This window comes from Paroedura picta, chromosome 11, assembly GCF_049243985.1.
Source record: "Paroedura picta isolate Pp20150507F chromosome 11, Ppicta_v3.0, whole genome shotgun sequence".
Taxonomy (NCBI): domain Eukaryota; kingdom Metazoa; phylum Chordata; class Lepidosauria; order Squamata; family Gekkonidae; genus Paroedura; species Paroedura picta.
The window spans coordinates 2,167,624-2,309,451 of NC_135379.1; the positions used below are offsets into that span (position 1 = coordinate 2,167,624).

The 141,828-nt window shown below is 51.8% G+C and overlaps 4 long non-coding RNA genes across 6 annotated transcripts; 3 read left to right on the forward strand and 1 right to left on the reverse strand.

Moving 5' to 3' along the window:
- Positions 1–10,722: 10,722 nt before the first annotated feature.
- Positions 10,723–80,472, forward strand: LOC143820808 (uncharacterized). Of its 2 annotated transcripts, XR_013225528.1 has the most exons (7): positions 10,723–13,364; positions 31,540–31,643; positions 31,774–31,967; positions 47,335–47,490; positions 68,654–68,785; positions 75,033–75,208; positions 79,897–80,472. It is a non-coding gene; the product is annotated as an uncharacterized LOC143820808 (long non-coding RNA). The 2 variants fall into 2 exon arrangements; XR_013225527.1 differs by lacking the exon at positions 10,723–13,364 and having other exon boundaries at positions 26,852–31,643.
- On the forward strand, positions 18,390–23,083 carry LOC143820809 (uncharacterized). Its single transcript, XR_013225529.1, has 3 exons — positions 18,390–18,430; positions 21,189–21,387; positions 22,606–23,083. It is a non-coding gene; the product is annotated as an uncharacterized LOC143820809 (long non-coding RNA).
- Positions 26,620–56,357, reverse strand: LOC143820807 (uncharacterized). The gene is made up of 3 exons (XR_013225526.1): positions 56,217–56,357; positions 32,578–32,968; positions 26,620–26,869 (listed from the first exon to the last, which is right to left on the reverse strand). It is a non-coding gene; the product is annotated as an uncharacterized LOC143820807 (long non-coding RNA).
- Positions 80,473–92,231: 11,759 nt separating the features above from the next.
- On the forward strand, positions 92,232–117,284 carry LOC143820701 (uncharacterized). 2 transcript variants are annotated; one of them, XR_013225468.1, is made up of 3 exons: positions 92,232–93,793; positions 111,182–111,510; positions 113,714–117,284. It is a non-coding gene; the product is annotated as an uncharacterized LOC143820701 (long non-coding RNA). The 2 variants fall into 2 exon arrangements; XR_013225469.1 differs by lacking the exon at positions 92,232–93,793 and adding an exon at positions 106,316–106,667.
- The last annotated feature ends 24,544 nt before the right edge of the window (positions 117,285–141,828 follow it).

Here is a 141,828-nt window from a genome sequence, read left to right on the forward strand (position 1 = left end):
ATGTATTCAAGTGAAACTATCTTAGACTGAATCCAGGGTCTCAGGCAGAGGTCTTTCCCATCCCCTCCTGCCTGGTGCTTTCAACTGGAGCTGCTGGTGATTGAACCTGGGACCTTCTGCAGGCCAAGCAGAGGCTCTGCCCCTGAGCCACGGCCCCTCCAAAGCATCATCGGACCTGAACACGTGAGGCTGCCTCCTACTGAATCAGTCCCTCAAGTTCAGTATCAGCGACTCAGCCTGGCAGCTGCTCTCCGGGGTCTCAGACAGAGGCCTTTCCCATCACCTCGTGCCTGGGCCTTTCAGTTGGAGAGGCAGCCAGGAATTGAGCCTGGGACCTTCTTATTTATTCATTATGTTTTTCGACTGCTGCTCTCGGTCCAGCTGGCTCACTGCGGTTTACAACAATAAATTTATTTATTTATTGGATTTATAACCTGCTGGTCTCAAAGCCGGTTCACAGAGGGTAACAACAACAACTCGACAATAAAACCACAATTGACAATATTGCAACCCCAAACAGATGGCAGAACTTCATATGGGGAAAGGCCTTATGAGGATGGCATAGGGAGAGACCAACCTGCATCAAGATGTCTGACGTCAATGCCAAGGGGGACCCATTCTACCTCCTCCAACACTGGCCCTGACCATAGACCTGGCAGAAGAGCTCCATTTTGCAGGCCCTGTGGAAAGCAGAAAGCTCTCCGAGAGCCCGCAGCTCCTCCGGGAGCTCATTCCACCTGGTAGGAGCCAGGCATACCTCCTGTGGGCCAGGGATCGCCAACCTACTGGGGGGGGGGGCAATGGGAGATAGACAGTCCCTTCCCACCCCCCTTTTTGTTTTCTTGATTCCTCCCCTCCAGTGAATGATGCCATTTACGTCCTCCCCTTATTAGACCCAATTTTGGAGCCCCTTCAGCGCCACAATGCTATTTTGCTTAACTCACTTCCCATTTCTGCCGCTGGCCTTGGGCAGCTGGGCAGCGGCAAGCAAGCCAAGTGACTGTGCCGTAATGGAAGGGGAAGTCTTGGCAGGCCCGGGAACGCTGTGCCCGCAATTACCTTCTCTGTCTCTATCTCTGACTTCATGGCAGTAAACAAGGCTCACCACCAAATAAACGGCTAAATTAAAAACACACCCGGGACGTGGAACAAAACGCGGCATTATCAGCTGGCCCTTAGCGCCCCTGCCCTCCCCAAATCACAAGCAGCCGTCCATAAATACCCCTGCGTTCCCGCAAAGCTGCACTGGAATCGAAGCAAGTTGACCTTGTGGTTAAGCGTCTGCTAGTTAGTCTCAGGAACGGAGGAAGAAGCGCACGTCCAAAGGAGAGATTCCTCATTCCGCCCTAACTACTTTGAACCCGACATATTTTAGGGAGTGAATCTTCCGGAGTTGCCCAAATGTCTGACAACTGGGGGGATGCGGGTTTTTAGGAACGCATCTGGGAGGAAAATTTTCATACTCAAAGTTTTTTTTTGAAAAGCAAAAATCTGCACGTTCAGTGGAAATGGGCAGAACAGAAAGACTGAGACCGCTATATTTAAAAATAAAAATGAGATTTGCGCACCCATTGAAATGCTGATTGCTACTTTTGGATGAGGAGACGAATTTCCTCCAGGCCAGCCTGGCCACGGATTCTGGTTTTCTTGGTGGGGGGCAGGCATCATCTGGACATGGAATTGGGGTCGCTGTGCATGGGCGGGTAGTTGTGAATTTCCTTTCATTCTATAGGGGTTTGGACTAGATGACCCTGGAGGTCCCTCCCAACTCTATGATTCTAAGATGCAGAATTCCCAGTGTGTTGACTCCATTTCAGAAACTGCATCTGTAGCGTCAAACTAGTATCTGGAAGACCCAGGTTCAAATCACTGCTTGTCCAAGGTCTTCCTGCATGCTTCCGTGCCACACGCCCCACATTCTTAGCCTAACCAACCTTCCAGGGTTGTTGTGAAGTTAAAATAGGGGAAAGGAGGTGAATGTGAGCCACTTTGGGTCCCTGTTGGGAGGGCAGAAAGGAAGGGTATAAATAGAGATCATGCAATTCAGACCTCCAAACTCCAGGTAGAACATGACTGAAGAGAGTTTCCAGTGACATTTCCTTCCTTCCATCCTCCTTTCTTTGTGGCATAGTATTAACACAACAGGGAAGGGTTCTCGCGCACTGAACATACCTGCCCACACATTCATCCTTTGTCTTGGAAATTCTGTGATCTGTGCGGGTGGTGCATTTTTGTTCTCTTTACAGAGGAGAAAGAATGATATTAAAAATGATCGTTGTTCAGAAATAAGATGATGCCGGTATTTACCAATGAATGGTCCCCTAGACCACCCATCGGGCTTTCTTTTCCCAAACTTTGCTCTGAGTTCTTTATAGTGCAATTGTGGGGGAGAAACCGATGGAATTCCATGGCATGGATGCAAATCTGGTTCGTACACTGTCTGGATTAGATCCAGTCCGTTACCTTGACTGTTTATGGGCACATTGTTCAGCTAGATTTGATTTGTCAGCTTTGCCAAGTCCCTTGTGAACTCAGCCGAGACCCTCCCCCCAATCAAATCAAGCCCTGCCGGGGTGAATGACCAGATCGGACGACCCATCTCAAAGGCTTCTGGAGTCATAAGCAAGGGCAGCCTGTCGGTCCATTTTCTATCTCAGGTCCTCAACAGGCTGCTGCCCAAGAAGGACCAAGCACGGCACACAAGAAAAAAAGGATATTTTGACATCACCACATAATTTTGGGTTTTTCCCATGGGTACGCAAAATATATGGTCTGCAATTCCTAAGAGAAAAATGTGAGAGGGGAAAGGCACAGAGTGCAGGCAAAGCATTCCAAGTAAAGCCCTTCTGGCTTGACCAGTGAAAATCAAAAGTACGCTGTGCATGCAGAAAAGGCCAGAATCCATGCTCTAAAGCAGCCATTCCCTCCAAGGGAACTGATCCAGGAGGCCTCACTTCAAGAGGGAGGTGGGCAAAATGGAGAGGGGGCAGAGGAGAGCGACGAGGATGATCCGGTGGTCTGGGGACCGAGCCCTAGGAGGGAAGGCAGAATGTTCAGCTGGAGAAGAGGGGGCAGGATGGCTCTCCTGAAGTATCTGAAAGACTGTCACTTGGAGGAGAGCAGGGAGAGGCTCCTGTTGACAGCAGAGGAGAGGACCCCAGTCACGGCTTCAAACCAGGTACAGAACGGTACCGGTGAAGTATCAGTAAACAATTTTTACAGCCCGGGTAGCTCAGCAATGGAATCGGCTGCCTAAGGAAGTGGTGAGCTCTAACTCTGTAGTCTGGATATCAGTTCTAATTCCATGAGGTCTCCAGGCCCCACATGGAGGTTGGCACCCCTCTCTTTAGGGAATAACTAAGCTCTCCTCACTTTGAAAGCGCCACTTGATTTGGGTCCTGTGGGCAGATGGTCTTCACTCTGTTTGGTCAAGCGGGTGGCAAATTTCTCCTTATCTCTGACTCCTGTTTGTTCTTTCCTGGGTACAGTGAGAGAGCTGGCTGTTTGCGTTGGCTCCCACTCGATGCACAAGGCACGGATAAATAATTGCCAGCACTCCGCCGAAAAGAGGAAGCGAAAAGGAAGTGGCCAAGGCTTATCTGAAAGTGCTCCATCCCCAGCATCTCCTGTTCAAAACAGAGGTCCATCTCGTCCAGTGTCCTGACTCACAGAGTGGCCAACTAGTTCCTCTGAAGGCCCACCGAAAGGGCAGAGAGGCCGAGGCCTTCCCTGGAGAAGACGAAGCATCTTCCGGTCGGGAACGGGGCATTCCAGGTGGCGAGGGACGCTACTTCCGATCCTGCTGCCAAATGCCACCAGGTGCCTCCTCTGCCGCGTGACATCTTCCCATATCGCGAAAGTCAACAGTTGCGCTCCGGTGGACTTCCTTTCGCGCACGGATGCGCCAGGTCTAAGTACCTGCTGACCTGGAGAGGGGCCGGTGTTTGTTTAGCTCCAACCGATGCAGCTCAGCAGACCAGCGGGGATTGGAAAACGGCTTGGCTTTTCCAAATTCTGGAAATTTGCTTTATTCACCTGTGTTGCGGGTTAAGGACACAAAAGAGAACACTGAAAAGAGATGTAGAGACCCATCCCCTTGTCTCCCCACAAGGAAGAAGCACAGCTGAAATGGGTATTTTTTTCAGGCCAAATGAGAAGGGATGTGAAATCCACTGTTGGTGGTACACTGCCTGTGAACATGGAGGTTCCGTAGAACTTGGGGGGCTCAAGTGAGCATGACATTTGAGGTCCATTAACTTGCTATAACAATGGAGGCCTGCAGAAGGCAGGGAAGAAAGCCAGCTGAGGCTGAACGGAGCCAAGCGTGGTTGGCACAGCCCGGCAGTGTTTTCACTTCTTTCTCAGCAAAATGCAGTTAATAAAAGATTATGAGAGTCTTACGTAAAAGAAAGGCCTTCATCGTTGGCTCATTACAGTGTTCGGGATATTAGTGAGCGTAAAAAGGGGTTCTATTATCTGCAGCGTTCTCAAGCGTGCAGCTTTGAACGGCACAAATGAACCTGTCAAGTTCCAGAAAAAAAAACAACCTTACGCAAAAATAAATGCTTATAAATGCAAATATACATAAAAGTTGGTTTCGTTTTCTAATTTATGGCACAATCCCCCCCTTAAGCCCTTTCTCCACTTTTGTCTAATGATCCCCTGATCTTTTGCCATCCCGTTAAAACCTTATCCCTCCGAGAAATAATAAATTTCCAAATATTCCCTCCACCCCCAAAGGGATTTGCTATATTTACCTTTTTTAATAGCAGAGCCCGTTCGTTAAAAGCCCCTTTGCTAAAGTGAAGGCATTTGGAAGCGAAAATAAAAAATAGAAATGGGGGAAGAAATGGGTCGCCACCGGCCATGACGGTTTCCCAATGAAAGCGCTCTGTGGGGTGGGGAAATGAGTCCATGGAACTGTGGGCAGCTGGCCTGCAAGGAACCTGATCGTAGAATCTAGGGCTGCCAGCAGAAGTCTCTTGGCGGTAGCCATCTTGAAGGGCAGCGTTCGTAACCCGGCCAACACCAGGGCATCAGTCCGAGGAACGCTCTGTGGTTGTGTTTGGGTGAAGTGCCGTCAGGCGGCTTGTGACTTAGGCCGACCCTCGGAATGAAGGGTCCTCTCCTTAACAGCCTTGCTCAGGTCTTGCAAACGGTGGGCCCTCGCGGCTTCCTCGATGGAGGCCGAATCATGCCGGACCTTCCTCTTTCCCTCTTGCCTTCCGCTTTCCCGAACATTTTTGTCTTTTCCAGTCTCTTCCTCTGGCCGGCTCAGTGCAAATCCCACGATGCATTGCTGGCAGCAGCAGACCTCGCGTGGCTCTTGGGCTGTGCCAACGCAGGCAGGACGAGCGGAACTCCTAGACCGTCCCACTCCTAGACTGTCTCCTGAGCTGAGTGGACATGCCCGGTGCCCCTCCCAGGCTGTGCGGTCACTTCCACTGGACGCACCATCCAGCTCCTGGGCTCGGACAGCAGCCGTTGGAGGTAGGTGCTACCTCGGTATTTGTGCAGAGAATACGGTTTGCTTGGGGGGAGGGGGGAGCCCCTCTGTGTTGTTGTTGTTGTTGTTGTTGTTAAGATTTCACCCAAGAATTCATCCAGGTTTGCTAAACAATCTGTGCAAATGTGGCCCCCGTCTGTAGGTTTAGGTATCCACAGATGGTAGCTGCTCTCAGGAAATATGGTATAGATGAATTAAATATCCACCATCTTGTCATAAATGAAATTTCTGAACAAGCTGGATTCCTATGGCAATCCCAAATAAGCTTCTCCTCCCCCCCCCCCTCTCCCCCATATATGTGTACTAGAAGTCAAGCCCTGTTCCACCTTTGCTGTCCAAGTTTGTGACGGATGACAAGTTAGCACAATAACTCCAGGGGCTAAGAGGGGAAATTGAGAAGTGGCATGAGGGACCCCTTTGGATTAGGAGGCCAGGCTTGCTCTGAATGTAATTCTAGCTTTGACAGACATCAGCTATGTTGGAATTGGGAGCAAAATTTAGAGTAGAGATTAACTGGAGTGTCACACAGAAGGGGCATCGGCAAACACCTGTCAGGGGAGGGCTGCCAGATGAATCTGGGGGATAGAAAGAGCAAACAAGAGCTCGACATATCTGCAAGGGATGAAGGGTCACGGTTTGTTCAGCGAGAGAAAAACTGCGTCTTTACAGATTTGTCTCGGCTTCTGGAGAACATGCAATAGTCAGTTTTGCAATATTATGGGCCGCCCAGTAGAGAACACTGTGGCACAAGTTTTGACCTGCCAAAATTGTTTGCGTTTGTGTGTGTGTGGGGGGGGGAGCGTGATCGTTGACGATTGGAACTGATGTTTCGTGGTTGTCGCAGGAGTCTGGATGCCGGCCTGACATTGGCTGGGAGGCTGCAGTTTGATAGAATATTCATAAACATTCTAACTTAGGGGTAGTCAAACTGCGGCCCTCCAGATGTCCATGGATGCTGGCAGGGGCTTGTGGGAATTGTAGTCCATGGCCATCTGGAGGGCCGCAGTTTGACTACCCCTGCTCTAGGGGAACGGATAGCTGTTGTCTGGGGGCCAGTTGTAATTCCAGGAGATCTTCAGGGCTCCCCCAAAGGCTTGCAGCCCTAAGTCCATGCTGGCATTAAGGAGGGAAGTGGATCCCAGCGGTTGTCTCTGCTAAGCAGTCAGGGCCCTTATCTGTTGAACCTTACCCTGCTTCGCAAGTGGAAAATGAAGGACAGTTGTGGCCTTTTCATTTCCCCATCCGGTCTTGAAAGGTGACTCAGCCATCAGGCCCCTCGGTGACCCCAAAGAAGCCCCTCTGTGACCGCCTGGGGTTCAGTTCTTGGAAGCGCTTTCAAAGATGTGAGTTCATCTCCAAACGAAAATATTGCCACCTCCTTCTTGACTTCACTCTCCTCCACCAGCCGGGATCACGGAGGCTAAATCATCCCCCACAGCAGGATGTGAAGCTGGAAGACCTAACAAAACACATCTCCTGTCACCCGTGTGTCATGCCCGGGATTTATGATGCTGGCCACAAGCAGGGCTTGCTCCTTTGCCAGGGGCTGCGTTCATTCCCTTAGGAACTCCCTCCAGCCACCGGGGGCGGGGATATCAGTGGCTTTGTGGGCCACGAGGGCTTCAGAAGGGTAAGGATGACATTCCCCCCAAGGCAAAAGAGGCTTTTAGCCAGGGGTAGTCAAACTGCGGCCCTCCAGATGTCCATGGACTACAATTCCCAGAAGCCCCTGCCAGCAAATGCTGGCAGGGGCTTCTGGGAATTGTAGTCCATGGACATCTGGAGGGCCGCAGTTTGACTACCCCTGCTTTTAGCGATCGTTCTGAGCAGCCAGCAAGCAAATGTGGGAGCTCGGTGGCTTATTGAAAGGTCCCCAGCGTGTTGCTTGGGCCGTGGCAGCCATTTTGTGGCTGGCTCCACCTCCTGCAGCCATTTTGTCGTGTGTCAGAATTCTAAAGATTCTTGTGGACTCCAAAACGATTGGGACCCTGAACTTGCTCTCTCCAGCATTAAAAAAACAACAAAAACACTTAGCTATGCACGGCTCAGTTGTTGGTGAAGGGAGACAGAGAGCTAATCCTTCCAAGTAGGGATGCCAACTCCAGGTTGGGAAATTTCAGGAAGTAAAGAGGTGGAGCTTGGGAAGAGGAGGGGTTGGGTCCCTCTGGTGGTCCAGGGCAGATGGCCTTCTGCGTTTCACACCTTCCGGCCTGGCTGGGAGACCTTCTCAGTGAAGAGGCTCTGTTCGCTTCCTCTCCACGACAGCTTGGTATCGCCAAAGAGATTGCAAAACTCCTTACAAACGTCTGCGGGAAGGTGGCCTGCTGGGAAGCACTTGGAGGGTGGGCCGTTGTCTCACCTCAACCCCGGTGGGGCGGCGGCATCCCAAGACCCCCCTCTTGACCCAATCTGTCTACCTGCCGGTGATGAAGGGCAAAGGGGGAGAGACAACACGACTGACTGTTTCCTGAGTCAGCTGGGACAGGTCCCAGGGTAGCGGGGGGGGGGAGGGTTTTGCATCTGCGTATGAATTTGATATTTATGTGTGCTGGAAACTGTAAAAAGGAGGCGAGAGATGATTTAAGAAGCAGATCGGCCACCCATGAGAACCCCAGCGGCTTGCAAGCTGGCCCGGCCAGGATCTTCTTCCAGAATCTGAAGATGATCCGATTTGTTTTGAATGAGGTTAAGCACTTGGGTTAAGGGTCGGTCGGGGCCCCGGCCATGAACACTAAACCATGGGGTACATCAATGGGTCTCCCCCTTACCCCAGAACATACCAGAATAATTAGCCAGTGATATAGGTTGGGGAAAAGGGAGAATAACGTAGCACTCAAAATCTGCGATTTTATTGAATCTGTTTTATGTCAATTTTTAACATAACGTGCATCACCCCAAGCCTTGCAGAGCAGTTTATAGAAGAAGAAGAGGAGTTGGTTTTTATACCCAGCTTTCCTCTGCCAGAAGAAGTCTCCAAGTGGCTTCCAATCGCCCTCCCTTTCCTCTCCCCACAACAGGCACCCTGTGAGGTGGGTGAGGCGGAGAGAGCCCTGAGTTTCCTGCTCGGTCAGAACATCTATCAGGACTGAGACAAGCCCAAGGTCACCCAGCAGGCTGCATGTGGGGGAGCAGGGAATCAAACCCAGCTCTCCAGATTAGAAGCTGCTGCTCTTAAGCATGACACCACTAATAGTAATGATGATCATTCAAAAAGAACTTACTGAGACTGAGAGGGGAAAAGATCTTGGGGTCGTAGTGGATAATTTGGTGAAAAAGGCAGACTCAGGGCTGGGGATTATTAGGAAAGCGATTGAGAGGAAAACGCTCGATATTGTAATTATATTAGTTCAGCAGTGGAATAGGCTGCCTAAGGAGGTGGTGAGCTCCCCCTCACTGGCAGTCTTCAAGCAAAAGTTGGATACACACTTTTCTTGGATGCTTTAGGATGCTTAGGGCTAATCCTGTGTTGAGCAGGGGGTTGGACTAGATGGCCTGTATGGCCCCTTCCAACTCTATGATTCTGTGATTCTGTAATGTCCTGCTATCCATCCCTTGGGATACAGTGTAGAGTTCTGGTCCCCTTCTCTCCAAAAGGACACAGCAGAGCTGGGAAAAATACCAAGGAGGGTGATCAAGATGATGAGTGGGTTGGAGCTCCTCCCTAGGAGGAAAGGCTGAAGGGTCCGAAGACTAAGGGGGAGAACATGATAGAACGATACCTGGGGCAGAGGGACTTGACCGAGACCTTTCCTCCCCCTCCCAGAATACTAGAGCTTGAGAGCATCCAGGGAAGCTGAGGGGGAGCAGGTTCAGGATGGACAAAGCAAAATACTTGACACAGTGAGTGATTCCAAGGCGGAATTCACAGCCGGTGGGTGTTGTGAGGGCCCCGGGCATAGGTGGCTTGAAGAGTGGAAGAAGAGTCAAGTATAAGTGAGGGGGATCTCCCCGTTCAAGGCCCCAATCCTCTGGATCCCGGGGCCAGAAAGCAGCATCAAGGGAAGGGCTCCTCCAAGACTTGCATCGATTCTTCTTGGTGGGGAGGGCTGCCTCCCCCCACTCCCGGGAGGGGTGTGCTCGGAGCAAGTCCCACCTCGCCCATCGGAGGCCGCCTTGCCACGGGAGAGATTAGCCACTGGTGCGTCCAGAGGAATGCGCTTCCCCATCTGCCGAGCAGACGCAGGCTGAATCACGCCGAGAGGGAGAGAAAAGGAATTTGCGAAATGAAATGCCAGCTCATGATTTTGACACATCGGCCGATCCCCCTCCTATAATTCTCCCCTCCCCCCCCCGCCCCAATCCTTCTGAAAAGTCCCCCGCTGCTGAATGCCTTTTGGCACGACGCCAGCGGTAAGATCGCATATCCCTCCCGCCAGCCGTTCTCTCCTGCGTGGGTATCGGGATTTTTATTCACCATGCTTTAGAAACCCAGTTGGGGGCCGCCCTCTGTGATATGAAGAATATGTGGGTTACGGAGACTGTTGTGGACTCAAAGACCTGTCAGCTGGGCCTGAAGGAATGTTCTGGTTGTCTGACCCCAAAGCACAGGGGCTCATGGGATTTGTAGTCCATGGACACCTGGAGAGCCATAGTTTGGCCACCCCTGCTCTGCGTCCTTATGCTGTGCCATCCCCACGCTCCACCCCACTTACGCCCTCCTCAGGCTCCACAATCTGCAGGTATTTTCCTACTCAGACGGCTACCCTTCCTGATTGTAAAGTTTCTTCCAGCTGAGGTCAGGCAGGTCGTAATGAGGATCAGGGCCTTCTCTGTAGCAGCCCCCAGCTTGCAAAAGTCTTCCCCAGTGAACCAACTTCTTGGCTGGTCTGCAGGGGCCAGCTAAAACCTCATTGTTCAGGCAGGGCTTGCTTGCATCCCATGACATTATGTCTACGGCACCATAGACTGCTTACTGCATTTACAGGTGTGCCTGTTTTAATAATTCAAAACTAGGGTTGCCAACTCAGGTTTGGGGCGGAGACTCACCAAGATGGTATTTGGGGGAAAGAGGAAGCTTAGCTGGGCTGTAGTGTCACTCTAGGACTTCAGTTTCTCCTAGGTTCTATGGTATACCATAGAGCCTGCCCTCCGAAACTGACATTTCCTCCATGGGAGCTGATCTCCGGAACTAAGGTATAATTCTAGGAGACCTCCTGGTTCCACCTGAAGGTTGGCAAGCTGCTTAAAACAGATTTGACTGTGCTTTGTAATCTTTAGGAGAGCTACCTCAAGAGCCCACGTTCGGACTCTGAGGCTGGAAACCAGCAGAAGATCTGTCAACCAGCACGAAGATGAATGCCCTTGGCTGTGATCCAGCTGGAGGTTGTCATTGTGATAAACGTCTGACTTGGCTTCCAGGGGGACGTGAGCCACAACCCCCCGTTACTCCTCAGTCAGTCAGTCTGACACATTCAACAGATGAGGCATTTGGGATTGCAGCCCTCCTCACAGCTAGGTTTATCTGGATCGGGGCCTCCAGCAAGCCTCTGCCCCCCATTGTTCAGAGAGAATGTTTGTGCTGGGGAAGAGGGATGCGTGCACAAGAGGGTGTGTGTGTGTGCATGTCTCTGTGTGTGCGCGGGGAATTAACGCACAGAGCACTGGCAAGACGCCAAAGAATGTCAGGGAGGTTTGAGCTGTGGGGCGGGAGGAATGCGCACCCATCTTCTCCCAAACATTCACTTTTCGAGGCAGACTAAATATTTTCACTTTGCTGCTGAAACCCAAGTTTAGGGTCACGTCACATCGATCCTGTCGACACTCTCTCTCTCCCCCCTCCCCCTCCCCCCATCAATTATTTCCTGTATATACTGCAAATATTTTGCAAGGTTGTAGAACTGCCATTTGATTAGAAGGTTATCGGTTTCACAGTCCGCAGATGCGACGGAGCCGAAATTGGCCGTGGAGTCACAACCAAAGCGAGGCTTTGGATCTGGTCTGAAAAGCAGCCCCAAACAGCTGTCCTGTTTGCCAGATGTGCTTGGGCTGGTTTCTTGACCTTTCTGACCTCTGGTTTGGCTAGGAAAGGGCCCAGTTTAGAAATACGTGGAGATTTTATTAGGTTAGAAATCATTTGTCCTAGAAGCACCGTAGGTTTTCACATCCCCAATCCTCCGTGTTTCCCGATTAACGCTGTTCAAATGACAAAGGTGGCCTGATTGCAACGAGAGAAAGAAATTTTACTTGCAAAAATAGAAGCACATCATACATGGCATACATGTGGGTACATTTATTGTGAACAGTATAACTTGCAAAGCGGTTAACTTGCTAGAGCTCCAAACCCAGGTAAGAAAGAAGAAGAGAGGTCCAAAATAAGATGAATCTGTATGGAAGCCAAGGTCAAAGGGGCTCAGCATCTAGCAGGCGAGACTCCCTGCCCTATGAACCCCAGAGAAAGAGCCCCCATAGCCCCTTTTCTCCCAGAGCCTCCTGCATGCTATCCGACAGACGGAGGGGCTGGGATCTGAGGCAGGCGGGCTTTGAGGAAGGGAGGAACTTTTCTCCCACTACAGACAGACTACCCTGGCCACCCATCTTAATCTATCTGGAGAAGTGAGCGGGGACTCCCGAAAGCCCCTCCCCTGCCTCCAATTTTGTTAGCCTTTAAGGTGCTCCCGGAATCTTGCTCTTGTCTGCTGCTGGGGACAGAGGGGGCAGGTAGCATCCTGTACGTTCATTCTGCAAGCCCTCCTGTTGGGGAAGCGGGTGGGCCGGGGACTTCCCGATACATATGGAAAAGCCGTCAGCTCCCGCCGGCCTCCCTAGCCTCAGCGACTGCACGCAAACAAATGCATATTTCATTTCCACGGATTTCGGCAGTCAGCGTTGGCTCATTTTGTAACAGCTGGATGTTCCCGAGGAGTCTCTGGACCACGAGCGAGTGTTGGCAAGGGAGCGTTCTTGGGGGGCCCTCCTTGCAGCTGCGCAGTCTATAAATAAGCGCGTGCCTCCAAGCCTCTCACCCCTGGGGATACCTGCAGAAAAGAAGGTCAGGCGGACGTCATTCCAGGCGACGCCCCACATGGTTGCGAAGAGATAAGCAGGCGTGACCAGAGCTCTGCCTTTGCTCTGCTTCCCAGTTGCCTCCTGAAACTCAGACAGGTTTGGGACCATCCAAGGAGCCTGTTGATCTCGGCTCGTAATCCATCCGGGACACCCCCACCCTCCAAAGCACCCCCACGTCCTCCAGGGGAGGTGATCTTGGGTGTTTTAGAGATCAGTTGTAATAGTGGGAGATAGACAGGTGGCATCTGGAAGTTGGCAACTCTTTGTCTTTAACCCAGTTTGCTGCCGGACAATGTCTTTCTCCGGGACCGAAGACGTGTAGAGGAACATGCAGAACCCAACTCTGCCAGCTTGATCCCAGGAAATACATTCACCAAATCCCATCCCGTGGGCTAGGCACGGGCGCCTCGGCGATCGCCAAACCCTGAGGCTGCTGAGCCGAGGTGCACATCCCTACCATGGGCTCCTCTCAGCAGGAACTGCTGGGGCTGATCCAGAGCCATTGTGCCTTCTCTGGTGCGGCCCTCCTGAAGAAGTCCCCTGGAGGCCCTTTATCCTCCTGTGCCCGCCACCACTTTTAATCTGGGCCCCCCAGAGCGTCCAGCAGGAGATGCGAGAGCCTCAGTCAAATGACAGTCATCCAAGGGGGGGGACCTCCAGGCCTCCAAAGAGGAGCAGGCATCTCTTCTATCCTTTCATGGCGCCTCATAAGCTTGCTTCTCATTCCAACAGGTTCAGGGATCTTGCGTGCAAGAAGCTGCGAAACGGCGGCTCTGGGTGGCTGCTCCAGCTGTCCATCAAACGAGGCTTGTTCTCCATCCTCGGGCGTGCCCCGGCGGACCAAAATAGCTCCGTAAGTCTATCGTCTTGTTCGCAGCTTGTTAGCATCTCCCTGCAGGGAGAAAAGGCCGTCGGAGAGGCAGGGCCTCATCGTAAGACCCCCATCTTCTGTGTTTTTCTTGGCCAAGGGGGTCGCAGGGCTTGTGGGAATTCATTTCGGAGCAGATGCTGGAGAGGGCAGGAGGTCTGCTTCATAACCTCTTTTCATTTCTGGGCATGGGCTAGGGGGAGGGCCCTTCATCTCTCGCGGGCGCATGCCCTCGGATTTCCCAGCAGCCCTCTCCGGGCTAATGGGCGGGCACACCGGGTTCGTGCGTAGAGAGTGTGTTAAGCTCCGTGAATGGGTACCCTGTAGAACAGGAGTAGGCAAACGGTGGCCCTCCAGATGCCCATGGACTACAATTCCCATGAGCCCCTGCCAGCTGGCAGGGGCTCATGGGGATTGTAGTCCATGGGCATCTGGAGGGCCACCGTTTGCCTACCCCTGCTGTAGAATTTTCAGAGCAAGAGACATTCAGAGGCTGTTGGCCATTGCCTTGTCTCTGCAGCACAGCCCCAGCCTTCCACGGGGACCTTCCGTTCAAGGACCAACTGGGACTGACCCTGCTTAGGTGCTGAGATCTCACGAGACGGGGCCAGCCAGCATCTGACTCTGCAAGGGGGGTCTTCCTCGGTGGTCTCCCACCCGAGCTGAGGCTGACCCTGTTCAGCTTCCAAGGTCCAAACACGATGGTTGGCCCATTGCCGGCCTCTGCATAGTGACCCCTGCACTGCCCTGGTGGTCTCACATTAGGAGAAGAAGAGCTGGTTTTTATAGAATCATAGAATCATAGAGTTGGAAGGGGCCATACAGGCCATCTAGTCCAACCCCCTGCTCAACGCAGGATCAGCCCTAAGCATCCTAAAGCAATATACCCAACTTTGTTCTTCAAGACAATCGTCTTCCTTTCCTCTCCCTATATCAGGCATCCTGTGAGGTAGGTGGGGCTGAGAGAACTCTGGCAGGGAGAACAGCACTATCAGGGCTGGGACTAGCCCAAGGTCACCCCAGCGGGCCGCATGTGGAGGAGAGGGGAACCAAACCCGGATCGTCAGATTAGAAGACTCCGATCTTAACCACTACACTGAGCTGGTGTTGCCGGCTGTGGGTCGGAAATACCTAGAGACTTTGGGAGTGGGGGGGATTTGGGGCGGGTGGGACCTCACGGGAGTATTATGGTATGGCGTCTACCCTCCGAAGCAGCCAATTTTTCCAGGGGGTCTGATTTCTGCTGCCTGGAGATGAGCTGTCAAAATAGGGGATTCCCAGGCCCCACCTAGAGGCTGGCACCCCTTTCTCGCCCCCCCCTCCAAGGCTGACCCTGCTTCACCCCCAAGATGAGATGGGGCTTGCCTGGGCCATCCATTAAAGGGCAAAGTGTAAAGGGGAAGCAAACCCGCTGGGGAATTGTAAGATTCTGGTGTTCCTCTGGGGAACAGTTCAGGCCTCCCCCCCCCCCCTTGCACGGCCTTTTTGTCCAGCGGCCTTTGGCAGCTGCCAGCCTCCCCCTGCTGAGAATTCTCTCTCGGGGATTCCGGACGTTTCTCCCCATCTTCCTTTGAGAGCAGGCAGACTGAACCAGGGGGGACTTTGCCCGCTCACTCCTCCACTCCATTTCGCCGTGAACTGCTCTTTTGCGCTGAGATTCCCCAAATGCCATTAATCACCGCAGCCCCCTGCATCTACCAAGCCGTACCTGTCTCGGCTCCAGGAATGGGTGATTAATCCAAACCAGAAACATCGAAAACAATTTTTTAACACAGGACTCTCCGTAGGGCTCCGTTTCTGAGAAGGCCTTCAAAGGTGCCTGAAAGGGTGTTGCCATTGCTAGAAGAGCCGTGTTGGATCAGATCAGTGATCCATCTAATTCAGCCTCCCGTCTCACACAGCGGGCAGCCAGCCACAGGGCAGAGAGGCTGAGGCCTTCCCCTGAGAAGACCCTCAGAAGAGCCCTGCTGGGTCAGGCCAGGGAGGGTCCCTCCAGTCCAGCCTCCCGTCTCCCCCAGGGGCCAGCCAGTTCCTCTGCAGGGCCAGCCACAGGGCAGAGAGGCCGAGGCCTTCCCCTGAGAAGACCCTCAGAAGAGCCCTGCTGGGTCAGGCCAGGGAGGGTCCCTCCAGTCCAGCCCCCCGTCTCACCCAGGGGCCAGCCAGTTCCTCTGCAGGGCCAGCCACAGGGCAGGGAGGCCGAGGCCTTCCCCTGAGAAGACCCTCAGAAGAGCCCTGCTGGGTCAGGCCAGGGAGGGTCCCTCCAGTCCAGCCTCCCGTCTCACCCAGGGGCCAGCCAGTTCCTCTGCAGGGCCAGCCACAGGGCAGGGAGGCCGAGGCCTTCCCCTGAGAAGACCCTCAGAAGAGCCCTGCTGGGTCAGGCCAGGGAGGGTCCCTCCAGTCCAGCCTCCCGTCTCACCCAGGGGCCAGCCAGTTCCTCTGCAGGGCCAGCCACAGGGCAGGGAGGCCGAGGCCTTCCCCTGAGAAGACCCTCAGAAGAGCCCTGCTGGGTCAGGCCAGGGAGGGTCCCTCCAGTCCAGCCTCCCGTCTCACCCAGGGGCCAGCCAGTTCCTCTGCAGGGCCAGCCACAGGGCAGGGAGGCCGAGGCCTTCCCCTGAGAAGACCCTCAGAAGAGCCCTGCTGGGTCAGGCCAGGGAGGGTCCCTCCAGTCCAGCCTCCCGTCTCACCCAGGGGCCAGCCAGTTCCTCTGCAGGGCCAGCCACAGGGCAGGGAGGCCGAGGCCTTCCCCTGAGAAGACCCTCAGAAGAGCCCTGCTGGGTCAGGCCAGGGAGGGTCCCTCCAGTCCAGCCTCCCGTCTCACCCAGGGGCCAGCCAGTTCCTCTGCAGGGCCAGCCACAGGGCAGAGAGGCCGGGGCCTTCCCCTGAGAAGACCCTCAGAAGAGCCCTGCTGGGTCAGGCCAGGGAGGGTACCTCCAGTCCAGCCTCCAGTCTCACCCAGGGGCCAGCCAGTTCCTCTGCAGGGCCAGCCACAGGGCAGAGAGGCCGAGGCCTTCCCCTGAGAAGACCCTCAGAAGAGCCCTGCTGGGTCAGAACAGAGGTCCATCTAATCCAGCATCCCACCTCACACATTAGCCAACCCCTCTAGAGCTCCACCTTTGTTCCCTCTGCTAATAAATCCTTCCCAGCCCTTCTTCCTGCTGCCATCTATTTGGCCCCATGCGTCTGCCATGGGGCCGTCAAGTTCTGCATTTATCTCACCTCCCCTTTCACCTGTGAGCCCCTCAGAGGCCCCCCCCCCGCATTTAAAACATCTCCCGCAGAAGGGGAGGCCCAAAGGAACTTATACATTTTCATGTTATCAAAAAGTATTCAGAGCGGGGAGGGCGGTTCTTACACACCTGCTGCCGAAGGAGAGGGTCACAACATGCAAGGAGCCCGCTGGCCTGGCACTAGTTCCGCTCCCAACCCCTTGGTGTTTGCGTCCTTACAATCCACTGCCATAGAAACACAGCTACACCGCATGGGGTTCGAGGAAAACACCTCCCCAGCAGGACAAGAGCCGAGGGCCATGGCATGCCACGGCCTGATTCAGTGCAGGGCGTTTCACAGCGGCAACAGATCCTGACGTGCTGGGTTGGTTGCTCTTTAAAAAAAAAAAAACAAAAACCCTGCAGAGGCAATCGAAATGCTGCTCCTCAAAAATCGGCCTCCTGTGTAAATCTGCCTTTACATCACTCCATTTTAATTGGCCTAATTTATTCCACTCAGCACTAAGAACTTATGCTGAGCTTGTCCGTCTTGGGCGGCTAAGGATCCAAGGAATCTAAGCCTGTCACCGACAACTGTAAGAATAATATTTCCTGTCCCTTTAAGGAAGGCTTAATGGGATCTTGATGAGTGTCCCCTCAAGATCCAACCACCTGTTTCTGTGTAGTCAGCCTCTTAAAGGAACAGGACTTCTCTCCCTTTTCCCTGCTGCTGCTTGGGTTGTTGTAGACAGCTGCTTTATACGGAGTCTGGCCTTGGGAAGAGAGGGAGAGGGCAAAGGGAGAGAAAGAGGAGATGTTAGAGAACAGCTCTCTGGTAAAGGTAGAAAGGAACATTGAAGGAGCTGTTTCTCAGTGGAATGGGCTTCCTCGGGAGGTGGTGGGTTTTCCATCTTTGGAGGTTTTTAAACAAGCTGGATAGCCATCTGACAGAGAGGCTGATTCTGTGAAGGCTTAAGGGGGTGGCAGGTGACAGGGGATGAGCAATAGGGTTATAATTATGGAATCCTAGTTGGAAGGGACCTCCTGTGTCACCTCCCTGCACTATGCAGGACACTCACAGCCCAATAGGGTTATGAGTGTCCTGCACAGTGCAGGGGGTTGGACTAGATGACCCAGGAGGTCCCTTCCAACTCTAGGATTCTATGATTCTAAGGAAATAACACCTGTACACCCTTAAAGTGATGACACCGCCCCATGTCCAGGCGTGCTGAGTCACTCACTCCAACAACTGTGTGTATATCAAGTGCCATCAAGCCACAGCGTATGGTGGTCCTGGAGGGCTTTCATGACAGCAGGTGTTCAGAGGTGGCTTGGTATTGCTTGGCATTGCCTAGTTCTGCGTCGCAACCCTCCAGGGTCGGTTCTCCTGGGGGAAAGGGCTGCTTTGGAGGATAATCCCTGTGACATTTTACCCCTCTCCTCCCCAACCCGCACCTTTCTCAGAGGCCAACCCCAACCCTTCAGGCATTGCCCAGCACTGAGTTGGCAAGCTCTAGCCGCCCAATTTTGGGATTTCTTTTCCTGCCTGCTCCATCGAGCGACCCAATTGAATTATCCCCGGCCCGGTTAGCAGGCAGGCGGCTGAGTGCAGAAGAGCCTGCATTAGCTTCCATTTCTGCCGTTGCCCGGCTAACCGGATTAGCATTCTTCTTCCTAAACCTGCGGCGCAAATTAAATGTTTATTCTTTCATGTAGGGAAAATGTCAGCTGGCCTGGATGCCCAGGAAGGATCACAGATGACTGGGTGGAAAGGAGAGGTGAGGCTAAAATGAAGCGCCCTTCCTAGGGAAAAGCCATTAGCCGAAGACCTTTGGAGAACAGAAGGTTAACCTCATTAAGGAGGAAGGAGTTGGTCTTGACACCTGAAGCAGCTTACCATTGCCTTCCCTTCCTCTCCCCACAATGGGAGGCAGGTGGGGCTGAGAGACCTCTGAGAAAACTATGCCTGGCCCAGGTCACCCAGCAGGCTGCAGGGAGAGGAGTGGGGAATCAAACCCAGTTCTCCGCCAGAGGCGGAAGGCATCCTGGGTGTTATCCACCCCTGGCTGCAGGGAGAGGAGTGGGGAATCAAACCCAGTTCTCCCCCAGAGGCAGAAGGCATCCTGGGTGTTATCCACCCCTGGCTGCAGGGAGAGGAGTGGGGAATCAAACCCAGTTCTCCCCCAGAGGCGGAAGGCATCCTGGGTGTTATCCACCCCTGGCTTCAGGGAGGCAGAAAACACTCTTTTCCCCTCCCTGCTATCCGTAGTGTGGGTGTGTCTTCCTACCAGTTCTCTTCTGCATGGCACAGGGAGAACAGCCTCTTTTCTGAGTGCAAACAGGCATTTGGGAAGTTCTTTACTTCTTACCTTTTTTCTTCTTTATTCTGTTCCATCTCTTTTCCCTCTTTCCTTAACTCTAAGGGAGCATGAATCTTTTTCCTCTTTGCGAAAAGAGATACCATATTCACTATTTCTTGGACACGTACACACACCCCGTGAGCACATGCACAATGGTATGGAGGCTAATATTCTGTCAGAGGATGATGCCTCGAATACCGTGGTGGAAGGAAACGTCAGACTCCCTAAGCCGGCAGACACGCCAGCCACGGCTGTCCCACGTCTTTGGTTGGAGCCAGCCGTGAGGAAAAATGCGTGCAGTCAATGGCTGCGGCCACCATGAGACGCCATCTTGAGTCTGAAGCAAATGCCTCAGGTGGCCATTTTAAGTCTGGCGCAAGGGACGAACGGCCTGGAAGACCCCACTACCGATCCCAGGCTCAGGGGCACGGAACAACAACAGCACAATGAGACAGTAAGGCCTGGAGGGCAAGCATCTATTTCCGTTGGTTTAATCTCTGCTATTAATACCTCAATTGAGAAACAGCTGCAACCTATTTGGCAAGCTTTGGGGCGCAGACGTAAGAGTCGGGGAAGGTCAGATTCTTCTCCATCCCCTCCCCTCCTCTAGATTGTACGACTCTGACAATACTCAGCCCAGGAGATCCTGGCTTACCAAAGCAGCTAGAAAGAGAAGATATAGCCCTGTTGGGGGGAGATAGAGAGTGATTCTCATTCAAAAGCTGATACTGTATTTTTAACTGATGAAGAGCTAGAGGTTGGCATGGAATTACCTGAGCCATCCAAAAGGTTTCTTAAAATTCTAGGGCTCTCATCACTGCATACCCCTTTTAAGGCAGTAGGCTGCTTGGATATGCCTTATTTATTTTATTTATTTATATTTGGACTTGCATACCACCGCTCCCAGCAAGTTGGCCTGCGGCGGTCCATATAAATAGAATAAACCAGTATACAACAAGTCACATCAACATTAATAATCCTACAAACAATCCCCAATCCTAAAAACAATCCATAATATCCACAACATCATACAAAATGACGGTATACACAATTAACATTAAAACCTTCTTCTCACGCATTCAAATCACTGGGACTGGTACAAGACAAGGTCCCTGCTGACTCAAAAGAAAAGAAAGGAAACATGCCAAAGTTCATCAGGAAGAATGACGAGGATCTGTATTCTAATTACTCCTTTTGTGCCTCCAACTAATTCAACCGGAACCGTGAGGAAAGACGTTCTTTATGGGCACAGAACAAGCCCTTTCAGAAGAGGTGGTTTCTCCTCCAGATTCAACAAGTATCCCAGGTGTGACAAATCAGAGCAGGGTAACAAGCAGTCAAAAGACTGACTATGAATGTCTGCCAGTGGAGGGCAGGCTAAGTCATTTCCAACATGCATGGTTTCAAGAAGTAGCAGATCGATGGGCGTTGGAAGTTGTCACTCAAGGCTACTCCATAGAGCTCAGTCACCCTCCACTGGAAAGGTTCATACGCTCCCTGCTAAGCAAAAAAGAAAGAAAAAAGACAAAGGACTCTCCAGGCTGTTTTCCACTGGTTACAGATATCAGCAATAGAAAAGGTTCCTCCAGAGGAAGTCAGAAGAGGCCGATATTCAATATTCTTTTCTGTTCCAAAAAGCAACAGTGACTGGTTTGTAACATTGGACCTCAAAGACCTCAATCAATGCACCGAGCCCAAGAAGTTCCAGATGGAATCACTTCAGTCAATTGTGAAGGCCTTCCAACCCAGGAAGTTCCTCTTATCACTGGACCTTCAAGAAGCATGCCTGCATATACCAATCAGGCTAAGTCACAGACGGTTTCTGCGGTCCTGTATCAAACGAGACCAATTCCAATTTCAAGCCCTGCCTTTCGGGCTCAGATTAGCCCCAAGAGTCTTTTCCAACATACTGATCAATCTGGTGGTCATATTGCGCAGTCACCATATTGGTGTCATGGTTAGGAGTGCGGACTTCTAATCTGGCATGCCGGGTTTGATTCTGCGCTCCCACACATGCAGCCAGCTGGGTGACCTTGGGCTTGCCATTGGCACTCATAAAACTGTTCTGACCAAGCAGTGATAATCAGGGCTCTCTCAACCTCACCCACCTCCCAGGGTGTCTGTGGTGGGGAGAGGAATGGGAAGGCGACTGTAACCCGCTTTGAGCCTCCTTCGGGTAGAGAAAAGCCACATTTAAGAACCAACTCTTCTTCTTCTCCTTCTACATGTCCATCTGTTTTTAGACCCATCTGCACATATGAGTGGAATGGCAAAAGCGCTCAATACGAGCCGAGCACATTCGGGGCATTCTCAACTGCCAAGCAGACAGGCTCAGCAGGAAGAAGTTATCAAAAAGAGGAAAATATTTCAGAGCATGATGAGAAGTTTCAGCTCTTCAATTGTGGATCTATTTGCCTCCAGAACTCCCCGGTTCTTTTCCAGGTTTGTGCAACAGGGGTTGGAGGTGATGGATGCCCTGACCTCTCCTTGGCCAGTGGGTCTACTATATGCCTTTCCTCCCACTCAGGTACTATCAAAGGGCCTCTACCAAATCAGGCTTCTCAGGGTGGAGGTCATTCTGGTAGCCCCATATTGGCCAAGGAGGCCAAGATTTCCATCAGTCCTTCAGATGGCAATAGAAGGTCCTCTGAGAACAGACAGTGGCAGGGCCTCCATTTGGCAGGCAGCGGTTCCCGGGCTCAATCCCCAGCATCTCCAGATAGATTGATTAGATGTAGCCAGTGACATTTCAAAGTCGTGGGCAGAAAAGATCTTCCTCAGCACATGATACCCAGATGGGCTCAACTTGCAGCAGAGGAGGAAGGAAGCTGTTTTGCAAAAACAGCTGTTGGGGAGGGAGTTATTCTGCTGATTTTGGAGCGATAACTCCAAAGAACTTGATTTATTTCAAGGCGGTCGTGATCTATTTGGGTTCCAAGTTTCCTTGCTGGACCTGGCCCAATGCATGGTGAACGCCCAGTTTGCCGGAAGGCTCACATCTTCTTAGAGGGTTAGGGTTAGTATCAGCATGGGTCCGAATGACTCCAGCTGATTAACGGGGCAGCACTAAACAGGGATGCTGTCATGGCACCGTTGACTTCAGTTAACGAAGGAGGGTGTAACTATGCCTGGAGCTGGGAAGTGCCGTCAAGCTGCGGCCCATTCGTGGGGCAATCTTGGCAAGAGACAAGCAAGAAGAAGAAGAGCTGTTTTTATTCACTACCCAAAGGAGTCCCCAAATGGCTTACAAACACCTTTCCCTTCTTCTCCCTTTGAGGCAGCTGAGGCAGCTCAGAGCTCTGAGAGAACTGCTCTGCAAGAACTGCTCCAAGAGAACTGGGGATGGCCTAGGGTCACCCAGTTGGATGCATATTGGAGGGGTGGGGAATCAAACCCTGCTCTCCAGATTAGAAACCGCCACTCTTCACCCATCCCCAGAGGTGGTCAGGGGGCAGTGGTTTGCCATGGCTGGCCCCTGCATAGCAACCCTGGACATTCTTAGTGGCCTCCCCTCCATGAACTTGTTGGCAGAGTTTAGATATGCCTGAATGTGGAGCACCAGGCTGCTTAAAATAATAACATAGTTATATTTAGAAGAGAAGAGAGAGACGAGATTCCTATCTGTCTAACTGTTACGTTGTCTTCATTTCTTCTGTTCAGGAGGCAAGCAGGGAGGAAGTCTGGTCAACGGAGCAGGAAGTCTCCAAAGAGCCAATCAGCTCAGTGGAGGAGATAATTTGGAAAATGTCAATAAGGTCTAGTTATGCTAATTATGCCAGCGTGGTGTCGTGGTTAAGAGCGGCGGCCTCTGATTTGGAGATCCAGGTTTGATTCCCCACTCCTCCTCCCCTCCTGCAAGCAGCTGGGTGACCTTGGGCCAGTCTCAGTTCTCCAAGAGCTCTCTCATCCCCACTTACCTCACAGGGTGTCTGTTGTGGGGAGAGGAAGGAAGAGGTGTTTGTAAGTTGCTTTGAGATGCCCTTATGTAGTGAAAAATGAGGTATAAATACTAAATACTAAAAGCAGGGTATAAATACTAAATGCAACCGGCGGGGAACTGTACTAAATACACCTCCCTTCCGATGCCACCTGCAGGACATTCTTCATATGTTTCTGAATCATGCATGCTGTAGACCAGGGATAGTCAACCTGTGGTCCTGCAGATGTTCATGGACTACAATTCCCATGAGCCCCTGCCAGCAAACGCTGGCAGGGGCTCATGGGAATTGTAGTCCATGAACATCTGCAGGACCACAGGTTGACTACCCCTGCTGTACACCAGTGTAACAACGGAACTGACTGGACTTCCTTGATAGTCTCCCATCCTGGTCCTGACCAGGGCTAGCCCCACTTAGACCTCTGAGATGTGATCCAGGTCACGGCGTAGCCCTACTTTGATAATCGCAAATGCCAAAGGGCACCTGGGCCTGCTTCTACAATCACAGCTGGGCTCTTTAATCTGCACTGATTTCATTTATGGGTATTCGGATCCATGTGACTTGAGTACCAGTCAGAACTGAAAACCGTAGCCCAAAAGGGGCAGGCACCAGCCCTGAAATGTTCACAGCCTTCCCAAACAAAAAAAGATCAAGGCAATTCCTGGAGGGGAGCCCACCCATGCCTGCTTGGCCCCTTTCTCTGCATGTGTGGCCCTTCCCGGTGAAGAAATGGACAGCCGTTTTCCAGTTTCCTTTCCGATGCATGCCAAGTGGCTCTCGTGCCCAGGCGTCCCTCTTTGGTCCCTCCACAGGTGCAGCAGAGGAACAGGCCGCAGCCTTTCTGGTGGTGATTTCACCAGCCCCTTGCTCCGGGCGGTGGGCCGTCCACTTTCTCTCCCACCTCGCTCTGGGCATTGCTAGGGGGAGGGGGGACAGCCGTAAATCCCGGCGACGTCATCACGGCCACGCCAGGCCGAAGGCGATATCCCCTCAGAGCAATTTCATTAATAGGAAATCCATGCCTTAAACACCTTGCGGGCTGCGTTTCTGACAAGTCATCACATTTTTGCATGCCCTGTTTTGTTTTAAAACCCCTCTAGCGGTGACATTAGGGGAGAGGGGGAGGGGAGGAAAGGCAGACCTCCGTGATGGGTGTGGGGTGTGTGTGTGTGTGTGTGTGTGTGTGTCTTTTGCAACTGGCTATGCACATGACAATGACATTGGACAATGAATGAAGCTAACGGGTCAGAAGGCGATTCCTTTGAAAAGGGGAGAGGTTGACGGACCCCGCGGACCACCAAAAACCCAAATCTGTAACTTCTAGATCAAATCAAGCCTGAACTCTCCCTAGAAGCTAAAAGGACTTCAATGAGGCTATTATACTTTATTTATTTACTAGATTTAAAGCCCATTGCATATGTAAATGCAACAGGTGCCAGAATCCCGTTCCTCCCCCCCCCCCCCCACCGGGCAGCCGTCCCGCCAGCACCCCCCCCCCTTCCTGACAAACAGGCTCTGGGCCGTTCACAAAAACCATCAAATTAGAACATTCACAGTGAGAACATCCCTGGCCGGTCCCATAGAAGGGCTGATTTCTCACTACCCAAAGGACTCCCACAGCAGCTTCCGAACAGCTCTCCCTTCCTCTCCCAACAACAGACACCCTGTAAGGGAGGTGGAGCTGACATGACACTTCCCCAGCCATTGGCTCAACTTCCGATGGTTATGGAACGCTTACGAACATTCCAGCTCCTCGGAAGATTTGTGTCTGTGTGTTTTGAAGTCCGGGCACAAGGCTAAGGGAACCACGGAGCTGCTGATAAGGCCAGCAGCCGAAAAGGGAGCATTGTTACCATGATGGGCTGAATGGTTAACACGTTAAAGCCAGTTTGGTGTAGTGGGTAGGAGTGCGGACTTCTAATCTGGCTTCCCGGGTTCGATTCTGCGCTCCCCCACATGCAGCCAGCTGGGTGACCTTGGGCTAGTCACAGCACAGATAAAGCTGTTCTGACCGAGCAGTTCTTTCAGAGCTCTCTCAGCCTCACCCACCCCACAGGGTGTCTGTTGTGGGGACAGGAATGGGAAGGCGATTGGAAGCCGCTTTGAGCCTCCTTCGGGTAGGGAAAAGCGGCATATAAGAACCAACTCTTCTTCTTCTTCTTCTAACAGGAGAAAACAGTGTGAACCTGTCTTCTCCTGAGTCACGCTTTTGGACCAGCCAGCTCAGTCCTGTTTCGGATCTTGCACTCGCGGCTCCTGGACCCAGGAAACCTCTGCGAGGTCACCCTGTCCTGAGTCAAACCACCACTAGTCCATCTCGTTAAAATCGTTTATTCCAACTCGGCCCGAAAATATCAGGAATGGGAAGTCCTTTCCCACCACCAGTGACGGACGGAACCTGGGACTGTCTCCCTCTGCTCCTGGAGAAAAGCCCCTTCTAGTTGGCAAGCACTTATGGGGGAATGAGTGGGGAATGGAGAGGAGCATTGAGCTGGAAGCGTCCCCAGGGGTCATCTAGTCCAGCCCCCTACCCAACGAAGAAAATTCACAGCCTGTGGCGGTTGGCATTACCCCCAGGCATGTGAGAAAGGGCCAGGAGAGCTGAATACTGGCTCGTCCCTTTCTGCCCTCCCTCTCACCACCCACCTAAATTCAGAGCGGAGAGGCCAGGCAAACAAAATACCACATCAGAGAGTTCACAGATGCCTTGGTTCAGAGTTTGCAAAGGCCTCAGTTAATGGTCCTCCTTCCAGCGCGTTTTGGTCAAGATTCTCACACTCTGGAAGTGAGATTCGTGGGGGCAAGCACCCGCTTCCTTTGAGACCTTTCCCTTTCATCTCTGGTCACTCTTCTTTGGCTCGAGACCAGCCTCGGTCGATTAGCTGTGGCCATGACAAACAGGAGCGCCATCGCTGACCTCGTCTCACGAGTCCCCCACTAATGCCGAAGCTCATTAAGGCTGTTCTGGGAACTCTTTCGCGTGGTGGTCTCCAGTGGCTTTTCCCGTCCAGTTAGCTTTACCGGCTCCTTTGATCTTATTAATTGGCTTCTCAATAAACGAGCTGGTGGACTTCGGTTTAATGAGCTGACGCTGGCCACCTCGCCCCCACTGGGATGTCCCAGCGAGCTTCTTTGGCCAGCCTCACGGGGCAGTCTGCAGAAGGAAACGAATCGTAGCCATCGGCAGAGCGAGTGCAATTAACTTGGTCATCGGCATGCCCCTCAGCCGCCGGATCAAAAGATACATTTCCAGGGTCGGAGCGGATCTGAGCTTCCTGCGGCCCACGCTGGTGCTGTGAGTTGGCCTTGGACTTTGTAATGACTTGAGAAGAGCGAAGTCAACACCTTTCCCGGCCCCCTCGCGCCCCGGCACTGATGTTCTTCCGAATGGGAGAGAAGCGATTGCACTGCTTGCCACCATCCTAGACACAGATGGCTCCATGGGGGACCCTTCTGGGCTGTGCAAGAACTGAAGTGAGCAGGACTGGGCAGAGTATGGGGAATGTCCTGCAGGGGGCATCGGGGGAGAGGCGTACTTAGCATCGTTGGATCAGGAACTTTGGGGTATTTTTCAGATTATCTCCTGCTTGAGATTATCTCCTGCTGCATCCTGACTAGCTCAGCTGGAGCCTTCCTGCTCCTTTGTGTCCACTTCCTCCCTGCTGGCCTCCCGGACAGACAGAAAGGACAGAAAGAAGAACCATCGGACAGGAGAAAGGTTGAGTCCAGCAGCACCTTTCAGAGCAAGGAAGTTTTATTCAAGGCGTGAGCTCCCCTCATGGGAGGGAGGAATTGATAGAGGCTCTGAACGGAGGGGGGGGGGGGAGGAAAGAGAGAGAGAGAGAAAATGTTTCTTATATCAGCAACTGGCAAGTTCTAGAAGACATCGTAGTGGAATTGTTTTGGTTTTGAAGAGTGTCTTCTGGCACGAAGGACTCTGCTTGCTCCCGAAGCCCCGTTTCCAGGAAGATGGAGAGATGGGTTTTCTAGGTAAAACGGGAGGGGTGAAATGTCACCTGCTGCACCTGTCGAGGGGCTTGAGGGAGAAGTGACGGGCTCTCCGCCGAGATCGGCATGACATGTCCACGACGGCCGACAGGCCTCCCAGGCATCCGCGCGGTCACCGGCTGACCATGCCGTTGTTTGTGCTGGCAACCGGGCCGGCAACCCGAGACGCAGAGGCCTGGCGTTCCAGACGGAAGCCTCCTCATGTTCCTCGGCCCCCAAGTGGTGCGTGTTTTCGGAGCGTGGCTCCCTCCCCTCCAGGTGACACTTTCCCTTTGCAAGAAAAAAACAGCCACCAGGAAATGAATGCGTGCACACAATGGCCCACTTTGCAAACCTCAAGGAGACATAGAATCCTAGAGTTGGAAGGGACCTCCTGGGTCATCTAGTCCAACCCCCTGCACTCTGCAGGACACTCACAACCTTATTGTTCCTCCACTGTCACCTGCCACCCCTTTGAACATTCATAGAATCAAACTCTCCGTCAGATGGCTCTCCAGCCTCTGTTTAAAAATCTCCAAAGATGGAGAACCCACCACCTCCCGAGTGGGCAGGTAGATGTGAGTGGGCAGGTTGGTGGGCAGGTAGATGTGAGTTCCTGCATTGTGCAGGGGGTTGGACTAGGTGACCCTGGAGGTCCCTTCCAACTCTAGGATTCTATTTCTGAACAAAAATTCAGAAGTGACAACCTCCCTGTGACTCTCTAGGATCTCCAGGGATCTCTATGGTTTATATCATAAAGTTGGGTGGAATTTCTAAACTGTTGCTGTTAAGGCTGCTGTCCTGCCAGAGCGGGAAGCCGGCAGCCCTAAAAATAAAGCCACTGTTCCTGGATTCCTTTGACAAACTGCGAACACACCGGTCTCTTCCAGGTCCTGAGGTCCAGTTTCAATCTCCAGTCCTCCCTCACCTCAGGGAGTCCCCGTCCTGCCCACTCCCCCTCCTCCACCACGTGGTCTGCCAGGGGAGCTTGTCAAAGCCCGTATCCATTTGTCAAGGAGGTGGCATATTGCAGGCAGCAGTCCAGGCCTCCTGTCCACCCCGGCTTGGCAAAGAGTCCTTTTTATAAAAATGACCTTGCAAATGGCTCTGCGGGATTAGGAGTCCATTTGAGAAAGGAAAACAGCAGGCCTTGATTTATGAGATGCTTCCCCACCCACCCCGCACCTCGGGGCACTGTCCCGCCCTCCCCTCGGCCTGATACGGCTTAATTCTTTGGCATTTCTGGGCTGCGGGGAGCACATTCGGAAGAGATCACTCCGTCATCCCCTTCCTCGCAGGATGCCTCGGCCTGTGTATCAATAACCCCTCGGTGTTGACAGTTCGCCTGTTCACGACCTCTGGCCAAAAACCAGTCGAGTGACGCCTGTGGGTGGGGGGTGGGGGGAGGCTGTAGAAATTAGAATCTGGAAAGTCCCTCTTCCACCATCTGCCATAGACTTCAGCTGTGAGCCGTGCAGGACGGAGCAATACCCAGGAGGCCTTGAGCTGGGGATGTCATCACATCCAGGACGTGGGGAGCAACGTATTTAGGTGGAAACTCTATGGTAAATTTGGCTTCTACCATAGAGTTTTTGCCCAACTACCAGAGCATGGCCCCAACATTCCGCATGCGATGACATTAGTTCTGGCTCACACGGGCATGCACCAATGGATAATGTTGGCCGATCTCCCTCGTTTGGGGGGTACGGTTCCCCTCCCCGCTGGCCAGCTGATTGGCAAGTGGGGAGGTGGGGCTGGCAAAGGGGGACCCCCACCTCCACCAGGGCAGCCCTAACTGTACAGCGTGGTGCCCCATTGAGATTCCTCCTCCATGAATTTCCCAACTTGGAGTAGGAGGCAGCTCCACCTTGATGCAAATTCCTCCACGACAAAGGAAAGGCCTATTGGAGCTGCCTTGAACCAGTCAAGAGACAGCCTTGCCTAGCTTATTGCTGTCTATTAACACCGGCTGAAGAAAGATCTTTCCCAAAATATCCTCTCACGTATTCATGACCCTTTGGTTTCGGACTGTGCAAGATTTGTAATGTGCATGAAGATTATCCTACACGGGTTATGGGAGGAGATGAGTCTTTAGCAAAATCAGATCAGGCACTTCCTGATGTTTTTGAATAGTCTCCTTCCATGCCCTGATCACCTCATTTGGAGACTTTCTGCCCCCTTGAGCACCCTTCCTCCCTGCTTGCCTCCAGAACAGACAAAAATGAATGAAGAACAGTTAGACAGTTAGGACTCTCCCTCTCTCTCTCTGACTCACAAAGTTTATCTTCTTTTAAGCAGCTTTCCTCTCTTGCAGATTTAAATTCTGCCAGCTTTTAGGCGAAGGAGGACTTCCTTTGATCTGTCCTAATCCTGCTGCTCCTTAATTTCATGCCCACAAGTTCAGAGGCTACGAGAAACTGACTTCTTTCTCGACCTTCTCGATCCCACGCAAAATTTCGCATCGTTGTCACCCCTCAATAGTTGTTTCTCCAAGTTCAAGAGCCCGGCTAGGGCCTGTTCACACTTTTGTGCACTGATGTTTTGATTTGGGGCTGAGGAGACCTATAAATCCCGCCTTTATTGGGCTCCTTCAGGCTCACGTTTATGGAGTGGAGGCTGGCGTTAAAGGCGCCCTGGGGCCTCCTGCCCTTCGAACCCCCAGAATAAACACAGCCCCAGGAAAAAGCATACCTGAGCCATGAGGTCTCCTTGGCTGAGAGGGTTCCACCCTCTTCCTAGGAACAAGGGGGACTCCGGCGCTGCTGTACTCAGGACAGAATGCATGGAGCACCTGGCGTGATGGTGTGGTGGTTAGGGAGGCCAGATCCCACGGGGGACCTGAGGTTTGCTGGCAGGGGCTCATGGGAATTGTAGTCCGTGGACATCTGGAGGACCACAGGTTGACTACCCCTGCTCTACAGCATTGGACCCAACTGAAGTCCCTCCCCTCCTCAAATCACCTCATCTCCAGGCTTCTCCCCCCCCTCCCCAATTTTATTTTTCTTCTGGAGCTCCCCAACCCAACAAGAAGCTCAGGGGTAGAGCCATCATTTCTCTTGAGGGATGCCAGCCTCCAGGTGGGACCCGGGGATCCCCCAGGAACACAGCTCACCCCCAGGCTGCAGAGATCAGTCCCCCTGGAGAAGAGGGCTGCTTGGGAGGGGGGGGTCTTGCCATTCTACCCTACCGAGGTCCCTCCCTAGGCTCCACCTCCAAATATCCAGGAGTTTGCCACCTGGATCTGGGAACCCTACCCCACCCCCCACCCCCTGCCAGGGGGACCTGGTGACCCTATTATCCCCCCAGCCTCTTCTAACGGTTGTGCATCGCAGATTCTCCGACCCTTTTGTCAGGCTGCACTGGCAGGAGATCTCACCCGCCAAGTTTGCTCCGAGAGACCACTTCCTTGCTGGACATCCCCCGTGGCATCTCTTATCACCCAAGTCCGCATCTGCTTCCAGATCTGACAGCCAGCCCAGGTGGTGGGGACCCTCCCCTTGGTGAGGAAATGAAAAGATGCCGCTGAGGGGTGTCCTTTCGGGGGCTCCTTCCCAGCCGTCTGCAGGAGGGCCTCCCTCTCCATGCGGGATGCTGACTCAGGGCTTCCCTGCTTCTCATGTCTCTCCGGGGGGGGGGGGGTCTTTTCCATTTATCGGCTCTCGCTGGACTTTCCCACTTTTTCTTCCAGGTTCGCCTCCCCAGGCCTCCTTGACGCCCCAGTCAGGTCCTTAAATTAGCAGCTAAGCTTTTGAAGCAGCTGCTGGCAAACAGTGAAGCAACGTCCGAAGAATGCCCAATTAAATTTGGAACGGCCAGATGTGACTTACGCGCAGACAGGGCAGCGGTTTGGGGGAGGCAAGATGATGATAAGGTCTACTCAGAGCCCAGCCTGCCAACAGAGCGAGGGATGTGACCGAAGGAATTTTGCACAAGTTCTGCTTTAGTTCAACAATCCCAATCTCTGATCTGGGTTCTCCTTGCTGGGGATGGAACAGTGCGTGTCTTTTCCTTTGTGGCCCTCCTCGGATTGAACTGATCTTGTGTACATTTTTTTTAAAGGAGGAGATGATGGAGGTTGGTGAAATTATGCCTGGGGTGGAGAGAACTTCTTCTCCCTCCCCCAAAAGGCTGGAATTCAAGGGCATCCGATGAAGCCCGTGGACAGGAGGTTCAGGGCAGACGGAAAGAAATTCCACTTTACACAAAGGGCAGTACAAAGGTCGGCTCAACGCGGGAGGGTGTTGGGACGGCCACCTGAGGGAGATCCAGTCCACATTATGGCCTCATGGGGCAATGTCAGGGTTAAAGACCAGCGGGCTTTCATCTGGTTGGCTTCCCCACTCCTCCTCCACACGCAGCCTGCTGGGAGACCTTGGGCCCGTCCCAGTTCTCTCAAAGCTCTTCTCACAGAGCAGTTCACTTAGGACTCTCTCCACCCCATCTACCTCGCAGGGTGCCTGTTGTGGGGAGAGGAAGGGAAAGGGGCTTGTAATCCTACACCGCTCTGGGGACTCCTTCAGGTAGTGAAGGGCGGGGTATTAAAAAAAGACTCTTATTCTTATCCTTCTCCCCCCACTTCCCCTATTTCGTGGGGAGGGCTGCTGTGGGCTGCACCATCCCCTGGCGATCCGCGGAAGTCAAACGAGAGCATCCCCTTATTGTTTTTAAGAATGAGTGGCGGCCCGTGATGGAAACGGCTGAGGTGGCTCTTCCCGGTTTCCCGGCACCATCTGGCCTCTGACTGGGTCTCCTTCCAGCCTGTTTATATTCAGGGTGAGAACATTTTTTCCAGCCCTGTCAACAATTATTGTAACGCGAAGGGAGTGAGGGGGGTGGGGGGCGGTTGGGGGGGGTCAACGGTCATGCCTGAGCGTTTCTTTTTCGCTTTCAACGTTTTCCGCAGCTGTCTTTCCGGTCCCAGCCCTGCCCGAGGGCCGAGGAGCCCAACGGGGGCACCCCTGGAAGGACGGTGGAGTTAAAAAAGAACCGAGGTGGCTTCCTCAGGTGCAGTGGAGTGAAGACCCTGGCTTAGGGATGCCGGCCTCCAGGTAGAACCGGGGACCCCCCGGGATTACAGCTCCTCTCCAGGCTGCAGAGGTCAGTTCCCCTGGAGGGAACGGGTCTTTTGGAGGGTGGGCTCTGGGGCATTGTGCCCCACTGAGGCCCCCGTCCTCCTCTCAACCTCCAGGAGGTTCTCAACTTGGATCTGGCCACCCTCCCCTCCCCTCCCTCCATTCCCCCACAGTGGCCAGAAGGGACCCAAACCAGGCCCAGTTCAAGAGAGCTCTTCTCAGTGGTTCTCTGGTTTGATTGGTGGAGCATAAGCCATGATGTGGATACACACTTTTCTTGGGTGCTTTAGGATGCTCTGGGCTGATCCTGCGTTGAGCAGGGGGTTGGACTAGATGGCCTGTATGGCCCCTTCTAACTCTATGATTCTATCTCTTCCTCTCTGTATATTGCTGGCCTTATCAGTTTCTTGTTTAATGCTGATCTGCCCTGGAAGCTGGGGTAGCCAGTCTCCAGGTGGGGCATGGAGACCTCCCAGAAATACAACTGATCTTTAGAAATCTTTTCCCCTGGAGGAAATGGCTGCTTTAGAGGGTGGATTTTTATGGGGGACTCCTAACTGTTGCCAAACCCTGTCCACCCCAGGCTTCACCCCCAAATCTGTAGGACTTTCCCCACCTGGAGCTGAGAACCCTACCTGATCATCCTCCCCCACGGGGGGCTTGGTGGCACTTCCATGCCAGGAACTGAGCACAGGTGTGTTCTCCATCTGAGAGGACCTGCTTCTCATTGGCTGGTTGCTTGACTGAGAGGCCGTCCTTGCAGATCGCTGCCTTCATTGCCAACAGAACCCGCTGGGTGTAGTGGTCAGGTGGTCAAATTAGGCCCAGGAGTGTTTGAGAGGCGGCTGCCGGATTGAACCAGGGGTCCATCTAGTCTTGGGGTCCAACAAAGTTGCTCCGGAGGGCCAACAGGCAGAACCCAGAAGCTTGATCATTAGGGGAGGTTGTTGCTTGCGGGCTTTGCTTGTGAGATTCAGGGACTGGCTCTTGTACCCAACTGAACCAGCATCGGCTTTTGGATCACACCTAGTAAAAGAAGAAGAGTTGCTTTTTATAACCCACTTTTCACTACCCAAAGGAATCTCAAAGCGGCGTATAATTGCCTTCCCTTCCTCACCCCACAACAGACACCCTTGTGTGGGAGTTGAGGCCGAGAGAGCTCTGACAGAACTGCTGTGTGAGAACAGCTCTAACAGGACCGTGTCTAGCCCAAGGTCACCCAGCTGGCTGTGTGTGGAGGAGGAGTGGGGAACCCAACCGCTCAAAATCGGATGCTGAGCTGCTGTTCGTTTTTGAAGTAAGGCTTGAGGCTGCATTAGAAATCCCGGATCTTTGCGGGGTTCTGTGTTCACCTTTCAGCAAAATGTACATGAGCATTTCCATCACTCTTGAGTGAAGCGAGTTTCCCTTTCAGAACTGGGAATTCCCCCCCCCCCTCCTTAGAGGTGTGACATTGACCAGAGGAGTCTGCAGGACCATCTCCTTCTTGCGTAAACAGGACAGACGAACCGCACGCAAGGGAGGATAAGCAGGGGAACAGCCCCAGGTCCGCTGACTTCTGTGAGGACATGACACAGGAAAACCAGGGCCTGGTTCTTGAGATTAGAGAGTTTATTGCCCCAGCAGACTCTTGTGTATTTCCTTCTCCATCTCCTCCCTCTCGGGATCTGAACTATCCAGGAAAGATTCTCTCGGTTTCTTGGAATAAGAAGGGTTGCCACTCTGTAAAATAGGGAACCGTGATTTTTTTTCCGGGAGGGAGGGCGGGTCAGAAGCGAACAGATGTTGCAGGGAACCCCCATTTAAAAAAATTATTTATTATTTCATCTGTACCCCACTTTCTCCCCGGAGCAGTTCACATTGCTCTCCATTTTATCCTCCCAAAAACTCTGAGAGATCAAACTCTGAGCCTCCGGGGAGGGCGGTATATAAATATAATAAATAAATAAACTTTGAGTCCAGTGGCAATGAAATATAATTCTGGGCATGAGTGTTTGCATGCATGCATGCTTCTTCAGACGCATTGATTCAGACGAGGAGTCGTGTTGATCTGAAGCAACAGACCAAATTTGAGTCCAAAGTGGCACCTTTACAAGCAACAAAGCTGGTATCATTCTGGGTGTAAGCTTTCGTGTGTGTGTGTGTGTGCACACTTCTTGGGATACTCGGTGAGGTAGCTTAAGCTGGATGGGTACAACTGGCCCTTGGTCACCCAGCAAGCACAAGTTGGGATTCAAACCCAGGACTCCCAGAGAGCATGAAAAATGCCACTTGGTGAGAAAGAGATGTCATTCTGTGTCTAATCTGGAGAGCCAGATTTGATGCCCTTCTCCTCCTCCACATGCAGCCAGTTAGGTGACCAAGGGCCAGTCCCAGTTCTCTCAGAGCCCTCTGAGCCCCACCTATCTCAAAAAGTGCCTGCTGTGGGGAGAGGAAGGGAAGGCGATTGTAAGCCACTTTGAGATTCCTTCGGGTAAAGCAGCATACTAAAACCCAGCTTTTCTTCTTTTTCTTCTTCTCCTCCCCTTCCTCCTCCTCCTCCTCCTCCTCAGTTTTTGTGGATTGTATGCTGTTTCCCAACACCATGTTGGAAAGTTTCTAGAGATGTTGTGATGGAATTTGAGAAGGGTGGGGTTTGGGGTGGGAAGGGGCTTCAGTGGGATATAATATAATGCTATCCACGCTACAAAGTGGTCCTTTTCTCCCAGGGAACTGATCTCTGGAGATCAGTTGTCATTCTGGGAGATCTCCAGGCCCCAGCTGGAGACTGGCAACCGTATCTTCCCATCCAGGTAACGGGAATAGCAGTCCCCCAACTTCCCTCTTGGATATGCCTCCAAAGCCATGAAGGCCCTCAGCCTCTCCAGCCCTTTCCTCCGCGCACCTGGCCCTGCCAGGTGGAAAGTAATTTATCTTTTGGGATCGGTCTGCCTTTGCCACTTGTCACCCGGAGCCTGATTCCCCATCAATCACCGAGATTTTGGCACCCGCTGCAGATCCCCATTGCCAGGCAGTTTACATGCCCTCCGCGTGGTCTGATAAACCCTGGCTTTTTGGACCAAAAGAACGGGATCTGGTTTCTCACGGGGACAAGCACCGCCGACCCCAGGCCATTGCTCCTTCTGTCTGGAAAGTCTGCAGGGCGGCCGAGGGGCCTGACGCGCTTTTTCCAGCTGCTCCCCTGCCAGGGGAGGCTGTTGGAACATTCTCTTGTTGTAATTCAATTTTTTGTTGGGGGGGGGAGGGGGGAGTAATACTGAGCAGACAGCCGGCATAATCCTAACAGCTTGTTATCGGCTTCCCTTCTGATTGGCTCTCTTCCTTCCCCAGGAGTTGCAGACTCTGCAGGAAGGATCCACGAGAATGATCGGGCTTGGGTGGCTGTAGCATTCTCGCATGTGTTGCGTTCTCGCATGTGTTGCGACTGTTGGAGTGAGCGACTCAGCATGCCTGTGCATGGGGCTGGGGGGTGCACTACATCCCTCTCAGGGCGTACGGGCGTTATCTCCCTGAATGGGCTGCCTCTCTTTGTCGTCCCCTGGGAGCTGCCCTTTGACCTCTCCTCTCCCTCGCTTTCCATGGCCTTCCATGGAAATATGCGTCCCTGCAGGTCTCACCTGTCGGGACAATGCCCTCCCACTCACGGGATGGCCATTTGGGACGGGGAAAGTCCTCTTTAGATTAGGCTTCACTCTGCCCCGTTGTCCTCCCACAACCTTCACGTGGCCTTCCAGGTACTCTTTCTATTAGGCGCTCCTCTCTGTCCTTTCGACTGCAACCAGACTGTGAGCTGAAGAAAATGCAAATGGACCTTTTTTGCAATGTATTTCTCTGGAGATTTATTTCCTGCCCTCAGGATCAGCCTCCTAGGAATGAGCAAACATCCCAGGAGACAGAAATGCTGGAGGGGCGTGGCGTCCGTGTGGCTTAGAAGCTGCCACTGGTGACCACAAGCCCAGTGAACCTTTGCGCAGGAAATGTTTCCAAGACACAGTCTTTTCCGTGCAAACGGCATGGCTGATTGCCGCTAGAGACGTCAACTGTGGCTTGGGAAATTTCTGCAGATTTTGGTAGGGACCGCAGCGGAGAATTGTCGTCACTGTAGGCCACGGGAGCCCGAACTGTGGCTCTTTAGGTCTCCGTGGTCTACAGTTCCCATGAGCCCCTGCCAGCACATCGTATAGTGCTGCTAAATTCCACGTGGGGCCTGGAGAGCTCCCAGAATTACAGCTGATCTCCAGGCAATGGAGACAAGTTCTTCTGGGGGGAAAATTGACAGTATGACCTCCTGGGCTCCCTCACCAGGAGTTGGCAACCTAGTCGGGTAGGTAGAGCTATTCATTCCTACTTGTATCTGACGAAGGGAGCGTTGACTCTTGACAGCTTATAACCCTCCAGTTGGTCTCTAAGCTGCTACTGGACACAAATCTAGCTAGCCAGGTATACTACCCCTGAACATGGAGGTTCAGTGGATCCTTCATAGCCACTGACTGCGCCATCTTCCACGTGAAGTTTGGAGCCTAAACACTAAAGCTGTTTGTTATTTGCTTTTGCGGCTTTCCCCGCCAAATTCAATTTGGCGTCTTTCAGCAGTGAGGCCGGGAAGCCCCACGGAGAGCATCTTTCCAACCTCTCTCCCCTGCCCCCCCCAGCCCCCCTTCCCAAAAGTTCACTATTGCAAGGTGAGCTGGCCTTTCTTTCTGAAGCTATCTTTCCCCCCGTCCCCTGCGATGTCCCAGTTATTTATGTACTGCATGAGCTCCAGTGTGGAAAAAGAGAGAGCGAGAGAGAGCGCTGATTTTTATAGTACTGTTCTGTTGCCTTATAAAATGAAATAAGAACGTTATAGAATTTCATGCATCTGGAATGCCTGCATTCTGCCTGCCATCTGTTGCTAAGACTCCAGAGATTGTTTCTGGAGGCCTGGCTGGTTGGAATGGGGCAAAGCCGTGGGGCTGCAAATGTAGTTGTTTTAAGAAGTTCTTTAAAAAAAAAAAACCACACACACACACACACACACGCAGGGCCACGTATTTTCTCCTCTTTGTGCCCTCTCTGGGAAGATGGGGCCGAAGCAGCAAGACTTCCTTTCCTGGGGGGCTTGTTTTATGGGAACGCTAGGGAGGGCAGCCTCCCGGTGGGGCCTGGGGACCCCCTGGAATGACAGCTCCTGGCAGACTTCAGAGATCTGTTTCCCCTGCGGAACGGGGCTGCTTTCGAGGGTGGCCTCTGTGGCTTTGTCAGAACAACAACGACAAGAAGGACTTTGTTTTTATAGCCCGCCCTTCCTGGCTGGCTCAGGTTGGGTAAGAACAGGAATTCATGGCATTAACATCACATTGATTAAGGACTGACAGTACCCTTGAGTTTCCCAGCCTGGATCTAGCCCTCCTGCCCTCCCACCCTCCGCGGGGACTTCTGGTTGGGATCTGCACAATCTGTAGCATGTGCCTGATTCAAGAGAATCAAAAGGATTTCCTGTAGGGGGCAGCAGAGGGGATGTGCATTTAGCATACATGCACCAAATTTATTTATTTGGGCCAAAGGGAGCCGTGGCCACCCTCTCATGCCCTCCTGCCTGCCACCCCTTTCAAAGCCCATTTTTAAAATGGCCTTTGATACTAGTCTTCTGTTAATAATAATTCTGTTTTATGCCTCCCTTCCCTGAAAGCTCAGGGCAGCTTGCAGAGTTAGAACCACATAAAATACAACATGACGAGCGAACCGTTAAAAGCACCCAGAACAAACTACACAAAAGCTCTACAGAACTGCCTATTTCAACTCTGTTTCTGGCCTAAAGGAGGAGACACAGACCAGTTCTGTGGGGTTCTAATCAAAGTGCTCTTCTGCCCCGTTCTATTGGGCCTTTTTGCCTTTCTGTTTCTCCTGAGCGACTCCGACTGTATCCTTCCCCACCTTCTCAGGCCTGCTGTTCCATACGGTGAGGGCCACACGGGCCAGTGCACCTGGGCAGGCAGGTGTCGATCTCGGCAATTTGCAGGATCGCACCTGCAGAGGGCCCTGCTGAAATGGCACAGCTGTCATGTTGGCGCACACCGTAAGGAACTAAAAAGGGAAACATAAACCCAACCTAACAAGTTAGGAATTTAAAGGTTAAGCGGCAAAAATAAAAGTTTAAAATTTTGATACATATTACGGGCTGGCAGGGGCTCATAGGTATTGTAGTCCATGGATTTCTGAGGGGCATAGTTTGGGCGCCCCAGGTCTAGGCAGTATCTCCTTTGTCATTATGAGGGCGGTCAGTTGTGTAGGTGAGACCCGAATGTTTCTCAGCATTAGAACCCCTCCAGATTACAGGGATCCCTTCCCCTGGAGAAAATCTAGATTCGGGGAAGGGACACACACACACACACACACACACACACACTTTGGAGACAGATCTCTGTCAAAGGGAGCTTTGATTCCTGAAAATCTCGTTCTCTCTCTGAACCTCTGACCTGACCTTGATGGCCCAGCCTAGCTCGATCTCCTCAGATTTCAGAAGCTGAGCAGAGTTGGGCCTAATCAGTATGTGGATGGGAGACCGCCAAGAAATCCAGAGTCGCTACGCAGAAGCAGGGAAAGGGCCAAAGCCCTCTGAACATCCCTTGCCGTAACCTGGATGGCCCCGGCTAGCCCCGTCTGCAACTGGATGGCCCTTTCCACCGCTGAATCAGTAAATTGCCCTGACCAGGTTGGCCCAGCCTAGCCCGTCTCGCTAGACCAGGGGTAGTCAAACTGCGGCCCTCCAGATGTCCATGGACTACAATTCCCAAGAGCCCCCTGCCAGCGAATGCTGGCAGGGGGCTCTTGGGAATTGTAGTCCATGGACATCTGGAGGGCCGCAGTTTGACTACCCCTGCGCTAGACCTCGGAAGCTAAGATGGTTGGCCTTGCTTAGTACGTGACTGGGAAAACCACCAAGGCTGGCCAGGGTTGCGACGCAGAGGCAGTCAACGACAAACCACCCCTGAACCTCTCTTGCCTTGGAAACCCTCAACGTCCCCTTCACCTGGATGGAACTTTCCTTCGCCATTAACGCCGGAGCTTCTAAAATGGCAGGTGCGCAAATAAGGATTATTCGCCGATACCAGGAACCTCTTAGGGCGGAAAGCTCTACCGTTTATCATCACCATTTGCGGGTACGGAGAGAACTTCATGACTGACGAGCCAGAGCAGGAATCAGGAGGACGAAAGCGAATCAGAAGAACACCCATGAACCACGGCAGAAATTTGCAGGCCGTCCTCCCTCCCGTCCCGGTTCTCCGTCAGCCACTAGATGGAAGCAAACCGTAATCTCTGATGCTGCGGCTCAGCCCTGAACGATCCCCAGAACATCGGCCAGCCTCTGTGTGTGGTCCCCGGGTCTCATCTTACCTTCTCAGGAACGTTTAACGGAGGAAATGCAGAACTTAAAGCAAATCAATCCTTGGACATCATAAAACACGCAGACTTGGCGGTTGCCCAGGCGTTTGGCGGGAGCTGGCAGGATTGTGGGAATGGCTGGCTGGCACAATCGCCTCTCCTGAGCCCAGGCTCCTTTAGGGAAACCTCCCCCCTCCAATCCATCCCCTCCCAATAACTTAGCACTTGAAATGTCCGTATGCTAAATACCCAAACAGGCATCTTTTTGAATTCTCATCTCTGATGTTTTAACCTGGAAATCCATGATTTGATTCCAGTTGTCTCTTGTGCAAGTGGAATCTACGATTCTTTACTTCCGTGCCGTTCTCAGTTTCCTTGCCATGAAACAGATGTACTTATCACTACTTGTGCATTAATGAATTGGCAATATTCATTGTAGGGAGATTCTAGGGCTGGCTTTCTCAGCCAGGGCTTTGTGAAACCCTGAGGTTTCTTGATGGCCCTGGAAGGGTTTCCTGAATGGGTGGGAGTGAAATTTTTGTTTCAATTTGTTAAACATTTCTCAGGTGACAGAGACCAAATACATACAGCCACGTTGACCCACCCAAAATGGCCACTGATGGGCCTGGAGGGGGTGGGGAGGGGAGGGGCCCCAGGAAAACGTGCACACAGCTTTGCTTCCCAACCATATTCCACATGATTGCACAACGTCTGGGGTTTCTCAAAGTTGGGGTGTCCTTCAGAATGGAAGAGTATAAATGCAGTGAAAAAAATGACAATAAAAAAAACCAGACTATTTACCCAATTTAGGTAATATTTCCGCCCTCCTAAAAGCTTGCTTTAGACACGTAAATCACACCATTTAATGCAAAAATGATCTTATTTAGTTGAATATGATGCATTGTATGTGATTCTTATACAACCTGCTGTTCCAGTAGGGAAACTCAACAGTTTAGGGGCAAATGAGTGATGTGCAATGGACTCAGTTTTGTTTCTTATTCCTTGGCCGTATCTTACGCAACACACCCCCAAATTGCCTTCTGGCCCAAACCTGTAGCGGCAGGGGTCCAACATGCAGCAAAATTCACAGGGATACAACACCCTGTTTCTGCAGCTCTAAGACTACAACACCCAGGGTGCAGTGCCATTGGAGGGAGCTATGTGGGCGGGGGAGTAAGGATGCCGTTCCGCCCATGCTTTCTTGAGGGCGAGTCCCATGAAACGGGTTGGAACAGGCTTTAAAGGTTGGTGCCAGCTTGGGAAAAGCCAACACGCCATGCCTCCAAAACTATTTCACGTGAAAATGAGTAGGATTTGGAATTTCCTTTGGGTTCTGCTCTTTGTTAACGCACAACGGAACAGCAGCAGTGACTGCTCTGTGATGCTTGTAATTTGCCCTGTAGGGAACGGTGCGTTCCTCCTGCTATATGTGATCTCAAGCCAAAATCTGCTGCAACCCACGACTGGCAGAAGATAACAGAGACCAGTAAGGGGACGGAGCAGGACTTTTCTTGCTCTCCTCTAACATCTGGCAGAAACTTAACTGGATGACTGCCGTAAAGATGCCAGCCTCCAGGTCATTTTAATAGCTCGCTTCCCTCTACTCTAAGGAATCTCAGAGCAACTTCCAATCGCCTTCCCTTCCCTCTTCCCACGACACACCCTGCGAGATTGGTGGGCCTGAGAGAGCTCTGAGAGAACTGGGACTGGCCCAAGGTCAACCTCTGGGGGAGGAGTGGGGAATCAAGCCAGGCTTTGCAGATTAGAGTCTGCCTTTCTTGAACATGACACCACGCTGGCTCTCTTGAGAACTTCCAGAGGTCAGGGGTAGTCAAACTGTGGCCCTGCTGGCAGGGGCTCATGGGAATTGTAGTCCATGGACATCTGGAGGGCTGCAGTTTGACTACCCCTGTGGCCCATTATTGCATAGGCTGGCCTTCACAACAAGTGCAGGGAGCGTTACGCTTGTAACATGGGGCAGTTTCACCCCTGCTGCATAATGCCATTTTGATCCACTTAGCAACCAGTTGGACAAGTTGGAGCTTTTGGCCAGTTTGCACAGGAAAATCCAAAGTGGATCGAAGCCTCATGATGTGTGTGAAAGAACCCACGTAGTCTCATTTCTGGCTGGTCTCCCTCTATGATCGTTATCTTGGCTGGCCGAGCGAGCCGCTGCTTCGGCCTCCGGCCACGAGTGACCTTGTCATGGGCGTTGACAGAGGCCAGAACAACACCAGTGGCCTCCTGCTCTCCGGAGGCTGGCGGGAGTTTCTGGGATGTTCCTCTAATCACCCTTCGAGATAGCGGGAGCGCATTTCCTGTCGCAGTTCACGGTGGGGCGGAGGAGGAAAGCCTGGCGGAGCTCTGCGGCCTGCAGGAAGTCTTGTCCGCCCGACCCCACCTCAGACCCCGTCCTTGTGATCCCCACCTCCTCTTGAGAAGGCAGGAGAACAGGGCCAGGCAGGCTGGTGGTTGCCTTCCGGGATGGCTGCGTCTGGCCTAGCAGGGGGGCCTCCAGTACTGGGGGGGCCATTGCCCCAGTGCCTTAGCGTTTCCAGTTGTTATTTAAGTGCCGGGGCTGGCCCCCATCTTGGCTGGCTGAGTCCTGGATTCCACCCGCCTGCATCCTCTGATACGATTCATGTTGGTGGGTTGCATTTTGGTCTTCTCAGCCTTCCAGGCGTGGCTTCAGAGGCTGTTCAGCAGATCTCCATCGGAGCTTCCCTCCTTCCCCTGTACATCCAGCACCTGATGGAAGGGAGCGGCTGCAGGGACAGGCTGGGTAAACAGCGCCCTCGCCAAGGTCTGTTGAATTACACAGCCGCAATATTGAACCAAGTTATTAATATACAGGCAAAATGGCCCCCTATGTCAACAGTCGAGCCTCAGCCTATGCGGTTGACACAACACCAGGTGTTCACGGTACGGAGGCCGGATCAGTCCCTGCAGGGAAGAAAAGGCATTCCTCTTTCAGTGAGCCAAGGTCAGACTTGCTAGGGGGAGACTGGAACATTCCTCTTTCCTTTAATTTTGGCACAAGCTGACTTAGGGTTGCCCCGTTTGGTTTCCGAGAGATGTTCAGAGGTGGTTTGTCATCGCTTGCCTCTGTGTCGAGACTCTGGACTTCCTCGGGGTCTCCCCTTGAAATTGCACCCAGGGTTGATCATGCTGACCGTCAGCGGTGGTCTCCCATTGCCTGACTCTGCTTAGCAAACCTTGACTGCCTGGCTGGTCTCCCATCCAAGCATGAACCAGGGCCGACCCTGCCTAGCTTCTGAGATCGGAGGAGAGCAGGCTAGCCTGGGCCATCCAGGTCAAGGCAAGAGATGTTCAGAGCTGTCATAATTCCACTGTCTCCTGCATTGATCAGAGTGCATCTGGAGTCCTGTGTGCAGTTCTGGAGGCCTCGCTTCCAAAAGGAGGTGGGCAAAATGGAGAGGGGGCAGAGGAGAGCGACGAGGATGACCCAGGGCCTGGGGACCGATGCGTATTTAGCATAGGTGGCTTAGGAACTTCCTGATATTTTCCCAATAGTGTCCTCATTGGCTCTTGGGAGACTCCTTTGCTATTGCTGGTCGTCTCCTTGCGCACTTAAGCTCTGCCAGCGCCTGGGGGTTCCATTTGCTGCATCAGCTAGGAACGGCTGGACGGCTTTGGACGTGTCCCAGAAGCAGCGAGTGAGCAAGCGTGAATGACTCAGTATCTCTCAAAGTCTCCATCCCGCACTGCCCACTGATTCAGACCAGCTCCCGTTGGAACCTCAGGGACGGCCTGGGTGGTCTCAGCCCAACTCTCAAGAAGTCATCTTTGGAGAAAACAGGACTGGAGTAAACACAAAGGTTGTCGGCGTGAGAGCCTGGGATTCCCAAATCTGGGTCCACAAACTGCCCAGGCCTAAGGCTGAAGAATGACCTCTGAGAGGGCGACGCCTTCACCGTGGACCATTTTCCGAGGTTCCCTCGACCTCTATTAACTCACGTCGGTTTTGGCCGCTAGTTCTTCGATCGGCTGCCGAAACTCTCCATGCCACCTATATTGCTGGGCTTCATTTTTGCCGAGCCCCAGGGTAATGGTTTGTGAGGCCGCGGCTTTTGCAAACGCACCGCCCTTCTGGGACATTCCGCATGCCGCTCACCTCTTCCTCCCCGCCCCTCGTGCTGACCTCTTTGGGGGTTGGCCGAAGCTGCAGTTGCCACGTTAACCAAACAGAGAGGTCCGTGATAGGCCTTTCAGCCGCGGTGATTTCGAGCGGAGTTCAAGCACCGCTTAACGGCCAAGTTCCCACTCTGGTTGCCAGCAACGGCATGTCAATCATACGGGAGCAAAGGAATTTTCGGCAGGAACAGGCCCCGCACGGGCTCAGGGGCTAATCTCTCTCCGTTTCATCTGGTTCAATGATTTACATTTTTGGGTTTGTTTTTGAACGTTTCTTTTGAAAGGACGGAATGATGGTGGGTTCCTCTGGGCCCGAGAGTCACGTCACAATGAGACTCCGGGGAGCTTTTTGCACCGTGAAAGAAAAGCAAAACTTTATTTATTTCTCACGTGCCTCAGACATTGGCAGCGGCCACGGAGACAGAATTTAGGTATAACATTGCAACGCTAAGGAGCCCGGGGCCCTGACGTCACCAAGGATCCCATGTAACAAAAGGGTCAAGGGAAGGAAGGGGAAAATCAGCATGAAGCATGGCCAGCACTGATGCACTCTTTCATTTATATATATTTATGTTTATGTTTATATTGTCTTTGCTAAAACAAAAGGCTTTACCAAAAGTTGCAAAGGGCAAAGAGGCGAAAGAACGTAACCCAAGCCCCCAGGAATAAGGAACCAAAAAGGTCAAAAGAATACGAACATCCAGCCTACACAAAATTACAAAAAATTAGAAATATTCTCATGAAAATTATTAAGCCTGTGGGCTCAGCAGACACGGAGACAGCTCTTCGAAAACAATCCTTTCTTTCTTAACTCCAATTCCAACCAGAAACCCCAAACGGGGAACCGAGGAATGTCACAAACTTATCTACAGTTTTGGGAGCCCATCAAAGAACCTGATTGGTCCTTATCCAAGGCCACCCATTGGCCCCTGAGGCCTCAGAACAAGAGTCAGGAGTTGATTCAGTTTGGATCCTTCCTTTGCATAGTGCTCAAGGCTAGCGCTATTGAGTCCTTGTACATAGCTAAAATACATGTGTTTATTTAGGAAGGAGGTCAAAACCGATAAAAAGCCTCCTGTGTAAAATCAATTCAAGAGCAAACCTGGGAACTGAAGGCCTCAACCAGAGATCATAGAATCACAGAATCATAGAATCCTAGAGTTGGAAGGGTCCATAGAGGCCATCTAGTCCAACCCCCTGCTCAACGCAGGATCAGCCCAGAGCATCCTAAAGCATACAAGAAAAGTGTGTATCCAACCTTTGCTTGAAGACTGCCAGGGAGGGGGAGCTCCCCACCTCCCTAGTCAGCCTATTCGGTTGTCAGGCAAATATATATAAAATGTGAAGCCGCAGCTTTAAACATTTGGCCCCAGACACATAAAACGATGAAAACAACACACAATAATTTATAGTCATATACACCATGACCCAGGGCTGGGTAGGAATTGTAGAGGCCTCTGTGTTTTATTTATTTAATTTCTATGCCACCCTTCACACAAGGGCGCAGGGGTTTACCATATGAACAAATGCAGTGAACAAAACCATCAACTAGATGTCTATGATAGTTTCTCTCTCAGTATAGTTCATCGTAAGAGAAGCCGTGCTGGGTGGTCCAGTGGTCCGTCTGGGCCAGTGTTCTGCAGGATGTCAGCCCAGATGGACCACTGGCCCACCCAACATGGCTTCTCTTATGCATCTGCAGTTCTACTCAGATTACCAATGGCTCTGCAGGGAGTCAGGCTGAGGTCTTTCGCCTCTGGCCCCCCCATGCCAGTGGGCTGAGGCCAGAATGGGTACGCTAAAGAAAGGACGTACGGTTGTCTGCGTGCCACGCCCAATTCCCTCTTCCCTGTTCTTCCCTCGTCCTCTAATGGGAACAACTCTGCATTCCCTTTTCTCACTTGATCTGATCTCTCTTTCGACCTCTTTCTGTGGCCTTTCAGAGAAGTCACCGTCACGGTCAAACGGGAGTCAAAGCCTTGGGCTGTTTTCCGTGGTCTGCGTGGCCCGGCCGAACGGAAGCCAAAGCATGCGGGCGACAGGCCTTGAGAACCCGTTGGCTGGGCAGGGTGAGGGAAAGGTTCGTGCCAAACACACAGGATGACGCAGAGGGCTGGGAGCTCCACCTCGGATCGCATCTGAAGCTGGATCCGCAGCCGGTGTCTTGCGAGGTCAAGCCGAAACACGCCGTGTGCTTCAAAGTGGGTCTCGGGGGAGAACCAAGGAGTTCCGTTGCACGCCAGCGGAAATATCCAGCAGGGAAAGCATCCACGCTTCAGAGAGGGCCAAGTTGTGTTTGGATTCCTTTGGCTTGCCTTTCCGCTTTTCCTGCTTCTGGTTTTCTCCTCCCAGCTTTTTTCTGGAAGAGGTTTGGATCAGTCTGAAGTTGGAAGGTTTCACAGCCCGTTGCAATTCTCTGTCCAAGCTCCGGCCTTGACGTTTTCAAGGCAGGCAAAGATAGGAGGCATCAGCAGAAAGAACTGAAAGAAGGAGGGAGTCGCTCTTCTCCTCTCCACTCCTGGGGCCAGGGGGACATTCGGGGACACAGGAAGCTGCATCATGCCGAGTCTATCAGTGTCTGTATTGCACACTCTGACCGGCAGCAGCTCTCTCTCTCTCTCTCATCTTAGGTGGGGGGTCCTTGACAACACGTGGTCCCTGATGCTGTTCCCTTAGCGGCCGCTGATCCACAGCCCCTTCCCATGCAAGGAAGAAGAATTCTGGGCTTCCCTCTCAGGGGGAATACTGCCAGAGGGACCGTGAGGCTGGACTGAATGGCATCATCTCCGTCCGAGATCCCTTCACAATCCTCCCTACCATCATGCCATGACTTTCCCGTACCTGGAGTGGCACAGGGTGCCGTGGCCAAGAGCAGTGGCCTCTCAGGTGCAGAACCAGGTTTGATCCCCCACTCCTCCCCCTGAGGCCTGCGGGGGGACCACGATGCTTGGGCCCCCTTTCCAAATTGCTCGGTGTCTTCAATTGCCCCCCCCATCAGTGCTTGACAAGTGAAAGCCCCCCTCCCCCCCCCCGCATCTATTTGGAGAAGGCTTTTTTTCCATTAAAAAAAATGATTTTCCTATTTAGCCTGACCAACTCCACTATAAAACTCTGCTGAGGCCCGAAAACCCCAGACGGAGAGCAAATGACGGCTGATCCGCTTCTTTTCCTGTTTTCTTCTTCTCTGGAGCTGGAGATGGCCGGGATGGTTTTGGCTCGCCCGTCTGTCCGTCAGCGAAGGCCTCTGTCCTTCCATCCGTCGCCAGAACTTGCCGGCAATTTCCTCTTGGACTTTCCAGTTGCCCACGAAAAACAGCTCTGGTTATTATAACCGGCCAAACCAAATGTTTGGGGGGGGGAGGGGCTATTTCGGCTAACCACGGTCGTTTGAGGAGGGGGGGGGGGCGCACTCCTCTGTCGAAGCAGAAGGAAAACAGCGATCCCGGTTGACAGTTGATTTGCTCTGTGTCACTCCGCACATTTCTCCTGGCTGGGGCATCCTTAGCAGCTAGTCTTTTATGTCCTCCTTGCAAAATGGGCTTGGTGGAGTGGACAGGAGTTTATTTAGGCTTTCGGGCGTCTGTGACGTGCTTTCTGTCAAGGACTGAGGGACTGTGGGTCACAATTACGTACCCTTTCTCTCCCCAAAGCAGAGACCCTGTGAGGTAGGTGGGGCCGAGAGAGCTCTGGAAGAACTGTGACAGGCCCAAGGTGGCCCAGTTGGTTGCATGTGGAGAAGTGGAGGATCAGAGACCGTTCTCCAGACCAGAATCCGCACGCTGCCCAGCCCCTGCTTGAAGGCATCTCCAGAGGAGGAAGAGGATGCACCCAGGTAACAGTCCCGCTTCAAAACTCTTCTCTTTCCTCCGAAGGTTCTTCTAGTGCATCGTATCAGCATGCGACTCACTTGCCCTGCCCTGAACTCCTGGATGGCTTCAGCCAGCCTGATCTCATCCCATCTTGGAACTGAAGCTGGGCTAGCCCTCGGAGGCGAGACCCCCAAGGAAGTCCAGGGGGGCTACACAGAGGTAAGACACAGCAGCCCCCCCCCCCAAACATCTCTTGTCCTGACCTAGATGGCCCAGGCTAGTCCAATCCCATCAGCCTCTGGAAGTCTCTATGCAGAAGCCAGGCAAACCACCGCTGTGAGCCTCTTGCCTTGAACACCAAACGAGCAACCATCCGTTGGCTGCAGCTTGATGCCTCTCCCCATCAACAATATGAATGCAGATCCCCTCCCCTCCCTCCCTCCCTCCATCTCTTTCTTCCTTCCTTCCTTCCCTCCATCTCTTCCTTCCTTCCTTCCTTCCTTCCTTCCCTCCATCTCTTCCTTCCTTCCTTCCTTCCCCTCCCTCCTGGACTTCCTTCCTTCCTTCCTTCCCCTCCCTCCTGGACTTCCTTCCTTCCTTCCTTCCTTCCTTCCTTCCTTCCTTCCTTCCTTCCTTCCTTCCTTCCTTCCTTCCTTCCTTCCTTCCTTCCTTCCTTCCTTCCCCTCTCAAAGATGATCCCCCCCCCCTTGAGATCTGTGCCAACTTCCTGTCAGCACTGGGGAAATGTTCTTTTCAGGAGACACATCTGTGTGGCTTCGTGACTCTTTCTGAGCTGAGCCATTGAGTCGGGTCTCAGATAGCAGCCCAAGATGGGTCACCACACCCCACAGAGAAGAAGGAGGGAAACAGCAATTATGACACGATTTTTTGGGGAATGCTTTCAATGCTGTCGAAAAGGGCCTGCCTTCCCTCCCCCCCGTAATTTTTCAACACTCCTTGCAAAAGTCTCCTCAAGGGTTGCATGAGAAACAAGAGCTCTTTTCTCCACCACTGACTTCTCCCTGCTAGCAAATCCATCCATAAAAATGGCCCTCATGCCTTGGTTGGCAGCCTTATTCTTCACAGGAAGTCATCTCTGTAGAAGAAGAACTGGGGTGTGCCTTGCTTTTCACTACCTTTCCTTTCCTTTCTCCACAACTGACACCCTAGGATGTAGGTGGGGCTGAGAGAGCTCTGAGAGAACTGTGAGTGGCCCAAGGTCACCCAGCAAGGCTGCATGTGGAGGAGGTGTGGGGAATGAAACCTGGTTCTCCAGATTAGAGGCCACTGCCCTGAGACACTGTATCAAGCTGCAGTGGAGATGAGCTGTAATTCCGGAGGTTTCCCAGGTCCCGCTTGGAGGCTGGCACCCTTAGCTTCTGGGCACCCTGGAGGGTCTCCAAGACAAGAGAGGAACAGGAGGTGGTCTGCCATTGCCTGCCTCTGAGGGGCAACCATGGATTCTCTTGGTGGGCTCCCATCCATGCAAAAACCAGGGCTGACTGGGCTTGCATCTTTGCAGACCCCGCAGAGGTGAATCACCACGGCCTACCTCCACGGAGCCCCCCTGGACTTCCTTCCAAGGACTAACCAGAGATGGCCCTTCCTAACTTCTGGACGTGACAAGGTGGGGGCTCACCTGGGCCGTTCATGTCAGGGCCGTTGCTAGGTAGGGAGCAACAAATACGCCCTCCCTTGTTTCCTTCCCATATGTTGTCATCGTGGACGGCGTCAGCCTGTGAATGTTCAGTGTCAGAGGCGATTACTTACTTGGCTTTTTATTATGGCCTTATGCAATTTATATGGCGTTTCTAGGGACAGTGCATAGCATTTATACGTGCCCCACAGCTGATTTTTGTATATTTCAACATGTCAGTTTTAGAGAGGGGGGAAAATCAGCTTGAGGAAAAAGGAAGCGGAAGGAAAAGAAACCAGTTCAAGGTCCGATTTGCACAAAGGAGCAGGCAAGCTCATGCAGTTCGAGGGGGGGCCATGGCTTCTTTGTTGGTCTCCGGTACCACTAGCGTTGAGGACTCCTGGCTGGGAAATCCCTGACGGTCTGAAGGTGGAACCTGGGGCAGGCAAGTTTGGGGGAAGGAAGGGATCTCGTGGGGTGGGGGACAACGGCATCGAGTCCACTGTCCGAAGCAGCCATTTCATCCAGGGGATCTGGCTCCATAATCTGGAGATAAGTGGTAATCCTGGGAGATGTCCCTTGCGTAGATGTAAACAAAGAAACTGAGCTAGCCCAAACTCTTCCAAACTCGGACGTTCAAGAGGTTTGGCCTTGGTTAGTACGTCGGTGGGAGACCTCCAAAGGAGACCACAGTTGCTACAGAGGCAGGGGATGGGTACTCCTTTAAAGACCCTACTTTCTGTTCCTGGCAAAAGCTGCAAAACCAGCGGGGGGGGGGGGGGGGCTTTCTGGTCCAGCCCCACCACTTAGCTGGTTTGAGGTGCTTTCTGCAAACCTGGTTAAAAGTGATTGTCGTTCCTTTCAGTGGGGTTTGTGGTGCCAAGAACCGGTTTCATTTGTGAATAAATATCCTGGTTCGGTTCATGGTTGGGCCACGAACCGGCCCAAACGGCATCTTTTGTGTTCACGGCCATCGCCAAGCGTAACGCTGCTTAGGATTGCATTATGAGCCGCCTGACCAGCTTCCTGACCTCAAGGTCATCGAGCTATTTGGCAGCTCCCCCTGGACTAGCAGCCTGGCTGTCCTAATAAGAAAGGCATCCTGCTTTCTAATCCCTTTTATTGGCACTCGCATTCCCGAAGGACTAGCAACACAATAAAAATAAAATAAGTTCTGCTTTGACACGAGAACGAGGTTTTCTGCTTTCCATAATTTATTGATTTTTTTAAAAAGGTCTCTGACTTCATTGGTGGGTTTTAAAGGTCTAATAAAGTAATCTGTTTTATGTTGGCATCCCAGGGACTCCCCATGCCTGTTTTATGCTCTCGGAATACGTATAGATGAGCTGTTAGTCTTCCTAAAGTGTCTACTGGCAAAAGTCCCGAGGAAAGGGAAGAAACATGCAATCGAAGTGAAACCTCCAGCGTGAGCTCCCTCAGGCCAACTGGACTCTGTCCTTCCAGTCCGTTGAGGCTCTCGAGATTCTTGACCCTTGGGAGGGCCAGGGATGAACTCCAAGTCCTGGGTTCAAATCATGCCTCAGCTAAGGACTCCTCATGTGACCTTAGGCCAGGTGCCATTGACTCTGATCTACTCCAAGGACAGCAGGTGCAAATGAGATCTTGGGGTTCTTTTGGGATGTAAGCGAAATTGGAGCAGACGGTGCAATGCAGTGGTAAAAAAAAAAAGCCATATGCAATCTTGGACTGTATCTAAAGAGGGCATTATATCAAAATTGCAATATATCACAGTCCTACCATATGCCAGACCCCGTCTGCAGTCTTGTGTGCAGTTCTGGAGGCCTCGCTTCCAAAAGGACGTGGACAAAATGGAGAGGGGGCAGAGGAGAGTGACGAGGATGATCCAGGCCTTGGGGACCGAGCCCCAGGAGGGAAGGCGGAGGGACTGGCGAATGTTCAGCCTGCAGAAGAGGAGGTGTCCCCTACAGGGTGGCTCTCATGACGTATCTGAAAGGTTGCCCCTTCAAGCTTGGCCCTGCAGTGCCTGGGGAGGGGGAGGGGTCTCGATGGAGTACAACGCCATAGGGTCCACCTTCCCAAAGTGGCCATTTTTCCCAGGCGAAACTATTTCTGTTGCCTGGAGATCAGCTGTATTCCCAGGAGAGCACCAGCCACCACCTGGAGGTTGGCAAGCCGACATGAAAGCAAATTTCTTCACGTCCTAAGAACACTTCAGGCCTAGGATTCCCATCCTGAGCAGGCAGGTAGCTGAAGGCAGTGCCCGGCAGAGCGGCCTCTGTGGCTCGGTGGTGCATGCAGCCCCCCCGCGCCATGGAACCCCCCCTGCGGATCTTCCTGCCAAGTTTACTCAGCATGCTGGGAGGCAGGACGCTCGCCCAGGGGGAGAGGCTGCTTGGCGCAGACCGGATTCCCCAGCCGTAGGGGCAAAGCAGAGTCCCCGTTCCACCCCCTTGCCTGGACCGAAATAGCTCTCCTCTCCCCCGGAGATCCTGAGCTGGCCTCCTGAGGAACCCATGGGCGACCTCCATCCATGCCCGGGGGCAGACGGTAGGAAGACCACCAGGCCACCGGGGAGCTCGAGGAGTGAGCCAGCCCGAGGAAACGGTCTGCAAACGGCTTATAAATATTAGCCTTGGACGCTGAGCTTGGGTTGCACTCTGGCTCAGCAGATGTCAAAAGTCTGAGTTGGGTTTGCCAGCCCTGTTCTCTCTGCGTGCGTTTGCAGCCATGCCCAGAGCTTCCCAGGGCTGCCTGGACGGGGTGCGGAGGAGGCCGTAACCTAGGGGTGGACTTATCAATGGGGCCATTGTACTGGACGAGCCGAGGGCTTTTGGATCCCGTAGCCAGCCAGCTGGTGACTGGGAAGGGGGACTGGGCCAGGGAGCTCCGTAGCACGGGAGCTGACTCATAGAGCAGGGATTGCCCAGTCGCAGAACCAGGATGCTGAGTTCAGTAAATAAATATGGTGCTCATTAAAAAAAAGAAAAGCCACCCTTATATGAAACAGACCTCCTATCTCGAATGCTATTAATCAATTAATTGCATTTCTAGACTGCTCTCCCAAAGGGTGAGCCAGGGCGGTGAACAGCAGGAGGCCAGGGCTGCCACAGTGACATTGGCTGCCAGTTGAGTACCGGGTTCAGTTCAAGGTTTTAGTCCTCACTTTTAAAGCCATACGCAGTCTGGAATCTGCCTAGCCGAGTACTTCCCCCGGAGAACGTTCCGGTTGGCCTCGGCTGACTGATTAGTAGGCCCCTGCCCCCCAAAAGTGCGACTGGCCTCAACCAGGGTCGGGGCCTTTTGGGGCCTGGACCTCACTTGGTGGAATAAGCTCCTGGAAAAGATCAGGGCCCTGGCGGAACTAGAAGAGTTCTGCAGGACCTGCAAGACGGAGCTCTTCCGCCAGGCACATGGCTGTGGCCAGTATGCCCGGAAGAACCAAACCAACCTATGGGCCGCCCCTACCAGGACTGGGTACTCCTACCCTCCATTGATAGTCATTAACTCTGCAGCGCAGTGTTCCTACCAGTTTAAAAACGTATTTTAATGTATTTAATGCTTTTACTCTGGTGGAGCAGGCTTCCTTGGGAGGTGGTGGGGTGTCCTTCTTTGGAGGTTTTGAAAGGGGAGGCTGGAGGGCCACCGGGCAACCAGGCTGGTTCTGTGAACTTAGGCAGTTCTTCAGAGGCAGGGTGGGAATTGATGAGCCAGAGTTCGGCTTTTCACCCCTTACATGCCGACCCCCACTTAGGGGTCAGGAAGGAACTTTTCTTCAGTCCAGGTTGGCCCAGGGATCCTGAAGGTTTCTGCTTTCCTTTTGGCATACAGCACTTGTGAATCTCCAGCATTGTGCAGGGTTGGACTAGATGCCCTTTCGGGTGCCTTCCAGCGCTATGTTTCGATGTTTCTATTTCAGCTTCAGGCTGATGCCGGCACTCGGTGAAAGCTCTGCCCTGCCAGACTCAAGGGCCTGTTGCTCTGACCGCCTTGTGAACTCCCCGCTTCCATCCAAGAACATGTCCTCTCCGCCACCTTGGCCTCTGGACGGAGGGCCGGTTTCCACCACGGAGCCGGTCCCTGGTGTTGCGCGGGAGCCAATAAACAGCACGAATCCCTAACCACGAGCCACTGTCGCCACCCCCTCCTGACCTCTGGGAGCCCTCCTTCACAACATTTGCGAAGCAGAATTCACAGCCGTTGAGTCACGGCAGTGAGCTCATCCTCCACACGGACTTGCCACGACATCACCACCGTGGAATTCATGTGCCGTCCGTGGGGGGAATGCCAGCGGGGCCAGGGGCTCAGCCGTCAAAGGGCAGCCACCATGCTCCCTGGCCCAATTTCATGGCGTTGTGTGGGCTTCCCGGAGGCATCTAGCCAGCCACGCTTTGAGAGAAGACGCTGCATTCGCCTGGGGAGACCACAGCTCACGTGCTCTGCGTGGACAAGGTACTGAGTTCGGTCCCTGCTCCTTGAAGCTGAAGGATCACTTTGTGGCAGGGAAAGGCAACTTTGGAGATTTATTTTTTAAATTTATCATATGGGATGCTCAGGAAGTATATTAATAATATAAAGTATGTAGTTCCTGAGAGTTATGCTCAGGAGGTATCTTAATAATATAAAGTAGCCAAGCCGGTGCGACAGTTTTGCAGACCAGTTCATACTAATATCAGCTGCGGAGAGGACAAGGAGCTCCAGCACATCTCCCTAGAAAACACAACGCTCGCATTCCTGTGACGGATGGAAAATAGCTTGGCAGGCTGTTCCACAATTGCATTTGGATCTTGCTACACTGCCCCCTCCCCAGAGGTAGTTAACCTGTGGTCCTCCAGATGTCCATGGACTACAATTCCCATGAGCCCCTGCCAGCATATGCGGGAGGAATGTGGCACAACGGAGGTCACCAATAGGTCGGAGTGGGTTAAATGCATCCGCTGATGGTTCCCGTTGCTGTATTTGGTTGGGCATCATATTTGCAGGCGTTGGAGAGAGGCCGCCAATCAAAATGGACGGTCCTGAGCTTTAAAGACCAACGGCATGAATTGCCAACTTGGTGTCTAATCTGGAGAGCTGGTTTGGATCCCCCGTTCCTCCTCTCCATGCAGCCAGCTGAGTGAGCTTGGGCCAGTCCCAGTCCTGTTCTCCCAGCAGTTTCTCTCAGAGCTCTCTCAGCCCCATCTGCCTCACAGGGTGGATGCTGCTCTGAGACTCCTTGTGGAAGAGAAAATAAAAACCAACTCTTCTTCTTCTTCAGAATTAATGACTTCCAAAAACCCTCTTTCATTCACAGCCTTCCTCTGGCCTTGCAGACTGAGGGTTGCAGCTTCCTCTTTTCCAGCTGCCTTGCATATTTCCTGGCATTATCTTTTCTAGAGCAGTGGTCCCCAACCTTTTTTAGGCTGGGGACCGGCAGGGCAACTGCCCCGCCCGCACATCACGCATGCGCGGCCACATGCGCGAAAGTGCCGTGCATGCGCGATTTCAGCCGCACATGCGCAATGTACGGGCGCGGCCCTTATTCCCTCTCCCCCCCTCCCTCAGTAGGAAGCTTCCCAGGCCGCAAGCTTGCGGCCTGGGAAGTTTTTTACTGCGGGGGGGGGGGGCGGGGAGAGGGAACCGCTGCCCATCGTCATGGCCTTCGCAGAACGCAGGTTGGGGACCACTGTTTTAGAGTGTCACAGCGTGCCCGACCTAGGATCGCCTCCTTTGAGCTGGGTCGTGTTCTCTGTGGAATTCTCCCCCTGGACCCCGTTTCCCTTTCCTCCTGGTCCGCTTCCTTCATAGCCCAACTTATCGTGATCTTCAGGTAGGTCAAGGCTGTTTTAGCGATGCGGAAGTGATCCTCAGGCCCAAGAACTCACCAGCAGCCTTCCGTCCAAATAGGAGCAGGGATTGGATAGCTCACCGCAGCACCGGCCGCATTTCCCCTGGCCCGGGTGAGTTCTCAGAGCCATGTAAAAATGTGAGCTCCACCCCAGGATGCCAAAGATCCAGGAAGCCGCTGGGTCTCCGGCCTGCCTGGCTAGGGCAGCGCTTTTTTACAAGGACCCTGGAAAATTGGCTCCCAAAGCCCTGAGAAGATGTCACCGTTGGCATGGGATGAAGCTTGCTGAGTCCAGGAACGGAAGTCTCTCCTATTTCCGAACATCGCTCGCCCATCCAGGACAGGTGTTCAGAGGAGATGTCTGTCATCAGGACAGCTGGACATGAAGCCCCATCAAAAGAAATGTCCCGGGAGTTTCTTCCAAACAGGAGATGGGTTGATTCGACAGCTCACCTTGGGCTGACCAGACTTCTCATTGGGAAAAAGAGCCAGCGAAGCTGGTCTTCACACAAAGACTCCGCATCTCCAAGAAGCAGAGCTGCAAACATTTGGTGTCTTCCACCCCACCCCACGTTCTTAGACCATCAAACTGAATAACGCATGTTGTGGGACAAAATTCCACTCTGTGTTAGAGCAAGAGTCCAGCAGCCCCTTAGACTGACCAAATTTATTCTCAGGAGGAGCTTTAGTGAACAGAAAGAAGGGAACGGTGACTTACAAAAGATGATGCCCTGAACCCCAATTTTGTTAGTGTTGAAGGGACTGCTGGGGAAAACCTGGTCAAAACATAGAGCAGGAGTAGTCAAACTGTGGCCCTCCAGATGTCCATGGACTACAAGTCCCAGGAGCCCCTGCCAGCATCCGCTGGCAGGGGCTCCTGGGAATTGTAGTCCATGGACATCTGGAGGGCCACAGTTTGACTACCCCTGCCATAGAGTTTCCAGTGATTCCTAGAGCTACCTGCCATCACTTCCAGGGCTTCCAGGGGAGTGATGTGATGCCATCGAGTTTTTGATTTTTCACCTTCCTGGGGCTCAGGGAAGGGAATCCCCCAGCCCAGTGGGGGAAAGGGAGAGCTACTTTGGATGATTCTGCTGCCCTCCAAATAGGGGGCAGGAAGACAAAAAGAGGGCATCCCCCTATTTGTTTTCTCGCCCCTTTTGGATCCTGCCTTTCCTGCCTCTCGCGTGGGGCTGTCCAAGAGGGGTCTTTTGAGCGATTGTGTCAGTCGTTTGTCACGGCCTGGCCTTTTCGAAACCCCTGCCCCGCGAAGCGATTAAGACTCCCAGCTCCATGAAAGGTCTCTCTGTCACATGCATTAAAAGAAATGATAATCATAACTTTTGGCGGGCTCCGCATGAGGAAAAAAAAAAAAAGGGCCCTTCCCGATCCTACAGCTGTTCTCACTCTGGCATTTATAATTTTATTACTCAAATATGAGCTTTTGTTCGCTGTCCAAGCGTAATGAAAACATAATATTTCAATATAAAAATCCCCATTTACCTTTCAAGACTCTTTCCTGTCCAAAAACGTTCCCTAGCAATTTGCGTCCAGAGTGGGTCTCGGTCCCATTATTCATGCCTTCCCCTGCTTGTTCGCATTAATAGGTGCTAATTCTCCTCCCGTGACATCATCATCTGTTCCCACGGCAACCAGCTGTGATGTCACAAACACAAGACAATGCCCTCTGGCGAGGAAACCAGGCCTGCTGGGAGCCGGGGTAAGGATCCAAAAGAGCCCAGGCCTCAAAGCATCTGCGGGCCAAAAAACGTACCCGTGTTGACTTTTTGTGATCATTCCGTGCCTTGCACAGGGGTGTGGACTCTTCCCCGCCGGCCACTGGGATTTTGTGGTGAAGAATAGGATACGAGGAGAAAGAGCCATGAGTCATGCCCTGTCCATTCCGGATAGCCACAGACTCTCCCAAGCACTCATCCCACCTCGGACTATTAAATCCCTCTATCTAAGCAGATTGCCAAAGAGCAGAGAGGGGTCAAAGAGCGGGCTGGATTTCGGAGTTCTCTGCTTGCTCCCTGCTGTTGGCGTGAGCGACTCAGCATGCCTGGAGATTGGGGGGTGCTACATCACTCTAAGGGTGCCCAGGTATGATCTCCTTGGATGGGAGGCCTCACTTTGCCTTCACCTGGGAGCTGTCCTTTGGCAGGTTGTCACCCTTTGTCTTCTCCCTCGCTGCACATGGCCTTCCATGTCTCTGCCAATGTTTCCTGAAGAGGCAACGTCCTCATTCTTCCACACACATGGCAAGCTAGCCCTTTGCGACAAGGAAAGTACTCGTTAGATTAGGCTCCCCCCTCTGTCGCTTTGTCCTCCCACTCTCTGCACATGGCCTTCCCTTGGAGACATGTCTCTGCAGATCTCTCCTGTAGAGACATCCTCCTGCAGATGTGATGCCGGACAACCTGGCCATTTGGGATCGGGATAGTGGTCTTTAGATTTGGTTTCTCTTTCTCCTTTTGACTGCAACCTGAATTTGAGCTGGATTGACTTTATAATATATATATTTTAGGGCTTTTTTTCTTGGGAAGTTCATTCAGTACCACACTTCTGTGACTGGGAAAATGCCGCTATATTAACCAAATCTCCCAGTAACTTCTTAGTCGTCTTCCCGTAGCCAAAGAAGCTCAAGGTTTGATTAGCTCTTACCAGGGGAAGGGCTTTCTTGGTTGTGCCCCCCTACTCTCTGGAACACACTCTCTGGTGACACCTGGGCCTTGGGGGACTGTTTCGATGTGGTACGTTGCCGTGAGTCCCCCAGGGTGAGTGGTAACTAAGGTATATGGCCTGAATAAATATTAGGGTGGCAGCCGTGAGTTGGGGAAGATCTCAAGATTGGGGGCAGGGTGAAGCCTGGGGCAGGGGGAGTTTGTGGGGGGGAAGGACCTCAGTAGGGTACAATACCATAGACTCCACCCACCAAAGTGGGAATTTCCTCCAGCACCACTGATAGCCCCAGTCTGGACATCAGATGTGATTCTGAGAGATCTCAAGGAGGTGGGAAACCTACACCTAGTGGGAGGATGTAAGGAGGGGACGGGGGACAGGGGAAGCTGTCACATTGACGGTGAGATTGTCACATTGACAGAGATTGATTAGAACGTGGCACTGGCTGCCAGAGGATGTAATGATGGCCACAGGAACAAACAGAATTCAAAAGTCCACAAAGGAGAAGTCTGTCGGTGGCTACCAGCTGTAGTGACCAAGGGAAACCTCCACAGTCAGAGGCACTAATCCTCTGAGTCCCAGCGCCAAAGGGCTTTTCTGAGGTTCTTCTCTGTGAAAGCCTCTACTGGTAAGTCCTGTTGCTGGTTCTTCAGAGAAACTGGTTGGCCACCGTGTGAGACAGGATGCTGGACTAGATAATCCCTCAGAATCAAAAATACCCTCCCTGGATCAGCTGGGCCATCCTGCATCTTTCCTAGCGCTCTGTCTTCTTCCAACAAGACTGTCCCAAGGGTGGGAATGCCGACAGGCATGCCCCTAACAATTTTGGTGCCTGGGGCATGTGGGGCTAGGGGCATAATTGTATTGATTTATTGAATTTGATGTCCCGTAAACTGCCCTGAGACAGCACCACTGTGGGGTGGCATATAAATCCCCAAATAAATAAAGTTTCGGTAGAATCGTCGTCCAGGAGAAAGCAAGCGCCTGTCCCGTTGCTAACCAAGGTACGGAGCAGGAAGACAGAAGAACGGGGGAGAAAGATGTCGGAGGAACTCCCAGTGGCGGAATGGGGAACATTTGCACAGTTTTTCCACTCACAGAGCGCTGTGCTTGGCCCGGGATTCCTGCCCAGGGAAGCCTTCCCATAAATTCAACTCCCGTTTTGTTTTTTCTAACATCAGTCCATCTTACCGCAAGGTCTCCACACTATGCCGTGTTGGGAGACCACGTTGGGAGTGTCAGCCGTAAATCTCCGGGTGTGGAAGTTCCAGAGGGCCGAGAGTTACGATCCAGACATGAGATGTAAATTGCCGCATGTTAACGCCGGCCTTCCCGTCCCCCCCCCACCCCTCCCCTCCCCTCCCCGCTCTTTAATAGGATCGTCCTAACAACCCAGAATTAACAAGATTCAATTAAGGTTACGTTCACTTCCAATTAGCCAGCCTCGGCTGAAGAAGGGAGCCACACAAAACACCCAGAACTGGAAGCGGCCGATGGAAAAATTTGGTTCCTTCCTCTGGAGGTCTACCCACAACGTCTACCCTTTCCCCTTCCATTCGCGTGTTCCGGAACTATTTTGGTGGTCCCTGGAGATGTCCTGCTACCTCCTGGCAAATTTCACATGTGTAATGACATCTCGACGCCTTGCGGAGGGGGACTTTCCTCCTGAAATATTATGGCCAGGAAGAAATGCGTGGGTAACCTGGAATTAGCATAGAATCATGGAGTTGGAAGGGGCCAAAAAGGCCATCTAGTCTGATCCCCTTGCTCAGCACAATATCGGCCTCAAGCATCCAGGATAAGCATCTGCCCAGCCACTGCTAGAGGACCACCAGAAAAGAGAGCCAGCTTGGCGCAGCGGTTGGGAGTGGCAGACTGATCTGGAGAACCGGGTTCAATTCCCCATTCCTCCTCCCCATGCAGCCCGCTGGGTGACCTTCGGCCAGTCTCAGTTCTCTCAGAGCTCTCTCAGTCCCACCTACCTCGCAGGGCATTGTGGGGAGAGGAAGGGAAAGCAGTTATAAGTCAACTCCTTTGGGTGGTGAAAAGCAGGATATAAAAACAAACTTCTCCCTTGGCAGCCAGTCCCACTGCTGAACAACTCTGAGAGGCCGAGGCCTTCCCCTGATATCGCCTCCTGGCTCTGGGACCCGGAGGCTTAGTGCCTCTGAAGGTGGAGGCTCCCCTCAGTCGTCCATTGGTCGACTTCTCCTCCGTGAATCTAACCTAATCCCCTTGATCCTCCTGAGTGTACTGCCTCCCACCCCCCATTTCTTTGGATGCCCTCACGGTCTAGGCCGGGGTAGTCAAACTGCGGCCCTCCAGATGTCCATGGACTACAATTCCCATGAGCCCCTGCCAGCGAATGCTGGCAGGGGCTCATGGGAATTGCAGTCCATGGACATCTGGAGGGCCGCAGTTTGACTGCCCCTGGCCTAGCCATTTGGGAGAGGGAGATTCGGCCTACGACTGGGTGCTCCTTTTTGTGCTGGGCTGTGTGTGTCTTAACCCCCTCCTCCATCTCTTTTTCTGCATGCTTCCGAAAACAGCTCATACTTTTCTCCGGTGTGACACCTTGACACCTTGAGCAGCTTGAGGTACTGACTTTGTCAAGGTCCCTTGTCTGTCGCCGCTCACAGGAGCCGAGCTTTGTGAATGTGCCCGATTTAGAATCAGAGAACCATCAAGTGGGAAGGGGGTCATAGAGGCCATCTGGTCTGACCCCCTGCTCAAGAGAGGATCAGCCCAAAGCAGCCAGGAGAAGGATCTCTCACACAGTGGCCAACCAGTTCCTCTGGAGTGCCAACAACAGGGCACGGAGGCCGATGTCCTCCTCTAGTGCTGTCTCTTGGGTCTGGGATTCAGAGGCCAAAAGCCCGTACAGGTTGAGGTTCCTTTGAGGCCCCATGGCTAGTAGCCCCTGCTAGACCTCCTCCATGAATCTAGTCAATCCCCCTTTAAAGCCATCGATGCCTGGGGCCAGAAAACAAGGGGAACAGGCAATCTCAGGCCCCTTGCAGAATCCCAGAAGGGAGAATTTGAGGATGTTGGTTCAAAATTATCCTCTCTCCTGTGTCTTGTGGGAGCCCAGCTTGGTCCTTCCTGATATAAAAAATCCAAAATCCAATGCTGTGTTGGACCGGTTCCGACTTGCAAAGGGTTTCATTCCCTTCTCACGCTTTCTGTCTTGAGAGAGACAGAGAAGACCCATCTCCCATGGCTAGTTCATGACCAGCCCTCTCTGTCTACTGTTATTCAGCAAACCGCACCCCATCCGCCATGTCCAAACGCAGTGGAAAGTCTTACGGAGATGGCCACCCACAGAGCGTGAACACTCATTCAACAACACCTCCGTGTTTATTCTATTTGTTAGCGTGGGATGTGCCAGGATTGAGCACACACCATGTGGAATAATATTAATATTAATGGGGATTCTGCGCTGTTGGGATACCCGTCCAGAACGTCATCCTTCTTGGAGCAGCAAGCAAGCCATGGTGACCAAGTAATATCATGTAGAAGATAGGTCATTGGAGGGTTGAATCAATCTCAGTGCTTTTCTTTTCAGAATGATGGGCATATTGGAGCAGGACTCTGGTTCAGTAGAAGAGCCTCTGCTTGGCATGCAGAAGGCACCAAGTTCAGTCCTTGGCATCTTCAGATAAGGCAGTAGGTGATATGAAAGAGGCTGTGCAGGACCCTGGAGGACAACTGCTGGTCTTAGACAATTCCGACCTTGGTAGATCAAATGGATGTGTCAGTATAAGGCAGCTACATGGTAGAGTTTTGCTCAGAAGAAGTACTGCGGCTCAGTGGAAGTCCCTCTGCTTGGCATGCAGAAGGTCCCAGGTTCAATCCCCAGCATCTCCAGTTAAAGGATCTGGCAGGAGGTGATGTGAGAGACTTCCGCCTGAGACCCTTGGAGAGCTGCTGTCCATCTGAAGAGACAAGACTGATCATTATTAGATGAGGTTCTAGATTCGGTATTGGTAAGATTCCAGGTGAGATCTCTTTGCATGTCAGCATCTGACATCTTTGCAGTGGAGTAGATGGACCATTCAGCTGTGGAATGATATGTCTCAGCAGTTAAGCACTATTGGTACTTGAATGTGAGAGGACTGAAGATGACCCTGCCAAGGAAGGCCATGGCCAACCACCTCATCTTCTCCCTTGTCTCGAAAGCCCGTTCTGGGGTCCAAATAAGCCTGGGATGGGAGACCACCCAGGAAGACTCTGCAGAGGAAGGCCATGGCCGACCACCCTTGCTTCTCCCTTCCCTTCAATGCCACATGCTGGGAGGTCTCCATAAGTCAGTTGTGACTTCATGGTGCATAAATGGTCCACTGATCTGATCCAGCAATGCTCTTCTTCCCTTCTGTATGTTTCTTCCCTCCGTAGGGAAGGCCACTCCTCCCAGGACCTGCCCTTGACTGGTGTAGAAAAAAGGAGAACATGAGAACATGGAAAAACACAGCATCAGAAGCAGCGTGGAGGTCCAAGTGGTCCTTAGGCTAATTGGGGTCGTTTTGCTGGCCTTAATCTGGCTGTCTAGGAGAGGCCCTGTGGCTTAGAGAAGAAGGGACGTGAAATCCAAGACAGTGAAAGCCTTTCTGTTGAAGCTCTTCTGGAAAGGAAATTTCTCCTGGATGGAGAAACCAGGCCTTGAAACGAATGCAGGTCGATATTGAGCAATGAGAAATACATGCCAGTTGGGAAAGCAAATATAGTATTATTGTATATTATTATTAATGATGACTGGGGAAGGCACTGGCAAAGCACCCCGTATTGAGTCTGCCATGAAAACGCTGGAGGGCGTCACCCCAAGGGTCAGAAATGACCTGGTGCTTGCACAGGGGATACCTTTACCTTTACTTTATTATTGGTGATAAATTCTGCTCAATTCCCCCTGCCCGCCCCCCCCCCCCCCAATCTGGTTTCTTTTGTTTTAAGCATTCGCCAACTTCGGAATGTCTGTCATTTTGGCACATAATATAAAGAAGAGCATAAACGTCCTAGCTGAAATCACTGGGGAAGATCATTCGCTGTTTTGCCGTCTGGTAACCAGTCAAGGAGATGCCCCCCCCCCTTGTTGCATGGAAGCAACTGAAAGACACACGTGTGCACATACTTGCCGTGACCCACAGCATCCGCATCATCAGTCTTAATAAATTAGTTCATCCCAGCAACCACCGGCACTCTCTATTCTGTGGCAGTGAAAACGGGGTAGATCTCGTTCTCCCTTGCTTCTAATTGGGATTTTACTCTTTTCTGCCAGCTGTCGAATCTCAGGAATAGCTGCTTTGGCAGCAGTTAAACCTCCAGGCATCATGGCAAAGATGGAAATTCTCTGGGAAGTCCTTGGGAAGAACTCCAGTCATTTTGGACCATCTTGATTCTCTTTTTTAGATAGGCCTTGGCATAGATTGCAGCTCGGAGAGTTTCGATTTACTCATTCCATTAAAACATTTTTATCCCGCCTTTCCGCCCAGTCTGAGTCCACAAAGTGGAGAATACGCACAAAAAAAGATTTAGACAAGGAAAACAAGAGTGGAAATCAGTAAATCCCATTAAAACAGAGAAACAATCTCTACAAGGAGGAGAACTAAGAACTGTTCCTGAAGGTATGCTAGACAAAATGTACACGTAAAAAGCCCACAGGAAAATTGTAGGCAGAAAAGAAAAAAACCTAACACACAAAAACCTAACACACAAAAAACCTAACACAAAAAATCTCTATGCTGAAAATTGCTTGTGTAGAACAATATGCATATATGGTAATTTATGTATTGGGCATCATTGAATAATTTGCTGAAAGTAAATTAGTTCATTGCCATCAAAAGTGGCCTGTGGTTGAAGATGGTCTAGACATTTTAAAATAATAGAAACAAGATGAATAGTCTCAAATTTTCCATTTTCCCATTTGCATGCAGCCTTTCCCCAGGGGGCTCAGGGCAGCTCTCAACAATGACGACCTACAGTCAATTGAGATCAATAAAATCATCAGTCCTAAAAATGGTTAACATTAAAAGACAGTCTCAGCGTTTCAGACAAGCTGCCTCTTTTGCTCTAGAGAGAGGAACTTCCATAGTGTGTGTCTAAGCGTTTAGCAGTTCTCCCTGCAAAATAACCAATTAAAAAAATCCTTTAAAAGGTTCCGATTTCTAAAATATTATATAAGCATACTTGAAAATTATGAGCAAAATTTCTTATTATTCGTTTGTTCCAGTCCATTGTGAACCACTTTTGATTCTTTTTTGCTGGTTCTCTTCCTGCATACCCCCTTTTGTGTTTCATGTTTGCTAAAATTCAGCAGGACACTTGTCGGCCCTGCAGAGGAACTGGTTGGCCATGATGTGAGGCAAGATGCCGGACCAGATAGACCACTGGTCTGACCCAGCAGGGCTCTTCTGATGTTCTTATCAGGGGAAGGCCTCGGCCTCTCTACCCTGTTCTGGGACCTCCAGAGAAACTGGCCACTGGGAGAGGTGGGATGCTGGACTGGATGGACCCTCCCTGGCCTGACCCAGCAGGGCTCTTCTCGAATTCTTATGTGTCCCTCTTGTTCTCTTCTCCCTGAGCCACAAACCTGATGCTTCCACGGAGGTGGTGGAGAATCTCCTATTTAAACAGAGGACAGATTTTAACCGGCATCTATTTATGCTGTAAATCGTCTCCACTGACCTGCCTTCTCGCTAAGGCTAAGGGGAACGGCAGTTTTCATGGCCTCCCGGGTTGAATTGGAAGGCTGAGAAAACTGCCATTTCCGTCAGCCTCCGCAATCCCATTACTTATGAGGCCGTGATGACAGTCGCTCTCCTGCCTGATGCCATAATCGGTGCCACCAACTGTGCAGAGGCAAATGCATTTTTTACACTGCGAGTGAAGTCGTCATGTTAGGATCAGCATCACCCAGAGCCGGGAAAGACCTCCAAGGGCCATCCCATCCAGCCCCCCCCCCCACCTTCTCAGGGACTTGAACCCCACACCCTCCTGAATGGTGCTCCTCCACTCTCCTCCTAAGAACTTCCAGCGAAGGAGACTCCACCCCCCTCTGAGGGAGAAAATCCCATCTATGAACAGCCCCCACCGTCAAAAAATGCTGCCTAATATTTAAGTGGAACCTCCTTTCCTGTCATTTGAACTCACGTCCTGACTTTCAAGAAGATCCCATCCAGTCAGGGAGCCAGTGCATTGGTTCCCCATAATCTGCAAGGACTTTATAAGCTCCTCCCAAAGGCCGAGTTTTGTCTTTGCCCCAGACTAATATAAGGGTTGCCAAGGCAGCAGGACCCACTGGGAACCTTCCAGTTGGTTCTCTGCTGCCCCTTGCGGTGAGCCAGTTGGTGCTGTTGACCAAAAGGTTCTCTGTGATAGGGTATCGTCCTACATGCCAAGGAGATTCCAACCAGTCAGGGAGCCCATGGGTTCCCCGTAATCTGCATGGACCTCGTCGACAAGTATTCTGGGCTTGATCTTTTCTCCTGCTGGGTTGCCAGACTTCTGTCGGGAGCCAGACTCAAGATGTTTCCTGTTCCCCATCTCGCCGGCTCCCTGGGCTCCACCGCCCAGCATCCCAACAAACAGGTCCCGCCCGGCCTCGTCCCCGAGCCTTGATCCTTGAGAACGCAGGATACAATTTCAAACATATCCTTTCCATGCCTGAGGCTGGAGCTGCTCTGTCCTGGCAGGGAATGACCGACTTTTGCCAAGACCGGTGCCAAAACTGCTTTTCCGTTTACTCCTTGGCCAAGGCGACTGCTCTACTGTATGTCAGAGGGATGCAGACTTTCCTCTGAAGAGGCCCATCAATCAATTTCTTTCGGAGGAGCTGGCTACCCGAAGTCAGCCGCAAGCCGGGGCTGCCAAACGGGCGGGAGATGCTCCAGGGGCGGCTAGGCCCAAGTCCTCTTGCCCACGAGGTTCGTGACGGGGAGAACGGCGCGAAACACAAGGTGTCCGGGTCAGACTCGGACATCTGGCGGGGCTAATTGCTTCGTCCGGAGGGTCACGGACTTGGACGAGAGATAAGCCCGTGTGGGTTTTCTGGGAGCCTCAAATAAACCCTTGGCCCGCCTCGAGCTTGTGATTTCTGCTCCGACATCTTTTTGGAGTGTTGTGTTCGGTTTGAGGAGGTTGTTTTGACATTTGGGAAAGAATGGAGAGGAGAGCCCATGTGCAAGCAGGCGGAAGGAGCTGCCAATCTTTAATTTAGAAGGTATGAGAGGAAAAAGGGATTGGCTGATTTATTTCTGGGTTGTTTGAGAGTATCAACTCCATATTCTGCGCCATACAGGGCTGTCAGGTCCGCCTGGCTAGCCAGAGGGAGGGAGTGGGGGGGAGTGAGGGTGAACTAACTGGGACCAGGAAGGGAAGAAGCCACAAATAAACTCGGCCTGTCTACGTCACTTGGAAGTGACATAGTCATGCTGGGGGGCAGCATTCTGGTGTGCGGGCAAAACCTCTATGGTAGAATTACCTTCTACCATAGAGTTTTGCCCCCAAACCAGAGTGCCATGCTCCCCTGCATCACTGATGTGCTGATGTCATTTCTGGGTGATGTGGGCATGTCACATGTTTTTCCGGCTTCTTGCCCATAGGTGGGAATCTCCCTGCTGCAGCGGGGAGCACCCAAAACTGGTAAACTCCTGTCTGTGCTGGGGGAGGGGGTGGCCTGGCATCCCTATAGCTACGTGCATTGCAAATTTAGCAATAATAAGGTCCCACTGGAAGCAAAATACTAGTAAATTACTCCTAACAGCAAACTACTACTGGTAGGAAACCTTAGCAGGAGTCATTACAAACAGGTATAGGATCCGGGAATGGGGGTGGGGTTGCCTGGACATTTTGAGGGTGGAGTCTGGGTAGGACAAGAACCTCAGTGGGCTATCAGGCCACAGAGTCTGACGCAGCCATTTTGTCCCAGGGAACTGAACTCTTTCGCCTGGAAATGAGCTGTAATTCCCGGGAATCCGCAGGCCCCACCTGGAGGCTGGCATCCCTCCTTTGGCAGCAGTTGCCTCCACAGCACAAGGATCTTTTCTGTGCAGTTGAAGGGAAGCGGAGGCCGCCATTTTGTGGCTGGCTCTGCCTCCTGTGGCAGCCATTTTGTGGCTGGCTCTGCCTCCTGTGGCAGCCATTTTGGCAGCCATTTTGTGGCTGTCTCTGCCTCCTGTGGCAGTCATTTTGTGGCTGTATCCGGCACGCTCAGTCACAATTCCAAAGACCCCCGCAGTCTCAGTTGGAAGCCCCCGAACTAACCTAAGGCTACATCGACTTCTGCGAGAAGCGTGAAAGACAAAAGAGGACCCGGGGCCTAAATTTCCAGGCCTGCCGGAGTCTGAAGTTCCATCGCAATGTTTTACTTTTACAAATTAAGTGCTTGACAGATTTGGGATCGGGGAATGATTCCGTTTTGGCTGGCACCTTCATGAAGAGACAAGTGCCCAGAACGTCAGGCTGCTAACTGAGGATGAAAATCCTCCTTGGAGACCCCCCCCCCTTCCGCAACGTTGGGCATTCAAACAGAAAGACTGACTTGTCCGCTGCCTCCGTCCTGGAGACGGAGCCGCGTGTTGGTGAGGTCTCTAGGTGGGAGCTTGTGTGTAAAGGAAAGGGGTCAACCTTTCCACCTTCCCAGTGTGGAAATCTACAGTTCACCGGGCGATGGTTGAGCATTGGGTTGTCAGCAGGAGAAAATGACACGTTCCTCTGTCGGGATGCCTGGAGATCTCGGTGATGAATGGGGCTCTTCTTGTTCTCATAGCTTCCTCCTCCTCCTCCTCCGAGAGGGGAAACAGGGAAGGCTCTCCAATGTACGCATCCCAGACGGACGCAGCCCCGGGAAAATAGCTTTGCCCTGCTCTTTGGCGCACGCTGCTCTTGGGAAGCACGTGAAGAACGAGAAACGTGTGAAGAATCGGGGCCGGCGAGGGAAATGGACTGGGGTCAGGCTGAGGGCTGGAACAAACGCCCAAACCAAAAGTGAGCAAGAACTGGGGCAAATTCAGTGGAAAAGCACAGGGAGTCCAGAGCAAACAGAAGCATTGGTCCAAATCCAGGCAAGCAAAACAGATTCAGGGATGTGGAGTACAAAAGAGGTCTAAGGAATTGCTCTAAGTATATTTTTCTGGCTAGTTTCTTTCGGTGGGGGGTCATTTGTCTTTGCAAAGCCCAGTGGCAACATCTCGTTGGCCGTTGGGGAAGGACTCGAAGGTCCTTGATGCACATTGTTGGCCAGGCTCTGTCTTTGGCCTATTTTAATGTCATATCAGCCTTTACCTATCGGTGCGGGGTTTTGGGAAAGTGGAAAGTGACAATGGAATATTCAATATTTTAAACACGGGGGTCAAACCATAAGCTCAGGATGATTCTTATAGATTGTTCCCCACAGACATTGGCGGTCTTAATGAAGGATTCGAACCATATTTCCTTCGTTAGTGAACTCTGATTCCACTGAGTAGCCGTGTTGGTCTGAAGCAGGAGAGCAAAGCTGGAGTCAAGGGGGGGGCACTTTGAAGACCACCAGAGTTTAATTCTGGGTAGAAGCTTTCGTGTGCATGCACACTGATTCAGAGACGTTGATTCGGGTGGGCAGCCGTGTTGGTCTGAAGCAGCAGCAGAAGAGGTTTGTCCAGGGGTGTCTTGAAGACCAACACAGTTTAATTCTCGGTAGAAGCTTTCCTGTGCATGCACAAAGTTCATACCTTGAATAAGACTTCATTGGTCAAAGGTGCCAGTGGACTCAAACTTTGTTCTCCAGAAAAATCTGTTCATCTCCTTCATTTATTACAGTCAGGTGATGCTTCCAGAAGGTCATTCTCCCCACACATTTGTGGAGTTATTGAAGGGTTGAATCCTTTAGGGTAGGGATAGTCAACCTGTGGTCCTCCAGGTGTTCATGGCCTACAATTCCCATGAGCCCCTGCCAGCAACGCTGCTTTAGGGATCTCTTTCGGAACCTCATTGCTCCAGGTATTAGTTGGATGATACTTCTAGATCATTGTTTTCCCCCAGATTTTTTGGGTGTGAATGGAGGATTAGCTCTGTATTTTCTTCCTTTGGGAACTCCTTGGACCTGCCTGTGATTTTGGTCAGTCAGTACCTGTTAGCACCAGTATTTCCCCCTCTATTTATTTATTTACAACCTACTTTTCCTGCCCCTGGAGAAGACTTGTGGAAGTCCCTTCTTTAGCAAAGCTGTGGAGCAAAGCCACAAAATCCTTCCTATCCATTCCTTCCTTCCTTCCTTCTTCTCTTATCAGGACATCTCATGAGCTTTCTGAGAAGGTGGAGAAACTGGCCGTGTCCTGTCAAAGCTTCGTCCCTCCGGGTGAGCGATGAAAGGCGTCGTTGTCTAAGCCCAGCAGAAGGAGATGTTTCAGCTTCATGGTGAGGTAATCAATTGCTCCATATCCTAGAAAAGGAAACGCGGACAGCCAACACTAACCGCAATATTCCACAAGTTCAGGTGTTCTCACGCTGACTCAGAGCTGAAGGGGTGGTGGGGAGAGACGGGTGAGCTTGGAAACGCGAGGTAGCACCTTCCGTTACCTCAAGAGCAGGTGTTGTGGCTCAGAGCGGAGGAAAACAACTCACAGGTGAGGGAGGAAGGAAAGGAAGGAAGGAAGAGGAGGAGGATAAGAAGAACTGTTTTTTGTGCCCCACTTTTCACTCCCTGAAGGAGTCCCAAAGCAGCTTAGAATTGCCTTCCCTTCCTCTGCCCACAATGGACATCCTGTGAGGGAGGTGGACCCGAGAGAGCTCTGAGAGAACTGCGGATGACCCAAGGCCACCCAACTGGCTGCATGTGGAGGATGAAGAAGAGTTGTTTTTTATACCCCAGTTTTCACTACTGGAAGGAGTCTTGAAGCAGCTTACAATCGACTTCCCTTCCTCTCCCCACCACAAACACCCTGTGAGGTAAGTGGGGATGAGAGAGCTCTGACAGAACTGCTCTGTGAGAACAGCTCTGGCAGGACTGCGACTGGCTCAAGGCCATCCAGCTGGTTGCACAAGAGCAAACCGTCCAGGCAGGTGGCCCCAAACGACATGGCATTTCCCCCTCCCTCTTTTCTTCTCTCGGCCACAGCATGCCTGATAACCCCCTGGAGCTGTGTCCAGCGAGGCCGTGGGCAGGCTCCCTCCTCTTTCTGAGCAGGAAGGAGAAGTGGAAGCGTCAGGTCTGAGCACCTCCTGTGAGACCATCCGTGGCTCCTCTCCCTTGCTCAGCTCCTGCCGGGCGAGAGACCGAGGGGAGGTGATAATCTCCTTGGAATGTGCTATCGCGCATGCATCTGGGAGGCAAGGTTTATTATGACCCAAGGACTGTTAGCGCTATCGAACACCCCTCAAGGAAAGAGACAGGAGCCGGACAGGCTGCTGAGAGGAAAGCCTCCTTCATCCGATGCACAGTTGAGGAGAAGGAAGCTTCATCGGGTTTACTACCTCGCAAACTCTTGCATTTCCCGCTTCTGAGATACATGCTAGATCGGGCTTACTCAAACAGGGTTTTGTGAAGCCCATGGCTAATAGCACCTGGTGGAATTCCCCGCCATGAATCTATCATGAATTTATGGGTTTAAACTTCAAGTACAACGATATAGGCTAGATATCAGGAAAAAAATTTTCACAGTGAGAGTAGTTCAGCAGTGGAATAGGCTGCCTAAGGAGGTGGTGAGCTCCCCCTCACTGGCAGTCTTCAAGCAAAGGTTGGATAGACACTTTTCTTGGATGCTTTAGGATGCTAGGGCTGATCCTGCGTTGAGCAGGGGGTTGGACTAGATGGCCTGTATGGCCCCTTCCAACTCTAGGATTCTATTCTATCTAATCTCCTTTTAAAGCGGTTTATTCCTGTGGCCACCACTACATCCTCTGGCAGCGAATTCCAGATTCAAATCACTCTTTGTGTATAGCAGTCGTTCTTCCTGTCCGTCCTGAACCTACTGGCCATCAGCTTCATCGGCAGCAGAGGAGAGGACCTGCAGTAATGGCTTTAAACCACATGCAGAATAGTACCAGCTAGATATCAGGAAAGGAAATTCACAGTCTGAGTAGTTCAGCCGTGGAAGGGGCTGCCTCAGGAGGTGGGGAGCTCCCTCTCTCTGGTGGTCTTCAAGCAGCAGCTCAACCAGGTATTTATCCTAGATGCTTGAGGCTGATCCTGCCTTGAGCAGCGGGTGGGACTAGATGGCCTCTAGGGACCCTTCTAACTTTCTATGATTCCAACAGTATCCTGGGAGTGAGCCCACTGAATACAGTGGGAGGAATTGCTTCCGCTTGTTCCCATATCCTGAGGACGCAGGCAGCAGAGTTGTGAGGCGCTGGGGAGAAGCGTGATCCACCACAGGTTCCCGACTCCTCCCTTGCCCCAAGGTAACTGCCATTCCAGAACACGGGTGCCTCCCCTCAGCGGAGAGTACCACATGTCCGGTTGGACCAGCCTGTTTTCCCACCTGCAAGAGCGAGCCGTTCACGATGACATTCCCAAACGGAGCCGAGGGAGGTCGTAAAAAACTTTTCTGCGGTCACCGATATGTTTTATTTTATGCAGGCGCTTAACGCAATATATATTTTATAAACGTGCTAATGTTCCGTAAATCACTCTGCGTGTAATTTGGCATGCGGGGGGCGTTGCAAGGCGCCGGAGATTTCCACACGTAACCACACAAGCGTGCAACCCGCACCCCCCCCCCGACACACCTGGGCTGTTCTGGGCAAAGTTGAGGGAGAGGAAGACTGTTGTTTGGGGTCATCTCTATGGGAGATGTCAAAACGCTGGTCAGATTTTAAATCAAGCAGTGCTTGGGTAGTATGACCCTGTTTGGCAGAGGGAAGGGTACCTGAGCGGTCATGGATTAGGGGTGCCATCCTCCAGGGGATTCCCTGGAATTACAGCTCATCTGCAGACTACAGAGATGGGTTCCCCTAAATGAACAACCATCATTTGTGATATAGGATTGGACAAGCCATTTAGATAATATGTGAAAATTGTAGAATGAAAAACAGTCCATAGGGCTTTCATGCTGTGCCATCCCTATCTAGAGGATTTACCAACGGAGTCCCTTCTACATCTAGAAATTTGTATTTTTCAAGTTCTAGGTTCGTGTTATATTGTCCAAACCTTTATGTTGCTGCACAGAGTGCTTTTTTTTTATGTTTCCACCCTGATTTTGTTGGAGGCATGTAGAAATAGAAGTTTATTTTGATCAATCCTGTATGTTTCTATGCCTGATCCCAGCCCCCTCTGGCCCCCGGGCTCTCTCCTCTGCCTGCACACCCCCACCTCCTGCATCGGTTTCTCGCTTGGCAGCAGAGGGCAGTGGTCCCTCGACAAAGCCTGCTGGCTCCCGCCCGCCCGCCCTTTCCCAGAGAGCCGCAGCGCTCAGCCTGGCTTCGCGACGCTGTCCGTCTGCAGGCTCCTGCAGGCTCCATTTGTCTTGGCGGCTGTTCCCTGACATGCTTTGGGAAGGGCCCGGAAAGGAAATGGGTGTGATCCTTCTCATCAAGCCACAAGCTTGTCCTCGCTCCCCCCCACCCCCAAGCAGGTCTGGGAGCACGTTGCCAGAAGAGCCCGCGCTACATCATCCCCGAACAGCCGCGCCAGATGTGGCACGGGGGACTTCCCTCCCCTCTTCTTGGAGGGAACAGGCCTCGCTCCGCTCCTTTCCCAGTTTCCATGGACTCACTTGCGGAAGGGGGGGGAGAAGGGCTGGTGTGGCCGCTCTTCTTGGGGACGGAAACGATTGTGATAAGCGGTTGTGTGGGCCTGCACACTCAGGGAGCAGTGGCCAGGAGTTGTGGGGCTGGGAACGAAGGATTTGGGGATCCCCCGGGGTTGCAGCTGATCTATAGAGATCGTGTGTCCCCCCTCCCGGAGGAAATGGATGCCTTGGAGGGGGGACTCTGGAATATTGGACTGCACTGAGGTTTAGGGATGTCAGCCTCCAGGTGGGACCTGGGGATCCCCTGAGGTTATAGTTCATCTCCCAACTGTAGAAATCAGTTCCCCTGGAGGATATTAATATTATTATTCTTATTATTTTAGACTGATATCCCGCCACTTTCCGAAGACTCGTAGCAGCTTACACATAACGCCCTCCCGCCAGATCCCCCTCTAAAACCTGGTTATGCCCAGGGCTCCCGGCCCCTGCAGCCACAAAAGAACGGCGGCCTAAAGACCCCCCTCGCTTGAGCAGACCTCCTTAGCTTTGGCTGCTGTGAAGGGCAGACTCCACAGCATTATACTCCGCTGAGGTCTCTCCTCACCCCAAATCCCGCCCACTCTTGGCTCCACCCCCAAAGTCTCCAGGACTGTCCCCAACCCAGAGGTGGCAACCCCAAGCCCACCATCAGCCTTGTCAGCTCCCCTCTCCCCAAAGGAGCTGTCAAATAAAGTCATTCACGGGCTATACACACACCGACACCTCCTGCCGCTGGCTCACAACTGGAATTTGACAGCCAGCCCCAGCAACTGACCTGCCGGCCCTTCCGCCGTCATGGAGTCTCTCTTGACAAGGAATGTGAGCGCAGCTCCGAGCAGCTCTGCTTCTCGTTCCACCCCGAGGCCTGGTATTCTCCGCCGGCAGAGGGGAAAAGAGGAGGGAGAGAAGCCCGAGGCTGGGGGGAGGCCCGGCTGACTGCAGGAAGGCGTGAAGGTGTGTGAGCAAAGGGGGGAGGAATGGCCAGGGTGATTTCCTCCATTTTTTGGGGGGTGGGAAGGAACCTGGGATAGGCAACAGGCCGGAAAGGAAAGGCTCATTTAGCCAGGAAACAGATGAGTGCAACATTTTACAGCCACTATGTAAGTGTGGGAACGGCTCCTCCTTCCTTTGGAGCGAGAAATTATATTATTGGCTTATCGGAATCTTGTTTTTTTTAAAAAGGAGAAAAGTGGAAAATGTTGTTGGGATGTTATCGGCAGTAAAACAACGAACGGAGGAGGTCTAGAAGCTGGGAAACTCTAGGGCAGGGGTAGTCAAACTACTGCCCTCCAGATGTCCATGGACTACAATTCCCAGGAGCCCCTGCCAGCAAACGCTGGCAGGGGGCTCCTGGGAATTGTAGTCCATGGACATCTGGAGGGCTGCAGTTTGACTACCCCTGCTCTAGGGCCTTGAGATCTGGCAAATGCAGAGCTGCCGACCTCTGAGCAGAACCTGGAGATCTGATAACCGAGATCAGTTCTCCCTGAAGAAAATGGCAGTTTTGGAAGGCGGAGTCTATGCTATTGTACCTTGCTGGTGTCGGCAGAATTTAAAATATGCAAAAGGGGGAGCACCAGGTGCTTAAAGAATAAAGTAGTTCTATTGTGAAGAGAAATCCATAGGTAAGGGATGACAGAGAGTGTGTGTCCTACCTGTCTAAGTGACTAACTATTCAGGAGGGAATCAAGCAGGAAGTGTGCTCAAAGGAGCAGGAAGGATAAAAAGAATATCATGTTGGCGGCATAATTAGAATAGGAACTTCTTGGAAGTTTTTCAAATACTCTCCTCCAGTGTCCTCTTTGGAGACTTCCTGGTCCTTCAAGTACACTTTCTCCCTTCTTGCCTCCAGAGCAACAGTTGAACAGACAGAATGACTGCCGACAACAGTTAGAATAGTTAGTTAGGTCTCTCTGTCCTCGTTCTATAAATAGTTGTTTCACTTCATGAAAAAATACTAATTTATTCTTTAAGCACCTGGTGCTTTGCCCTCTCTGCATATTTAAACTCTGCCAAATGGGTTATGGGCCCAGAGTGAGCATTCAGGCTACAAAACAATAGGTTGAAGGCAAAGGCTTACTGAAGGCAACTACCAATTTTGGTCACAGTCATGACTGATATTATGTTTTCCACATGTATGTGTCTGTGTGTGCTTGTTATGTGCCATCAATCTGCTGGTCTATAGGAGTGCCCGTTTGCCTCCAATGGTGTGTGTGACATACATCCCAGTGACTTCTTTTTATGGTGTACCTGTGAAGGAAAGGCCTCCCAAATATCCTGTTGTTAAAAGCCTTACTTAGGTCTTCCAAATTAGGATTGCTAGATCTGAGTTGGGAAACACCTGGAGACTTTAGATGTAGAGCCATTTTTCGGCAGTCAACTCAGAAGTGTAGCTGGAGTCAACCAGGCCCAGGGCCTTTTCAGGCTGGCCTCAACTCGGTGGAACGTATTGCTAATTGAGGCCCAGGCTCTGGCGGAACTTCCTCAGTTCTGCAGGGCCTGCAAACAGTGCTTTTCCACCAGGCATTTGGTTGAGGCCAGGACAAGCTAATACAACAAATAAAACCAATTTGTCTCCAGGCTATTCCCACCACTGAACAGGATACTAAGATACAGCAAGGGGGGGGGGAATGGATTGATAAACAGATAAAGAGTGGAGCACTATAAAGCCAGCATAGTGTAGCGCTTAACAATGGTGGCTTCTAACCTTGCGTGCCAGGTTTGATTCCCCGCTCTTCCAGCTGGGTGACCCTGGGCTCCTCAGGGCCTTGAGAGTGCTATTCCGACTGAGCAATAATATCAGGGCTCTCTTAGCCCACGGTCTGTTGTGGGGAGAGGACGAGAAGGCGATCACTAGCTGCAGGCAATGAAAAGCGGGGTATAAAAAACAATGCTGTTGCTTCTTTTATGGTTTTAACGGTGATTTTATAATATTATATAGGTTGTAAACTATCCGGCATAGTGCAGGGGGTTGGACTAGATGACCCAGGAGGTCCCTCCCAACTCTATGACTCCAGCTGCCAATCAACTTGGGTGGCGACGTTGACGTGGAAGTGACAGGCCACCAGGCGCTGGAGGGACCTGACCCCCCCTCGTTCCCAAGCGGCACCAGCAAAGGTGAGGAAAGCCACCGGGCCCTTGACAGACCACCGTTGAGAACGGACCTGTTTTTGCAGAGCGCAGGAAATGGCCTTGTGTGTCCGTCTCCCCCCCCCCCCTGCTCAATTCCGAAGCAGATGCTGGAATTGCACGCTCAGGTTGCGTTTTTTTTTTCTTCAAGCATAGTAATAATCACTTCATTATTATTAATCTCCATGGCAACAGAATGGAAATTAATCACATTCCTTCGGTATATATATTTTTAATCGCCATAGAAACAGAGGCCAGGAAACAAACAAGCCGTACCCACAAGGTCGGATTCCTAGAAATCATATACATATTATATCATTTCCGACCAACCAAACCCACGGTTACAAGCTGCCACCAATTATCCAGTAGCCCCTCGTTCTCTCTCTCTCGCTTTTTTAAAAAAAGGAATGTTTTCCAGCAAGATCAGATGGCGAAGTGCCGGGTCAGACCCGGCAGGGGGAAAGGAGCTCGTAGGGGGATGACTTAACGACTCGGAGGCGGGTGTGTGGACTGGGAACATTGGTTGTTTTGCTAAGGTGTTGTCCGGGAAGCGAGCTTAGGCCCAGTTCCTCGGACTGCATCGCCTGTCAGAAATCCCCCGCCCTTTCTCCTAGGTTTTGGGATTTTGCCACGTCATCCTAGTCTGCCCAGCGGCACTTGAGATTGTCAGAGGTGGTCCCACGGAGGAGAAATGCAGGCATGAATCGCTCATTGGCTCTGTGCAGGTGTGTGTGTGTGTGTGTGTGTGTGTGTGTGTGTGTGTGTGTGTGTGTGTTAAGATTTGCCAAGGGGTGGTCATGCTTGCTTTTCCTTTGAGAGGGGGAAAACAACAATGATATGGCATAGCGCAGAAATTGCTCTTGACCCTGGGAAACAGCTTGAGGCTGATCCTGCATTGAGCAGAGGGTTGGACTAGATGGCCTTTATGGACCCTTCCCACTGTAGGATTCTAGGCGTCTAGGAATCAGACCATCCATCCCTGAAGGTCAAGATGAGAATTCTCTGCCGGGACTGGCACCAGTTCTCCAGGGTATCAGGTGCAGGGCTTTTTTACATCACCGGTTTTTAAAAATTGGAGATGCCAAGGATTGAACCTAGGACCTTCTGCATGGTGAGGAGGAGGCCTGCCTGCCTGCCTGCCTCCCTCTTCAGCAGCTACTTTTACTAGAGGGCCAGTGTGTAGGGAACAGGGGAGCATTCAGGGAGGGCAGGAAATGTTTAAAAGGGGTTATTTATTTATTTTATGATCAGAGGCCGGTACCCTGGGCCCTATTACTCAGGTAATGCCCAATATCACATTTAAAATTATGCTCTGGGGACCAATTATTCAGGTAATGCCCAATATTAGACCCATCTTGGAATTCTGGGGCTGACAATTGGCAGCCAGAGGGATCGTGGAGGGGGCAGATCATGAGGTGACTCCGATTCAGGGAAAGGCCAAATACCTTCTGTCTGAATTGCAGCCTGATGCCAAAATGTGACCATCCCTCCCAAGCAGGGGAGAAAATAGCAGCCTTTTATCGAGTGCTCAACACATGCTCTGGACGGATATCGCAAGTGAGTGGCTCAGGCGTGTGGCTTCTCGCAAGGCCTTTCCGGGGCTCCGGGGAAGGGTTCCCTCGAGCGTTGGATTCTCTGCCCGCCTCTCTCCGAAAGCTGAGCACGTCCGTCCAGCCTGCTCAGCCCCATCACCAACACTTTGCACATTCTTGCAGAGCAGTGAGGGTGCCAACCGGGCGGATGCCGGGCCGAGGATGACGAATGCCGTGGACCACACAAACTCAGCCCAGAAACGAAAGCTGCGACTGCGTTGAAAATGAGGCATGACGGTCTGTGATGAGCCACTGACAGGCGTCACCCGAGCAAGACAGTAAAGGGGGAGTGCTGGCCAAGCGGGGTTGCCAAGCCGGGTGCAACCTTGACAGAGGCGGAAGGACTATAAGCAGAACCAGAGGACCGCAGGGGTCCATAAAGGCCATCTAGTCCCACCCCCTGCGTTTTATTTAAAAATCGAAGCACTCTAACTTATCTTCCAGGATTAAACACGTGGCCACATGAAGTTGTCATCTGTTGAATCGACCTTTCATCCACTGAAAGTTTTCCTGGCTTCTCAGACCAGCAGCAGCCATCCCAGCGGCCAAAATGGTCTTCCCCAGCCCCTCCTGCCTGGCCTTTCCGCTGGAGATGCCGGGGATTGAACCTGGGACCTTCTGTCTGGCAAGCAGAGGCTCTGCCACTGAGCCAGGGTCTCAGGCCAAGGTCTTTCCCAGCCCCTCCTGCCTGGCCTTTCTGCTGGAGATGCTGCCGGGGATTGAACCTGGGACCTTCTGCCTGCCAAGCAGAGGCTCTGCCACTGAGGCCTGATCACTCTCATGAGTCTTTGTTGCAAGGGGGAGGAAAGAAGAAGAAAGCCATCTGTGTTTCATGCAAGGAACTGGATAAATGTGAAGAGCTGGGCGGGCGCAACACGGTGGAGCATGAGGAACCCCTCCCGGTCACATCTGAATTGTGACCTAAGCATGCAGGTGCCCAGGACTGCATAACGAGGGTGACTCACTTGGCAAAGAAATGCTCTTCATAAATCACGAGGCCTGGGTCTGGGATGGGTGTCTGAGAAACCGCAGGAACGATCCCCAAGTAGAGCGGGTGTCGCCACGGCCCAGCAGATGCTCCGAACGGCAGGTGGACCAAAGCGACCGCCTTCGGCGTTCAGCACACGACGGGAACCTGGCCGGACGATTTCATTGACCCAGCAAATTCCTTACGGATGAGAGCGAAATTACGATGGGTTTGCTAGTGCCAGGAAAGGGGGGGAAACCACACAGGCGCACAATGGAGAAGCCAGCGGCGTCACACCACAGCTGAGCGAAAGAGGAAACTCGGCCTTGCTCGCACGAGAAAGGGAGAGCAAAATAGCGGGTGGGGCCAGAAGGAGAGAGGCGGAGCGGCAATTGTCTGAGAAAAAGCGTCCCATGTGCACACCTGAGTATCAAGGACTCTGGAGCAAAAAAGCCATGAATCGTTTGGAAAAAGCATGAGGGTCTTGTCCACGTGGGCAGGTCTGGTGTTCCGGACAAACCAGCACTTCTTATTGGGTTGTTTATTCTTTTATTTTTTAGACCAGGGGTAGTCAGGGGCTCGTGGGAATTGTAGTCCGTGGACATCTGGAGGGCCGCAGTTTGACTACCCCTGTTTTAGACGCTCAATTCCTAAGGTGTCTGACCTCCGGTTTTTGGCGGGAGAACTGACCTGTAGGTGGCAAAGATCACCTTGGAAGGTGAGCGCTATGGAGTGATGCCTCACTGAGGCCCCTCCGCTCCCAAACCTCATCGTCCTCAGCCTCCATCTCCCAAATCTCCAGGTGTTTCCCAACCTGGGACTGGTGCCTGTCATGCTCCCTCGGATGAGTATGGGGGTCTCTTCTTTCCCAAAGTTTGCACTTTGAGATTTTTCTCAATGGACATGCCAGAGACTGAAGTGGAGACCTTGCGTACCTGGACCTTGCTGGCTCCAGAACTGAAGCATGGGAAACGTACCGGGGGGAGGGAAGGCGGCAGGTGGACCCCGATCTTGTCAGATCTCTGAAGCTCAGCAGGGTTGTTACTTGGAAGGGAGACCACCTAAGAAGTCTGTGCAGAGGAAGTCCCCTCCCTTGTCTCAGAAGCCCCTTGCTGAGGTCACCAGGAGTCTTCAGTGGGGAAACCCCCAAGGAAGACTCTGCAGAGGAAGGCCATGGCCAACCATCTCTTCCTCTCCTTTGCATTGGAAGCCCATTTCCAGAGTACTGTTAGTCAGCTGTGCCTTTAAGTTATTTTGCACACTCAAAGGTACCAGGGTACCAGCTGGACGGTGGTCAAAATGAACTTGCTCTCTCTGGGAAATAAATCCAGGCTGTTGTTGAGCACTGATCACATTTGCGCCCTGATGCTATTTTTATGGTTAGAGACAGCCTTGTAATGCAACCACCTTAAAAAAAGAAAGAAGTCAGATGTTTCGGGAGGGGGGAGGGGAGGGGAGGGTGGCGACAAGGAAGGGGACGTGCCAAAACAAGTCAAAACGGGAGCCAGGGTGGAAACCCAAAAGCAAGGATTTCTGTATTGTTCAGCCCCAAACTAGAATCTACCTTAAAAAGTGAAGTTTCTGTAACCACGGGGTACGTGAGTGCACAACTCAGATATGTGGTGCAAAAACAAACACAAAGTTCAGCACCTTAAAGAGTCAAAAGTGAGGGATGTCACTAGTGCAGAACTGGTCATGGGGGAGATGAGGCATGCCAACCCCTGTGCTGTGCCAGCCTCACCCCGGAGCCCCACTCCACACCCATGACGCCCCATGCGATCCTCACCAGAGGTCTGCCCTCCGAAGGCCATGGCCGTCAATGGTTTTAGAGGGGCGTGGCTATATTTAGGTGTGCACTGAGGAGCTTGGGGCTTGGTCTGGCCTTCCCCCCCTCCCCCGCAAAATATGGCTCCGTCAGAGACCCCTCTCCGGCCCTCTGTGCTTGTGTGCATTTCGCTGTGCAAGATCTGACCCACAGTGGGAGGCTAGGAGATGATCCAGCACATTTCCTTGCTAATGAGGGATTATTGCCACAGCTGGTAAAAGTTTTCATTTGAAACACTATCCCAGAAGAAAGCAGGATTTTGCCAAAATAATTTCTCCCTCTCTTTCTGTAGGAAGTAATTCAACCCAGCACAATGCCCTGAATTCCAACAGCCTGGGAGACGATCCTCGTCCAAATAATGCACAGTGTTTATGATCTCCGTGACCCCCTTTTTGTGCAAATGAGATGTGTACAAATGACTTGCAGGGCTGAAGAGCAGAGTTCCTCAAACGCGGCCAGGATTTGTAATGTATTCCGTTGCATTGTGCATAGAAATCTGACACACCTACAGCTGTTTGGTGGATTTCTGTTGGTGTTAGCCTTCTGGGTATGTATGAGATATATAGAATCATAGAATGATATAATCCTAGAGTGGGAAGGGGCCATGCAGGCCATCCAGTCCCACCCCCTGCTCAGTGCAGGGTCAGCCTCAACCATCCAGGATAAGGATCTGTCCAGCCGCTGCTTGAAGACCACCAGTGAGGGGGAGCTCCCCACCTCCTGAGGCAGCCTATTCCACTGCTGAACTAGACTCACAGATCCTAGAGTGGGATGGGTCCATGGAGGCCAGAGGCCATCTAGTCCACCCCCTGCTCAATGCAGGATCAACCTGAAGCATCCAGGAGAAGGATCTGTCCAGCTGCTGCTTGAAGACCACCAGTGAGGGGAGCTCCCCACTTCCTTAGGGAACCCATTCCACTGCTGAACTACTTGGAGTGTGAAATTTGTTGTCCTGATATCTAGTTGGCACTGTTCTACATGTAGTTTAAATCTTCTGGACTCAAACTTGACGTTCGAGACATGATCAAGGCAGATGCGAAACTGGCCAATGTACTGCAAGGATCCCGTCTGCTGGATCCAATCAGTTTCAATCAGTCAGCTTCGATCTAGCCAATCACACGCAACTGGTGGAACATTCGGAGCAATTTGAGTCCACAAAGAGGCACATCTCTCTTAGAGGGACGCAGTAGTCTACTGTGAAGAACACTTGGATCCTTTGTTTATTTCGCCAACCTCAGGAGGAGGAGGAAGAAAAAGGGCATTTTATTTTTCTGATTTCTCAGCCCCCCCCCCCCGTCTCTTGCCAGCTGTGGCCCCTAAGCCAAGGAGGTGGCTTCCTTGGTACAGCAGAGCCAAGGAACTCCGTTGTGGAGTGGCCGAGAGAGCCAGCCGCTCAGTTCCCGCCTGTTTGGAACTTCCGCCTTTTTGGAACTTCCGTTCTGGGCCTGCGTTTCTTCATCGGCTGGTTCCGTGACCTCCTCAGCCATCGATGATGAATGAGCCACTCCAGGGGCGGAGGAGCCGCCAGGGGGCTCTTCTGAGGCTTATCCAAGGAGGGGAAGGCAGGTGGGACCCAGGTGGCTCAGACCTCAGGCTTCCGGCTTCCTTGGCACGCCGTCAACAATCAAGTGAAAGGGGTGGAAACCGAACTCCGCGGTCCCTTTCGAGATTCAGTTGGCCTCGAATTTTCCTGCCAAGGGAGTGTGGGGGGCAGCTCCGAGGTGGGGGACCCCCCACCTTCCAACAAATGCCATTAAGCTGACAGCGCAGTTCAAAGCAGGTCTACTGAAGGCCGCCAGGTGTGTTGGGCCAGCCGCTGGTGGGCGGGCAGGAATTTACGGGGAGTGGGCAGGGAAGTGAGCACAACGTTGCTACACCACCTGGAAGTGATGTAACCACACTGGTGACATCAGGGGGTGACTCTCTGGGCTTGGGGCAAAACTCTATGGTAAGCATCTAATTCTACCATAGAGTCTCCCCCCAAAAGCCGGAGTGTTGCCCTCCAATGTCACTGATATGGCTACCACACTTCCAGGTGTTGCAGCAATGTTGTGTGTCTCTCTGGCTTCTTGCATGTTTGGGACGGGGTAATTCCCCTGGTTTCTGCCATGCCAGTGGGAGCCAAGGATGTAGGAGAAAGATGTCTATCACTGGATAATGTGAGAAGAATGGGTCATAGGGATGCATTTTTGGAAACAGGAGAGGAGGAAGAGCTGGCTTTTAATACCCTGCTTTTCATTACCTGAAGGAGTCCCAAAGTGGGTTGCAAATCCCTTTCCCTTCCTCTCCCCACAACAGACACCCCGTGAGGTAGGTGGGGCTGAGAGAGCTCGGAGAGAACTGGTCTGTGAGAACAGCTCCAAGAGAACTGTGTCTGGTTCAAGCTGGCTGCATATGGAGGAATGAGCAACTAAACCCAGTTCTCCAGAGTAGAGACCACCACTCATTAACCGCTATACTACGCTGGCAGCCCCCACCCCCATATCTGTAGTATCTAAATCTGGCCAAGGCTCGTACAGATGTATTGCCTGAGTGGGATCCTGCACCAACAATTATGGATATTTTCCAAGCAGAATCCTCGTCTAAAGTTTTTGGGGAGCTCCTTGCAACTCCTCCTCGTCTTGCTTCCCTCTCCTGGACTCATGACCGACCTGCACGAAGTCCCGACCCGTTTGTGAGTCCCAGCCAACAGCCGGCAGCAAACCTGCATTCTGCAGGGGTCCAGGGGTCCAGTCCTGGGCAGAAGTGCTCTGCTGTAGGCCTGCGTCTTTCCAGGGAAAAGAACGGCCACGCGAAGCTCAAAAAGACCCACCCGAATCCCACAACTTTCAGGGCAAGGGAGAGAGAGGGAGGATCCGCCGCGCGGAGTATGACCCATTGTTTCCACTTGAAATAATAACGTGTGGGGATGATGAATGCTTCCTTATCTTGGCTGCCCTCCTGCTCTTGGGGAAGCGATTGGCTGGTACAGCACAGGAAAGCATTCTGTGGCCAGTGCAGCCAGCCACCGCCGGCGGCCTGCATGGACCCTGCGATGAGAAAAAAGAGGGTTTCTCCCCAAACATCCAAGCCAAAACAAAGAAGGCGAGAAAGCAGAAAAGACAGAGGGGTCTTCTTGGCCTCTGGTCAGCCTCGGCTGTTTTAAGATAAGGGGAGGCGAAACGGCAGACTCCGAACATGTCCCTGACGTTTGGGGAGTTTTTCTTTTTCCGCCCGGCTTTATTGTTTTTTTCTGCGCTCCTTTTGCGAGCCAGTGTGATGGAGAAATAGAGGGAGGGGATGGAGCCCCCTCTCAGTGCTGAGTTGGATGAGAGGAATCCAAACCCAGCCATCGGTCGGCACCAGGGTGCGATTCGCTCCGCAGAAAATATCCCCGCTGCCATTTATGGTGCGGTGTGAAAAGGGTTCCAGTGGGAACGGAGACTAGGTCAGGTGTCTTAACTTCCAGAAACTTAAAGGGGATGACGACGCTTTGTAAAAGGGCATTGAGCAAACCCACAATCCCAGCCACTAATGACCACATTCTGGAGCAGGGATGTGTGTGTGTGTGGGGGGGGAACGGGGTTTGGTATTTTGATGAGATTTTCCCGTTAGGTGGGAGACTCGGGTCATATATCTGAGATTCCGCCTGTGACCGATCCGTGTCCCAGAGGCAGTTTTCAGTGCTAGCCAAGCTGGAACTGCCCAAGAATGAAATGAAATGAAATGAAATGGTGTTGGGGAAGAGTGTGGCTCCCACACCACTTCCACACCAAGGAATGTCAGGTGCAGACTTTCCATGCGCTTGTATTTAATGAGAGCGTATTGGAAGTTGTGAATTCTTTTTTATTAGGGTTGCCAGGTGAGAGCCAGAATATACAAAATCGGATGCATACTGTATTGCAGTTGTACAAAAGCTTAAAAAATATCCACTTTGTAAAGGCAACACAATTAAATAATTGTTCAAACAGTTCCCCTGGAGATCCAACAGCAAGGCAGAGAAGCTGAGGCCTTCCCCAGATCATCAGAAGATCCCTGTTGGGTCAGGCCAGTGAGGGTCCATCTAGTCCAGCATCCAGTCCTCTGTGTTCTTCTGTCCAGACCCGTTTTACTCTCCTTTTCCCAGCAGCTGTCTGTCCATATTATCTGACCAAGGACATTCCCAGCCCAGCTACGTGAGACTTGTTCACTGGAGATGCCAAGACTTAAAAAAAAAATTGTGCTCTGTCACTGAACTATGGCTTCTTCTCCCTTCTTCGATTTCACCCTCCTACCATGAGACTCATCCTCCGTTTGTTTGGCAAGCATCCTCTTCAAATGAAGCCCAGGACACTGGCCAGAAACCTCCGGGGGAATCACCCCGCCCGGCACAACCTACTCAGATTCTTTCAGGATATCAGGATATTGTGCAGATTTTGCTTTACAATCTAAAAATCCCAGCCTGAGGTTCTCTGGGGAGCTTGAGCTGAGGGGATATCGCTAATGGGCATGATGAAGCAGAGAGTTAAGCTTACTTAAGTCTCCAGATATTGCCAGAAGTTTACAGATGAAATCATTTTGTGCATAAAAAACGGAGGGGATCAGCAGAGCACGCACTGCAATAACTTTTATCAAAATGTCTTTACGAAAAGGAGGCTTGTGGCTCCGTTTTTACAGATGGGGCTGCTTGATCAGTATAATTGGATGCAGGGGCAGAAAAAGGGCCCATCTTGCTCCAGATGTGGACAGACAGATGTTTCTGGGAAGATCGTAAGCAGGGTGCTGGGGGCATGCCCATCCCAGGTTGCTGCCAGTGTGTGATGGTGAAGTCTACTGTAGGGATGCTTAAACACCCAGCGTACAGTTTGTTGGTGGCATTTAAATACTCAAAGAATAAAAAAAGTTTTATTAAGAAGATAAACAACTTTGAAAATAAGAGAGGAAAGAGATGATCCTAACTGCCTAACTGGCATATTTTGAAAGAAATCTGGCAGGACATGTGCTCAAAGGATCAGGAAGTCTCCAATTAAGCCAGTCAGGACATAGAATGGAGATAATTTGGAAAAAAAATCAGGAAGTTCCTAATCTGAATATGTTAATTCCACTTCTCCCCCAACGTCCTCCCACAGGATATTCTTCATATCTTCATGAATCATGCACACTTCGGATTTTGCCTATTCCAACACAGTTTACATCCTGTTTACCAGTTGTGAACAGATATATGATTATCTGGCAGTCAATCAGTTCATGAATATTTAGTGTGTTGTTTCTCTGTATTTCCACTGACTTAAAGGATGAAAAGACTGGATAGTTGACTGTGGTCACTGATGAGTTTAAATCAGCAATGTCTTTGCACACGTGCAGGTTCATGAAGTCCCCCGATGCAAATGGTTTCAACAGTTGCTTGGCACAAAATGAACAGATCGAATCTTCGGCTCCCATCAGAGTGACACCTTTAAATATGGCAAGTTCAAGCATCGAAGATACTTATGGCAAAATTCACAGCATCCCTCGTATCCTGCTGCAGAATACGCACAGCATTGGTGACCACGGTTCCTGGCCATCGGTGGGTCTACCTTCTGTGAAAACTGATCCGATCCTTTCTTCAAATCATCTAAGCCGGTGGCCATCAGCTCATTTCGTGTCTGTTACGTTGGCGATCCACTGTTGTCTCGGGCAAAGATTCTGCTCTGGTTTCATCTGTCTTCCATCGGACCACGTCTCTCCCTAAGAGCTGCAGCCAGTGAGCAGGAGGCCCACCTAACTGCTGGCAGAGTCTAAATATCCAAGGGATGGAGCACCCGGCGGCTTAAAAGAATTAAGAAGTTTTATTGTGGAGAGAAACTACTTTGTAAAGAAAGAGGAAGGGGAGAGAGATTCCCGACCGTTGAACTGATCTGTTCTGCCTGCTGTGTCGGCTCCGGGTTGGGAAAGACCTGGAGACTTCGGGGGTGAAGATGGGAGTGGGCGGGGCCTCACTACTACTACTACTACTACTACTACTACTACTACTACTACTACTACTACTACTACTACTACCACTACCACTACCACTACCACTACCACTACCACTACCACTACCACTACCACTACTACCACTACTACCACTACTACCACTACTACCACTACTACCACTAGTAGTAGTAGTAGTAGTAGTAGTAGTAGTAGTAGTAGTAGTATTGATTGAATGGTGTGTGAGTAGAGAGGACAGGAGATCCTAAGATTGTCTGGCTGCAGGCAAGAGATGCATGGAGTAGGAGTGAGCACTTTGGCTCAGTTGGGCTGCCTTGACGATCACCGTGGCGCGGAAAGGAGGCACAGTGTCGGTGTGTGAGCCAACCCCCTGCCCTATGCAGGACACTGACATCCAGCATGCACCGGGCCTTGCAGGACACCAGCCCGAAGAGAGGCCCTTGGCCCGTGGTGCCGACAGCTTTAAAATCAGGCGCAGAACTGAGGGCCAGGAAGAAGATGGAGGCGAGAGGGGCCGATTAGCATTCGGTTCACTTACAGTCGAGTTCATCCGAGGCTACCTTGGACCGCTTGCCTCCACCCTCTCAGCAGTCTCCATCCAGCCTTGCCTCCCCCTCCCAGCCCCCCACCCCAAGGCAGACTCGCTGGAGGCCCAAGAAACGGGCTGGATCTTCTTTATGATCCCATCCCTGATGGGTTTTCTTTTCCCTCCCCCGCTGAGGACATGGCCTCCCTCTTTGCCAAAAGCCGCCAGGGACTTGGCCTCACACGCCTGAGACATAACAAAAAGAGAGCCGGTCGCCTCCCCTCCCTTCCTTGCTTCCATTGCTCACCCTGCTGTGCGACGGGGTAGCCGGGCGCACCTTGTGGAGCGGGGCCATAAATCCTGAAAAAATGAAAAATGTTGAAAAAATGAAGGGAATCGTGTTAATCCGGATAATGAGCCCGGCGTTCTCCTCCTCCTCCTCGGAGAGAGAGAGAGCAAAAAGGTGGGGGAAAGAAAGATTTTGAGCCAGTAGAAATAAATCCACTTTGGACTGGACAGCAGGTTCTTCTCAAGTTCCCTCCCCACAACCCCTGTGCATTTAAAAGGGGCTTGTTTAATTGGTGGTTTCAACCATTTTGAGCCTGCAGGCACTTTTGGGATTCTGTCGTTGGGTGGTGGACACAAGCACAAAATGGCTTCCACAGGAGGCGGAGCCAATCGCAGAATGTCAGGGAGCGAGGCTAGGCCAAACGCTTATGGCAGCTCCTCAGCATCTGAAGCAGGATCTCTGCTTTCACGGGATGCCTGCACAGCCAATGAGAAACCTTGCTGGAGAAAAGCCCGCCTTGGCAAGAACCAGGAAAGCTATTGGTGGACGTTTCAACATCTACAGCACCAACTTGGAGCCAGGGATGCCAGTTCTGAGTGAGAAAATACCTGGGGATTTGGGGGTTGAGGGACTTCAGTGGGGTGTAATGTCATATATCTACTCTCCAAAACCTGCCATTTTCCAGGTGAACTGATTTCTGTTACCTGAAGATCAGTTGGCATCCACCACCTAGAACTTGGCAATCCTAAAAGGAGCACTTTTAGGCTTTTTGCACCCACCATGGGATGATTTCAACCCCAGGCAGACCTGCAGCCATCGCAGGTACACCCAGTGCCAGTAAACCAGGGGTCCATCGATCTATTCCAGTGCGGGAAAGAAGGGATCTCAGATGACACAAGTTTTCCCCCTCCCACTGCAAGTTTCCACTTTGTGGCCAGGGTGCCTTTCCTTTTGTGGCCTGTACCAAACAATGTGGCCTGGGGGGGTAGCCCAGTCTGTCATATCTCGGAAGCAAAGCAGGGTTGGTACTTGGATGAGAGACCACCAAGGAAGGCTCTGCAGAGGAAGGCCATGGAAGACCGCCTGTTTCTCCCTTGCCTCGAAAGTCCCTTGCTGGGGTCGCTGCAACTTGACAGCAGTTTACACACACACAGGCGCCAAATATTGCCAAGCCATTGCAGGATATGGTCCCTGTTTTAATATCACAGACTGAAAATGCCCACTCCACACCCCCCCTCCCCAAACTCACATAAAATTTGCCAGAGTTAATCTGCTATCGGGAACGGGGATCATTTTTCATATACGATGATGGGTTTTTTTAATTTTGAAAAAAGGCTTGAGGAAATCATTCCACCGACTCATTAAAAAGCGCTCGGGCGCAAGAACCCTCGTTCCCTTCCGGAGCGACTCCCTCCCTCTGAATCAACGCTTGGATTTCGAGTGCTTTCCGCCGCTTATTCTTGGGCCGTGGATACGTGAATTCTCTGTGAGTTTTTATGAGAGGTGTTTTTACGGACCGGGTCTCAGGGCAAGGTTACCCCATTCCTGGTTTAACTGCGGTTGCCACTTTGCTTGTGTGTCCGTGGGGGGAAACCTGCAAAATTATTCTATCAGCCCTGGAGCTGTCCAAGGGAATGTTTGCAGTTGGATTCACTCCTGTGTGAGACAATCACTCTTCTGACCACAGGACCTTCAGCTCCTCAAAGTCTTCGGCCTCATTCCTTGATTTCTTCCATTCTCACCTGCTGGCCCTTGTGCCTCGGTCCCCTGTCCTGCCTGTTCTTCCCTCTTTCCCGCCAAACCTTTCAAAGTCCCCCTTTATCTCTCCCATGGTGCCTTTGGTTAATACTGTCCTCTGGCCATCCCCTGGAGCACAGCACGGAAGAGACCCACAGAGCAAAGGACCCAGCTGCACACCAAGATGGATGCTGTGGTCCTCCTGCCATGACATACATCCTGGTTGGCCATTGCATGCTCAGTCAACCCGAGGGCTGGTGGCCCCACACTGCTGAGCCCCACAGAATGGCTTCCCTCAGGTGTGGAGCTGTCCTCGTAGGGGGCTGAACTAGACATCGTCATCATCCCGGGATTACCACGGGGCATTCCCCTGCGGTGACACGGGGTCCCAATTCAGACTGGGAGAGGGGTTTCAGCTTCGCCTCCACCTAGAAATTTACCATAGAAATTAGGGGGATGGCCTAGCTCATTCTCCAGAAATGGCATCACTCCCTCTCCCAATTCCATTCTCCCTCAAAATCTCAAAATTCAATTCCATTCTCCCCCCAAATCTCCCAGCCATGCTAGCCTCAGCTCATTTGCCACACTACCGTCCAGTCCGATGGTCCTGATTGGACACCCAAAACTGGGTCCACAAATGGAGCTGCAGAATAAAAAGTATATTTTCAGTCATTGAGCTATGGGCCTGCCCTGTGTTGTATGAGGGATTTTTAAAAAATCTGCCTGTTTGCACCCACCCTTTATTCCTAAAGCCCTTTTTCTGTAATCACCAGTAGTTTCCTCCTGCCCAGCTAAGAGTCCCCCTAGTTAAAAATAACAGATGATGTTTGCCCAGCTCCACCCGTCCAAATGGGGGGGGGGGGGAAAGCCCAGCCCTTTTCCCTTGTATCCTTCGGCAGGGTCCGGTTCCCATGTGAAGAAGCTCAGAGGTGCCAGTCCTCAGGATATCCACACTGTCGCTCAGGACAAGGAGTTCGTGACCTCCCTTCACACCAGGGTCAGCTCCTGGCCGGCGAGAGCAGCTGGGGAATGGAGACAGCCCGCTTTTTCCATTCTGTTGTCAGTGAACTGGCCACTCCTGTGGCGAGTCTGAACTCTCTGCAGAGATGACTCCTCTCCGGCCGGAGCGGGGAAGGGAGGGGTGCCGGGAGGTTCGCTTTAATATGATCGCTGCTAGAACGTCAACCCAAAAAGTCATATAGATCCGCGCCAACACAAGCGGCAGGGCAGGGGAAGTCATTAAAGGAAATCAGCTCAGGATGCACGCCGAGGAATTGTTTTTAATAACAGACCTTTTACGACGCCCGGTTCTCACCGCTGCCCTCGGTCCAGGCCCTCCTTCAGTCGAGGGAAAGTTTATCTTCCGTCAAGCGACGGACTGAGCCATCTTCGGGGCGTCGTTGTGAGAAGAATTGGATGGGAGGGGTGGGAAGGCCAGCAACACCCTGTGGGTGGACCAGTCTCTTGGGCATTGTGGTCAGCCCTCTGGGAAAATGTTCCGCGTCTTCTGGATGTTCTCTGTGGGGCTTGTTGTTTCCAGGGATGGTGGGGCAATGCTAGAAATTGCCATCCAATTCCCACACACACAGAGTCTGCTGAAAGGATGTTGCTTATGCTAGAAAGACAAATGACGCCTGGAGTCTCGAATCAGGGATTCTGGAGGATTTTATTTCCCCTTGTGCTGGTTTGGCAAAATAGGTTGGCTATATTGCCATCTCCACCGGTGCGCTCCCAGCGGCATTGGCTCCAGATTGGACGCCGAATCATGTTCAAGGTTTTGGTATTAACCTTTAAAGCCCTAAACGGTCAGGTACTGGTGTATCTATGGGACTGCCGTTTACACTATGCCCCCCCCAAAGAGCATTAAGGACGTTGGACCAAAACTTGCTCAGGATCCCTGGCTCAAAGGAAGTGGGGCTGGCCTCAGCCTCGTGGAACATCCCTCAGGGCCTGTAAGAGAGAGCTGGCTGAGGCCAAAAGGCCATCGTGAAGGCTGTTCTCACTGCTGAAATAGAGAGATCGGCCCCCTAAACACCCAATTCCCCCCTGTTTTAAATCAATCGGGGGTTGCTGTAACTTATAACAATGTTTTTATTGATTTATATATGTTGTTTTACTAATGCCTTGGGCGCGAGGTGGCTGCAGGCTTGCATTGGGAAGGAAGAGGACCTCCCTGATACGATCCGACATGCAGCTGCCCCCTGCCATATCGAGGAACCTTCCCCGACACTGCATGAGGCTCCACAAGCTGGCTTGTTACAACGCCACAGCATTGTAATGTGATGACCTAAAAAAAACACACACACACCTTTGGGGGGAATGGAATCCTGAAAGGAAGGGGCATAATTAAAAGAAAGGTGCAAACAGACACCATTTTGAAAAACAACAACAACCCTCTTTTGGAACAGGGAAGGAAGCAAAGCATTATGGGAGGCTGCCTCCTTACGACCCCAATGCGGAAAACATGTGGCCTGGAAAACGAGGGGAGGAAAGCCCAAATGTGGCTGGCATCATTCAACAGAAGTCCAAAGCGAGGCTACAATGAGGTATGTCTCCTAATGCGGAAATGGTCAGAGTGTTGGACGGGAGGGTCCCTGGGCCTGATCCAACAGGGCCCCTCCTGTGTTCTTATGACTGAGCTAGATGGATTGTTGGTCCAGCCGGTGGTCAGCTTTATAACTTCTTATTTCATGTGAGCCTGCCTTACATTCTCAAGTAAATTTCCAGGGCTCTAACCCTTTGTGCGTGGGAGATAGATACAGATTACCTTTAATGGCGTAAATCAGCTAGTCACTTCTGATTTGGGGCGGCCCTATAGATGGATGACCTCCAAATTGCCCAGTCCTTAATAACCTTGCTCAGACCTTGCAAGTGGTGCATTCTTCGACCAACCCAACCATCTAATGCAAGGTCTTCCTCTTCTCCTGCTGCCTCCGGTTTTTCCTAGATGCTCTAAACCAGTGGTCCCCAACCCCCGGTCCGGGGACCGGTGCCGGTCCTTGGATCAGTCGGTACCGGGCCGCGGCTCCTCCTTGTCCTCCCTGGCTGCTGCCTCAGGGGCTGCTCTGCCACTCTGCTGCTGGCTCACCTTTGGTGCTCTCCAGTGGCTGCCATGGCTGAGGCTCCCCCTTGGCACGGCACTGCACAGCTACTGCTGGCAGCGCCCCCCAGCAGGCAACAGGAAGCCAGGGGCACCAGCTGAAAAGCAAGTGGAGCAGGGGCTCAGGCACCGGCGTCGCTCAGCAAAAGACTACCCCCCCGGGCCTCAGTAAAATTGTCAAGCATTGACCGGTCCTCGGTGATAAAAAGGTTGGGGACCACTGCTCTAAACCTAGCAGCTTTTACCACTGTGATTCCACCCGCCTCCTGCCCGAGAGCTGAATGGGGACAATACGGATTCAGATGTTGGCCTGACCATTCAAGCTAGAGCAAGCTGCCTGGGAATCCGCTGCCCTCCCCTGAACTCTCCCCATCTCTAGGAATCTCTTCCACCAAAGCTCTCCAAGAGGAAATGTCGTTGGAACAAGGTTTCGCTGGACGGACCAGCCCTGTTAGCGTTCAAACTGGCAGCCAGAATAATATATTCCATGTTGGTCATGGAGAATAAACGCTCATAAAGTGTTGGGAAGGAAGGGAAACCGGGTAATCTCTGAGGCCTAGGAGGGGCTTCAAACGCTCTAGATAAAGGACGAGATTGAGGAGGGAAAGCCAGCTCTGCGGTGGAAACATTTTTTCCTGAAGCGGTAGGCAACTTAATATGAAAGTTTGGCCCTCCGGTACGAAACCAAGCCAAGGCTAGGGGAGAACGAGAGCTGCAGAGCAAATGAAGGAAAAGGCCAGGATGAATTATTCCAAGCTCTCTGGCTAATCTTATCAAAATGTTTCCCACTGCACTAACCTTATCAAAGTCCTTTTTAATCCCCTTCCAAAATTCCTGCAGACATTTTGCTTGGGCAAGGCCCATCCAAACTGGCCTCCCATTTCAGTCAAGGTGTTGAAAGTTTATAGGTTTTTGAGGAGGGGGTGGGGGTGGGGGGGTAGAAAAACTAAGTTTACTGTGCCTATCAATTGTGAATGCATTTTTTCTCCTTGGAAATCCTTGTCATTTCGATCTACTCTGTATTGCCTCAAAGGAGCAGCCCAGCCTTTCTCAACTTTTTTACTGTTGACAATCCCCTGAAACATTTTTCAGGCTCCGTAAAACCCCAGAAGTGGTGCAGAATATGGTTGGGAGGGAGATACAGGCTGATATGACCACCCGATAAATGTTTAATTTTTTAAAAACATATATGAAAAATTAATTAACTCTTGCTCATTTGGGAAACCGTTCCAGGGAGCCTGGAGTAACCCAGTCCTCAGGTTAAAATCCCAGTCCCGTAAAATCAGAAACCTCCCATCCAGTAATACAGAGGATTTTCTTGGGCTTGTTATAAGTCACCTTTCCACTTGAAAAGACACGTAGCAGAAAATAGCCAATAGAACAATAGGGTGCTTTACCATACCATCAACATATAGAATTCTCAGCATGGCCCAATCAGTGGATACATAAATCTGGAGACTGGAGCCATTAACAGACCTGGTGGGGCTTTCTATAAACCTAAGAAAAGCCTGAAGTTTGCAAAAAAAGAAAAAAATAATCAAACGGAAACAAAACTACAATTTGTTCCATCTCCTAATAAGGGAGAAGCAAGCCCACTTTCAGATAAATCTCACACAAAACCCCCATGTCCTTCCTTGTGCGGTCAAATTTTCCCATTGGAAACATGGAGGCTGCCAGTTAAGGAGTGTTAGCACCATTTTTGGGGCGGTTTTTCAGTCTTTTTTGGCCTCCTTGAGATTGATTTGGGCTCCTCAGTATCTGTATGTGCCAGGTTAGCCCGATCTCTTGTGTTTATTTAAATCAGAGTTACCAACTGCATTGACCTATGGCCACCTCCTATATACCCTTGCCAAGCCGTCTTGGATTTCATGTGTCCCGTGTAGCCAGGAGGTGCTACGAATTCCCAGCAGCTAAAAATTCCAGCTCCTTAGCATTACCCAGAATGCACCACAAGGAGGAGAGATAGAATCGCGCCCCACTGGACAACAAGGTCGATACGCTTTGGTGGCTGCCAAATGCGCTTGGGATCTACAAGAGTCAGCTTTGGTGGACAACCTTTCTTCTAGAGAAGGCCTCTTCTCATTGAGGAGCCCAGAGAAATATCAAGGAAGCCCAAACAGACTGAAAAAACACCAAATAATGGTTTGTGAGTTCTCAAAGGACTAGGCAGAGGTTACCCTTAATAGTATCTCCAGTGTTATCCGAAGGTAAAGATCACCAATTAGGACCCCGTCTTCCAAATTATTTTTTCCTTGGAGGACTCCCATCTGCGTACCGGCCCAGTCCCCCCATGTTTGGCTTGGAAGGCTGTGCAGAATCACACTGAGTCCGCGGAGAACATTCTCTTCTGAGTTCTCTTTCTCAGCGGAGACCTCTGCCGCCTGACCTGCTGTCCCGTCGGTGACCCTGCGGTTCTTTGGAGAGCAGCACCCGTCCAAGGGTTCGAGGGTGTTTCCGCATCCAATTGAGGTCAGTCCTGGATCCTGCAGAACGGAGGGCCCGCCAGGATGTGTGCTGAGGCATGATGAACGAGCATCGCCCCGTGCCAAACGCAGTCAGCCTGGAGAACCGGAGGTCAGTCGGCGTCCAGAAGCCAGCTCCTTCAGGTAGGTGACTTTTGTCCAAAGGGATCCAGAGAATTCACTTTGCTGCTTCTGTTGTTGTTTCAGCCATTCATTTTGGGTCACAAGCAAAGGGTGATTTTGTTACGCTCTGTTTTTACTGAAAGCCGAGCCGCGCAGACTTTTCTGTGGCAAAGGACGCATGACCACAAAAAGAGCCTGGCTGGATCACAGCATGAGCCCATTTAGTCCAGCATCCTGCTTCTGAAAATGGTCAGTCAAGTGCCTCTGAAGGTCCATAGGCAACAGCCCTGGCTGTCGTGGTTAGGCACGGCAGCCTCTCCCCTGGAGAACGGGGCTTGATTCCCCACTCCTGCTCTCCAGGAGGCCAGTTGGGTGACCCTGAGCCAGTCCCAGTTCTCTCAGAGCTCTCTCAGCCCCACCTACCTCATAGGTTGTCTCTAGACTTCTTCAGCTATAGAGAAATGGGTGAGGGGCATAAAGGACAAGAGTACATAGCAGCCAGGCAAGGGACATTTGCCATGGCCTGCCCCTGTGTCCCAACCCTGGCATCCCTAAAGGCTGCCCGTCCAAGCGCTAGGTAGGGCCGACCCTGTTTAGCTTCCAAAATCGGGTGAGATGCTGGTTTCTCTTGCTTCAGACCAACACGGCCATCCACTTGAACCGGTGTATCTGAAGAAGCGTGCATGCATGCAGAAGCTTATACCAGAATAAAAATTTGTTGGTCTTCAAAGTGCCCCTGGGCTGTAGTCAGTGGAAGCTTCAGAATGATCACCAAGGGCAGCCCTATATAAAGTACATGACAGTAGTCAAGCCTTGGTGGTTGGAAGGCATGGCCAAAGATTGCTGTGCTTCCCTTTTCTCCCTCCCCTCCACCCCACCGTTTGTGTTTGTGAGTCTGCAAAAAAACGTCTCCGTCCCGCTGCAGCAAGCAGAAAGGAAAACCAGCTCACCCTGCGTTTGTGGACTTGTCTCCGAGCGGGAACCACGATAGAAACCGTGTCCTTCAACACACCGTGCCAAAAATTCATGTCCACAGTTAGCACAGGCCTCTCAGGGGAGCTCTTGTTTCCACGACGCCACCATCACTGACCTTCTGGTGAGCATTTGGACGGGAAGACTCGTCCAGGGGAGACCCGTCAATCATCGGGGACCTGTCGCTTCCGTGATCGTTGGAGGTTATTAATTGCTGGGGGGGCCTGCGGGGAATCTTCAGCTGCAGGCAGGAGGCCCGTGGGCTGGTGATTCAGGGGCTCATCCCGCACGGACCAGCTGTTCTGGAGCTCTGCCCCGGCTTCAGCTGTCAACATGTCGGACACACGATACGGTGCAATGGAACTCGTGCCATGCAGGGAACTTCCCATAGGTGTGTGCGAAACATATAATACCACCAAGATGGAGGTTAATTATACCCACGGGAAATTATATATACATATATATATTTGTGTGTGTTTATTGGTGCATGCATGTGTGGGTTTCAGAGCATGGCTTGGATATCTGAGGCAAGACTTTGTCGTCCACGTTTTGGCCTGGCTGTTGTCAAACTAGGATTGTTTTAATCCCACCTACCCCTCCTCTAAGGAGCAAAGGCCCGTCGATTCCCACAACAACCCTGCGGAGTTGTTAAGAAGAATAAAGAGGTCCAAGTCACCTGAGGGTGTATGGGGGGTGGGGGGATGTGGGCTGCTCAGGCTGAATCTGGCCTTTGCACCAGGCAAGGCTGTCTTCACTGCAACTTGTAGCAAAGAGGAGTCTTGATTTCACCCCAGTCCTTTGGGATCTACAAATCCCCATCTGTTTCTCATCTAGAGGAGGGTGAGCAGAACCAGCCCTAAGGACATAAAAAGAGCCCTGTTGGATCGGACCACTGGTCCATCTAGTCCAGCACCCTTGATAAGAACCTCAGAAGAGCCCTGCTGGATCAGGCCAGTGAGGGTCCATCTAGTGCAGCCCCCTGTGGGCCTGGCAGTCCTCCCCATTCCTCATGAGGCCTGAAGGTCCGCCAACCCTCCAAAGGAGCCACGTTCTCCAGGGGATCTGATCTCTGTTCTCTGGAGACCACCTGTAGTTCCAGGAGATGTCCAGGCCCCACCTGGAGGTTGTTGGCCTATTGCTACTCCCCCCCCCCCCCATCTGCCTGTCTCTTCTTATGTCCTGTTTTAGAGCTGGAGTGGCCAGACTGGCAGGGGCTCATGGGAACTGTAGTCTGTGGGCATCTGGCGGGGGCTCATCGGAATTGTAGTCCGTGGACATCTGGAGAGCCAGCATTTCCCCACCCCTCCTTGAGAGTCTAGGACAGGGGTAGTCAAACTGCGGCCCTCCAGATGTCCATGGACTACAATTCCCAGGAGTCCCTGCCAGCTTTCGCTGGCAGGGACTCCTGGGAATTGTAGTCCATGGACATCTGGAGGGCCGCAGTTTGACTACCCCTGGTCTAGGACATTCTGGGGCTACAGGAGAAATGTCGCCGTGCTTGGCCAGCCTTCAGGGCGGGTGGGTGGAGCTCCTCTGTGGCTAATTTGCTAAATCTCTTCTCACGAAAGAGGCGAAGGAGAAGCAAAACATAAAAATGCTTCCCCCCCCCAGCCACATCCCCCTCCCCCAGGCCACAGCTGTCAGCAAAGCCATGTGATGTCCAGTCAAGGCAAGAGATGTTGTGTGTGATAAGAGGCAGCCCTTTCTGATAATGGGAACCACATTCTGGAGCCATTCGGCTGGGGCGGGAGCCAGGAGAAAATTTCCCCCCTTAAGCAGAAAGCAAGTCCAGAATTTGGGATTAAATTTCCCCAGATAGGATATCTGAGTATCCTAATATGAGGGCTGCCAGCCTCCCAGTGGGAAATGCGGATCCCCCGGGATTACAGCTCTTCTCCATACCGCAGAGATCAGCCCCCCTGGAGAATGGATGCTTCGGTGGGGGGACTCCGTGGCACCGTAGCCCACTGAGGGGCCTTCTCCCCCTCCCCACACCCCAACCTCCCCAGGCTCGACCCTCGGAATCCCCAAGGACAAGTAGAATTTGGGTTTTCTTTGAGTTTTACAGGGAGAGTAGCTCAGCAGTGGAGCCTCGGGAGAGGGGGATCTCCCCCTCACTGGCGGGCTTCAAGCAGTGGCTGGAGAAGTTCTGGCAGGGGTGGAGGAGGCTGATCCTGCATGGGCAGGGCGTTGGACTAGATGGCCTCTAGGGGACCCTTCTGATTCTAGGCTTCTGCTCTGGCGCCATCCCTTCCGCCTACTTAATGTGTCAGATTGCATCTGTCCGCAGGGTGTTGACTAACAAAAAAGAAATGATATATAAATGGGTTCCAGGCAGCAGGAAAAGGAGCCACGAACCGTTGATATTTTGCAAATCTAATCTGATGAGCCGATGTTTCCAACAGAGCTCTGTTCCACAGGCGCTCATCCCACATACCGATTGTAATTTTTGTTGTGGCGCCTGTCTCCCTTTTACGCCACACCAAACAGTTGCTCGACTGGTGCGGTGAAGAAAACGTCCAGGCTCTCGTCACTGGCCGGGTTTGAATATGCAAAGGAGGGGTGCAGAACAGGCTGCTAAAATGGTCCTGTTGAGAAGAGAAACCGCCACGTGAAGAAGAGAGGAGAGGGATAGTCCTAGCAGTCTAACCGACTAACAGTGGGGCCTGCAGGGCAGCAGGGAGGAAGTGGCTCAAAGGAGAAGGAAGCCTCCCGCTGAGCCAGTTGGGACACAATTGAAAATATCCGGAAGTTCCTCATTTGAATCTGCTGACAGGCCTGGCATATTCCAGTACCCAGCAGTCGAAATTATAGGAAATTCGTCTCTCTTGCTGAAGTATGCGAAAAAAGAGGGAGTCCAATTAAAAGTTGGCTCGCAAACCATTTTCAGAACTTGAGCGGGGCTCTTTAATATCAGAAGCTAAACTCTAGGAGAGGAAGATATTTATATGGGGCAGGGATGCCAACCTCCAGCTGGTACCTGGAGATCTCCCCATCTTACAGTTGAGCTCCAGGCAACCCAGATCAGTTCCCCGGGAGAAAATGGCTGCTTTGCAGGGCAGAGTCCTTATCATCCTACCTAGCCAGGTTCCCTCTCCACCCCGGACCTGGCCCTTCCCGGGCTCCACCACCCCAATTCCCAACCTGGAGCGGGCAACCCTGCAGGGGGGGTGGGAGGTAAAGTCCGTACCTGAACTGTAATCCAGGGCCCCAGAACTGCCAAATTCTCTCTCTCTCCCCGCCTCCCCCCTTACTTTAGAAATCTGGCCCAGTTTTTACCACTGTGTGAATCTGTGCTTATGTGTGTTATTCAGAAGCCCCCCCCCCCCGCAAAAAAGAAATTGGCCTCAATTTTCCATCTTAAGAGCCTCTCCTCTTCCCTGAAACGCCTCCCATTCAAAGCACGCTTAATCCCTTGCTCTATACATCAAAATCTATCGTTCCCATCTTTCAGCGTCTACATTTTGTATAGATTTCTGTGCTGTTCTCTCTCTCTCTGTCTTGGCTGGGGCCTCTTTTGGAAGTGGGACAGAAGCAAAGTTATTAAGCCTCTGCACTCGAGTTTAAAATACCTCCTCCGTCCAACAAAACACGCTATTGTTGAACTGGGAAAAGATCTCTCCCAAAGTCAAACACCCATGACGGGAATATGAACGGGGGGCGGGGGAACCAAGCGAGATATTAAGCCATATTTGACCCTTAGAACAAACAGGCAGAGGGAAGGGAAACTCGACGCACACGCAGGGGCAGTCAAACTGCGGCCCTCCGGATGTCCATGGACTACAGCTTTCTCTGGCAGGGGCTCATGGGAATTGTAGTCCATGGACATCTGGAGGGCCGCAGTTTGACTGCCCCTGCCAGGGTGTCCCTGATTGAAAGCACATTGCAACCAGCCCTCCGTCCAAACTTGCAAGAGATAAGCAATAAGCCCCCACCCCACCTCTCCATTCCGGGAGCACCCCCTCTCCCCCGGCTCTCCACTCCCCTCCTTCCCGCTTGCCACCATTCGTTCAAAGCAGACTGCTTGAGCAATAGTGTGAAATCGCTGGACAGATCCGTCCCCAGGTGACGCTCCACGCCTCACTTGCTTTCCAGAAGTAACTGGCCACTGGAGACCAAACCTGCAGCTTTGGTTTATGCAGCTGTGTATCGATGCAGAAAGTTCATTGCAGTTGCTTGAAGGCCTACTTTTTAAAACTGGGGGTGGGGGGTGGGGAGAACAGAACCCTGTTGAGGGTGACGGATAATATTCCCTCCCCCTCATTGACTTAAATCCCACTTGCCCGTTAGAGCAACTTCCAGGAGGACAAGTGAAGCCTGGGGATGAGGGATCTTTCAAATGGGGGTCAAACTTGCTGGGCTGTGCAGCCGGGGTCTCATGGCTCTAGCCCTGGACGTTTATCCCGTAGCGGTAGCTGGCATCTTCGGTGGTAGGACACGGACACAGCTCAAGAGGCCAGCCACGGTGACTGAAAGGACCAGACCCTGGCCGCACAGCCCGGAAAACCCACTCAAAATCCCCAGGCATTTCTCGAGCCCAGAGGTGTCAGCCCCAGGCAGACTCTGATGTTGCTGTGGTGGCCAGCTCTGGCGTTCATATCTTCCATGGAAGCCAGCTTGGTGGAGTGGTTAGGACTGCGGACGCCTAATCTGGTGAGCCAGGTTTGATTCCCCGATCCTCCTACACGTGCAGCTCACCATGACATTGATAAAACTGTTCTGACTGAGCAGTGATATCAGGGCTCTCTCAGCCTCACCCACCTCACAGGGTGTCTGTTGTGGGGAGAGGAAAAGGAAGGCGATTGGAAGCCGCTTTGAGACTCCTTCAGGTAAAGAAAAGCAGCATATAAGAACCAACTCTTCTTCTTCTTCAGTAATCTTGGGGCTCTCTCAGCCTCCTCTCCCTCACAGGGTGTCTGTTGTGGGGAGAGGAAAGGGAAGGCAAAGGGAAGCCACTTTGAGACTCCTTCGGGTAGAGAAAAGTGGCATAGAAGAACCGACTCTTCTTTGAGTCGGATCAGCCCTGGTCAGTATTTGGATGGGAGGCCCCCAAAGAGGGCCAGGGCAGAGGCCGGCATCTGTCCATCTCTTGCCTCAAAAGCCGTCCCGCTGAGCATTCCCGGCAGATGAAAAGGAGGGCTCTCTCCCTCCTCCGAAAGGTTATCCAAACTGGCCCAGGGATCACGGACAAGTCAGTTCGGGTTCGGGTTCCGTCCCAAGCATCGTAGGCGAGATGCTCTCCTCGGTGTGGTTTGGGGAACCGCTCAGTCCCGGTCCGAAGACCAACCCGTCTGAACCGATCATTTGGAAGGAAGGCGAGGAGCAGGTCAACCCGGCCAAGAGTGAATCAGAGCTGACGTTTGCATTCTGGCCCAGCGGAGACTCCCAGTTTCAACCTCTCCCGTTCACAAATCAACAGCTCTGGACTTCCGAGGCAAAGGCCGAGCGTGCTCATCCCCCACGCCCTCGAGGGCTTCGCCACAGGATCTAGCAAAGCAAACTCGGACGGAATTATTTCCTTTGTCTAATCCTCCCCCGGGCCTTGCAGAGGGTCCCTCCCCAGCGATAGAGATGTGGGGGCCACTGCTGGCCACAGGCGATGGGCTGGCTTGGGAGAAGGAAGGCTCTTGGCCGTTTAAAACAGGAAGAGGCCGGGGCCAATCCAAGGGGGGCCCTTGGCCTAGGCCTCTAGCTCAAGGGCGGGCCTGAGACAGAGAGACCCCCCTGATGGTCCTGTCAATCAACAAAGCTCCTCCAGTGGGCACACGGGACAGAGCCTTGCCCCACGGCTGCAGGACGACATCTCCAGGGCAGTGTGCCTGGGCACTTTTGATTTTCAGGAGGCAGTTGAAGACCCTGCCTTTGAGTGGTTTGATTTTTTATTCATTCACAAATTGGAGTTTTTCAGTTGTGGTCTTCTGTGTGTGTGTTTTCAATCACTGTTGTTTTATTTACTTTGTAGGCCTCCTTTGAGTTCTGCAAGATACAAAGATGGCTAAGAATGAATCCAGTTTTAGTGATGAATCGATCACAGTGTGATGTCACTTCCAGGGGGGAAACGGAAGTGACATCATGCCACTTCTGGACACTGTGATAAAACTTAGAGAGGATCCTTTTAGAGATCTGCTTGCTAGATAGAGCGAGGTTTGCTCCAAACAACAGCAAAAAGGAGGAGGTGGAGAAGCTGCATTTTTATACTCCACTTTACGCTATCCGAAGGAGCCCCAAAGCAGCCCACAAACACCCTTCCTTTCCTCTCCGCGCAACAGACACCCTTTGTGGTAGGTGTGGCTGAGAGAGCTCAAAGAGAACTGGGACTAGCCCAAGTTCACCAAGCTGACTTCAAGGACAGGAGTGGGGAATCAAACCCAGCCCTCCAGATAAGAGTCCACTGCTTTTCACCACTTCCTCACAGGGCCAGACACAACCGGTGGAGTGCCTTACATGACACTGTGGCCACGATCCTGCCATGATACCGTGAGCTTAGCTAAAGACTGGCCAGTACCTTGATGGGAGATCTCCAGGGAGCCCTAGGAGAAGAAAGGCAAGGCAGCAATTCCAAATGAATAAAAGACGGTAACTAAGGAAGGGGTCCAAATAAGGTGGGTCCCTTGATCTCCATCGCCATTTCAGCATCGATAGCAACCATTGTCAACTCATCTCCGAAGCCCTCAAAACATTTTGAGCCTCATCCTGCCCAGTCCTTCCGCGGAGCAGAGAGGGCCTCGGGAACGGCGGGGAACGGTTGTGATGACGCCCAGCGTGCTCGGAGAGGCGGTTGTGCCTCGTGCTTATCCTTTCCTGCCCTCGGTCCTGATCCAAGGATCTCAGCCTTGGGAAGACGCGTCCCCGCCGAACGGAGCCGAAATGGCAGCGCGGAGCGTCCCCCTCCCCCCTCCCCCAGTCAACAGTTGAATGAAGGGAGCCGGTTGCCAAAAAACATTTGGATTTGATTTGCGTTGTGCAGCATCATTTCCCATCACGTTGACCGGCCTCCAACGTTTCCAACTTCATTCTTCTGGACCATTATTTACTGGTTTTAACGGCTGCCGAGAGATGTCATGAGATGTCATGTCTCTCGTTTATGAGTCGACATTCTGGAAGGCCCACACGTGTGTGCGGGATGAACTCAGACCTCGACGAGGCTGCCGGAGGGACAGCCACGCAGGGGAGAGGAGGGGAGGGGAGAGGAGGGGAGGCCGTGGCGGAACCTCATAGCCCGTGATGCCGTCGAGTAAACAAGACGAGGGAACAAGCTTTTCCACGTCCTCAGAGGAAGGTGGTGGGGCCGTGTGGGTTCTCGTGTGAGGCTTCACGAGCTCGGGAAATGCGGCTCCCCTGAGTGACCGGAAGGATGGGAAAGGGGGCTAAGCCGAGGAATCAAAATGGCGCCTTCCGGGCGGCCCGCAGCTCGCCTGGGTTGCTCAGTCAAATGGCTTGTTGGCATCTCTTAAGTTCCTGCAACAGGCACATGGGCGGGCTGCCAACCTCTGGGGGCACCTGGTGCGCTCTCAGGATTACCTTTGGTCTCTTACATTGGGCCTCTAGGGGTGGGGATCGTCATCAGATTAGAATTTGCTAAACACAGAACTCTCTCTGGGGGGGGGGATTGCATGGACAGGTGGCCCCTCAGGTACGCCGGCCCCAGGCTGCACCAGGCTACAGGGCTCCCAAGCAGCAGTAAAAAGGCGGCAGCTTCCGGCATCCAAAGTGACCGCCCAGGTGCTACAGTTAGTAAAGGTTCTAGAAGGCCCTGTGGAGCGGAAAACATCAAGGACAGTCAACAAAATAACCCGAACCCTGTTTGATCTGCAAAATTCCCCTGGGAAGGAGCTGCGCGTATCCCACGTGGCCACTAGAGGTCTGTGCGGTACTCTAACTCGCCATGACACATTCAAATGGGTCGCCCGGTTGGCCTGAAGGAGCACCTTGGAGACCAACAAAGCACTCAGTGCAAAGCAAGCGCTCCAAAGCTCATGCCTTGAATAAATCTTTGCTGGACTTAAGGGTGCTACTGGACTCTGATTTTATTTAGCCATGACATACACTTTGAGTTTGAGTCAGGCGATGCTGCCTAGGATCTGCATCCAGTGGAGACGACAGAAGACGGGGGTACCTTCTTTAGAATTGGACCTCCCAGTCTAATCTTTTTGACTCTTGGGGGGTCTTTGGAGGAGGGGCACCAGAAGCTACCCTGGAATGTTGGTGTCTCTGCCTCAGAAAACAGCCCCACTCAGACCCCCGGGGATGCCCCCAGATAGATATCCTTTTGACTATTATGGTCCCATGGGCATAAGGGAGCAAAATAAATAAATAAAATAAAATTGGGGAGCCAATACAATTAATAATAATTCCTTTTTTTCTGAAAGAAAATGACTCCGGGTGCCTGTAAACAGTTTCTCGTCTCTTGGGACAGCAGGGCAGCAAATCCGCATTGGGAGGAGACTTGTTTCAACGAGAAGACAAACCGGGCCAACAAACCGTCTCCTCGTGACCCTCCCCTGCCCCCAGCATTGGTCCCAGACAGGCAGATGCTTCTTTCATCTCAAAGCCCTTCTGTTCTTTTTAAGATTTCTAGGGGGAAAAAAAGAAAAGATGTCAGGCCACCCTGACCCACACGTGTCCCCACCCCCGGCCACTGCGCCAGCCCACTCCCGGGGAGGGTCCGGTCCTTCCAGGAGGGGGGCAGGCCCACATGTGCAAGGCAGACCGCTGACCCCACGTGGATCTTTCATCTTCTTCAAGGTTTTGACTCCTGCGTTCAAAGCCCTAAGTCGCCTGGGTCCCCTCTCTCTTTGGGATCGGCTTTCCTGCCATTCGACCGCAGGACTCCTAGTCCTCGTCTCCAAAGCTGCAGACAACAGGTTGGCCCCCTCTTCAACAGGCCTCCCTTTGATGTCGGTCAGCACAGCTCTCCTCTCAGCCCTGGCCCTCCTCGTCTCCAAGCTACGCAGATCCAATTCTTTCTCGCAAGGCAAGGATTCCAACCCATCAGCCATCCTATAGTCACCTTCCTCTCAACACTGGCCAAGGTCCTTCCTGAACTTCCCGAACTGCGGCACACAGTAAACGGGAGAGAGAAGGCGCTGTTCTCAGTACTATATCCTATATAGTTGCCTTCTTGCTGCCCCCCTAGAGTCTTCTTCTCTTCTTTGTAAAGAGGACTTTGCCTTTTGCAACCATCCTTTTAGCCTGTGATGCCGGGGATTGAACCTGGGACCTTCTGCGTGCCGAGCAGATGTTGAGCTACAGTCCTTGCTTCCTCCGTGATCCCTCCTTTTGATTCCCCTTGGCTGTTGGTGTAGTGCATTTCTAGGGTCTTTCTCTGAGATGGGAGATTCTTGGAGATTTGGGGGATGGGGTTTGGGGAGGGCGGGGCTTGGGGAAGGCAGGTACCTGACTGGTTACGATGCCATAGTCCACCTTTTTGGTCCCTGTAAGATCTCCAGGTTCTGTAAGGAGCTTGGTAGCCTCAATCCCTAGCCCAGATCATCCAGTTTTGCGCACTGCATCTGACATGTGACCAAAGCTGGATCAGGGCCATGATCTATCCATATAGATTCCAGAACCATCCAGCCTCTTGCTCATTTAATCTTTTTTTTTTAAGATTCTCATCAAATTCCCTTTTCAACAAGTTTCGTTATTATTTTTCCCCCTCCGCGTGCGGACCTTCTGCTGAAGTCTGTTAAACTACTCTCGCCGGTTTCTTTTTTCCGAGCGCTCGGATATTACCTTTCGGTCGAATGGAAGAAAGAATTGAAATTATTATTCTTAGACCAAACAGTGGAAGCCGGCAACAGAGGAAATGGCTCTTCCCTTAATGGGGACGGTTGGAGAGGAGACAAGAATCCAGGGATCCCGAGCCTCTGTCAACACCGTCCCCATTAGCCGGTCTGTTTCCCAGATGCCCCCCGTCACTGGGACCCCTGCCTCTCTGGCGAAACTGGGTGGGGAGGGGTGGCTAGAAGAGACGCTTGAATTGCTCGGAGGAAAAGAGCCTCCTGTGCTTTTTGGGTTCTGCAAGAGGAGTCGATTTGGCCCATGACTGTTACGTAATGCGTAGGGTCTTTGTGTCGGTCAACGTCTGAACAGATGCTTATGCTCCTAACACACTCCCAATGATAGGACATGCATGGAGAGCTCCCACCAGCAGCCCCTGCTACCTCTTGGCAAACAGTAGAGTTTTCAGTGATTTCTAGAGCAGTGTGACATCACTTCCAGGTTTTCCCTGGAAGTGACATCACACTGTTGCATGGACGGAAATCCTACACAGCGGATGGGACTGTGGTGAGAAGGAGAGGTGGAGATCTCCCGTTTTGGGACACCAGGAAATCGTACCTTCTTCTCATGAGCTTCTTCAGAGTGCTGCTGGGTTGAACGAACGAACCAACGGTCCAAAGCAGGATGACGGCCTTTTACAAGGGCTTCTCACGTCAAGAGAAAAAGGGGTTTTCCTGTTTCAAGCTTTATTTCTGAACAAGGAAGCCAATAGGGCTCTCTAGAGTTGGGTGGTGAGAACACAAATTTATGAATTAAAAAATGCCCATGTTAGTTGGAGTTGCCAGCTCCAGTTTCGGAAATAACTTGGAGTTTTGAGGGGAAAGGGCCGGAAGAGGGTGAAAATTGGGGAGGGGAATCCACCTTCCAAAGTAGCCATTTTGTCCTCGGGGAACTTTAGCCACCACAGGGCGGTCAGCCACTCTAAGGATTGTCGGACTTCAGAATTTCAGACTCAGGAGGAGCAGGCAGAGTGATGCAGCGGTAAAAAAGGCAAATGCCATTTTGGGCTGTATCAACAGGGGCATCACATCAAAATCACAAGATGTCATAGTCCCATTGTATACGGCACTGGTCAGACCACACCTGGAGTACTGTGTGCAGTTCTGGAGGCCTCACTTCAAGAAGGATGTAGATAAAATTGAAAGGGTACAGAGGAGAGCGACGAAGATGATCTGGGGCCAAGGGACCAAGCCCTATGAAGATAGGTTGAGGGACTTGGGAATGTTCAGCCTGGAGAAAAGGAGGTTGAGAGGGGACATGATAGCCCTCTTTAAGTATTTGAAAGGTTGTCACTTGGAGGAGGGCAGGATGCTGTTTCTGCTGGCTGCAGAGGAGAGGACACGCAGTAATGGGTTTAAACTTCAAGTACAACGATATAGGCTAGATATCAGGAAAAAAATGTTCACAGAGTAGTTCAGCAGTGGAATAGGCTGCCTAAGGAGGTGGTGAGCTCCCCCTCACTGGCAGTCTTCAAGCCAAGGTTGGATACACACTTTTCTTGGATGCTTTAGGATGCTTAGGGCTGATCCTGCGTAGAGCAGGGGGTTGGACTAGATGGCCTGTATGGCCCCTTCCAACTCTATGACTCTATGATTCTATGATCCCCACCCAAACCTCACTTCTTTCCAACCACCTTGAGATGGCAATCCCAGAGGAACTCTGCGACTTCTGCTCCCCCTGTCTGCGTGGCCATGCTGGCGCCCCACAACTCCTCCTGAAGAGGCTGAAACCCAGTAGGACACAAGCGGCTACTGTTCGGGGGGCAAGCCCAAGCGGAGCGCTCCCCTCAGCCCGGCAGGAGGCCATCTCGGGCGGTGGTTGTAGATTGAGGGCCGTTCGCTGTATTCATCATGCAACAAACATTCCACGGCCCTGCCAGGCCTCATAACTCTCCCCAGCATGCAACCTCCCATCGTAAACACATTCAGCCACACTTAAGCAATCGCTGCACCGGGGAAGGTGAGCAGGCGTTTCCCATCACAGCCCTCAGCAGCCGGGGAAGGAGGGTGGCAGCGGCGCGTCGGGGACAAAGGGCGTGGGGGAGAGGCAACGAACCCCTGGGAGCACTTGGCTTTGAGGGTTGCGGTCATCGTCTCCCCACCCCGATGGCCCTGGCTAGCCTGGCCTCACCGGATCTCGGAAGGTAAGCAGACCACCAGGTAAGTCAGGTTGCTACGCAGAGGCAGGGCTACCTCTGGACATCTCTTTCTCTGAAAGCCCTACAGCAGGGGTAGTCAAACTGCGGCCCTCCAGATGTCCATGGACTACAGTTCCCATGAGCCCCTGCCAGCGTTCGCTGGCAGGGGCTCATGGGAATTGTAGTCCATGGACATCTGGAGGGCCGCAGTTTGACTACCCCTGCCCTACAGGGTCACCATGAGATGGTTGTGACTTCACAGTCCTTTACCCTATTGGTTTGGACTCGAGGGAGAGAAGCCCAGGTGGAGGGCCACGAGGTGGGGAGCTCCCCTTCACTGGCAGTCTTCAAGCAGCAGCTGGACAGCTACTTTTCAGGGATGCTTTCGACCGATTTGGCGTCGAGTGCAGGGTTGGGCTAGATGGCCTCTATGACCCAGTTCCAACTCTATGATTCTCTCCTGTCTGGAGATTAGTTGTAATTCCAGACTATTTCCAGGTCGACCCTGGAGGTTGGCAACCTAGGAGAAAATCTTGACATGTGTTAATTTTTATTGAAAAGGAAAACTGAGTTGACGTTACGGCTCTCAGGTTTGTTCTAGGCAAGGAAGATGTAAAATCTGTGCTGATAACCAGCAGGGATAAGGAAATCAATCGTGCCGCTCCCGTTCAAGATGTCCTGGTCCACGTTACTGGTCAGGAGTGGCCAAATTGTGGATCTCCAGATATCCCTGGACTATAATTCACAGGGTCTTATGGGAATTGTAGTCTATGGGCATCTGGAGGACCAGGGGCTGGAGAGCCAGGGGCTCCTGGGAATTGTAGTCCATAGACATCTGGAGAGCCACAGTTTGGCTACCCCTGTTTCAGGCACAAATACCTTCTTGATTAAGTGAAGTTCTTTTTTTCCTTTTTTTCCCCCTGCCACGAGCTTTGTGCGGGAAAAATCATGTGAAACTCTATCAATCTCAGGCAGCTTAACAGGTTAGAAAAATGTTTGGACAAAAGGAGAAGGCAATAATAATATTAATCGGACGCATCTGGTTTGATAACTGTGCTTGCCAATTTATAAATTTATACAGACGTCTGGAATCTGAAGCATCGGAGATCTGGAGCCCCGGTAATAATAGGTTACTTCATGCTTTCAACGTGAAATGTGTAGTAATGTTCAGAGGGTTAGGAAAACTCTTGATCAAAGGGTCCCTAAATCACGGCCTGGTTTGGGACTGGAAGAGGGGCCTACATCGCCCAGATCTGGGATGTGTGCAGACATTCAGGAATTACTGTGAAAAAGACACTAGAAATCCAAGTTGGCTTTACGATAGCCTTTGGAAGACCTGGGTCAAGTAGGGTTGTGAGTCTTGCAAGCCCTGGGAGACTGAAAGGGGGTGGAGACTTACCCGAACAGCATGTGACACTGCAACGCCAACTCCAGCCTGGATGTGATACCACTGCTTTGCAAGGCACTCTAGGATTTCCCCATAACTCTATTGGCCAAACCATAGAGTTTCAGAGGGAAACCGTAGAGTGTCCTGCAACATGATAGCATTGCTTCCAGTTATGTGACCGGAAGTGAAGCCACAGTGTCATCCTAGCACATGCACACCAGAAGCCCTTTTCAGCCATGGCTTAGGGAAGACCTATGGTCCTTTGCTAGAAAGTCCCAGGTTCAATCCCTAGTATCTCCAGTCAAAATGATCAGATGGTAGCGGATGTGAAAGACCTCTAGCCTGAGACCCCCGGGGAGCTGTTGCCTTTCAGGCCTTGATAAAAACCTATATCTGACGCCAGGATAAAGCAACTTCATGCGTTCCTGTGTCCTAAGCATTTTGGTGGCCACCTAGGACCATCGATGCTCCCACAAGAAGCTCTGGCTCTGCCGAAGCTGCTCCCTTTCCCTTCTTGCTGACCCCAGTCCCTGTCCTCCTTGAATAATGAACTGAAATGAGCACCGATAATTGGATTCCTCGCTAACGCATGATGGTTGTCATGTCCGAGACGCCGCTCCTTCCCCAACGACTGGCAATGCAGTCCAGATGTGTTCGGATGAAAGGCTGGCGGGAGACGTCGGGGCGTTGGACGGAGGGCAACTCCCCGGACTTGATAAACAAAGTTTTCTTTGAGGGCTCGTTGTGCAATGAGAAATGGAAAACAGCTGCTTTCGGGTAAAAACTGTTTCTATCTTTATTTATTTACAAGGCTGTGAAAACGTTTGAGAATAGAAAATGGAAAATGGGAAGGTCACGTCTGCTGGCAGGCGCTAATGACGACGGATGGGTCTCGCTGGGGAGGTGGAAAAGAGCGGGGCTTCAAGGGGGGGTGCGGGGCCAAGGGGAACGAGAAGAATGCCTCTGGGGGGTCGCATCCAGGCTGCATTGGGTCCAGCAGCCGCGTTGGAACAAGGGCCGGACAGAGGCTTCGGAGAAGCCCATAGCAGGTCACAAAAGCAGCTGGCCACCAGAAGTGGAATAAATATGTTTGATAAAGAAAGAATAAAAGTAAGCAGTTTATGGAGTTCCAGAATTCGTCTGTCATTCCAAGAGATCCCCTGCCTCCTGCAACTCCGTCCCCTCCACTGGTCTTCAGGAGTGTAACATTGTTGTTGTTGTTATGTGCGAAGTCGTGTCCGACCCATCGCGACCCCATGGACAATGATCCTCCAGGCCTTCCTGTCCTCTACCATTCCCCGGAGTCCATTTAAGCTTGCACCTACTGCTTCAGTGACTCCATCCAGCCACCTCATTCTCTGTCGTCCCCTTCTTCTTTTGCCCTCGATCGCTCCCAGCATTAGGCTCTTCTCCAGGGAGTCCTTCCTTCTCATGAGGTGGCCAAAGTATTTGAGTTTCATCTTCAGGATCTGGCCTTCTAAGGAGCAGTCAGGGCTGATCTCCTCTAGGACTGACCGGTTTGTTCGCCTTGCAGTCCAAGGGACTCGCAAGAGTCTTCTCCAGCACCAGAGTTCAAAAGCCTCAATTCTTTGACGCTCGGCCTTCCTTATGGTCCAACTTTCGCAGCCATACATTGCAACTGGGAAGACCATAGCCTTGACTAGACGCACTTTTGTTGGCAGGGTGATGTCTCTGCTTTTTAGGATGCTGTCTAGATTTGCCATAGCTAGTGTAACATTAGAGGTTGTATTTTCAAAACCTGCACTGCCCATCAACAGCGAATTTTAAAGACAGGTTTGATTTTGACAGTGCCTGGAAACATGGAAAGAACAAGATGAGTCTGGTGGTACCTGGGCTCTATCGGTACCTGGACAAAGTGGAGGGCTAAACATTCAATAATAAACAATTTTTTTTAAAAAAATTATTTATTATTGAATGTTTAGCCCGCCAATTCCCGCAAAGCGGCATGCATACCTCGCCAGAGACAATGAAAACCAAACCAGTAAACAATAAAGCTTTGAATAAACTTTTGTTGGTCTAAAGCAGGGGTAGTCAAACTGCGGCCCTCCAGATGTCCATGGACTACAATTCCCAGAAGCCCCTGCCAGCATTCGCTAGCAGGGGCTCCTGGGAATTGTAGTCCATGGACATCTGGAGGGCCGCAGTTTGACTACCCCTGGTCTAAAGGGTGTCCCTGGATTCAGACTTTGTTCTGCTGCTTCAGACCGACCAAGCTCGATCGATGTATCCGAAGATACACCTTGAAAACCCTGAGGGGGGTCTCTGGAAGTCAGCTGTGACCAGATGCCACTTTATGCATACACACGGTCTAATTTTCCCCAGAGGGACAACTTGCGGCTCTCCCAGGTGGTTTTCGGTTTGGGTGGCATCCAGGGTCGCTGAGCAGAGGCAGGCAATGCTAAGCAACCTCTGCCTCTCTTTGCCCAGATCTGGACGGCCCAGGGTAGTCTCATCTTGTTTAGATCTCCAAAGCCAGCTAGATCTCATTAAATCTTCAAAGCTAAGTAGGGTTGGTCCTGGTTGGTCCTTGGATGGGAGATGGAGATGGAGGGGCCTCTGGCCTGGCCCAGCAGGGCTCTTTGGGTGTTCTAAGGCTTGATTTGATCTATTCCCCACGGGAATCAGCCACTTTTACACGTGTGCAAATCTTACAGATGGCAAACCAAGCCCAGTTTAGACGCAGTTGACCGTGATGGTCGGTGGTCACATGGCCTAGCCTAGCCAATGAGGAGCATGAAAATAACTGAAGCTTAGGGGTCAGGGGAGGAACTTGCCTTGCTACCTGGCAGAGTCATTCCTGGAATATCTCCAAAAAGCGTCCCCAAAGATCACACCTTTCTCTGGTTAGCTAATTCACAGCTAATTCTCTCCATTTCACAGATTGGAATGTAACGGCCTGGGTGTCAGAGCTCTCCCTCCTGGGGAACTCTCTCCAGATCGGCTCACAGGCCGTGGTGGCCGGACCAAGAGCGAGATATTTTCCGTTTCCAGGAGAATCAACTCAGGAGAGAAGAAAGCCACAGCGGGGGGGGGGGGGAGGTGGCTCTGAAACCATAACGTGTCGCTGTGACCCTCGCCTCTCTCTCTCTTTCTCCCTCTTTGTTTTCTGCAGCGCCGTTTTCCAAAGGGCATCTCACCTTGGCATGCTTTGTCCTCCAGCTATCTCCAGGGGGATCTGCTAATGAAATCCAGAAGAGCAGCTGGGGACAATTACCTCCGTGGCCAGGGTAGAGGCAGAGAAGCGGTCCGGACAGCCAGCACGCAGGCAAGATGTGTCATCCCAGTGAGCCCAGGTGGGGCTGGAGAAGAGGAGGAGAAGGGGGGAGAGAGAAGACCCCCGAGACGATCCTGAGACTGCGCCATTTCAGGCTGCGGCCCTTTGGATTGGGTGGCATTCCAGGGCTGAGAAATCTCTTCCTGGCAGGTCGTCCTCCGGGGATTGTGAGTTATTTGCAGACCACAGATCACTATGAAATCCTCGGGGAGACTGGGGTGTGTCTGCTTCCCAGATCCCTTCTGGGAAAGAGAGCTGAAACACTACTTAAGGGGAGAACAGACCAGAGAATCTGTTTTTTTCTCATCATAGGAAATAATGGCAATCAGATGGGGGCGCACTCTTTGGGTGCCCCTAGAATAGGACCCCCGTGTCCAATCTTCTGAGCACGTGGAGGTTCTTTTGAGGGGAGGCTCCTGTGGCCACACTGCAAGTTCCATGCCTTGACTTCAAACCAGCCCCCCCCCCCAGCTGGGGAAATACAAAAAAGGGAACCCCCCCCCCCTTTTCTCTTTCCCCTTAACGTTTCAATGGCCACTGGCTTGAATCATAGAATCGTGCTGCACTGCAGTTCAGTGATTCAAGCAAGGCTGAATTTAATCTTATTGGGAAATGGCAATTCAAACCGGATTTGGCCAATTTGTTCTCCAGTCAAGGCTGAATTTGGTCCTTTTTGGACAGATTGAATCGCACACAATTTTGGGTGTCCTGGGCGGGATCTTGAGGAAGTGGATGCAAGTTTGATGAAACTAAACTGTGATGCAACGGAGCGATTTTCCCCCCAAAATTATTTTTAAAATTATTGAAAAGGAAATGTCTACAAGCATACTTGTGACACTGCACCGATTTAAGCGAGAGTTGACGGGAGCCCCCAGATCCCCCCTCCCTCCCTCCGCGAAACAGGCCTTGCTGGCGGTTAGAAAGCAAGGCAGGCTGCATACTACATACAATAGTGATCTCAGCACCCCCCCCCCCTGAGTTATTCCACCTCGTGTACCAGAATCCATCAATGTGGGGGGGGGGGAGGCAGAGAAAGGTCCACAGTGATGACAGTTCGGGGCCCAGAGAAAACCTTATCTGACATTACAGAGCGAGAGGGGAGCATTCATAATGCAGCTGTCATTTTCCAACCCAAACGTGATCCTGAGTCTTTGGTTAAAAATTCTCTCTCACGTTCTCAGATGTGAAACTCCCTTATGATGCACGGGGGGGCCAACCTCCAGGTGAGTCCTGGAGGACTCCTGGATTTACAACTGAGCTCTAGATCCCCAGCAGAAAATGGCAGCTTCAGGGGGGGATTGTGCCCCACTGAAGTCCCTCCCTGCCCCATACCCTGCCCTCCCCAGGCTCTACCCCCAAATCCCCAGGGATATCCCATCCCAGAGTTGGGCAATCTTATCCAACGCTTGAGATGCCAGACACCCCCCCCGCCCCCCAAGTAGGAGGGGAGGTCCCCTGTTTGGGGTGATCGTCTCTGCTGGCTGGCAGGGGGGAATTACCCTCCCCCCCCAAAAAGTAACAGTAATAAACATGGCCCAGAAGTGATGTAGGCACACAGGTGACGCCAGGGGGGGGGGGGTTTGACATTCAAGTTTTGGAGTAAACTCTGTGGCAGAAACTAATTCCACCATAGAGGGTTTGCTCACAAACCAGAGTGTCATCCCCGACATGCCCACCTCCCTTCCTGGTGCTGCAGGCATGTAGGGTTTATTTCCAGTGTCTTCCCTCCCGGCTCCCGGTAAATTCACCCCCCTCCCGTCTCCCCCAGCTGGGCCAAGGAACCTGGCCGCCCTGTCCAGCACCCCTTCAGGAAACGTTTCCCAACTTATTGTAACATCCTGTAAAACATTCCGATGGAAGGTCTCCCTCCTCCCAAACGGCCTTGAATTTCTCTCCGGAGAGGCTGCCAAGGCACCGGCTGAAACTCTCCCCCCCCTCGCCCCACCCCCGGCCTCCTCACCTTACAATGTCTCCACTCCTTTCCAGAGGAACCAGCTGTAACAGAGTCCCTTCTAACTGGGCCGCTAATTGGTTACATTCCCTCCCCAATACATGCTCCCACACACACAAGCACACATGGATACACACAGCCCCAGACCAAAACCTCAACCCCCCCTCCCCGCTTCTGCTCTCATAATAATGCGCGGATATTTGTGAGCCTGCTTGAAATGTGGCTGTGCTGTCTTTATTTCCGTATAAAATGCCATTTATTAGGTTTACAACCTTGACAGTGTGAATACGCGGCCATGTATTAAGTGCTGGCACCGCACGAAAACATCTGTTGCCGTTACAAGAAACTTCGGACACGGATGGCTGGGGGCCTTTTTCTCTTCTCCTTCTTCTTCTCCTTCTCCTTCTTCTTCTTGTTAGATGGAATTACCTTCGGGAACTCTCCGGAGACCAGCGCTGGCTCCGGAGGCCAACTCGACATGGCCGCCAGCGATCCTGGCGTCCGCTCAGCGCTGAGCCTAAGGGCAGAACACGGACTCATTTCCTCGAGGGCTGGTGGGCGACGGACGGAGCCAAGACGAAGACCAGAGAGGGCTGGATTTAATTGCTTCCCGGAGGGATTGCATCGAGCATCTGCCATATATGGAGGAACTGGATCCCTTTTCGTTCCCACTGTGCTGCTTTAGCAATACTGCCTCCCACCATAGCATCCCCTATTAGTTTGTTTGTCTCCTTGATTCAGAGAGGGCTACTGTCCAGGGTTACTAAAGGGAACCTCCCTGTTCAGAGGCAGTAAACATTTGAATCCCAGAGCCAGGAGGCAACATCAGGGCAACATCAAGCCTTCTATGCCTTGTTGTTGACCTTCAAGAGGAATTGGTTGACCCCTATGTGAGGCAAGAGGCTGGAGGTCTGACCCAGCAGGGCTCTTCTGAGGGTCTTCTCAGGGGAAGGCCTCGGCCTCTCTGCCCTGTGGCTGGCCCTGCAGAGGAACTGGCTGGCCCCTGGGTGAGACGGGAGGCTGGACTGGAGGGACCCTCCCTGGCCTGACCCAGCAGGGCTCCTCTGAGGGTCTTCTCAGGGGAAGGCCTCGGCCTCTCTGCCCTGTGGCTGGCCCTGCAGAGGAACTGGCTGGCCCCTGGGTGAGACATGATGCTAGGCTAAATGGACCCCTGCTTACAATCTAGGGATCACTGGTCTGTTCCAGCAGGGCTCTTCCGATGTTCTTATCAGGGGAAGGCCTTGGTCTCAATGCCCTGTTGTTGGCCCTCCAAAGGTCTTTCCCGGCCCCAAAGCCTGCCCACTCCACCCCCAAAGCCTCAAGGTACTTCTCAACCTAGAACTGGCAGCCCTATATTTCTCCTATGGGACAGTGTCTTGCTGAGGGCCTGAAGTCTTAAAGTGAGGATCCAGAAACAAGGGCTATCAGCTGGAGAGTATTTCCCTTGGCTTCATTGGCCAGCCCCTGGGCTGAACTCTGAAACACCCAGACACACCCAGTGCCCTCCCCTCCTCAAATTCTGCCCTCCCTCAGCATCATCCCCAAGTCTCCAGGAAGTTCATAAGCAAGAGTTGGCAACCGTAGGTTAGGCCCATCCAGGTGTCTTTCTCTGCCCTTCTCAGGTACCGCTAGGCTCCTCCCCTAAGCAGGCTCCTTTCCTTACCCTTCCGGGTGCAGCCCCTGAGCTCAGCGTTCGGGCAGTGCTGACCGGCAAGATTGGAGCTCTCCCATGTGAAAAACAGGCAAACATCTGAACCAGCCCCATGTTTGTGTGTTGAAATTTTCTGGTCAAATTCAAGCTTCTTTAATCCGGAGCCAAAGAGGATAAGCGGATTCCACAGAGTCAGAGAGCTGCTAGCGGGCGGACAGGAGATTTTCATCTGCTGAGTCAAATCATCTCAGTGCTGCAGGGTCAATTCCCGCCCATGGCTAGTTATAAAAATGTAGGTTGGACCCCCCGTAGAATGGGGGAGGGGTATTTGGGGCGGGGGAGAGTTCCAGCAATGGACACTTGACCAAGCCTTCGGGGAAAGGTGGCATATAAATTCAATAAATAATAATACATGTATTTATTTACAATTTGACTTATACCACTCTTCCCCGGGAGGTGGCTTTGGACAGTTTCTGTCAAAAGCAATTAAAAAGCAATTAAAAATGCAAGACCCGTTAAAAATATAACACTCATTACACCAGGGGTAGTCAGCCTGTGGTTCTCCAGATGTTCATGGACTACAATTCCCATGAGCCCCTGCCAGCAAATTGGATCAGGATCCTAGCTGCGCATTGCTCAGTTTTGCGCCTGGTTGGATCCTCCCTCAGCCCTCAAGCTCGGCCCTCGACCGGTCCACGTACAGAACCACCACGTGGGGGGCATCTTTGCCCTCGACATTCGGATGCCTCCTGGATCACCGTTTCTATCACGGTCCTGGTGATTCCCCCTTCCTTCCACCAAGGCTTCAACATCAGTCCTGGATCCCGGCCAGCCTTCGGATGACAGATGCCGTTTTTTGGACAGGGAGCCGACTCCGGCTGGGTCTGTTTTTAATTTGGTCGCGAACTGCATGTCCTGTGATCTGCGTGATAACGCAGGGGGAGCTCAGAGACTGCCATGTTTTTTAAAAATAAAACACACCTGAGGTTTGTGTGAGCTTGCTGGGGGCTCTTGGCAAACTACAGGCGGCCTTGAAACTGCACAAGGAGCAGATCTTCCTTTCTTCTGACCCAGCGCTTCTCTTCTTCCTCCAAAGTGAAGGAGCTTCCAAAGGCAACCTCAAGTGGAGGGAGACAGCCGCAAACAAGACTCTTTCCTGGGTGCTGTCGACGGGGGATGGGGCATGCTTCCCAGAAGTGACACGACATGCTGATGTCACCGGGATTTGATGTCAGCATATTGGAGATGTTGGGGGGGGGGGCAACACTGGCTTTGGGCAAAATTTGGGCAGAATTTGCTTCTAACCATAAGAGTTTTGCCTAAAAAAACAGAATGCTTCTTTGGCAACCTTGATTTGCTGGTGTCACTTCTTGGAGATGTCGACACATCAAGTTAAAATGTGGCATTCTTCCAGTTTGGAGGAAGTTGGAGGGGGGGGCAAGGTGCCTCGGGAAAAGGACCCCCCACCTGGACCCTACCAAAAACTGAGGTGTCTTCCCTCCTCCCTCAATGCTTCCAATCCTGTTTCTCTTTCAGGGTCAGGAAGCTCTTTCTGGTTCAAGCCAGGAGGAGAGGTTAGCAACTCTACTGACTTCATTTCTGGGAGGGAAGGCGATCATAAGCCGCTTTGAGACTCCTTCCGGGAGTTAAAATGCTGAGTGCAAAATTGCACCACGCTCTCAGAAGACTTGTCCAAAATCGTCATGGCCGTACGTATGGAGAGAGGTCGTCTGGCTGAGGAAGGCAGATAAAGGAGAAATGATCAACGTTTGGTGATAAAGGAAGATTCAGGTGAGGCCCCATCTTGGTCTGAAGTAGCAAACAAAATGTGAGTCCAGGGGCACCTTTAAGACCAACAAAGATTTATTCAAGGGGTGAGCTTTTGGGTGGAGGCACCAGTAATCATAAGAGAACAGACATAAGGTGAGAGTAAACCACTATGCCAGTTTGGTGTAGTGGTCAGGAGTGTGGACTTCTAATCTGGCATGCCGGGTTCGATTCTGCACTCCCCCACATGCATCCAGCTGGATGACCTTGGGCTCGCCACGGCACTGATAAAACTGTTCTGACCGGGCAGTGATATCAGGGCTCTCTCAGCCTCACCCACCCCACAGTGTGTCTGTTGTGGGGAGAGGAATGGGAAGGCGATTATAAGCCGCTTTGAGCCTCCTTCGGGTAGGGAAAAGCGGCATATAAAAACCAACTCTTCTTCTTCTTCTTATAAATTAGTAGTAATTTAGTAAACAGCATCGTAACAAATATGCAGCATGATAATGAAGACTGGATAGCCCCTTATTAGAATAATAAAAGGCATCTTCTTGCAAGGGGCTTTTTTTGTGTGTGACTTTATCGCAGGCAGCCTGAGCCCTGCTCCCCCCCCCCCCCCGTTTTGACAGGATCTAAGCCGGTGGCTGGGCTTTCATGAGCATGCCCGATCAGCTTGGAGGGAGCACGCAAAATCTTTCCCGGAGCATGTGAGGATCTCATCTCCCTCCCGACCCAGTTGCCGGCTCTCTTCTGAAAGGGATGTCGGAGGGAGCCAGCTCACACAAGAATGTGTCCTTTAAGGGAGACTCAAACGCCCCGGGGGGGGGGGGGATAGGAGCGGCTGGCTTTCCCCCAGGCCCAAATTTGAGACCGTTCCCTTTGGAGAAACGCTGCAGAGGAAGCCTGCGCAGCTATTTTTATTTCTCCTGACACAAATCCCACCCAGGCTTCCAGGCACAATTAAGGGAATTTGGCTTTGATCGCGCTGAACAATTCTATTAGCTGGTTGGAGCTGAATTTACGAAAGCAAAAGGCAAAGGTTAGGCCCCTTGGCTAGTGGAGCAGTTTTCCATAGAGCCCTGCTCTTTTGCAAAGGACCGGCACCCAACCCGTGGAGCTGAAGAGCTGTGCTCTGCCCAGTTCTAGCCTTGCCAGCTTCCAGATGGGAGCTGGAGATCCTCCAGACAACCATGATCTGTTCCCCTGGAGAAAATGGATGCTTTGTAGGGTGGGCATTAAACCTTACTGCAGTCCCTCTCTTCCCCAAACCCTGCCCTCTCTGGGATCCACCCCAAAAGCTCAATGCAGAGCTAGTAACCCAGCCCCTCTTCTCTTTTTGTGAAACAGGAGATGCCAGCAGGAAAGGCAGGGGTAGATCCCGGGGCCTCAGTATGCCAGCCAGTACAAGGACATGCCAGCTCTGGATTGGGACATTGCTGGAATTTTGGGGGTGGACATTTTAGGAGGTTTGGGGGAAAGGATGATCTCAGCAAGGGTACAATGCCATAGAGTTTACCCTCCAGAGGAGCCCTTTTCTCCAGGGGAGCTGATTTCTGTCCTCTGGAGTTCAATTGTAAAAAGGGAGAGTCACTAAATAGAAAATTCCAGTTTGGTTTGTTCTGGTCAGTTCTGCTTCCATGCTCCTCCAAGCAAGGGCTGCCAGCCATTTAAGCCTAACAACTAAAGGGTGAACTTGTCAAGCTGTTAGGTTTAAATGGCTGCAAGTCAGCAAAATCAATGTTCACTGAGGGCTGCATCTTAAATACTGCAAAAATATCATTATCGGTTTGGTGAGGATGCTACAGTACATTCCAAAACAGTACAAAGTGTGGTTTAATACAGACAAACATCTCCTCAGTGTTGTTACTCAATAACAATTAGACCCTGAAGCTGTAGATAAAGAAGGACATCCAAAGTATAAAAGTTCAAAGATGGGCTTCTGGATAAAGTTTTATCTTGGATTATGTTTTGTGCTTTTATTGTTTTAGGGGACTGGTTTTTATGTGACCTGTCTCGACCCTCCAGGGGGAGGCGGGATATAAATTTAATAATAATAATAATAATAATAATAATAATAATAATAATAATAATAATAATAATAAAGGCCCTTTTTATCTATTCTTCTTCAGTTTGCCTTCAATTTCTTCTTAAAACCAAGCCTTTTGAGCATGCAAAATCAACAAGTTGCTTCTGAACAGATGTTTCCAAGGGAGAAACTTTTACGGAGGGGGGGTGGATTTGAAGTTATTTGCTCACTGGCCCCAACCAAATGCTTTTCTGCTCCTGAGAGGTAGGTGAGAGGGTTTGACTTGCTGGAGTTCATCCAGTGATGCTCTGCGGGAAAGTGGGGATTTGAACCTGGGTTTCTCAGATCCTAGTCTGACCCTTTAATCCCTACTCCACAATGACGCTTAGAGGGTTCATGTGCAGGCCCTGACAAGCCCTGAGATGCATCTGTTGGTGGGGTCTGAACATGCAAAGTGGAGCCCAGCACCAGGCTGCTTCAAAGAACAGAATGGCTTTATTAAGAAGAGAAACTATGTAAAGAAAGAGGGTGGGGAGTCCAAGCTACTATCTAACTGTCGTTCAGCATTCATTCGGACTGTTCTGGAGGCAAGCAGGAAGTCTCCAAATGAGCCAATCAGGACGCTGGAGGGAACTATTGGAAACGCACCAGGATGTTCCTGATCTAAATTATGTTAAATACATACCTCTATGGTGCTGGCAGGGGCGCATGGGATTTGTAGTCCATGGACATCTGGAGAGCGACAATTTGGCCAGCCCTGCTATAGATCTTGCCTATTCTGACATAAACTACCTCCCAGTCTGAGACTGACCTGGCAAAACCAGGGAGGGAGCCAGCCCCTGAAGAAACACAAGTCTAGTAACTCATGGAAGAAAACCACAAATAATGTGCTTTCTCAAAGGCAAAGATGGGGAGAAAGCCTGAGCCGTGATGTATTATGGGTGGATCCCCCCAAAACAGGCCTTGACCCTGGTAAACGGGGACCAGTGGGGGAGGTCTGTCCACCGATATGTCAACACTGTGCTTGATCTATCCCGTCCCTGTATCAAAGTTCAGCTGTTTTCCCTTCTGCCATAATCTCCATGCGAGCAGAGAATACAGCCCCTCTAATATACTTTAAACTAGATATTCAAGGCACAGACCTTATTATCTGGAGAGGATCCAAACCGGTTCCTGTCTATTAGGATCCATCAAGGGGGAAAACTCTCTGGCAAAGAGCTCCAAAGTCGTAGTACCGTCTCCTTAATGGCCACTGGAGACCTCTCCCGAGGGGCAGGTGGAAAGAGATGGAATATCTTGTTGGGTCTGCCTAGGCCATAAATAATTATTTGCTCCTTAAGGCACTAAAAGGGGGGGGACCATTTGCAGTGCATTATTGTCTCTGGGCCAGAAAGCGACAAGAGGCAAACAAAAGGAATTCATCATGCGCTCGGTAACCAGGCGTGGGTAAGTGCATGCAGCTCCTGGGGGGATTCGAGAGAAATGCTCCCCATCCAGGGTTTGTCTGGCACCATAAATCTACAGTCCGCCTGCTGGTCGACGGAACAATCCGGTTGTTTGGGGTGGACGAGGTTGGGGAAATCCTGCGATCAGGGATAACTGCGAGGGAAGCAGCTGGTAAAGGAGGACCACAATGATTTTGAACGTGGGAGGGGAGCTTCCCCCCAAGACTTCCCCACTTGTGGGGGGGGGGGAGGTGACTCATTGGGATCTGGGTGTGGCATCACAACGAATGACCGAAATGCTCTTTTCGCTGCGACCTGCAGGATTGTAAGATCACTCCGTTGAGGAGTCAATGCGTCACAACTTGTTGTAGTGGTTAACAGCGGTGGCCTTTAATCAGGAGAACCAATTTTGATTGACAGCTCCTTCGGAGTTGCCATGCCCACTGGACTGAGTGGGGGGGGTTCCCCATTTCCCGAATGCACCTTGCCCCCCCCTCAAACCTCCCCCAGCTCACCTGAAACTGGAAGAATACCACATTTTACCGTGACATGCTGACTTAGCTCAGAAGCGATGTTGGCACATCAAGATGGGGGGGGGGGAGATCTGTTTTGGGGCAAAACTCTATGGTTAGAAGCAACTTCTACAATAGAGTTTTGCCCCAAATCCCTGATGCCTCTGATGTGCTGATGTTACTTCCGGGTGATGGCCGCACATTGCATAGCCCCTGGTAAGCGCCCCCCCCCCCCCATCCTCTGCCAGCAGCACCAATGCACCCCGGAACAGAGGCTGGAGAGCCCTCTGACGTCCCACCCTCTGATGCTCCTCTTCAGAGGAGAACTTCTGGGAGACCAGCCCACGTAGCCCGGTAACCCCTGAACAGCGATAGGCCCACATCTGTCAGGGGAGAAGTCCCGGTCCAGACGGCAATAAAAATATCCCTGCGCGAAGTCATCCAAGGGGCTTACTGGCTGGTTTTGCTCTCCCCCCCCCCGTGTATTCCCACCTGCCCTGGTCTGTCAAGACTTTATTCCGGTCGTAAATCCGACGTGATTCAATCAAGTGTGCCATCCAAATCAGAACACGTCAACCTTTTGTTCTGCTTTGCATTGTTTGCCGATCTTTTTAGGTAGCTGCACGGCCTGCAAGTGAAGGGAACCGCTCCCAAATTGCAGGCAGGGTGGAGTTTCCTGGTAATTGGCAGAAAGGTTGTGGGGGGGGGATGCCAGCTGTAGCGCCACATCACTTCCCATAAAAAGGAAGCAATTTAGGGTAACTCTAGGCATAGCCAGAGATTTCAGTGATGGACACAGTGTAGTGTCCATAATTGAGCAGAATATAAAGGGTATCCTGCAGGGGGCATCAGAGGAGATGTATTATTAGCATAGATAGGACAGGAACTTCCTGATGATTTCCAAATTGTCTCCTCCACTGTTTGGCTCAACTGGAGACTTCCTGTTTTTTTGAGCACACTTCCTCCCTGCTTGCCTCCAGAACAGGGGTTGAGAAACTGGCGGCCCCCTAGAATGCAGTTCACTCCTAATGTCACTCGGAGGGGGTGGAGCCTGGGGAGGGCTGAGACCTCAGTGGGCTACAATTCCATAGACTCCTCCCTTTGCCTTCAGGGGTCTGGACTCCGCAGTCTGGAGGCTGGCAGCTCTATTTCTCTGGAGCCGCTCTCTCCTTTCCCCCTTTTCCCGGCTCCCTCCCCAGCCTCCAGATTAAAACAATATATGACCCAATCTCACTCGCTGCTTATTGATGCTGGTAATTACATAAGAATCAAGGGGCCTTGTGTGTCTTGGCTCCCCCTCAAACGCCTGTGGGATCCCCACACAGGCACACCAGAGCTGTGGGGTCTCTCTGGCTCTCTGGCGGCTGCCGGCCTGTGATTTCCTATTAACGTGACACAATTATGGCCCACTTACTAAATGCTTCCTGTCCCTTAGGCCGAGCCAGGAAAGGGCCTGGCGCGAGATAACGGCAGAGGAATGCCACAGGCCGACCCACCCTGAGGAAGGGGCCGTGGGCAGATGGCCCCCACGTTTTCCCCCGCGAGATGAATCCGACGCCCTGCTCCCCTCCGTAGTGGGTGGAGTAGCGGATGGGGAGGGTGTCATTTGGAGCCAGCCTAGCATCTGTCATGACGAGGGTGGTGGGCCCCTTGCTTACCAGCCTTCCCCCACAACCCTGGGACCTCTTTCAGGCCCACAAGAACCTCGTCCTCCAAATCTAATTGTCATTAAAAAAGATAAATTTGCTTTTAGAAAATCTCCATAAGTTTTGGAAAAGGAGCCTTATCTAGCCAGCTCCCCCCTGGAGAAGATGGATAATTTGCAGGGGGGACTCTCGGGCATCGTGCCCCACTGATGTGCCCCCCACCCCCCCAGGAATACCCCTAAATCTCCAGGAATCTCTCAACCAGGATCTAGCAACCGTACCCACCCCGACCCCCCAGTGGTGAATGGGGGAGATCTGGCGATTGCTTGTGAAATCCTCTCTCATCTCCTGCTGCCCCTTTCAAATGGCCCTTTTGGCTCACAGTATGGTGTAATTTCCAGAAAAGCGGTAATTAATGCCACGCCACTGAAGTCCCTGTCGTCCGCAGGATCCGCTGGGGATGCCAGCCCCCCCGGTGGGACTTGGGGATTCCTGGAATTGCAGAGATCAGTTCCCCTCTGGGACTCTGCCCCACTGAGGTCCCTGGCCCCAAATCTCCAGGGGTTTCCCGGCCTGGGTCTGGCATCCCTACCAGTGGCCAGGGGCGGGGGGACTTGGCAGCCCCACACAGGGAGGGGGGCGGAGAATCAGGTCTCTCTCTTTTGACTCAACTGCATTGCAACCGGTGCTTTTGGGCCCTCTTTAGAGCAAGCCCCCCCCCCCCCCAATCAGGTTCTCCCCCAGCCGAGCTGCCCAGGAGAGGTGAATTCCAGGTGCTTTTCCAAGCCGGCCTCCGGGACCTTCTCTGCCAGGGTCCCCATCCGCAGCGCCAGGCTGGTGGCAGCCGAAGGAGAAACCCAGCCCGGTCCGTCCGCTGAACTTTGGCTGTTTTGTGTCTGGGGAGGGGGGGGGGATTTTTTAAAAAAGAAATTGCATGAAATGTATCAGGTTCCAAATTAAACCCTTGGAGGTGCTCCAGCTCTATTACGAGCCCATCCAAAACATGCTGAGAAAGGAGCAACGGCGGGAAGGAGAACCAGGTAGGATATTTTTCGTTTGAAGGCTGAGGGCGAAGCGACGTGGGGGGGGGGGGCTGCGGAAGAGGGAGCCGGTTCAGAAGGCGGCTCAAGAATGGCTGCCCGATTGCAGGAGGGGGAATTATCTCACGCACTGCGTTTTCCCCGCTGCAGATATTTATAGGGTTGACGTCTCTGGGTTGGGAAAGTCCTGGAGACTTTGGGGGTGGGATTTGGGGTGGGGAGGGGCCTCAGTGCTGTATACGAATGCTATGGAGCCCCCCCCCCCAAGCAGCCATTTTCTCTGGGGGAACTAATCTCTGTCGTCTGGAGATGACCTGTAATTCCAGGTCCCACCTGGAGGCTGGCATCCCCAGTATTTAACATCTCCAAGGATGATAAATAAATTGTCCACTCAATAAACCTGGCTATGTTTTCACCCCTCAACCTTGGTGGTTCTCATCTGTTGTGTCTGTAGTTATAGTTCTGCCAAGAACCAAGCGGGAGGTCCCGGGCAGGATCAGAACCCGGCTCTCTCATTGACCAAGGCGGGACGAGATCCCATCGGCTGGATCCAGTCAATTTAAAGTGGAAAAGACCAATGGTGGGAAACGACTGACCAATTACCAATTGAACCCGCAGGACTCATTGGCTTTTCTAGCAAAAAATTATCAAACATATTTTCGACTTTGTTGTGATGCTGTTTACTAAATTGTTCCTAATTTCCTTTCTCCTTCTATCTGTACTCTTGAGATCCCCGTTCCATTGTCTGCACACAAAAGCTCACACCTTGAACAAATCTTGGTTGTTCTTAACGGTGCCCCCAGACACAGTCAGAGTAGTTCAGCAGTGGAATAGGCTGCCTAAGGAGGTGGTGAGCTCCCCCTCACTGGCAGTCTTCAAGCAAAGGTTGGATACACACTTTTCTTGGATGCTTTAGGATGCTCTGGGCTGATCCTGCGTAGAGCAGGGGGTTGGACTAGATGGCCTGTATGGCCCCTTCCAACTCTATGGTTCTATGATTCTATGATTCTATGACTCAACTTTTGACTCGGTGGTGGTGCATCTGCTCGCCATGCAGGAGTTCCCAGATTCCATCCAAAGGGTCTCCGTCATTTTTCAAGGGCCCCGTCGAAGGTGGTGAGAAAATCTGTTGCCAGTCAGAGTCAGCAATCCTGACTTGGGTGGACCAATGCTCTGATTCAGCTGAAGGCAGCTTCACGCGTCCAGGTGGATTTTCCAGCGAAATATCTTAGGATGCTCAGCAGCGCGGTCCTGCAACGGATGCTGGGAAACCGTTTCCCCTCGGAAATTGTCTTGGAATCCTGTTTCCTCTTTTCCAGCCCTGAGGAGACGCGGTCCCATGGGGCTTCTCCCAGCCAAGACAGGTGTTGGTGGTTTCTTGAAAATCACGGGTCACAGAAGAGTGGATTCCTTCGCACGGTAGGTCTTCGAAACCCCAGCCGGCCTCAGGCCAAGCGAGGAAGTGGTTCGGAGGCAGGACACGCCGCGGGACGCTGCAGGCACACAAAATTGGCCTGGAGGAACAGCTGGAAGCAAAATAACCCTCCCAAGGCAATCTCTAAGGAGACACGGCCCTTGACGGCTTGTTATGACAACATCCTTGGCTTCAGGGCCCAGAGCCTGCTTTTGAGTCAAAAATCCTGAATATAAATATACGTCGATGGGATCTGAGCTGGCAGAAACTGGCCAGGGGGGAGAGATCTTGGCACTGTGTAGAGCAGGGGTAGTCAAACTGCGGCCCTCCAGATGTCCATGGACTACAATTCCCAGGAGCCCCCTGCCAGCAAATGCTGGCAGGGGGTTCCTGGGAATTGTAGTCCATGGACATCTGGAGGGCTGCAGTTTGACTACCCCTGGTGTAGATAAATGACTGAGATATCGGCTGAAATTTTAAAGGACAAATGCAAGGCAGTCTTCACTGGCAGTCTTCAAGCAAAGGTTGGATGCACACTTTTCTTGGATGCTTTAGGATGCTTTGGGCTGATCCTGCGTTGAGCAGGGGGTTGGACTAGATGGCCTGTATGGCTCCTTCCAACTCTATGATTCGATGATTCTATGAGGCTGGGGGGTGAAATTAGGAAGGGGGCTGAAAACTAATCAGGCAGTATCATAAGGCCCCTGTAGCAAAATTATGTCTGGGATAGGTGAAGGTGGAGAAGGAAGATCGACAGACTCAGACAGAGAGAAAGCAGAAAGGCTCTGTGCCTATTTTGCCTCTGCCCCCCCCCCAGAAGAATATGGACACTTCTAGGGATGGAAGCAAAAGAGCCTCTTGTGGCGCAGAGTGGTAAGGCAGCCGTCTGAAAGCTTTGCCCATAAGGCTGGGAGTTCAATCCCAGCAGTCGGCTCAAGGTTGACTCAGCCTTCCATCCTTCCGAGGTCGGTAAAATGAGTACCCAGCTTGCTGGGGGGTAAACGGTCATGACTGGGGAAGGCACTGGCAAACCACCCCGTATTGAGTCTGCCATGAAAACGCTAGAGGGCGTCACCCCAAGGGTCAGACATGACTCGGTGCTTGCACAGGGGATACCTTTACCTTTACCTTAGGGATGGAAGCAGACAAGGGATCGTGTCTGGGTGGTGGGCTGACATGGACAGAGGGTATCGAAAAGCACCTGGCTGCATCAGCCTTACGCTACGTACTGGTACCAGCTACCTGCGAAGGTGGCTTTCAGCTGTGTGTAGAACGGTACCAGCTAAATATCCGGGGAGGGGGGTTCAGCATCCAAGTAGTTCTGCAGTGGGTTCGGCTGCCCTGGGAGGTTCTTGCAACGTTCCCGTGTGAAGTGCTGTGGAGCCTCTTCCGCAAAACTCCAGAGTCGGATCCCAGGGGCTGAAGCTGATCTCTGGAGTCTAGAGGTGAGCTGTAATTCCAGGGGATCCCTGGGCCCAGGTGGGACACTGGCTTCCCTAGTCTCCTTCCCCGTTTGCTGCATTTCTTCTGGAACGGCACCACAGCTGCTCAGCCGTACCTCTAAGCACGGCCTCGCCATCCCCGCGGGGCCTTTAAGCCGTGGAGCCCACGTCGTCCGTGTTCCACGAGGGGCCGTTTTATTAGCCAGACCACTGGCCCGGCAAGTGGATGAGTTTCAGACCCTTATTGCAGTTAACGAACCTCTTCTCCGACATATTGCGAGGAATATATATGGGGAGAGATATAAATTGTAAAGAAGAAAGGTCAACAGATGGAAAAATCTGAATTTCCATGTTGTGTTTCCAGATAATATTCAGACACCGCCAGGCTCCAGGCTAGCCCCGCTTCTGGGACTCTGCCGCCCCCGCCTCGGACTTGTTTCGCGGGTCTTTAAAATGACGGGCCCGGAATCCTCACAATCCCCCTTTTCTGCAACACTCCATCAAGGTGATCCTCAGCGGCAGGTTTCTGGCTTGGTCCTCTCCTTCTGAACAGGCCAAACCGGGCTGAGAATGGTGTTTCCTGAGCTGCGCCTCGGTTGTGCTTCCCTCTGGCTTACGTGGAGGAGAGAGATGTCCCCCTTAAGGAGGGGGGCAGCCCCCTTGCGTTACAGACTGTCACTCTGCATTGATAATACACCTGTGTCTACTGAGCCCGTGGGACCACGGGGTGCCCCACGACCATCTTTCCAGGTTTATAAGGGGAACCAGGCAGTAGCTTGAATATTTGGGAAATGTTTAGGATTCTTCAGTTACATGGTTGGCTGTGTGCTCTATGCATCATGCTGGGCTTTAGTTTTCGTTTTTTGCATTCATTTCTAATTTTATGGGTACTGTTTGGATTATCATATTTTTTTAAACCTTTGTGAATCGCTGTGAGCCAGCTGGACTGAGAGCAGTGGTCAACAAATATGATAGATAGATAGATAGGTAGGTAGGTAGGTAGGTAGGTAGGTAGGTAGGTAGGTAGGTAGATAGATAGATAGATAGATAGATAGATAGATAGATAGATAGATAGATAGATAGATAGATAGATAGATAGATAGATAGATAGATAGATATCTTTGGAATGCTCTCGAATTTTGCACTCCGATTACAAATTTTGTAATCTAGGTTTAACGATGGCATGTATTATATTTGTTGTTGGTCTCTGGACTCGTATCTAGCTTTTCTTTGGCAGACCAACATGGTCACCTTCCTGGAAGGCATGCACGGTGGGCAGAGTTTAAATATGCAAAGAGGGACAGAGCACCAGCTACTCAAAGAAATAGTTCTATTAAGAGGTGAAACAACTTTATTAATAAGAGAGGAGAAAGAGAGTCCTGTGTTCTTCTGGAAGCAAACAAACCGGACACAGAAAGAGATTGTTTTTTTTTTTAAATAGCAGGAAGTTCCTGAACGAACTATGCTAATTACACCTTTCCTCTGATGCCCCCTGCAGGATATTCCTCATATGCTGTTGAACCATGCATGCTCTACAGATTTTGCATATCCCGACAAAAATGAAATAGAAATCCATCAACCTCGCATAGAAATATGCACAGGTACAAAGGAAGGTTGTATCTGATATTGTCTCAGCTTCAGGGATCCGGGATGGCCTTTTGCCTGGCCGCTGGTTGACAAGCTGGCAGTAAAGGAGAGCTCACCGCCTTATGTGACGCTCTAACCCAGGGGTAGTCAAACTGCGGCCCTCCAGATGTCCATGGACTACAATTCCCAGGAGCCCCCTGCCAGCATTCGCTGGCAGGGGGCTCCTGGGAATTGTAGTCCATGGACATCTGGAGGGCCGCAGTTTGACTACCCCTGCTCTAACCATTGCGCACCCAGCCTCAAAATCTCATCCTGACTCCCCCCCCCCCCTCGGTCTCACAGTTCTTCTTGCAACTGGAAGGGCTACAGCTTCTCCCTGGCAAAGCATCTCCTCCATTCTCTGCAAGGAACTCTTCTGTTTCTTCTCACCTTAACTATAAAACCGGACCTTTGCTGCTCTGAGGTTGTTATTCCTGCTGAACTCTCCTTCTCCTGGCCCCCCGAGGACCCAATGATGTTGATTTAGGAAAACCACAGAGAAAAAGCTTCCCTCGAAAAAACAGAAGACAAGAGAGATGGTTTTCGCATTACCCAGATTTCACTGACATAGACTGGAAACCTCAGGAACAAATCATATTTTTATTCTTCCACGAGGAATTTGTTTCTTTCTGTGCCAGTATTAAGTACTCTCTCTCTCTCTCTCTCTCTCTCTCCCTCTCTCTCTCATTCTCTGTCTCTGCCATTTAATCTTCCTTTGGCAGCTGCATCCACGGATTGTGGCCTCTGGAAACTCATTGTTCCAAACCTGTGAATTTTCTAGATGGTTGGGGTGTTACATGCAATGGAGACCACCTCGTCCTCTAGGCTGAATTCTGGTCTTTCAGGTCAGACTTTCCCTTTTGCTGACCAACCACGAGACAAACAGAGATGTGAAATGCCAACAGCTCCAGTCACCCTCTGATTTTATGGGATGCCACTTGGGTGGCGGGCGATGTTCCCGTCTGTTGCCAGAGTTTAAATACGCAAAGAGGGGCATGGTGCCAAGCTGCAGAAAAGAGTAAAATAGTTTTATTTAGAAGAGGAACAACTTTGTTCAGAAAGAGAGGCAGAAGAGATTCCGAATGTTGTAACAAAAAAGAGGAGGGAGAGTCCCAGTAGTCTGTCTAACTGTTGCTCTTTGTTCACTCAGTTCTGGAGGCAAGCAGGGAGGAAGTGTGCTCAGAGGAGCAGGAAGTCTCCAGTTCAGCCAATCAGGACACAGGAAGGGATGATTTGCAAAACATTGGGATGTTTCTAATCTTACTACGCTAAATACGCATCTCCCCTGATGCCCCCTGTGAGGTATTGTTGGCTCTCCAGAAGAACTGGTTGGCCTCTGGGTGAAACAGGAGGCTGGACCAGATGGACCTTCAGTGGTTTGATCCAGCAGGGCTCTTCTCATGTTTTTATCAGAAAGTTTCAGCCTCTCTGCCTCGTTGTTGTCCCTCCAGTGAAGCTAGCTGGCCCCTGTGTGAGACAGGACGCTGGGCCAGATGAACTCTCCCTGGTCTGACCCAGCAGCGTTCTTCTGAGGTTCTTAATCACTGGTGGATTAATTTAGGCTTCAAGTTTCCAGTTGCCTCTTTGGAGAATGTAGTGAGGCATTCTCAGCTACCTCAAAACTGCAGAGTTCTCATTCATTGGTGACTCACTGAATAACGATTCTAGGAGAATCTTTATGGATTAGTTGCTGATGTTGAGTTGTTGGAGTTGCCAACCTCCAGGTGAGAACTGGTACTCGCCCAGAATTGCAGCTGATTTCTAGACTATACAGATTAGCCCCCCTGGAGGAATTGGCTGCTCCGGGGGCAGAGTCTGTGGAATTAAACCTCTGCTGAAACGTTTCCTCCAGGGGAAACTGATCTCTGGGGATCAGTTATAATTCCGAGAGAAGTCCAGGCCCCGACGGGAGGCTGGCAACCTTACGAGTCAGCATCTTCCATTAAGCCAGAATCGGAGTTCTCGGCAGCTGGGCCCGTCCTGTGGCGTTTTGTTCCCTTCCAGGTCTCGGAATCGGTGGAAGAGAGCCGCCAAGCAGGGAAGACTCCCGTGGGGACCCCAGGGCTCTGGCGCAGGATGTCTCCGCTCAACCAAGCCCGGCTCCCTCCCATCATTGCAGCTGCTGTCTGCAGTCTCTTCACGGGAGCTAATAATGGGAGCTTTGCCTTTCCGCAGAGCCTTTTATCCCCCCCCCCCACGCCTTCCCCGCGACTCCCCAAACCCTTCGCAAATTGCCCAGGCAAAGGTCACCTCGTCTGTTTGACCCGGCGGCTGCTGGATGTGGGATGAATCAAAGGAAAGACGGGGCGGAAACGGTGAGGTCAGAGGCAGCTGCCCATACCTCTGACTTGCGGGGCGGGGGGGGGGTCTTTAATACCGCAGGGTATTCCACAGCCCCCCTCCGGCCCGATTTGGCAAAACGTCATCTTCGATCCACTCGAAACGCTTCACCGGCCTATTGAAAATTGACCGGCCGGCCAGTTATGTCTCCCTCGAGTTCAAAGCATCCCCCCTGCCCGGTTCCAAAGTGTCTACAGTTTTTATACCTGACACTCCCTTTATTAAGCATTGCCCCCCTGCCCCCTGCAAATCCCCCCCCCTGCCCCCTGTCCTCCCAGGGGATTAGTGGAGCCGTAAAGTCCCAGCTGGAAAGCATCCGGTTGGTAGATCCCCAAGCAATCTAGCCGGGTAAGAGAAGCTGGCATTGTGGAGGGGAGGGGGGCCAAACGGAACCCCCTGAAAAGACACACAACAATCTGATGAGAGCTCTCATCCTCCCCCCCCCCCCCATCCTCCTGCAAAGCCACGGAAGCCAACAGCCAGGGAAAGAATGACAATAACCCCAAGAAAGACCTTGGCCTACTGTACTTGAAGGCACAGGATCTTTTTTCACCTGTGGCCCCGTCCAGAGTCTAGGGTGGATTCTGGATGCCTCCTTAGCTACGGAGGCCCAGGTTATCGGGCATTTGACCACCTACGCCAGGTGCGACACCTTGGACCGTATCTGACAACGTCCGACTTGGCCACAGTGATCCATGCAATGGTCACCTCCAGATGAGATTTCTGGGGTCGACTTGGATATTTAGCTAGAGATTTTTAGACCACGCCCTTGTGACTGGTCCTCTTCTTTGCCCCCTACCCCTTGGGAGATCCCTCAGGATCGTGCTCCTACAACTGGGCAACCCTCTGCTCTGTCAACCAAACATCCCAATACCACGCCCATCCAGTCATGTCCAGACCTGAAGTTGGCAACCCGAAATGCTTCCAAGAGTGCTGCCGATAATTGCCCAGGGAGGGATGGAGGAGAACTGCTGCTTGCTCCCAGCAAAACAGGCGGTGTTTGGCTGAAGAACTGACATTAAAAAAGAGAGAAAGAAATCAAAATCAACTGCAAAAAAAAAATCTGGAGTGAGAGAAATATTCCCCAGGCCTAAAAAGGGTTGTGGTCAGCCATGATTATATACAGCCCCAGGCTGGGAGACAAACAAAAATTAAATCTAGGAGTGACAGCGAGAGAGAGGGAGAGAGAGAGAGAGAGAGAGGACACATTCTCGGGGGGGGGGGGAGCAAGATTTGCAAACCAAAAATATTTGCCCCTCTGCAGAGAGGGAGGGGAGGGGAGAAGCTCTCAGCCACCATCCGGTAGCAAATTACCATTGGGTTTTTACACGGAGAAGCCAATTTCCATTCTTGCCGATCCCCCCTGCTCTGCTTGGCAGCCCCAAACCACAGAAAGACAAGCCTTCGCTTCAGAGCCGGAGGCCTGGCAGAGGCGTAACCCCCCAATCGTAATAGAAATCATGTCAGTTCTAATGTGCGCCATGCGCCGTCCCAGAGAGAGAGCCTTGCCTTGGATGGCATAAGGGGTCGGGGTCTGTGTGAACCCAGGAACACGTGACGCTGCCTTCCCCTGAATCAGACCCTCGAGGTCTGCCTTCTCTGCTCAGACTGACAGCTGCCCTCCAATATAACAGGTCCCTTTTAAGGGGATGTTGAAACTGTGACCTCCAGTGTGCCCAACAGATGCTCTGCCACTGAGCCAGGGCCTGTCACATGACACTGCCTCGCACGGAATCAGATCACTGGTCCGTCCAGGTCAGTATCGTCTGCTCAGACTGGCAGCTGCTCTCCAGGGTCTCAAGCAAAGGTCTTTCCCATCACCTCCTGCCTGGTCCTTTTAAGTGGAGGTGCTGGGGATTGACCCTGGAGAGGGTTGACTAGGGAGGTGCACCGAAGAAAAAATTGGTACAGTGTAGGCTCAGCTGTCAGTGATTCAGGGCCCGTTCTGCACACATTGGATCATGCAATTCCAGTGTGGGATGTTGGACTGGATGGACCCTCCCTGGTCGGACCCAGCAGGGCTCTTACATCTTTATGCTCTGACTCTCGGAAATCCTACTCCCTTTTCTGACCTCAAATGCTCATATTTAGACAGCCAATTCTGAATGCAGACCGGGATAATTCACCCCCCCCTCTTTTTGCTTCTGCGCATCCTTCTGCATATTTGCCCCCGAAGCCGACTGTAGGGCAGGTTTTGGCTTCCGTCATCCTCCATCAGAATCCCTCCCCCTCCTCACCCCAAATTCCACTCTTAAACTCTCCCCTTCCAATAGTTTCCTGGAAGAAATAAAAGATCTGATATCACACATTGTTTTCTGCCGCTTTATTCTCCGAAATTAAAGTCTTCTCAAAGATTTTTTAATAAGAAGAAGAATTTTTAAAAGGGCCCACGCATCTTGCGCCGTGAGGGTTGCCAGCGTCTTATCGTGCCGAGAGAAATTTAATTAGGGGCTGCCCAGTTAAGCTACGGACCCCGGGGTCAATACGGAAGGCCGGGTTCTTGGAAACGGGGGTCTGCGTTATTAAGGTTTCCCTTTATTATCTTCTGCTAAAACGACGGCTTCCTCTTTATTTGGGAAACGTTGAGCTTTTAAAAGAGGTCAGTTGGAAGGGTAATGGGGTTTTTATTAAATTGAAACCGCATGGATTTGCAGTTCTTCTCTCTCTCTCTTTTTTTTTTTCTTTTTTCTTTTGCCGCAAAACAGCTGCCGTCTCTGAGAGAAAGTGAGGACGAGAAAAGGGGTTCACTGGAGCCCATTAGTTTTCAGTGGTGGCCTTGTTCCTGCAATGGATTGTGAACAGAAGAGGACCGTAGCCGGGCCCCAACTCTCTAAAATGGAGGAGGTCTTCGAGGTAAATGCCTGATGCCCAGGGCTATTTAAGGTCACCAGCTCTGGATTGGGGAATTATTAAGGATATCGGAAGAGTCCTGCTGGGTCAGACCAGTGGTCCATCGAGTAGCCCAACTAGTCCAGCACTGGGCTACTCAGTGGCCAACCAGTTATTCTGGTGGGCCAACAACAGGGCAGAGAGGTCGAGGCCTTCGCTTGATAAGAATATCCAAAAAACCTTGCTGGATCAGACCAGTGAGGGTCCATCTAGTCCAGCAGCCCTGCTCACACAGGGGCCAATTGGTTAGGACGGAGGTCCACCAACAGGAGGTAGAGGCTGAATTTTCCCTGATGTTGCCTCCTGCACTGGGTTTCTTCTGGCCATGGAATTGAGATCTCATGTTCCGATCAAGGAAAGGCCTTGACTTCTCTGCCTGGTCCAGGAGAATTGATTGGCCACTGTTTGCATTCTGCAGGGGGTTGGACTAGATGACCCCGGAGGTCCCTTCCAACCCTATGATTGGTGGGCGGCTGTCCAAGGGACCGGATGCTTCATTGCAAACCCCACTTCCTGCCTTTCAGTAACACCGCCTCTTTAAATCCCCATTCCTCAGGAAGAGAACAGAAAATCTGCCATGTGCTAGTTCAACAGACCCATGTCCCTAACCAGGGGCACTTAAGAGCCTTTTACACAAAGCAGCTCCCGGTTTCTCTCCGCCTACCCCAAACAGAGCACCTTCCCTCGTTTGCTCCTCTGGGGGAGGACAGATCGCAAGGCAGTGCCTAGCCCCCAACGCCTGGAGGAGCTGACGCAGCAAAGAATCACGCAATTAATATTTCTATTTGCTCCGTGGAGTCTCCAAATTTCATTTATATGAGCCAGGATTTATTGCATATTTTACACACGGGCATAGCCAGACAGTGCGGCAAATAGACTAGCAAAAGGCTTGTGCTGGGTACGATCTATGCTACAGCAAGATTCCAGCTGAACAGCAAGGAGACGAAAGGAACGGCTGGGAGGAAATGACACGACTAGAAGGTTGACGATGAAGAAGAAGAGAGATTCAAGAGGGTCGCCGTGTTGGTTTGAGGCAACAGAACATATTAGAGTCCGGTGGCACCTTTAAGACCAACAAAGATGCCACTAGACTCTAAATTTGTTCTGATGATGAAGAGAAGAGGTGTTTTTTGTTTGTTGGTTTGTTTTTGTACCCAAAGGTTTTTTCTACCCAAAGGAGTCTCCAAGCGGCTTGCCAACACCTTTCCCTTCCTCTCTCCACAACAGACACTCTGTTAGGGAGTTGCGGCTGAGGGAGCTCTGAGAGAACTGGGACTGGCCGAAGGGTGGAGTGGGAATCAAACCCAGTTCTCCAGCTTAACCTCTCGTAGCATCTCCAGAGACCATGTGTCCCTCCGCCTCCAGCCCATAGAACCATGCTGCGGTCTCCGCCCTGTCTAAATCCAGTTGGGGTCAAGGTGGGAGGAGAGGTCACACCTAACTGCACACCTGTAGTTCTGCACCCAGAACGTGAACATCAAGTGGGAATTGGGGTGACAGCGTGTGGGCGGAAGCTAAGCCACGCTTTCAAATGCTCCAGTGATTCAGAATAAGTAGCTGGATTTGAAAAGCGATGCTTTGGTCCCAGACATCTGGGAGCAAGTCAGGCTTATAAAATGTTTTATAGAGATAGATAAACTAAGTATTGTGACGCTTCTTGATCTGCTGGCTTTCCATGCGTGTCTGGACTCAATTCAGAGCCCTGGCTGTGACCCTTACACGACTGGAGTATCAGAAGGACGCTCTGTTCTGAAAGAGACCAGTTCCCCACTCCTCCACCTGCAGGCAGCTGGGTGGGCCAGTCCCAGTTCTCACAGAGCAGCTCTCTAAGAGCTCTCTCAGCCCCACCTACCTCACAGGGTGTCTGTCATGGGGAGAGGAGGGAAAAGCAATTGTAAGCCACTTTGGGACACCTTCAGGTAGTGAAAAGCAGGATATACAAGGAAAAAACCCAGTTCTTGTTATGTTCTTCAGTTGGACCTTAAAAGCTACATTTGTGGCGGGTTAGTGTAACAGCTGGCCAGGTGCTTCATCAGTCTTCCAAGCAAAGAAAGCTGAGGGAGATTACAGGACGCAAGGTTGTTCCAATTGAAGGTTCAAGGGTCCCAAAAATCAATCACACACTGTAGTCTAGTCCAAGAGGTCAAGGAGTAGCAGCATATAACCATCTAAATTTACATCCCCCCCCCTTCCCCGTGCTGCTCTAACCTCATCCTGCAATGACTCATTCTCACTTTGAGCAGGTAGCTGACGTCTAGCCATAAAACAAGCGCTTCTCCTTTTGGCCTGCAGCTCTGCTCTAAGCCTGTGCCTTCGCCTGGGTAATGGTGCTGGTGATCCCTCTCCAGCATCTTAAACCCACTTTATTTGCAGGATTTAAGGTGCAAAAGGGGCATTTCATGACTTTTGTGTAGATAAACAGTTGTGTAACGGCAGCTGAAGTGGTTTGTTTTCATGCATGCACACATCAACGCAAGATCCCCCTCCTTTTTGTGTGTGTGATTTGAGTGCCATGAGAATCAGATGCAGTGGTGCGATGCTGGAAAAAAATGTTTTTATTGTGTTATAGTGTGAGTGTGTTATTGTTCATGCTCAGACCAAAAAAAGTGGGGGTGGGTCCCCGCCCACTCTCCCAATGAAAATGCAAAATCCATGCTGTGATTGGAGTCCTGACCAGTGACGGGAGGAAGCCACAGATGTAAAATGCCAGGCGCAAATTCGGAGTCGACATTTGGACTCCAGCGTAGTGTGAACGAGACCTTGGGGTACTTGTGGATTGTAAACTAAACATGAGCAGGCAGTGTGATGCAGCGGTAAAAAAGGCAAATGCCATTTTGGGCTGTATCAACAGGGGTATCACATCAAAATCACAAGATGTCATAGTCCCATTGTATACGGCACTGGTCAGACCACACCTGGAGTACTGTGTGCAGTTCTGGAGGCCTCACTTCAAGAAGGACGTAGATAAAATTGAAAGGGTACAGAGGAGAGGGACGAAGATGATCTGGGGCCAAGGGACCAAGCCCTATGAAGATAGGTTGAGGGACTTGGGAATGTTCAGCCTGGAGAAAAGGAGGTTGAGAGGGGACATGATAGCCCTCTTTAAGTATTTGAAAGGTTGTCACTTGGAGGAGGGCAGGATGCTGTTTCTGTTGTCTGCAGAGGAGAAGACACGCAGTAATGGGTTTAAACTACAAGTACAATGATATAGGCTAGATATCAGGAAAAACATTTTCACAGTCAGAGTAGTCCAGCAGTGGAATAGGCTGCCTAAGGAGGTGGTGAGCTCCCCCTCACTGGCAGTCTTCAAGCAAAGGTTGGATACACACTTTTCTTGGATGCTTTAGGATGCTTAGGGCTGATCCTGCGTTGAGCAGGGGGTTGGACTAGATGGCCTGTATGGCCCCTTCCAACTCTATGATTCTGTGATTCTATGACTCTCTCTCTCTCTCTCTCTCTCTCTCTCTCTCTCTCTCTCTCTCTCTCTCTCTCTCTCTCTCTCTCTCTCTCTCTCCTTCTTTTCTTTACAAAGTTATTTACAAAGCTGCAATAAAACTAAACAATACTTTGCTCCTTTGTACATTTCGACTCCGTCAGTTTCTATAACCTGCTAGTCGGTGCCCCAAAGGAGTCTCAAAGCAGCTTACCGTCGCCTTCCCTCCCTGTCTCCAGCACAGACACCCTGTGAGGGAGGTGGGGCTGAGAGAGCTCTGACAGGACTGCTCTGGGAGAACAGGTCTAACAGGACTTTGACTGGCCCAAGGCCCCCCAGATCGCTGCATGTGGAGGAGCAGTGGGGAATCAAACCCGGCTCGCCAGATGAGAAGCCATGCTGAGAACGGGTTGTCCATGGGAATACCAAATGCCCGTCATTGGCAGCTGTAAATGACATTTATGCTTAAGGTGAAAACTGGCTTTCCCCAAGTCAGACTCTTCAGCATTACACAAAATGCCTTCTCACGGGTAACTTGATCAGGGCGAGCGTTTCATTTCCCTGCTTAATTTCTTTTCGTATTTGATTCCTTTCTTTCCAGTGGCCTTGGCTCTTGGCTTTCCACCGACCGAACCTGTGGACTTCCTTGAGCGAGGTGGGCCCTCTGCACAGATTCTTTCCACCAGCTGCAAAGTACGACATAAAATTTCGGTTGTGTTCATAACCCATCTCACCTGCCATGTTCATTCGTGGATGTGCGAATCGTGTTGAAAAAGCCATAAATGTTATATGGGAAGCCTTTGGCACCAGGGCCCTGAAAAGGGTGTGAAAAATGAATCACAGATTTGATTCGCACTTGGGAGACATAAAACGGGAACGGGGATTTTCAGGTCAAAATGAGAGGGATGAGGAATTGAAGCATTCCGCAAACGGGGCCAAAGGGCCCTGCTAAGCGAACTCACATTATCCAGAATAAGGATCACGCCAAGCACAGACTCAGACTATGGACGTGTGTCTAGCTTCCTAACTGGGGTTGCCAAACTCCAGGTGGCGCCTGGAGATCTCTTGCTCCGGATGACCAATCAGGTGTTGGCTCCCCTGTTCCTCACTCTAGGCAGATCTTACTTCTCTCTGTAGTCAGGAGATTCCAAGGGATCCCCAGGGCCTGCCTGGAGGTTGGCATCCCTCATTGGAGAGAAAGATTTCATGAAAGGAAGGAGTCAAGGGTACCAAAAATCACTGCAGCGACCTCCGAATTTTAGCCAGGAACGAAGAGAGGGCAGACGCGTACATCCGAAATACCTGCTCAAGCCCACAGCTCGACATTCCTGTTTTACAAGGCCATCTCCAGCTGACTCGCAGAGTTACGGCAGACGAAAACCCGCAGCGGAGAGCCCCATTAAAGCAAAGCCAGTTTGAAACTGGTTTAAATTTAGAATCCGGGCCCGGCCTTCAGCTGCAGACTTTCATGCAACGGATAGATTGAGGGCAGCCGCTGTGTTCTTGCTCCAACTCCCTCGTGCCTCTGACTCGTGGGCCGGCCGCCGTGGTTATCATATGGTCTGTATTTTGTGTGAAATCCCTTCTCTGTCTGGTTAAGATCACCTAGACTATTTCTCAAAGATGCTACGGGAGGAACGGAGGGGGAAGAGGCCTTCTCTTCACTGCTGCGTCCTGCCCGGGGTCTCCGTGTCGTGGCCCTCAGCATCCCAGGTATTTCCATAGCTTTCTTGTTGGGAGAGTGGAGTTATAAATCACGCAATATGTCCCTCCCCCCTCTTGCTTTTGTGATGAATTAATATCTCCAGTGTCAGCCGCTCCTTAACAGTCGGAGGGCGGAGGAAATCCTGGCACGGAGGTCTGGAAGGGGAGACTAGAAACATAAGACCTGAACGAGATCCGAGAGGAATTGGGAGGAAAAGCCCTCCCCTCCCCCGTTCACAGTGGAAATCTGTCACCCTGCTCTGCAAAGGAGATAATGTGCTCTGCAGATAGTGCTTTTTCATGCGTGTGGAAGCGCCTGGCCTTCAGTTACTATTTGCCATGATGACTGAATCCAACCTCCATCTTTAGAGGCAGTCGTGCCTTTGGCGATCGGGAGGGGCTATGATCTCTGAGGGCGCTTTCATACCAAAGAAGTCACTTTCCACCCGCTTCCAATGCACTTTGCAAACAGTTTTATCGCCTGATAGTGCACTTTCAATGCACTTTAGAAGCAGGTTTTCCTATTTTGCACAGGAAAAATCCAGCTGCTGAAGGACCCCGAAAGTGCATTATTCAACATGTGCAGAATGGGAATCCACCTGCAAACCGTCTCCAAAGCGGATCGCAACTGCATTATTTCGCATACGTGGAACCACCCACTGTCTTGTGCGTCTGCCTTCCGGCGGTAAATGTGCAAAACAAGATGCTGGACCAGACGGGCCACTGTCTGATTTGCTGTTGCCAACCTCCAGGGTTGTCCTGGAGACCTCCCAGAATTATGTCCACTCTCCAGACTCCAGAGATCAGCTCCCCCAGAGAAAATGGTAGCTTGGGAGGTGGACTAAAAGCCATTATACCCTGAGGAGGTTCCTCCCCTCTCCGAACCCTTCCCTGCCCCCCCCCAAATATCCAGGAATTTCCCAACCTGAGTCTGACCCAGCTGTGCTTCTCTTACGCTCCATTGGAGAAATTCCCCAACTTCGGCTAGAATGAAAGCGAAGCGGTGCAGAATGCGTTTCCAGAGCGTAACCGGAACAAGCACTGCCCCCAAGACCCCCTGCGAGCTGTTTTTATGAAGTGTTGATTATGGGGCTCATTCCACCAAAAAGCAGCGCAGGAAATTTGAAAATAAACAAGTAAATAAACTTCAAGAAATGAGGTTTGGTTCCTGTCTTGTTTCGATTAAAGAAGTTGATGCTTCCCAGGAGCCGACGGCTGGAACGCAGAAGGCCTTGGAAAGTAACTCTAGCTGAGCCAACAGGCAGGTGGGGCAGAGAGAGCTCTGGAAGAACTGCTGGACAAGAACAGCTCTGAGAGAACTGGGACTGACCTAAGGTCACCCAGCTGGTTGGATGCATAGGAGAAGTGGAAAATCAAACCCAGCTCTCCTGATTAGACGCTGCCGCTGTTACCCATGGGACCAAAGCTGGCTCACCAAGCTAGCAGCTGGACTTCAGCCAGGCAGTCCTTGGCCTTGCTTGTAGGCCTCCCTGGAAGGGGCTAGATGGACCACAACTCTGTTCCAGCACGGCTGCTCTTCCATGCCTTTTGGACTTTTTATTTACCTTTTGCTATTGTCACACTTTCGAGCATCTCCATGAGGTCTAGACACTTAATTTTCAATACTTTTGCCCAGGGTAAGTCATGCAGTTTTGATCCACTTCAGCAACTGGTTGCAAAGTGGATTTTTCCATGTCACGAGGTAAAATCCAATTGCAAAGTGCATTGGAACTGGATCAAAAGTGCATTATTTGGTTTGTGTGAAAGAAACATTTGTTTTTTTTAAAGTGCCTTGCACCTGTCAAAAGCCTAACATCTTATATCATTCACAAAGATTTTCTGGATCTGTATGCAATCTGTTACCCTCTCCCAACCTAGTTTTTCTGTCTATTCTTCTGTGTTTGCCTTTGTTGAAGAACTCTTTGCAACATAACTGACTCCAAAAACAAACCCCAGAATCTGTTTTTTTAGGTCGGGATCCAAGCTGTTCCCTTTGACTCCCCCCTTTCCCCCCCACCCTCCCAGTTCTTTAGCTTCTCTCTCTCTCTCTCTCTCCCCTGATCAAACTATTTACTTTTTTGACAGCAGTTTCCAGAATCAATTAATTTGGGACTGAAAAGCCGCTCAGCTGGAGGATCAAGGGATGTTTTCCCCTTCGGGGAGAACTTGAATGAGTTTGGATTTCATTTTATTATTCAGATTGCAGCGTGTTTGAAACGGAGGAGGGGGGAAAAAACCTGTCGTGTTTACAAGCCCAAATTCCAAACCCAGCATTGCTACCAGATGTTCACTTGGAGAGCAGGGCTCAGAGTTCGGGACACGGTACGATGGCTGGCTCCAGGCTGGGAGCGCTGATCGCTGAAGCTCCAAGATTCGGATACACCCTGGAACTGACAGCACAGGAGTGCGTTTTGGGATGCTAACGGATGGGTTCCCTTAAGGATGCCAATCCGGTGTTGGGAAATACCTGGAGATTTGGGGAAATGGAGGTTGGGGAAGGCGGGGGCCTTAGCAGGCGGATTCCTGAGGTCCCTCCCTTACACATACCTGCCCAGCCCTCCCTGGGTTGCCCCCTCCCACCCCAGAGCTCCTACCCCATCCTAGAGTTGGCAACCCAACCGGGCCATCTTTCATGCCATGCTGTATCTGTGAATTCTGTGGGGAGGCGTACAGCTGGGGCTTGCGGGGGGCCTGGCACAGCCAGAAGGGAAACCCCTCTTCTTCTGCGGGCAGCCCCCATCGGGACCCTCCTGGTCCAGCGATTTCATGAAATGGACGGCTGCCGTCCAGCCCTCCGCTGATTCTTTTTGGCCCTCTTCCCCCCCACCCCAGCTTGAATTAATATCTGCAGTCTTCTGACACCCATCTGATCGCGATCTGAGCCAGAGGCCCTTTCGAAGCGTGCTTGAAGGACGCCATCTTCCTCGCGAGGCCTTTGAAGTCGCAGACCTTTCAAAGGAACCAGGTTGGGAGATGTTTGGGAGATTGTTGCGCTGGGTGTTTCTCTCTCTCGCTCGCACACAAACACACACAGACACACACACACCCTGCGGCCCTCTTTGGGCCGGCTTCTCTGACGATGAAGCCGTTTGAGATGTGGCAAAGGGGCTGGGGGGCGTATCCAGATCGCTCTGTGTTCCTCTTGCCGGGTGCCAGACTTCTCCAGATACGGAATGTGCACATGTTCAAAGCAGAAATAAACTATTAACATCCCCCCCCCCTTCTTGGATCGGGATGAAGGTGTCGGCAGAACAACACGGTCAGCGCTCTGCAACCCTCATGTGAAACCCATTACGCCGCAGCGCTTAACAGGGACCAGATCCCTGCAGTCAAACCTAATAAAAAAGACACAAAGAATATGGACGGGCCACTCAGGTTCTGGTTTGCAACCTGATTCCCTCCTGCCTTGTTCAAAGCAATGCAGGAAACTGGATGCTGGAGGAATCCCTCCTTCGGAGGCAGCTCATGGCCACAGGCAAGGGAGGCCAACCTCCAGGGGGGGACTGGAGAGCAGCAGGAATCATGACTGGCCGCCAGCCAGCAGAGATCACTTTCCCTGGAGAAAATGGCTACTTTGGAGGCCTGCAGGGCATTAGACC